Below are 143130 nucleotides of genomic sequence, written 5' to 3'. Positions count from 1 at the left end.
TCCCTTTGAAAATGGCCTATGTGGTTATTCTTGTGTCAAAATTGACTACAAAGTGTAAACAGGAAGTCAATCTCCTCTTATGTAAACAAAGTTAGGAAAATCCATGCCTCACAACAGGTTGGGTTTTGATTTGACAATGTACATTTGCATTTTTTTACTTGAGAAATACTGCACCAAGCACCTTAGAGGTAAGATTGTGCAACTCAAACATCCTTGGAAAAATCACAAAACATTTATGACAGATTACTAGAGTAACTTTAGATTCATTCTGGGGATTTTGAGTAATTGAAATAGGCTTAATCGGTCAGGAAACACTCCTCCAAAACTGAAATCTAGTTTTTGTAATGAGCAACAGAAAAGCACCCTTGCCAATTGGCGTGTTCAGTGGCTCTTTAAGGAGTGGTGAGACTGAGATGCACAAATTAGTATTTTAGGAGAGAGGGGGGAGGGATGAGGAAGGGTGACAGAGGAGGAGAGGTGAAAGGGAGACAGAGGCAGGGATGGATGCTCGTGGGTCTGCATACAGAAAAAAAACATACAGCCATATTTCTATTTATAGCTCTGTGTGTGTGTGTGTGTGTGTGTGTGTGTGTGTGTGTGTGTGTGTGTGTGTGTGTGTGTGTGTGTGTGTGTGTGTGTGTGTGTGTGTGTGTGTGTGTGTGTGTGTGTGTGTCACGCCCTGGCCTTAGTTATCTTTGTTTTCTTTATTATTTTAGTTAGGTCAGGGTGTGACATGGGGGATGTTTGTGTGTTTTTGTCTATGTCTTGGCGTTAGTTGCTTGTGTCTGCACTTTCGTTTGATAGCTTCACGGTCGTTTGTTGTTTTGTCTAGTTTGTATTAGTGTTCGTGTTTGTTTCTTCTTCTATTAAAAAGAAGATGTATTTATATCACGCTGCGCCTTGGTCCTCTCTTTCACCTAACGACGATCGTGACAGTGTGTGTGTGTGTGTGTGTGTGTGTGTGTGTGTGTGTGTGTGTGTGTGTGTGTGTGTGTGTGTGTGTGTGTGTGTGTGTGTGTGTGTGTGTGTGTGTGTGTGTGTGTGTGTGTGTGTGTGTGTGTGTGTGTGTGTTTTGTTATCTGTTGTGGTAAACCGTGGGGTGTTGGGTTGAGTGTGCAGAGATGGACACAGAGACCGAGATCTAGTCAGAAAACACAACTTTACTTTGCAACAAAAAATAAACATAACAAAAAATAACATAGGGTTGGCTCGGTCCTTCTTCTCGTATTTGGCTTCGTGCCTCCGGGAGCTTCGTTCCCCTCGATAGGCTCACTCCTTGTCTTCCCCACGGTGTGCCACGGTGCTCCCTCTATGTGGCTTGCACGGCTGGTTGGCACTCTCCCCTAATTACCTCTACTTGGGGCCATCAGCGTCGGGGTGCCCAGCACGTGTCCCAGCAGAGTGACCCAGCGTCACGGAACGTACCTCCCCTCTATCACCAACCCTCGGGGTAGACCTTCCGGGATACCACGGTGTGTGTACGTGTATGTGTGCCTGTGTGCACATGCGTTTGTGTGGCTGGCTGGCTGGTTGGCTAGCTGGCTGGCTGATTGTCTGGCTGGTTGGCTAGCTGGCTGGCTGGCTGTCCGGCTGGCTGGCTGGCTAGCCAGTCAGTCGGCCAGCCAACCGGACAGCCAGCCGGACTGGCTGGCTAGTTGGCTGGCTGGCTGGTTGTCTAGCTGGCTGGCTGGTTGTCTAGTTGGCTGGCTGGTTGTCTAGCTGGCTGACTGGTTGTCTAGTTGGCTGGCTGGTTGTCTAGCTGGCTGGCTGGTTGTCTAGCTGGCTGGCTGGTTGACTATGGGTCTTTCCGTGTATATGTTATGTACTTGTGTGTCTGTATATGTCTGCATATTTATCTATGCACATGCATGCGTCACATGTGTGTGTATTCATCACTTCCTCAATGAAGAGAGTTGTGGGTCATAGAGAGGTGATCACAAAGAGACATGCCAAGAGAAGGGGCTGATGGGTAATCCTATTCTTGGCAATGAGTTGGTCTATCACATGCTGAGTCTCATGGAAGGACATACTTAGATATTCCCTTTGACCGAGAGAGAGAGAGAGAGAGAGAGAGAGAGAGAGAGAGAGAGAGAGAGAGAGAGAGAGAGAGAGAGAGAGAGAGAGAGAGAGAGACTTGACTTTTGACTTTTTGTCTTTCTTTATTGAAACATTCTCATTTCATTTAACACTCACCCCCCCCTAAAAATAAAAAACCAAAAATATATCCTGTACTGCATACATGTACCATTCTCACCTTTCCATCTACCACATGATACAAACCAACATCACCATACACAAAAACAATACCCTCTCCTACAACCGTATATCCAAAACATCTTCCCCAGCAATACAGACAGCCCCCCCAACACACCATATCTCCTCAAACATCTCCACACATTTGATCAGTTTATAGAACTCAAACTCAACCCTAAGGCGCGCAGAGACCATCCCATTAAACAATAGTAAAGGGTCTGTTATCCCCCCACCTTTGACCCTGTTTCTCCTTGTTAGCCAAATAGCTAATTTTGCCTGAGCAAACAGAAAATTCAACAAAACACATTTTTCTTTCTCCTTACTCGAATACCTGTATCCCATTATAAACATCCCAACAGCAAAAACCACCCCCAACCTCTCACACAGACATTCCAACAGAGACATTAATGGCATTAACCTGGTGCACACAGAAAACACATGAATCACAGTTTCATTCATTTGACAGAAAGGACACCCCTGCCCAATTCCCGGATCAACACGTGCCAACCAGCTGTTAGTGGCCAGGGCTCCATGAAGAACCCTCCACTGGAGGTCCCCTGACCTCTTTGGTACTGGGGGTTTGTAGAGCGCCCTCCATCTAAAGCCCACCATACTCTCCGCCCCACATACCCCCTGCCACTGATGTGCCTTCACTCCTGTTAGACTTCTAATGTTCCTAACCTTAACGCAGAGGTTGTAGAGAGCTTTACCTCCCACCCCCTCAAATTCCCCCAGGCTCGGAGTGTTAAAATCTAACAAGTCCTCCAGACCCCCTTGCCAGTCTCCAGTCTCTGCCGTCACCTGCAGTGGCGGAAACATTGGTGGCCCCTCTCCCTTTGGCCTCTCAAACACCCCCCTTACCTGCTCAGACAGTGCCTCCTGGACCTCCTCCAGGAATCTCTCCAACAGTCTAAGAGACGTTATTCCTGTTTGTTGCGCCAAGACCTCCGGGGTTTTCCACCCCTCCTCTCCCAGCAGTCTCAGGTCACCTAGCCTTCGTAAACCCCCTGCCATCAGTTGCCTCTGCAGGGTGGCAGACTGAACCGATCTCAAAGGGATGGCTGGGTTGTGGAAAATAGGCTCCTCCCACACCCACTGCCCAGGCTCCACACCCCCCTCTCGTATGGGCCTTAGCAGCTGCCAGGCCCTCAGCACCGCAGAGTAAAACTCTGAGAGACCTGCTGTACTCAGCCTCTCCAGCTTCATGAGGAACAGCTGCCGGTCCAACCCTAATCCACCAGCTCTCCTCAGCAGTGCGCATGCTGGTTCCCTCCAGCCAACATCGGTATGATACAGCAGTCTCTGCACCGCCTTTAGCCGGAAAGCAGCCATCCTGCTCTCCAGTTCCACCAGGCCCTGTCCTCCTTCGTGGACGGTCATGTACAACACTGCTGCCTTCAGCCAGTGATGTCCCGACCAAAAGAAATCCACCAGCTTGCGTTGCAGGTCTGCAAGCAGACCGGCGGGGGGGGTTGAGGACAGCCAGTTTATGCCACAAGGAAGATGCCACCAGGTTGTTAATTATCAGCACCCTCCCTCTATATGACACTTGGGATAGGAGCCACCTCCACCTGGCCAGTCTTGACACCACTGCCTGTGACAGCCCCTCCCAGTTCTTCCTGACCCACCTCTCCGAGCCCAGGTACACCCCCAACACTTTAAGCCCTTCACAACCCCACTGCAAACCCCCTGGAAGCAGAGGAGGAGCCCTATCCCCCCATGCCCCACATAACAGAGCTTTGCTCTTTCCCCAGTTTACCTTAGCTGATGAAGCTCCCTCGTACACCTTCAGACTGGTCTCTAGTTCCTGCATATCTTGCCCATCCCTGACCATCACAGAAACATCATCTGCGTATGCTGAGACTGCTATTCCTGTCACCACACCCATGCCTGTCCAGCACACTCCCTGCAGTCTCCTGCGTAGCAGTCCTAAAAAAGGCTCAATGGCTAGTGTGTATAGCTGCCCAGATAGAGGGCATCCTTGTCTAATGCCCCGTCTCACCCAGACTGGCCTACTGAGCCCCCCTCCCACCTTAACCATACATGACACCCCAGCATACAACAGCTTCACACAGGTCACAAAACTCTTCCCAAACCCAAACACAGACATCACATTAAACAGATACTCATGATCCACTCTATCAAAAGCCTTCTCTTGATCTAAAGAGACCAGTCCAAAGTTCACATTAGAACCTCTCGACAAGTCCAACATGTCCCTAATCAAGAACAAGTTGTCCGTGATTGAGCGTCCCGGTACACAATATGTCTGGTCCTTGTGTATTATAGAGTCCAGATGGGACTTCAGTCTGTTAGAGAGGACCTTGGCAAAAATCTTGTAGTCCGCACAGAGTAATGCCACAGGCCTCCAGTTCTTAAGTTCACACAAGTCCCCTTTTTTGGGCAGGAGAGTCAGAGCCGCCCGACGGCAGCTCATCGGCAACTCTCCTACCCCGATGCATTCACGCAAGACGCAAAAGAAGTCCTGTCCAATTATTCCCCAGAATTTTTTGTAAAACTCCACTGGGAGTCCATCGACCCCCGGTGCACGACCGGGGGACATCTGGGTTACGGCCTCTGCCAGTTCATGTGACAACAGAGGAATGTCCATTTCATCCCTCTGTGCCCGAGAGAGCTTAGGGAGTCCTGCGAACAAGACCTGAGCACACATAGGATCACACATTTCTGCCCTATACAATTCAGTATAAAACTCCACAGTCCGCTCCCGCATCTCCCCCACCACAGAGGTCACCCGCCCATCAGACAGCCGTAGACAATGCATACCCTTGGCTTCACTGCTCTGTCTTTCCAAACCAAAGAAGAAGGAGCTGGGAGCATCCATCTCCTTGAGCATGGAGAACCTAGCTCTTACAAGTGCTCCCTTTGCTTTAACCTGGAAAAAACTGCCCAGGTCCCTACGTAATTCGGCTAAATTAGCCTGGAGGCCTACATTGCCTTGCCCCACCATCTCTACCTCCATCTCACTAATACACCGCTCTAGTTCCCCCAATACTCTCCTAGCCTCTGATGATGAGAGAGCTGTGTACTGTTGACAGAAAAGCCGAATCTGCACTTTCCCCACATCCCACCATTGACTCAAAGACTCATACTCCTCTCTTCGCTGCACCCACCTTTCCCAAAAGGTCTGGAAAACTGAGCAAAAAGTGGCATCTTGTAAGAGCTTTACATTGAACTTCCAATAAGATGCCTGCCGGGGCCCTGGTGAAATAGACAGCCGAGCCATGGTTATGTGATGGTCCGAAAACCCCACTGGGAGAATGGTAGCGCCCAGCAGCCTATTGCTCTGATTCCTAGATATGTAAAAATGATCAAGTCGGGCTGCACTCACCCTAGCCCCAAAAACCTTCACCCATGTATACTGTCTTGTGTTTGGATGTTTAGTTCTCCAAACATCCACTAGGTCAAACTGATTAATGATGTCCCCTAACACTCCCACTGACACTGAATGAGGCTCTTCCCCATTTCTGTCTTTTGTAAAATCCATTGTACAGTTCCAGTCACCTCCGATCACCAGCGTCTCCTCAGGCGCTACTTGTGAGAGTTCCTGTCTAAGACTCCCAAATAGAACCCCTCTTTCTCTCCCTGTGTTAGGCGCATACACATTTATAAAAACAAAACCCATGCTGTTAATTTCTGCTTTAACAACAAGCAACCTACCCTTACACACTTCCTTTGAGGAGCAAATTTTTACAGACAGACCCGGTGCAAAAAGGACTGCCACCCCTGCACTAAGATTTGTCCCATGGCTCAACACACTTGCCCCTTTCCACCAGAGCCCCCAATCAACTTCATTCACCACATCACTATGCGTCTCCTGCAGAAATAACACATGTACTTTTTTTTGTTTTACATATTCACCCAACACACTCCTCTTTCCCGCATCTCTGGCGCCATTTATATTAAGCGAGCCTACCCGAAGAGTCTCCATAAGAAGTGGGAGAAAAGCCAGCAGAGAAATAGACCAATAGCAAAGCTCAAAAAGCCCCAGTGTCAGAAAGAAATTAAACATTTAAACAGTGTCTGAAGGTAAACCTTTACGCACTGTTGTGACCCACTTCCTCAACCTAAACCGTTTCTTGGGTGAGAGGACACCATGCCCCTCATTTCTCATAGCATGTTGTACTGATCTTACAAACTTTCTAGGATCAGGAAAAAAAGCCTCAAGATTAACTTTTTTCCCCTTAGTCTCATTCAGGAACCTTGTCAGTTCTCTCAACGTGTACTTAGACCCCTCTGGTTGACTGGCTGTCAGCTCCGGGCCAATTGAAGAGGAGTCTGAAAAAAATAACTCCTCATCCTCTTCCTCAGACTCACTTTCCTCCTCTTCTCTATCTCCCACCCTGACCACCTGCTCTTTCTCTCTGGTTAGGGCCTCACCCACAGCAACAGGCAACATTTCCATGGTGCCTTTGTCCACACCCTTTTCCCTTTCCGCTTGACACCCTCCTCCTCCCCCCCTAATCTCTTACACTTCCCCACTATACTCTCCTCATCCACTAGAATAACCTGACTAGACCCAGTATCATCTACGCCACCCTCCATAGCATGACTAGGGCCAGCCTCAGCTACCCCACCATCCATAGCCTGACTAGACTCAGCCTCTGCTATACCACCATCCATATCCTGCCTAGACCCAGCACCCTCCATAGCATAACTAGGCCCAGCCTCAGCTACCCCACCATCTCTAGCCTGACTAGACCCGGCCTCTGCTTCCCCACCATCTCTAGCCTGACTAGACCCATCCTCCACTACCCCACCATCTCTAGCCTGACTAAACTCAGCTACAGCTACCCCACCATCTCTAGCCTGACTAGGCCCAGCCTCATCTACCCCACCATCTCTAACCTGCCTAGACCCAGCACCCTCCATAGCATAACTAGGCCCAGCCTCAGCTACCCCACCATCTCTAGCCTGACTAGACCCGGCCTCTGCTTCCCCACCATCTCTAGCCTGACTAGACCCATCCTCCACTACCCCACCATCTCTAGCCTGACTAAACTCAGCTACAGCTACCCCACCATCTCTAGCCTGACTAGGCCCAGCCTCATCTACCCCACCATCTCTAACCTGACTAGGTCCAGCCTCTGCTGTCTGCATCTCCTTACCCCCTGCACTTTGACCTCGATTTCCCCCACTGGCGCTTGTACCCTCACCTTTTCTACGGCCTTTGTGTGGGCACGCAAAACTCTTGTGCCCCAAATCCCCACATTCAAAACACCGTAGACTATCTGTGCTGGCAAAACCTGCATAGAGCCCCTCCCCATGTCTCACTTTAAAGTGCACATTTAGCTGTTGCTCGTTGTTGTTCAGAAACATAAACACTTGCCTCCGGAACGAAACAACGTGTTTAACGGCATCTGCCTGAAACCCTGCTGACAGTACACGGAAACCGCTAGCAAACTTACCAAAACGACTCAGCTCTTTCCTAATTTGATCATCCGTAATAAACGGAGGCAAATTTGCCACTACAACTCTTGTTGAAGGGGTAGAGAGAGGTGAAATTGACACCAACACATCCCTTACAAATATTCCGCTAGCAATTAGCCTACCAACCAAATTAGCCCTTTTCATGAACACAACCACAGCTTTGTTCATTCTAGAAGCAGAATGTATAAACTCAGCTCCTACCTGTTCACCGACCGCGAGTAGAACCTCCTCCACCTTAACTCCGTTCTCAGGAACACACCTGAATCCATGCTGTATAGACAGCGTCTCCTCCGCGCTAGGCTGAGAAGCCATCGCGCACACCACAACTTCAAAAACCCAGGAACGTTTCTCTGTCCTCTTCCACCCTAACTTTGAAAAAAAACTTTGGATACCGCTAAAACAAATATTGCATTAACCCTCCACCATAGAAAATAACATGTAAAGAAAGGAATCAAGAAAGTTAGTTAGGATAGAGCTTTCCACACCAAACACTCAAACTCCAAAAACACCCAGCATGCACTGCGAGAGAGAGAGAGAGAGAGAGAGAGAGAGAGAGAGAGAGAGAGAGAGAGAGAGAGAGAGAGAGAGAGAGAGAGAGAGAGAGAGACAGACAGACAGACAGACAGACAGACAGACAGACAGACAGACAGACAGACAGACAGACAGACAGACAGACAGAACTACTTCCTTATCAACTTTTTGTCTTTGTCTGTGGTGATTTTTGTATTTAAAAAACATTTGGCTTCACTGTAATATGTGGCCACAGTCTGGTGGCATTATCATCATTCCACACACACACACACGCACGCACACATACTGATATAAATCTCACAAAAGGCTTATCAGGTTCAAAAGCTGACAGCAAAGACAAATAACGATCCCTCCCACACTCGCGACTACAGTTTAATCAATAGGTTCACTTCGCCTTCGAACAGCTGAAGGTAAAGCATCTGATCTCTGCTGCTCTCTCGCAGGGAAGAGGACTCTGAGGCTGTGTCCAAAATGGGAGCCTGTTCTCTACATAGTGCTTTACTTTGGACCAGTGCCCATAGGGAATAGAATACCATTTGGGACTCAGCCTGAGACAAGTCGCTCTAAGGAACACTTTCTTAATCCTCCCACTCTGCTCCCTTGTTAAAAACCACGTCTCTCAGCATTATCCAATCCATATCCTAGATTGGAGTTTTCCAGATTCAGTCTTGTTATAAGGGCAGCTCTGCGTCAATGGCAAAAAATGTCTGTGATTGGTTAAGTTTAGGCAAGGAATTTCCAATGGTTGAGGTTAGGGTTAAGGGTGGGTTTAGTATTTAGTATTTTATTAGGATCCCCATCCCCACAGCTGCTCTTGCTCGGGCCCAACCTGGAGTAAAGTTTGATTAAGAAATTTGGTTAGGTTTCAAGTTAAGGGGAAACTCCACTGTGCTCTCTGCTTCTGCGTGTCATTCATGGCCTTCCAAGCCTGTCCGAGGTCCAAAACTAATTTGAAGAGTCTGTCATTGTTAAATGGTGGTAGCCTAATTAGGATTCTTCCATTTCCCTCAATGGCCATATGTTCATGTTTTCAGGCTTATTTACATTATTTTTATTTCTCTCACACAGAGTCATGTTCTTCCCAGACCTAGGTTCAAATGCTATTTGAAATCTTTCAAATACTTTGAATGTTTGCTTTGCCTCCCTGGAATGCCATATGGGCGGGGTTTACACGTTTGGGACTTTTCTATTGGTTCCTTTGTTGCTGGCAAGCTCAATCAACCGCAGAAAAAGGTTTTTAAAATTATTTCAAGTAGTATTTGAGCCCAGGTCTGCTTCTTCGTCCAAATATATTTTTCTTACCCTTGTTTCACCATCTGGTTGCTCGAGCTGCCCTGAAGCATCAACAGAAATAAATACCCTTTCCACATAGCATCAGCTCATCAGAAACCAACCGTATGCATGATCGCTCAAAGCATATGGTACTATACATTTCACTACAAGACTGACTGCCATAGCTATAAAGAGCCAATCACACAGCATTCACAACTGCCACTCAAAACACACACTGTAATAGCCATAGTGACACTTTAGGTGTTGTGTTGAATGCAGGCCCGGTGGAACAGTGCCCAGCCAGAATGAATGTGGTGGCCTTGCCGCTGTTGACAGCCCACTAATCCAGACAGAGAGCCGCTACTTGGGGCCCCCACCTGTACCGATTGGTTGCCCTTGGCGACAATCAATTCTTTGGGTGGAATAGGAGCAATTCAGCAGGGTTTTATTTACTTGCCAGCTTATTGGTTCGGCAGACACCATCACCCATGGCGACTGATGTAGACGACTCTGGTTTCATTAGGACTCTCATGGGGATGTAGAGTATTTCGCTGCGCTGAGATGGAGTCAGCCATAGAATTAGAATACTAGAATGGGCATGACCCTTCTTATGATGGAATAAAGGTGAGCCATTTTGGTTTGCCAGTACTGTGATAAGATATTGTTTAAAATAATGAATTTGAAGAATTTATCTGCGCTGTATGTCTGTTAGCTAGCTACCCAGACAGATTTAGAGGAATGATTCAATTCGTTTTTCAAACAAACTGCCAATACGCCAACATTCCATCCAAACAATAGAGTTAATCATTCCATAGTCACACACTCGCTCAAATCAGTTGAGGATTTCACAAGTTGTAAATGCAATAAGCGCTGATATTTTATCACAGCTTTCAAAGAAAACAAAAATGTAGACATTTATATTTTAGAGGCTATTTATACAGAAAATGTGTATAAAGTGTGTATAAACTGTATTTATGATTATATGAAAATATTTTAGGTTGACAATAATTCTATTACACCACTTCTGATACATCACATGCCTTACCTTTAATTTCCTGCACAAGTAAAAGGATTATGTCTCTTACTGCCATTCATTCCAGTTAGACTGGGTTTGGTTTCTCCCTGAACAATATGGCTGCCATTTTCACACCATTCTGTAACTTTGAGGGTTTATGACATAGCCCCTCCCCCTCTAGTAATTTAATAGGATCTCTATGGAGACAGCAACCTTCTGGTTTGAACAGGTTTTCTTCCGTTTGCAACATTTTGCAGCCAGTGAGCAATGTACACTGCCACTTTAGTCTGGCTATTGTGACTGTTTTCTGACTGTATCATATCCCCACTGCAAGCTTTCACCTTATCTCCAGCATTAGGAGGATTTATAAGGAAACATCTATTTGTTTTCCGACTGTTGTGACATTTTAATGAGTAAATTGTATCTCTTCGACTGCTATTGATTCTAAATAATGCTCCCAATTATAAAAGTAAAACTCTCTCTCTTCCCAGTAATGAAGTAAAATATTGCTACTGTATAACGTGTGAAACTGCAACAATGCCCCTATAAGTGCATAAGTTTGTTTATATTTGATAGTCTGGTTTGGGTTTAGGTCAAGTTACTGTGGTAGGAAATACCACACTAAAGTAAATGAAAATGCCCCGAAAACCACATTCCAAAGGCATTTCCCAGCAAGCAAATAATGTTCTGAGAACCAGATGTTTCTTAGAGATTGGTGAGAGCGTGGTTGTCCTATGGTTATTTTGCATACAACCTTCCCACAACATTCTGGGAATGGTGCAGGATACCCAGCTAGCACATAACGTTTTGAGAACCATGTTTCTTAGGTAGGAATTTCACTACATCAGCATTACATTTTTCTGCAGGTTTCCTCATGGTTCCATTTAAAGTCATGTTCTCAGAACTTTAAGAAAACTTTCCTTTAAAACAGCAAGAAAACATGTTCAAAGAATAGAATCATGGAGCAAAGAAACCACAGCAAGTTGAAAGTGGCGAGAGCCAGTTTCAGAATCTGTCAGGAGAATCATTACATTGGAGTCTCATGTGATGGGTACGTCCAGTATTGTGGCAGTGGAGTCCTGGAGGACAAGTGTCTTTCATTTGGGGGCAGAACAACAGCACTTTGGACGACTGGCTACAAAACAAGAGAGGGCATCTGGCAAGTCATGTTCTTCTAAAATCAATGGCTGTAATGTTATTTTGTAACGAATAGCCTAGGGCTTGTTACACCGCATGCTCTCACTAATTTAGACCCAAGCCAAGGTGGGGGAGCTCGGCTCCTGCCCAGCTTTTAATCCTGTGTACACAACAGGCGAACACAACACATTTCACTATCTCTTAGACAGGTAATGTAAGCTAGCTAATGAACTTTCAGGATGGCTTTCACTCTACCCTTCTTGTTTATAGCCGATTACATTGTTGAACTTGAGGTAGCTAACGTTAGTACGCTCTTTCGCTCGAGAGACCTGTACAGGTCGTGAGCAAAGAGGCTAACGGTACCACAGATAGCATTACTTCTAGCTACAGTTGACTGAAAGCATATGAAAAAAGCTGGATAGCTCTCCTTGTTATACACAAAAACACAAATGAACAGTACAACACACATCTACACCCAGTCTAATGTAAACAATAATGACTTTTGTAACCTGTAATGAAGTGTTTACCACACAGGTAGGTGTGTGACGAAGCCAGGTCCCTCAGGCATCCTCACGTCTGATGGACTGGAGCCACAGCAGTCGTCTGAGAGGCTCTTTTTGGGGATTTGGTACAGTGAAAAACTTGATGTCTGGGTTTTTCCTTTTGGGCATTTTTGCGTTATTTGAAAGCTTCAAAGGGACCACTGAAAAAAGCCAACTTTGAATGGCGGTCTATGAGATGAACCGGGACGCGCCCCGTCAAATGAGGGGCGTGGCTTTGCGTGTTCTAATTTATAACATGAAGCTGAGTATTAGGATGATAACATCCAAAGACGTTCAAATAATTTTGATAACAAAATGTATTTTTTTTGTTAAGATTTTTTTTGGTTAAAGAAAATATCCTTGGAATCTTCTCCTAAAATTCACAAAAACGTTGTATGCACCATCTATAACAACCACCACAGAACGTTCCCCTACGGTAATTATTAGGTTCCCAGGTAATGTAATAACAACATTTGTTCTGGGAAACATTCTTGCAACATCAGGTGAACGTTTTATACAAACATTGTATAAATGTTGGGCTACCGAGTGGTGCAGCGGTTTAAGGCACTGCATCTTAGTGCTAGAGGCATCACTACAGACACCCTGGTTTGATTGCAGGCTGTATTCCAACCGGCCGTGATAGGGCGTCGCACAAATGGCCCAGCGTCGTCTGGGTTTGGCCGGTGTAGGCCGTCATTGTAAATAAGAATTTGTTCTTCACTGACTTGCCAAGTTAAATAAAGGTTAAATAAAAAAAATAAAAAAATCATCATCATCAGCATAACTGGACAGTTTTCGTGTTTTTGCAAAACAGGAAGTTCTACACACATCTAGTTCATTTTAATTCCTTCACTAGTACTTATATTTTATTGACATGTAACACTATTTGCAGATGTAAATGTTACGTGTATGGCTTTCAACCAAAAACATTAAAGTTTGTGAAAGTTCATTTCTCACTTCACTCACTGTGTCTGTGCTCCAACGACAGCATTACAGCCATTCCAGAAAAGTGGGTATTGCTTCATTCTTGTCATAATTGTTTAATATGAGGCCTCTTGATACAATAAAAAGACAGCTAAAGCAATCACACTACTTCTATTTCAAATTCACAAGCAATCCATAAAAACAGTATTTTCAATCAAATGTGTTTATTTCTTATTGAAAACCAGGTTACTTCTCAGGATGGAAGCCCTTCCATCTTGACGGATGACTGGCTAGCAGAGACGTTCGGCGCAGACAAAGGCGTGACTGTAATTGCAACCTTGATCATTCCACCTTTGGTCAAAATGGTTAGTTATTACACAGTTTTGATTCCGTCCGCCATCAGGCTGGGATGGATGCCAGGGTATGAAGTCCACTTTGGACCCGTCAGACCACATCCACCTCCCCTCCACGTGGATGTCAGACAGACCCATCCAGGTTCCTCTCTCCGCAGGGTCGAATCTCTGGATCAGGATTTTGATGAACTGGTGTTCTGCCTCACTGTGCACAGAGACCAGGTTCGCTCCCTGAGTCAAACAGTAGGACTCAGCATCAGGCCAGTTCAGTGGTGTAGCAACATACCTATAGCAGCGTCCGTTAAAATTGTACCAGTCCATTGGGCAGTAGTTTTGGGATAGCTCTTCCCCCTGGTAAAGCACAGGAGCACCCAGAACAAGGCTGTGGAGAAAGGCAACGCAGAGGAACAGGAACATGGTGCAGAGTGTTGGGCTGGCAGGCACTATAGGTGAGCTGTGCAGCAGTGGGTCCTGTCCTTTTATTTAATTCAGAGAGGGCAGGGAGGCCGGTGGGCTTGACATCATTGGTGGATCACCCCACCGATCCATATACGTGCACATTCTCTGTCTTGGAGTGAATTTTATATACAGTAAATGTACTATTAACCTCTGCCTTTACTAAACTGTTTGATTTTTAGATTCCACTCCAGATCCTAACAAAAAACCTAACTCCAAAAGTTTAAAAAGAAAACAATAACAGAATTAAGGAAATCAAAAATGATACGAGTTATTTCTCACTAAGGGCTTGTGTGAATAAGCTATGCTGCAAAGGCAGGACAACTGCCAGATAAGGGGGTATTGCCACGTAAACCAAGTGGTCATATCAACTCTGCAGCTGTGTTCTTCTCATAATTTCTGTGCCAAGTTTTGGTACAGAGCTATTTGACACTAACAAAGCACACCTAGATAGTATGTTTTACATCTTTGACTTTTAAGGTAAAATCTGTCATTTCAAGTTTCAAGCTTTTTGCAAGCATTAACCCCAACAATTCAGTAATAAATAATAATGTAAGGTAGAACAAAATCACAAAATATATACAAATAAGAAATAAGAAAAACACGATAAATTACTGTAAGTTAGCATATACAGGGTCAGTTCCAGTACCATCATAACCCAAAATATAAGGATGGTTTACATCATTGTTTAGGTTTTGTTGTAATTTGAGTCCTTGTCAACAAACAATGTAGCCCATAGCTTCAAGTTGCTGTCAGGTCTTGCATCCATAGATTTATCTAGATAACATTTGAAAGTGCTTACATTTCTCTGGCCCTTTTCCTCAGCTTAGCAAATCAAGTGTCAAGGGGTGCCGTTTGCTGACACACAAATTCAGGGTTGTGGCTTTAGCACCAGTCATGTTTTTCTACATGAAAGCTCTTCAGATTGACAAAATAACAGCCTATTTTGGAACCATCTTAGACAGTGAGACATAAGACAGTCCGAGAGAGGAAGTGAGTTAAAGAACTATTCTAGTTTAACCTCCCCACAAAAGTGGGTGGCCTGCTTGACATAGTGAGGCACAACTGATGAGGATAGAGAGTAGCAGTGTGTGTGTGTGTGTGTGTGTGTTTTCTATCATTCAGAGCTTTTCACACTCGTCTGCATGTCGTGTGGTGCACACGTCTGTGTTCCTCCCTCTTCCGCCTGTTAGTCTGTCGACCCCTCTTCTTGTTTGCGTTTGTCTCTCTTAGTATTGCGCCTCTAGTTGGTCGAGTGCTTTTGCCCCCAAAAGTTGGTCATTCCTTGTATCTCACCTTTGTTGCTACTTACTCAGTGCTTGTCATATTCAGAGTCATCAGGAGACTGACAAATATCTGATTCTGGATCAGTGGTAGGGGAAACTACTTCCATTTCATCAGGTTCTTTACTGACAGTGAATTGTGATGGTGATAGAATATAGTACACTGCCACCTATTGGTGACACACACTCAGAGAATGCTTTGTAATTTTGAAGTGCCCCGAATAATAAATAAATGAATATTGCATGAATGAATGAATGAATGAACGAATGGACAAACCAAATGGTGTCTCCTCTGCATCCTCTGACCATGTTATTCCATTCACCCTGTCTGGTTTCCTGCCAGCTGTTGAACGGCTCCGCTGAGTTGATTAGAATCCCATTCTAGCATAGAGGACAGCACAAGGAGAAATTACAGTTTGCCAGAGTTAAGTGGCAGAAAGGAGGTCTATATGCATCAATCAGGATCCCTCAGATGAAGAGGAATAGCCTCTTCATCTGAGGTTTAGTTTCTCAATTTAGATAGGCCTACTATTTCTTTATATTTTTGCCAATTCCATATAAATATTTCTGTTCTATAACAAAAAGGTATGTATTTCAGATCATATTTATATTATTTTCTTCCTTAGACTAATGCATATTGCATCTTGTTTATAACATAGCTTACTGAAGGGAAAAAATAGGCCCACATAAAATAGTTTAACTTTTTGGATTTTTTAAAATGCATTCGAAAATCTTTATTATGCATTAAATGTATGAAAACCTTATTTTGGTGGCACAAAATGAAAAGGGGTGTCCCCTACTGGGTTCCCCCGAACTTCATTCCCTGTCTGATCACTGAACTATGGTAGTGTAGCGTATGGATCAACAGCTCAGACATCTTTAAAAACGCTTGATGTAATCCAGGCACAAGACCTAGAATATGTTGTGGAGCAGTCAGGACCTCCCCGGTGGCAACGCTGCACGTAGAGTTGGGAGAGATACCATTAAAGTTGCGAAGACAACAACTAACCATGATATATTGGGTAAATCTTCAAGGATGTAAGGTTACACATCCCACACATAAGGTGCTCCTAGAGTGCTGGGAGCGTGAACGAGATCTGAATACAAGTTCTGGCTGGATAGGTAAGAAATGGGATTGGGATTGTTTGGGAAGGAGTTCAGCCTCTTCCTGCTATTCCACCTTGGTTGCTCCCTCAGCCAATGATATACCTAGGGTTGCCTGAGAGGGTAAGAGATGTTGAGGAAAGAGTAGATTCAGTTGTAAGTGAACATTTAAGAACACAGTACTACGCTTTCTTGAATATATTCACTAACGGATCTAAGGACCCTAAAACAGGGAGGACAGGAGCAGCTTTTAGTGTTCCTGAGTTTAAGGTGGCGCTGACAAAAACAACAACGGATCATTTATCTTTATACATCATGGAGTTGCTGGCCATACTGCACCTTAAAGTGGCAATCAGCAATTGAAACAAAAACAAAGCGAACTCCCCGCCCCTGTTTCGGTAAAAAGCTGAGGGATAGGGCTAGAGGAATGTAACCACTCTCAAATTCATAGACAGAGCTATGGATGCAAGGACTGACTATCCATGATATCAAAATTGTAGTTTAACCACGTTTTGAGCCTATATTTACTTTTTTTACGAACTATGGAGTAAAAAAAGATTAGATTTTAGGTTCTGATGATGTACGACAGTTGAATTAAGCTCCTGAGGCATGCATGCTGATTGCCCCTTTAAAGTTGGTTGCCAATCTCCATATAAAATCCACATAAATAATTTTTAGGGACTAAGTGTAATGAATTCATACTACAGAATAGTAGGCCGCCAATAAAGAAGGTGGCGGCTTGCACCTATAACATTTGTTTGCGGACTGCCATAATACCAAATAAGAAGAAGAAGAAGATTTCAGCATTTCCACAGTTATAATCTGTAAGGTTCAAGTCTTAAATGAAGTCTAAGGAACTGGACATTATTGTGGCTGCGGAAGAAAAGTTTTTGAGACTTAAGGATTTTACATCTGAAGACTTGCAAGGGGTACTAGTGCAGGAAGACCCCTTGAGCCTGTGTAGGGATCAGATCGGTTTATTTTTTACCAGTGAAGTTGTTTGATTTATTTTATTGTTGGTAGTTTGGTAGTTTTGTTTTTTAATGTTTTATTTGTTTAATTTTGTGTTGGTATTTTATTTATATATATATATACATACACTGAACAAAAATATAAATGCAACATGCAACAATTTCAAAGATTTACTGAGTTACAGTTAATATAAGGAAATGAGTCAATTGAAAGAAATGAATTAAGCCCTAATCTATGGATTTCACATGACTGGGCAGGGGAGTAACCATGGGTGAGTTTTTCTTTATTTCAGACAGAAATACTCCTCAGCCTCCCCCCTGCAACTGGATTCTGGACGTCCAGACGGGCCGCCCCCAGGTGGTAAGGGCAGGCAACAACACATCTTCCATGCTGATCCTCAACACTGGGGCCCCTCAGGGGTGCGTGCTTAGTCCCCTCCTGTACTCCCTGTTCACCCACGACTGCGTGGGCAAGCACAACTCCAACACCATCATTAAGTTTGCTGACGACACAACAGTGGTAGGCCTGATCACCGACAACGATGAGACAGCCAATAGGGAGGAGGTCAGGACTTCAACCTCTCCCTCAATGTGAGCAAGACAAAGGAGCTGATCGTGGACTACAGGAAAAGGAGGACGGAACAGGCCGCTATTAACATCAACGGGGCTGTAGTGGAGCGGGTCGAAAATGTCAAGTGGTGTCCACATCATCACAGTGGTGTCCTTGGTGTCCACATCATCAACAAACTATCATGGCCCAAACACACCAAGACAGTAGTGAAGAGGCAACGACAACACCTTTTCCCCCTCAGGAGACTGAAAAGATTTGGCATGGGTCCCCAGATCCTCAAAAGTTCTGCAGCTGCACCATCGAGAGCATCCTGACCGGTTGCATCACCGCCTGGTAAGGCAACTGCTCTGCATCCGACCATAAGGCGCTACAGAGGGTAGTGCGTACGGCCCAGTACATCACTGGGGGCAAACTTCCTGCCATCCAGGACCTATATACTATGCGGTGTCAGAGGAAGGCCCAAAACATTGTCAAAGACTCCAGTCACCCAAGTCATAGACTGTTCTCTCTGCTACAGCACGGCAAGCGGTACCGGAGCGCCAAGTCTAGGTCCAAAAGGCTCCTTCGCAGCTTCTACCCCCAAGTCATAAGACTGCTGAACAATTGATCAAATGGCCACCCGGACTATGTACATTTACCCCTACATCTACAAATAACCTCGACTAACCTGTACCCCCGCACATTGACTTGGTACCGGTAGCCCCTGTATATAGCCTCGTTATTGTTATTTATTGTGTTACTTTCTTTTTTTAAATTACTTTTGTTCATTTAGTAAATATTTTCTTAACTCTATTTCTTTAATTGCATTGTTGGTTAAGGGCTTGTTGTGTTGATCATACTGTTTAATCAGCTTCTTGATATGAAGTTGCTAAAATATACTTATGTATCAAAAGTAAAATCAGTCAATTGAAAGAAATGAATTAGGCCCTAATCTATGGATTTCACATGACTGGGCAAGGATGTAACCATGGGTGGGCCTGGGAGGGTCTTGGCAGCCAGGCCCAATCACTGAGTTTTTCCCCACAAAAGGGCTTTATTACAGACATAAATACTCCTCAGCAAACCCCCCTGCAACTGGATCCTGGACTTAAGTATCAAAAATAAATGTAGTTGCTAAAATATACATAAGTATCAAAAGTAAAAGTACAAACAATTTAAAATTCCTTATATTAAGCAAAGCAGACGGCACAATTTTCTTGATTTTTTTATTTACAGATAGCCAGGGTCACACTCCAACACTCATAATTGACAAACAAAGCATTTGTGTTTAGTGAGTCCGCCAGACCAGAGGCAGTAGGGATGACCAGGGATGTTCTCTTGAGAAGTGTGTGAATTGGATCATTGTCTGTCCTGCTAAGCATTCAAAATGTAACAAGTACTTTTGAGTGTCAGGGAAAATGTATGGAGTAAAAAGTACATCATTTTCTTTAGAAATGTAGTGAAGTGAAAGTAAAAGTTGTCAAAAATCTAAATAGTAAAGCACAGATACTCCAAAAAACTATTTAAGTAGTACTTTTAAAGTATTTTTACTTAAGTACTTTACACCACTGATCATGGCCCAGAGGTCATGGCATGTCCTGTAAGGGTGAAGGAGGTTGAGGTGGCATTTAGGCGCTGCATCGGATCTCCTATGCGGAAGCGATCAAAAGATTTGAGAGAACAAGTGATGTTGAAGAAATGGTAGTGAATGGACAACAGCCCATAGTGAATATGCCTATTTGTCAATCAAGAGAACTGGACATGCTGTAGGTAAAGGAAGTGGATTTAATGGTGTTCATTGCAACTGTGGCTCAAGTAGCAAGGACATCAAAGAAATTGGACATTGTGGCTTCAGCAGACTTCACAGTGGAAGATTTCCAAGTGTTTTTGGCGTCTGAAGATGACGCCTTCCCAGGCCTGTGGAGGGACTATACATGATTATTGTTTTTAACAGATGAAGTAGGGAGCGTTTTGAGGAGTGAGTTTGGGTAGTTAATTAGTATTTCTATCCATATTTATTTGTTTTTTGTAATCTTTTATTTTCATTCCGCACAGTTGGTGGCGGCAATACAACTTTTAGGATGTAGTCCACCTTAAACCCAGAAGAAGGAGAATGAGAAGAAGAATTGGATTTCATGTCTGACCGGAAGAACGAGAACGGACGCCTCAACGGAAATGGAGTCCTTAGAGAAAGCAAGAACAAGATGGCTGTCAGGAGTAGTGCAGTATTATCATAAGGAGACGTATACTTGGAAAACGGAGGAGGGATGGAGGGGAAAAGAGAGGGAGAGGAGGTCTAAGAGAGAGAGGGAAGAAGAGGGTGAGCTTGAGTCAGATAAAAATGGTGGAAAAGGGGAGATGGTTTGTTAAAGAAGAACGTTAGAAAGTGTAAGCAGCAGCAGCTGAAAAGATGAGCTCCTACAAATATTGAAATTTAAATGTTTTTTTAGAGTAAAGTACATCGAAAAAAATCAAAAGAAAACTGCAAACTGAATAGGAGACCAAACAAGCAACAAACAAAGAAGAAAGGCTTTTGAAAAAGTAACAATTTTTCATAGAATTATACCGTTTTCTTAGCTAGCTAAGTTGTTTACCTGTTGCTAGGCAGTTGCTAGGGACATTCCTGAAAGAAGATAGCTAGCTAACAAGGAGTGTCTAGTTGGCAGAAGAGAAGAAGGGACAAAGAAGGGACAAAGTGGGACAAAATAAGGACAGAAGAAAAGGGAAAGGGGACATTAAGGTGAAGCAGTCCTCTAAAGACACAAAAGACAATAATACAAGAAACAACACTTCTATTGCCTCTCCCTCTACGATACGCACTTCCGGTTTGGTTTGGAGCGAGTAGTTGCATTCCGCTTTGCTCCACAGGTAGTATTACAGGTAGTATTACATTTCATTTCATTACAGTACAACAGTTTGATTTGTTTGATCTTAGCTGGCTACATAGCCGTCTTTGTATCCAAGATAATTGTGTAGTCTAGAGTAATTGTCGAGGTTACCTAGCCAGTTAGAGGTTACCTAGCCAGCTACACTTTCAAACAAAGTCAACAACGCAGCCACTGCTAGCTAGCCTATTTCACCAGCCAGCAGTACTATATCATTTTAGTCAATAAGATTTTTTGCAACGTAAGCTTAACTTTCTGAACATTCGAGACGTGTAGTCCACTTGTCATTCCAATCTCCTTTGCATTAGCGTAGCCTCTTCTGTAGCCTGTCAACTATGTGTCTGTCTATCCCTGTTCTCTCCTCTCTGCACAGACCATACAAACGCTTCACACCGCGTGGCCGCTGCTACTCTAACCTGGTGGTCCCAGCGCGCACGACCCACGTGGAGTTCCAGGTCTCAGGCAGCCTCTGGAACTGCCGATCTGCGGCCAACAAGGCAGAGTTCATCTCAGCCTATGCTTCCCTCCAGTCCCTCGACTTCTTGGCACTGACGGAAACATGGATTACCACTGATAACACTGCTACTCCTACTGCTCTCTCCTCGTCTGCCCACGTGTTCTCGCACACCCCGAGAGCTTCTGGTCAGCGGGGTGGTGGCACTGGGATCCTCATCTCTCCCAAGTGGACATTCTCTCTTTCTCCCCTGACCCATCTGTCTATCGCCTCCTTTGAATTCCATGCTGTCACAGTTACCAGCCCTTTCAAGCTTAACATCCTTATCATTTATCGCCCTCCAGGTTCCCTTGGAGAGTTCATCAATGAGCTTGACGCCCTGATAAGTTCCTTTCCTGAGGATGGCTCACCTCTCACAGTTCTGGGTGACTTTAACCTCCCCACGTCTACCTTTGACTCATTCCTCTCTGCCTCCTTCTTTCCACTCCTCTCCTCTTTTGACCTCACCCTCTCACCTTCCCCCCCTACTCACAAGGCAGGCAATACGCTTGACCTCATCTTTACTAGATGCTGTTCTTCCACTAATCTCATTGCAACTCCCCTCCAAGTCTCCGACCACTACCTTGTATCCTTTTCCCTCTCGCTCTCATCCAACACTTCCCACACTGCCCCTACTCGGATGGTATCGCGCCGTCCCAACCTTCTCTCTCTCCCCCGCTACTCTCTCCTCTTCCATCCTATCATCTCTTCCCTCTGCTCAAACCTTCTCCAACCTATCTCCTGATTCTGCCTCCTCAACCCTCCTCTCCTCCCTTTCTGCATCCTTTGACTCTCTATGTCCCCTATCCTCCAGGCCGGCTCGGTCCTCCCCTCCTGCTCCGTGGCTCGACGACTCATTGCGAGCTCACAGAACAGGGCTCCGGGCAGCCGAGCGGAAATGGAGGAAAACTCGCCTCCCTGCGGACCTGGCATCCTTTCACTCCCTCCTCTCTACATTCTCCTCTTCTGTCTCTGCTGCTAAAGCCAATTTCTACCACTCTAAATTCCAAGCATCTGCCTCTAACCCTAGGAAGCTCTTTGCCACCTTCTCCTCCCTCCTGAATCCTCCTCCCCCTCCTCCCCCCTCCTCCCTCTCTGCTGATGACTTCGTCAACCATTTTGAAAAGAAGGTCGACGACATCCGATCCTCGTTTGCTAAGTCAAACGACACCGCTGGTTCTGCTCACACTGCCCTACCCTGTGCTTTGTCCTCTTTCTCCCCTCTCTCTCCAGATGAAATCTTGCGTCTTGTGACGGCCGGCCGCCCAACAACCTGCCCGCTTGACCCTATCCCCTCCTCTCTTCTCCAGACCATTTCCGGAGACCTTCTCCCTTACCTCACCTCGCTCATCAACTCATCCTTGACCGCTGGCTACGTCCCTTCCGTCTTCAAGAGAGCGAGAGTTGCACCCCTTCTGAAAAAACCTACACTCGATCCCTCCGATGTCAACAACTACAGACCAGTATCCCTTCTTTCTTTTCTCTCCAAAACTCTTGAACGTGCCGTCCTTGGCCAGCTCTCCTGCTATCTCTCTCAGAATGACCTTCTTGATCCAAATCAGTCAGGTTTCAAGACTAGTCATTCAACTGAGACTGCTCTTCTCTGTGTCACGGAGGCGCTCCGCACTGCTAAAGCTAACTCTCTCTCCTCTGCTCTCATCCTTCTAGACCTATCGGCTGCCTTTGATACTGTGAACCATCAGATCCTCCTCTCCACCCTCTCCGAGCTGGGCATCTCCGGCGCGGCCCACGCTTGGATTGCGTCCTACCTGACAGGTCGCTCCTACCAGGTGGCGTGGCGAGAATCTGTCTCCGCACCACGTGCTCTCACCACTGGTGTCCCCCAGGGCTCTGTTCTAGGCCCTCTCCTATTCTCGCTATACACCAAGTCACTTGGCTCTGTCATATCCTCACATGGTCTCTCCTATCATTGCTATGCAGACGACACACAATTAATCTTCTCCTTTCCCCCCTCTGATAACCAGGTGGTGAATCGCATCTCTGCATGTCTGGCAGACATATCAGTGTGGATGACGGATCACCACCTCAAGCTGAACCTCGGCAAGACGGAGCTGCTCTTCCTCCCGGGGAAGGACTGCCCGTTCCATGATCTCGCCATCACGGTTGACAACTCCATTGTGTCCTCCTCCCAGAGTGCTAAGAACCTTGGCGTGATCCTGGACAACACCCTGTCGTTCTCAACTAACATCAAGGCGGTGACCCGTTCCTGTAGGTTCATGCTCTACAACATTCGCAGAGTACGACCCTGCCTCACGCAGGAAGCGGCGCAGGTCCTAATCCAGGCACTTGTCATCTCCCGTCTGGATTACTGCAACTCGCTGTTGGCTGGGCTCCCTGCCTGTGCCATTAAACCCCTACAACTCATCCAGAACGCCGCAGCCCGTCTGGTGTTCAACTTTCCCAAGTTCTCTCACGTCACCCCGCTCCTCCGCTCTCTCCACTGGCTTCCAGTTGAAGCTCGCATCCGCTACAAGACCATGGTGCTTGCCTACGGAGCTGTGAGGGGAACGGCACCTCCGTACCTTCAGGCTCTGATCAGGCCCTACACCCAAACAAGGGCACTGCGTTCATCCACCTCTGGCCTGCTCGCCTCCCTACCTCTGAGGAAGTACAGTTCCCGCTCAGCCCAGTCAAAACTGTTCGCTGCTCTGGCACCCCAATGGTGGAACAAACTCCCTCACGACGCCAGGTCAGCGGAGTCAATCACCACCTTCCGGAGACACCTGAAACCCCACCTCTTTAAGGAATACCTAGGATAGGATAAAGTAATCCTTCTAACCCCCCCCCCCTTAAAAGAGTTAGATGCACTATTGTAAAGTGGTTGTTCCACTGGATATCATAAGGTGAATGCACCAATTTGTAAGTCGCTCTGGATAAGAGCGTCTGCTAAATGACTTAAATGTAAATGTAAGCAGAGGGAGCTGAAGACAGGAGGAGAAATGGAAGTGAATGAGGGTGAAGTATCGGAGGTGGCAGGTGTGGTGAAGTTATCGGAGACCGAGGTATGCACCGAGGATCAGCAAAAAGATGAGTCTGTGACAGTAGGAGGGAAGTTTATGGAAAAAGTGGCCTCTTGCCTTTTGGCTGATCCATTTGTGGTTTCATGGTGGGATTTTTAGCATTTATAACAATGGTTATCAACTGTACTGCAGGGATGGAATGGAAGTCGCAGAAAATTGAGGTTGTGGTGGCAGCCGCAGAGAGGTATTTGGGTGTGCGAGACTTGACATCAGAAGAGTTACAGGGTGTGATGGCATGAGGTAGGAATAAATACATTTAATTAGTAGAGTAGGGTGGTGATAATTTTATTTTATATCATTTTGAAATTAGTGAGTGTAGTGTTAGATGGTAGGGTATTTATTTAGTACATTTTTATTTTCCAAGCAAATTATAAGGGAGTTGTACTCCAGTCTCGTAGGTGGCGGTAATGCAACAAATTGGATGCCAACCGCCGTTAAACCTCATAAAAGAAGAAGACCAGAAAAACCTTTGTTTATTATTTTCAAGATGGCGGCGGGAATGTATTTAGAACATTACCTTGACAGTAAGATAGTTTTCCTTGTTTATGTTTTATTCATGAAATAATGTACAATCCTACAAAAATATTGTGTAATGGAATTTGTTTGTGTATTTTTGTTTTACATGCACGCATAGCTACTCCCAGAACCAGTACCAGGGCTTGAGACAAGAAGCCCAGTTACTGGTTCAGCTAACGTTACTACATAAGAAATCCCAGAGCAAGGGACAAAGAGCACGCGAGAAAGCTAACTTATGTTAGCTAAGTTAGCGCGCCTGCAACCCAAGTTAGCTAGATGGCCAGCTAACAAAGTGGTGCATAATTATACCGTTCTTGATCGATTCTAAATGACTTTGTTGTATCGTAGGGTTCTATTCAGTGCTATCCTCACGTTTACGTAATAACAGTTATACATATTTATAGACCAGCATTGACAGTTTTAGTAACGTTACCTAACACACACAAGAAGCTAGCAATGTTGCAGCCCACTGACTGATGATACTGGTGTATTTGATTTGGAACCGGTATATAACGTGATACACTGTACAACCTTGTTTTTCTAGGTATAGAAAATCTGCCGTTTGAGCTACAGAGGAATTTCACTCTTATGAGAGACCTGGACACACGGACAGAGGGTGAGACTCACACAGATCTGATATTATGATTGTTGCTGTTATCATAACAGGTAAATAGAAAACACTTATCCAGAGTGTCTAGGCTAAAGTCAGAAGTCAGTGTGCATGTAGCCCATGTGATGGTTGTACCCACAATTTACTATAAATGAATTAATCTCTTTCTCTCAGATCTGAAAGGGCAGATAGACTCTTTGGCTCGTGAGTACACATCAAACACACACACCCTCTCCTCTGAGCAGAAGCTCTCCCTGCTCCGGCAGATCCAGCAGTCATATGGCAAGTGTAAAGAGTTTGGAGATGATAAGGTCCAACTGGCCATGCAGACCTATGAGATGGTGAGTAGGACCTTAAGATGGATACAGTAGAATGGGAATAGAAGCGCTGCTTGGGGTCCATACTAGTAATGAGGAAAGGAAAGGTGCTCTTTGGAGAGAGGGTTACCTCAGGTTGCAGGTAAGCCTTACATAGTGAAATGTGTGTTATATTCTCAATTAGCATGTTTGATGCAGCTGGAAATGGAAATGTTGACTACTTTCTGCTTCGACTGTGAATAGTTAGCCTAGGCAAGTTGAGATGTCCGTCATTTCTACATGTAATGTCTCAGTCAGTGTCCTGTTATTCATTGTGACCCTCAGGTGGACAAACACATTCGCAGGCTGGACACAGACCTGGCCCGCTTCGAGGCAGACCTGAAGGAGAAAAAGATTGAGAGCACAGACTATGACTCAACCTCCAGTAAGGGAATCAAGAGTAAGTTCTGTTCAGACACTTTGTGCTCATTTTCATTCAATTTTGTCCCTTCAACCCAAATGTGACTTTTTAGTGTTGTCTCATTGACGTTCAACCCTATAGATAGCTGTGAATTGGGCCATGTTCATTATGGCATGCAATGGAAAACATTTTAGCAAAAACAAACTTTTGCTCATTCTTAAGTCCAGGGAGTCCCTCCTTATTTATTTTATTAGTCTATTTTCTTCTGTTTGGTGCTTAATAAACAACCCAGGTAAGCTCCAAATGTGACCATAGCCTAAAGAGTTTTGTCTTTTTTCAGGTGAGCTCAGGGGGCCAAAAGAGAAGAAGGTGGCTCGCACAAGGTTAAAGGTGAAGTCAGACGACGACTGCAGCCCCAAAAGCGGACAGAAGAAAGTCAAACTAACACAAGCGTATGTACACTTAAAACATACGTTTCATAGGCTGATGCTTTGTACTAGGGATGCACGATACATCGGTGAACATATTGGAATCGAACGATATTAGCTAAAAAATGCCAACATCGGTATGGGCCCGATGTTAATAACCGATGTCAAAGCTACCGTGCATACCTATATAACGTAGGTACGTGATGTAATAACGCCATGTAAAATGTAGCGCTACACGTTCAACACAGCATTCCTAACCTAGCCCACACAATGTCTGCTGTGTGGATCGAGCGGTCATTTGAAAGAGTAACAAAATTTCAGCGAGACAACTCAAAGGCGAAATCCATTAAAGCCAAGATAATGGAATTCATTGGCCTTGACAATCAACCGTTCTCTGTCGTGGTTGATGTTGGCTTTCGCCGACTGGTCGAGCACCGGTACACACTACCAAGTGCGCTATTTTTCAGATGTTGCCCTACCGGAGTTATACAGTAATGGCGTCACTGCAATTAGCTTCACGACATACATACTATGGAATGCCGTTTGGGTCTTTGTGTGTCATAAAAGATACAGTAGCACTGTCAAAGCTGGACAATAAAGTCTGCAAACACCGGCCACAAACGATGTGTTTACAATACCGCGTTGGTAATAAAGCATTATTTGTTCGACCGCAACTTCTGGGGTAGCTAGCTTTAGCTTGGTACATAGCTAGCACCAATACAACCAGCCTGAAAACAATGACCAGTAGAAACTGCAGTCATTTTCATTATTCTTAACAATGATTTAGGAATCCTTGTGACTAAGTATTAGCTAGGTTGCCACTTGTTGTTGGCCTATTGAACTTGAACTTCAGTTCCATGAAAATAAATGGCTAGCCAGCTACTTAACCCTGTTGCCCAAAGCTAATGTTATAAGCAGCCAGGTAGCTTCATCTGGCTAGACCGGGTTATGTGTTGTGAAGCTAGCCACAATAAGGATTAGGCACAATAGTGAAATTTGCGGTTTGCCTTCAAAATAAAAGTATGTTGTTGACAGTGTTGCAAATGAATACAAATAGTAGAAATATGCCATATTTTATTTTTGAAGGCTAGCCGCAAAGTCCAATTTGCACACTTAGTTGACACTTGACGTATATCTTTTGTTGACACGCAAAGACCCCAACGGCGTTCCATAGAAATCCTGGTAGAGAATGAAACTACTGAACAACAAAACATGGGCGGCAGGTAGCCTAGTGGTTAGAGCGTTGGACTTGTTACCGAAAGGTTGGAAGATCGAATCCCCGAGCTGACAAGGTAAAAATCTGTTGTTGTTCCCCTGAACAAGGCAGTTAACTAACTGTTCCTAGGCCGTCATTGAAAATAAGAATTTGTTCTTAACTGACTTGCCTAGTTAAATAAAGGAAAAATAGATTTTAAAATAAATAGGTTTTGATTATGATTATGTTTTACATTTACCTACGTAAATACCAACAAAATAACTTTTTGGTCAGTGTGGTGTGTAACCTTTATTTAACTGGGCAAGTCAGTTAAGAACAAATTCTTAATGACAATGACGGCCTGGACGACGCTGTACTAGAATGCTTAAAAGGCCGCTAAAATTTTAAATATCGGTTGTCGGTATCGGGCCAAAAATGTCATATCAGTGCATCACTACTTTGTACCAGATATAATCAAGACAGCTCATTTTCATCTCCACTCAAATAACTCCCGTGAACCTAACCCGAAATGTGCTGTTCTGGTCTTCTCTCATTCTCTCACTCCGTATCTTGCAGCAGCTTCTGATGCAGTACATCTCTTCCTCTCAGTATTCATCCCTATTGTCCTCCATTGTTGTCCTTAGGCCTGAGTTCACAGCCCCTACAGTGAACTTTGGGAACGTCCACCCCTCGGACGTGCTGGACATGCCCGTGGACCCCAACGAGCCCACCTACTGCCTGTGTCACCAAGTGTCCTACGGAGAGATGATCGGCTGTGACAACACAGACGTGAGTCCACAGCTTTCTGCCAATGACGATCTAGTGGTACATGAGCACTAGGTCCAGAGTTGAGGTCAGTTCTTTCAATTCAGGAAGGAAACTGACATTCCAATTCCCTTTTTTTCTCATAGAGAGAAGCAATGACATCACGTCCTGAGATGACGGAATTGAAATGAACCCCAACCCTGATTGGGTCAACTATTCACTATGATCCAAATCCTAACCTGATATCTGGGCACTAGAATGTTCCTACAAAAAATACCACATTGACATGAATGCGTGATTTTTACCTAAAAGTCTGATTTATAAAATAGTGTTTAGAAATGAGCGATGGCTTTGGAATTTTTGGCACTTCAATCAAAGATGAATTAAGTAAAACCTAAATAAAGACTAGTTCCTTTTGGCCCACTAGAGGGCAGTAAAGCATTATAAAAGTCTCTCCCGGCACTAATGGAATACTAAGCAGAATGTATTGTGTTGGACTCATTGCAGTGCTCCATTGAGTGGTTCCACTTCGCCTGCGTGGGGCTGACAACAAAACCCAGAGGAAAATGGTAAGTCAAGGAAGAGATGGAAATCAGGAATTTAGGATTGGAAAATATGGATTTTTCACCTATAACATGGAAGAGATCAAGACCCTGAACGTACCACCATTTATCTCTCACCCTTTCTTTTCTCTTTTCCTCTCTATCATTTCTTACGCCCAGGTACTGTCCAAGGTGTACTCAGGAGAGGAAGAAAAAATGAACCCAGAGACAATCATAACCAACAATCATAACGCTAGAGTTTACAAAGGAGGGTTCAGTGTTTGTATTGGAACATGGGGAAACCCTCCATAAATCCTAACATGGACTCCGCAGGGTCATGTTTAATAGGTCACACCGTCGCAAATTGTTTTCAAACGCAAAACCAAAATGAGCATTTCCTATTGGACAAGTCCAGAGTAGCCCCTTCCCTGTATCAGTCCATATTCTTCAGTTCAGTGTCTAATGAACACGACCCCCCCCCCCCCCCCCCAGTATTAGGGTCCTTCCGGTCTGTTATCCTGTATAATTCTCTTTGTTAAACAGAAAGAAGCAATGAAGGACATTTGACAGAGGTGAAGTTACAGACGTTCCCCAATCATGACTATTATGTTGCATTTTATTTTGGAACTTTTTTTGGCGGTTGCTTTAATGCTTTAATATGCAGAGTAATACAGGGACGTATACCCTTATTTTACAGCCGGTGGTTCTATATGGCTCTCAGCCACTCGGTTGCTTCATGACAGACTGTAACAGCGACTCCTACTGGATGCTTTTATACTGAACACTATTCCGCCCTGATACACGCGGATCACAAGTGTTAACTCTTTTATTTCCCATCTGTTCTCTTAATTCACCCCTGGTTATTTCCATATCAGACTTCGGGGGACAGAACATTTATTGATTAAGCAGAGTCATTGATTTAGTTAATAGATTTGACTCAATGAGAATATACAGATCTAGATGTCCTAGTTCAGAATGCAGTCGGACGCAAACTGGACAGAATTTCTCTCGCACATTCACTAAACAGCAATGACCTGAATTGCAGGTTGTTTGCACAAAATGAGTGCGCTGGAAATGGAATTGCTTAAAGGAATCTAAATGCTAACACTTTCAAATATATATGGACATTTTGATAGGCCCCAACTCACATCATTCAACAATGTCCTGTATATTTCTATTATGGAGAGGCATATCTTTGTTTATGAAGAGCCTTATTGATCATTACTGTAAGAATAACAATTTAAATGTGCTTAAAAGTATCAGAGTTACTTGATACTTTGCTCAGTAGGTTTTGACTGGTGCCTCAAGAATATTATTTCAAGTTAAACTAATGAAAATGTATTTTGTTGACATTTACTTTTTGTATTCAAAGTGTAATTGAATACTGTACTGAAACATTGGGTGCTGTTTGGTGTTTTTCCATTAAGCAATAAAGCTTTAAAAAAAAATAGTAAAATTACATTTGTTTCTAGAAGTTGCTCTATTCTCATTAGCTTAGCATGTGTATTCCTGCTGTATTTCCTGCCTGTAATATTTTTTGGGCCCAATGTGCGAGGTGTCTAAGAAAGATAGACACATCTTTGCATGGATAGTATTGACAGAATATCAATCTGAAGTCCTCCAATAGTTTATCAGTCTTAAGATGTTCTTTCCTTCTACCCACTGTTATTTTGGTAGACATCAAATAACTTCATACTTACAACATTGTACACAGCTGGCCCATTCCCTAAGTGTAAAATCCCTGTACTATTTCAAACCCCATCACCCCCACTCCAGTGCAGTGTTCAATCCGGCTAAAAGTCTCATCACTGCTCTATCATGTCCTGTGCTTTTCAAAATTCCAGAAGGTGTCTGTCTGTCTTCCCTTTTTCATATGACACTAGTGAATCATATAAAATACATGTGCCAAAATAAAGGAAACACGAGTGAATGAGGGATACGAAGTATATTGAAAGCAGGTGCTTCCACACAGGTGTTTCTGAGAAATTCCATCATGTATAAAAATGCTGGGCAGGCCCAGTTGCCCATTATTTTGGCTACAATGGCTATACCACCATCCACTAGGCACGAGTGGATTAAATTATAAAATTTCTCGTGGAAGAATTTTGGAAGGATGCGACACCAGAGTTCCAGACACTAATGCGTAGGTACATTGAAGCTTTTCTGGGGCGGCAGGTAGCCTAGTGGTTAGAGCGTTGGGCCAGTAACTGAGAAGTTTCTAGATCGAATCCCCGAGCTGACACGGTAAAAATCTGTCGTTCTGCCCCTGAACAAGGCAGTTAACCCACTGTTCCTAGGCCGTCATTGTAAATAAGAATTGTTCTTAACTGACTTGCCTAGTTAAATAATACAAATATTGGTGTTTCTTTTATTTTGGCAGTTACCTGTATGTGGAAGGTGTTTAAGGGTGGAGATTATTAAGAATGTTTTGTTTATTATATATACAGTACCATTCAAAAGTTTGGACACCTACTTATTCAAGGGTTTTTCTTTATTTTTACTATTTTCTACATTGTAGCATAATAGTAAAGACATCAACACTATGACATAACACATGGAATCATGTAACCAAAAAAGTGTTAAACAAATCAAAATATTTTTTTTCTTTTAGATTCTTCAAAGTAGCCACCCTTTGCCTTGATGACATCTTTGCACACACTTGGCATTCTCTCAACCAGCTTCACCTGGAATGGCTTTCCAACAGTCTTGAAGGAGTACACACATATGCTGAGCACTTTTTGGCTGCTTTTCCTTCACTCTGCGGTCCAACTCATCCCAAACCATCTCAATTGGGTTGAGGTCGGGTGATTGCAGAGGCCAAGTCATCTGATGCAGCACTCCATCACTCTCCTTCTTGGTGAAATAGCCCTTACACAGCCTGGTGGTGTGTTGGGTCATTGTCCTGTTGAATAACAAATGATAGTCTCACTAAGCGCAAACCAGATGGGATGGCGTATTGCTGTGATAGCCATGCTGGTTAAGTGCGCTTTGAATTCTAAATATATCACAGAAAGTGTCACCAGCCAAGCACCCCCACACCACCTCATCCATGCTTCACGGTGGGAACTACACATGCGGAGATCATCTGTTCACCTACTCTGTTCAAACCGCTGTCTTTGTGAGACGCAATCTCAAATTTGGACTCATCAGACCAAAGGACAGATTTCCACCGGTCTAATGTCCTTTGCACGTGTTTCTTGGCCCAAGCAAGTCTCTTCTTATTATTGGTATCCTTTAGTAGTGGTTTCTTTGCAGCAATTCAACCATGGAGGTCTGATTCACGCAGTCTCCTCTGAACAATTTATGTTGAGATGTGTCTGTTACTTGAACTCTGTGAAGCATTTATCTTGGCTGCAATTTCTAAGGCTGGTTACTCTAATGAACTTATCCTCTGCAGCAGAGGTAATTCTGGGTCTTCCTTTCCTGTGATGGTCCCCATATGAGCCAGTTTCATCATAGTGTAACGGATGTGAAATTGCTAGCTAGTTAGCGGTGGTGCGCACTAATAGCCTTTCAGTCGGTGACGTCACTTGCTCTGAGACCTTGAAGTAGTGGTTCCCCTTGCTCCGCGGCTTTTGTGGAGTGATGGGTAACTATGCTTCGTGGGTGACTATTGTTGATGTGTGCAGAGGGTCCCTGGTTCGCGCCCGGTTCGGGGCGAGGGGACGGACTAAAGTTATACTGTTAGATTGGTGCCGTGACCCGGATCGGGCGAGAACCAGGGACCCTCTGCACACATCAACAACAGTGACCCACGAAGCATCGTTACCCATCGCTCCACAAAAGCCGCGGCCCTTGCAGAGCAAGGGGAACCACTACTTCAAGGTCTCAGAGCAAGTGACGTCACCGACTGAAAGGCTATTAGCGCGCACCACCGCTAACTAGCTAGCCATTTCACATCCGTTACACTCACCCCCCTTTCCCGCAGCAACCAGTGATCCGGGTCAACAGCATCAATGTAACAGTATAACTTTAGTCCGTCCCCTCGCCCGAAACGGGCGCGAACCAGGGACCCTCTGCACAAAGTAGCCACCCTTTGACGTGATGACAGATCAAGCTGATCTTAACTGTTATAGGACTATTTCTATTTTGCCATGTTTATCTAAAGTGTTGGAAAAATTGTCAGTAATCAACTGACTGGCTTTCTTGATGTCGATAGTATTCTTTCGGGTATGTAATCTGGTTTCAGCTCAGTTTATGGATGTGTCACTGCAACCTTAAAGGTTCTCAATGATGTCACCATTGATTCTAAGCAATATTGTGCTGCTATTTTTATTGACTTGGCCGAAGCTTTTGATACGGTAGACCATTCCATTCTTGTGGGCCGGCTAAGGAGTATTGGTGTCTCTGAGGGGTCTTTGGCCTTGTTTGCTAACTACCTCTCTCAAAGAGTGCAATGTATAAAGTCAGAAAATCTGCTGTCTCAGCCACTTCCTGTCACCAAGGGAGTACCCCAAGGCTCGATCCTAGGCCCCACACTCTTCTCAATTTACATCAACAACATAGCTCAGGCAGTAGGAACTCTCTCATCCATTTATATGCAGATGATACAGTCTTATACTTAGCTGGCCCCTCCCCAGATTTTGTGTTAAATGCTCTACGACAAATCTTTCTTAGTGTCCAACGAGCTTTCTCTACCCTTTTAAACTTGATCTGAACAGCTCCAAATCAAAGGTCATGTGTTTTGGTAAGAAGAATGCCCCTCTTCCCACAGGTGTTATTACTACCGCTGAGGGTTTAGAGCTTGAGATAGTCACCTCATACAAGTACTTGGGAGTATGGCTAGACGGTGCATTGTCCTTCTCTCAGCACATATCAGAGCTGCAGGCTAAAGTTAAACCTAGACTTGGTTTCCTCTATCGTAATTGCTCCTCTTTCACCCCAGCTGACAATCTAACCCTGATTCAGATGACCATCCTACCCATGCTAGATTACGGAGACATCCTTTATAGATCGGCAGGTAAGGGTGTTCTCGAGCGGCTAGATGTTCGGCCATCAGATTTGCCACCAACACTCCTTATAGGACACATCACTGCACTCTATACTCCTCTGTAAACTGGTCATCTCTGTATACCCATTGTAAGACCCACTGGTTGATGCTTATTTATAAAACCCTCTTAGGCCTTACTCCCCCCTATCTGAGATATCTACTGCAGCCCTCATCCGACACATACAACACCCGTTCTGCCAGTCACATTCTGTTAAAGGTCCCTAAAGCACACACATCCCTGGGTCGCTCCTCTTTTCAGTTCGCTGCAGCTAGCGACTGGATCGAGCTGCAACAAACACTCAAACTGGACAGTTTTATCTCAATCTCTTCATTCAAAGACTCAATCACGGACACTCTTACTGACAGTTGTGGCTGATTTGTGTGATGTATTGTTGTCTCTAACTTCTTGCCCTTTGTGCTGTTGTCTGTGCCCAATCATGTTTGTACCATGTTTTGTGCTGCTACCATGTTATGTTGCTACCATGTTGCTGTTATGTTGTGTTGTTACCATGCTGTGTTGTCATGTGTTTCTGCCTTGCTATGTTGTTGTCTTAGATCTCTCTTTATTTAGTGTTGTGTTGTCTCTCTTGTTGTGATGTGTGTTTTGTCCTATATTTATATTGTATTTATTTTTTATTTTTAATCCCAGGCCCCCGTTCCCGCAGGAGGCCTTTTGCCTTTTGGTAGGCCGTCATTGTAAATAAGAATTTGTTCTTAACTGTCACGTTCCTGGGGCCTGTTGCACAAAAGTAGAATTAAGACATCCGGGATAAATGACTCAGCTGAGCTCAATGAAGCCAAAACATGTGCGTCCAGGCTTAATTGGTTGCACAAAGACCAAGCCAGGATGAGCAGACACGGATTCATTAAGCCAGGTGAAACCAATCCTGGATAGGTGCGCGCTCACGGCTCACTCAAATAGACCCCGCCACAGATCACAGATTAACTGATTTACCATGGCAACTAGAGCCGCGTACTTTTCCCCGTCGGAAGCACAAATCCTCATGGAGGCATACGAGGAGGTAAAATATATAATTAAGAAGAAAGGCAACACCGCCACAGTGATAAAGCAAAGAGAAAAAGCGTGGCAAAGTATTGCAGACCGCCTGAATGCGTAAGTAGTGCACAATTACACACTCACCGCTCCGCTGAAACATCACAATTACAATTCAAATATTTAATTCACATCTCCAAAAATGCAGTTGTACTGTAATTATGAAACGGTTAAATTTGTAATTGAAATGCACTGCAGATATGAGTGAAATTGTGTAAAGTAACTCCATCACACTGTATAAAGCTATGATAAATTTTTTGATATTTTTACTGAAAACAAGACAAAAATACCAAGTAATTTTTTGCAGTGTGACTCCATTAAATGTGTGTGTGTGTGTGTGTGTGTGTGTGTGTGTAGATTAAACATGAACGGGCCAAAACGGACATGGCAGCAGGTCAAAATCAAATACAAGAACATTCTGCAGAATGGTATGGTCCCTGACTAATATTTAACAAAGCACAAGCATATATTGTACCCAGAAGGTACCTGCTCACACATTGTCTGTACTGTTTTAGCAGTGAAAAAGAATACCCACAGACAAGGCACGGGTGGTGGGTCACCAAAGGCTGACCTTACCCCAGCAGAGGACATGGCCTTGGAGCTAAATAAAGGCAGGCCCGTCTTAGAGGGGATCCCTGGGGGGAAAGAGACGAGCATAGGTTCCTCCCAAGATGCCACCCGCTTCATTCAAGGTATGTCCTTCCATCTCTACATGGGATACAACCACATTCATATTGAATCAATTTGGACTGTCTGACTTTGGTTTACCTATTGCCTTGCAGTGTCTGGCAGCACTGTGTTCCTGTTAGAGCCACCAGCACAAGCACCAGACGATGCTGATCCAGTGAGTACTCCATCAAAGGCATACTGTAGTCCTGGCATGTCTTGTCTACTAGCTTCAATATGAATCCGATTAAATGTGATAGGGTGAAGGCCCCAGTGCAGCAGCAACAGCACATGATGGAGACGATGATGAGGAGGAGACCATCTCTCTGGATTCCAGAAGGCATGAGGTATCATGTTAAGACTGTGAAAGTACTATTTACTCTACAATGGTGAGGAGTCCTCATCAAAATCAAAAAATCTAATTTCTTTTACAGGACCCAGATGCTATACAGTGGGAAAACCAGCCTGGCAACATAGTGCGTATTAATAAAAGGACACCACATCCTGCCAAATTCCAGCTGCGCTAATTGTATTGTGTTCACAGAGCTCACAAGCTATCAGAAAGTTGTATGGCAACCACCTCCGGCGCCAAATAGAACTGGCAGACATAGACATTCAGTACAAGAAGAAAAAGATGGAAAATCTTGCACTGGAGTCCGAAATAAAAAAGAGGACAATTAGGAAACTGGACCTTGAAATAAAAAAACTTGAGAGGGAGGTGAGATATGCCTTCAATGTACACTGTATGCTAACTGTAACACAAATGTATTAATCATTATTTTTCTTTCCTCCCCCAGCTCCAAGAAGATGACACAGCTCAAAATAAAAATTAGGTATATTCTCGTAAAGTCAAGTGAGCCATGACATATGAGCTCTTATTGTGAGCACACAGGACGGTGGCATCTTTCTAAGGTTTTTTTTATTTTCCCAGCAATCAGTACAACCAAGTCATCGTTATAAGGCATCGCCCTCTTTTGCCCACCCCCCCAGCACCAGGTGTGGCCACTAGCCTATATGAAGGCCCAAAATTGTGTGTTCCTTTCTGCTCTGACAATGGCATGCCCATTCGTGCGAGATGTGGTGGATGAAGAAGCACTTGTGCTGAGGAGAGCCTTCAGGCGAGAAAGGGTCTTCAGGGACCGGTTGGACCCACTGGCCTTCCCTGATGACCATCTATATGAAAGATACAGGTTTTCTGCAGATGGCATCAGGTATCTATGCAGACTACTGGGTCCCAGGATTAAGCACCGCACTGCACGGAGCCATGCACTGAGTGTGGAGCAAATGGTTTGTGTGGCCTTGCGCTTTTTTGCTAGTGGAGCCTTCCTGTACTCAGTGGGGGATGCAGAACAGCTGAACAAGGCCACAATTTGCCGCACAATAAGGAGTGTGTGTCTGGCTATCAAAGCATTAGCAGATGTCTTCATCTCCTTCCCTGGCCACAGAAGACTCTGTGACATCAAAGAGGAGTTCTATAGGATTGCAGGTAAGAGGATCTACAAATTACAGGACAACTGTTAACACATAGTAGGATACTCATTACTTTGTGTGACAGGTTTCCCCAATGTCATTGGTGCAGTGGACTGCACACACATAAGGATAAAAGCCCCCTCAGGTGCCCATGAGGCCGATTTTGTGAATAGGAAATCCTTTCACAGCATTAATGTTCAGGTGAACATAACTTTTTGATATTGTCCATTGACGAACACTCTGCATTGCCAGTGATGTGCATTGATTGGTGTAATATTCCTCATCTTATGATTTCAGATGGTCTGCAATGCTGACTGTGTGATCAGCAATGTTGTGGCAAAATGGCCTGGCTCAGTCCATGACTCCAGAATCTTTCGGGCCTCTGAAATCTATCAGTGCCTATCACAAGGTAAGCCACACAACCCCTATTTATAACCATCATGGCTGTGTCAAGAATATCACTGTGTTTATGAGGTAGTAATGATGAGATTTTGTGTTGACAGGTGAATTCTCTGGTGTGTTGCTGGGAGACAGGGGGTATGGCTGCCAGCCTTTTCTCCTGACACCTTTCACAGACCCCCAGGAAGCACAGCAGGCCTACAACCATGCCCATGCCAGGACCAGGGCCAGAGTTGAAATGACCTTTGGCCTCCTGAAGGCACGCTTTCACTGCCTTCACAAATTAAGGGTCAGCCCTGTTAGGGCATGTGATATTACTGTGGCTTGTGCTGTCCTCCACAATGTGGCCTGCCTGAGGAAGGAGAGGGCCCCCAGAGTGCCACCAGCCATGGACTGGGACAATCCGGCAATCTTCCCTGATGACGACAGTGGTCGGCTGCTGAGGGACCAATATGTGTTGAATTATTTTAGTTAGTATGTGTGCTTTCAATTTTGGTTAAATATGTCCTGCGGTGGCAGAGGAATTTGGTTTTTTTTGGGTTCGTTTTTTGACGAATTTGGCCTCTTATGATGTTTGTGCGGTATACTGTGTGTAATACAAGGCTGCAGGGAGGCTACTGCATCCATTCATTTGTCTGTTCAGTTGATGTGTATGGATTTGTCCTGCATTTATTTTAGTGTGCAGACATGCAGGGTGTGTTATATACAGACCTTTGAATGTGTATGTATCATTTTGTATAATATGCTTGGATTCTGTGCTTTCCATCTTGTAGAGTCACTGTGACTTCAGTTTCGAAAGGAGCTGATGGTTTACCTGCTTTGTTTTGTCCTTATTCAATAAAGGAACATAATGTTACACATTGTGTTTTTATATTCATATGGAATGTGTATTTGTTTATATGACAGAGTACTAGGGCCACACTGAAGAAAAAGGATAAAGTCATAAATTTATGAGGCTGGTTCTTTCTGCAGAAAAGCTACATATTGTTTTTACAGTTTTGATACTTATGACAATGTGATACTTAATATTCTGGCACATCAGCATGTCTTTGTTTATGAAACCATACTGAAGTACAATTTCACGAAATGCCCCACATCTGTCATTTTAACAACTGTCCTCCTTTAAAACAACTGGTTACAATATTATGACTTGTGTTTTTTCCCCCTCTGTGGCCCTAATATTCTATCATTTTATATATAGCCTTATAGTCTATGGGAAACTGTAAATTATCTAATGATAGCAACATCATCTAAAAATCATTTTTTATCCAAAGTCATTGAAATTAATGATCACAAACGTTTAAATAATAACAGTGGGTCTAGTTATATGTGATAACAATGTATAGTGAGCAGTGAAATAACTATTGGTTTCCATTTGTGGTGACTGCTGACTGACATTAGGGATGAGATTAAATAGATCCTGGAATTTAGCCTGGTCTGGAGCAGGCTAGCTCCACAGAATAAATCTCCATGGTAATTTATACCATAACATATCCTCCTGCCCCCTATCCATCTTTAGTGCAACCGGATTACGGATCAATTGAGCCAGGATCACCAAGATATCCTGGCTTAATCCCTTATCCTAGTTTTGTGCAACAGGCCCCTGACCTATTTCTGTTAGTTTGTTGTATGTGTTAGTTGGTCAGGACGTGAGTTTGGGTGGGCATTCTATGTTGTCTGTTTCTATGTTGGTTTAAGGGTTGCCTGGTATGGCTCTCAATTAGAGGCAGGTGTTTGGCGTTCCTCTAATTGAGAGTCATATTTAGGTAGGTTGTTTCACAGTGTTCGTTGTGGGTGGTTGTCTCCTGTGTCTGTGTATATGTTACACCATACGGGAATGTTTCGGTTTGTTCGTGCGTTTATGTAGTCTGTTCCTGTGTCAGCGTGCTTCGTGTATTTGTAAGTTCGTTTGTTCAGGTCTGTCTACATCGTTTTGTTATTTTGTTAGTTATATCAAGTATAGTTCGTTTTCGTCTTTGTCTGTTTTGTTTATTTAATAAATCATTATGTATTCACAACCTGCTGCGCCTTGGTTCGATCACTACTCCTCCTCTTCGTATGAAGAGAGAGAGGAACGCCGTTACAGAACCACCCACCAATCCAGAACCAAGCAGCGTAATTTCGAGCAACGGGCAAGTATACAGGAGTTGGGAGCAAATATTTAACGGAGAAGGACCATGGGCTAAAGTGAATCACCGTCCATGGGAACAGCTGGAGGCAGCTCTGAGAGCGGAGGAAAAGAGAGAGAGGAACCGGCGTTATGAGGGGACGCGTCTTGCACGGAAGCCCGAAAAGCCCGTGAGTAACACCCAGAAATTTCTTGGGGGGGGGCTAAGAGGTAGTGGGCCAAGGGCAGGTAGGAAACCTGCGCCCACTTCCCAGGCTAACCGTGGAGAGCGGGAGTACGGGCAGACACCGTGTTACGCAGTAGAGCGCACGATGTCTCCTGTACGTGTGCATAGCCCGGTGCGGGTTATTCCACCTCCCCGCACTGGTAGGGCTAGATTGGGCATTGAGCCAGGTGTCATGAGGCCGGCTCAACGCGTCTGGTCTCCAGTGCGTCTCCTCGGGCCGGCATACATGGCACCTGCCTTACGCATGGTTTCCCCGGTTCGCCTACATAGCCCGGTGCGGGTTATTCCACCTCCCCGCACTGGTCGGGCGACCTGGAGCATTCAACCAGGTAAGGTTGGGCAGGCTCAATGCTCAAGAGAGCCAGTACGCCTGCACGGTCCGGTATTTCCGGCGCTACCTTTTCGCCCCAGCCCAGTACCACCAGTGCCTACACTACGCACCAGGTTTCCAGTGCGTCTCCAGAGCCCTGTTCCTCCTCCACGCACTTTTCCTATGGTGCGTGTATCCAGTTCGGTGCCTCCAGTTCCGACAACACGCACTAAGCCTCCTGTGCGTCTCCAGAGCCCTGTACGCACTGTTCCTTCTCCCCGTACTCGTCCTGAGGTGCGTGCACTCAGCCCGGTGCCATCAGTGCCGGTACCACGCACCAGGCCTATAGTGCGCTTTGAGAGGTCAGTGTGCCCTGTCCCTGCTCCCCGCACTAGCCTGAAGGTGCGTGTCTCCAGTCCGGTGCCTCCAGTTCCGGCACCACGCACCAGGCCTACAGTGCGTCTCAGCCGGCCAGAGTCTGCCGTCTGCCCAACGGCGCCTGAACTGTCCGTCTGCCATGAGCCTACAGAGCCTTCCGCCAGACAGGAGCCGCTAGAGCCTTCCGCCAGACAGGAGCCGCTAGAGCCTTCCGCCAGACAGGAGCAGCCAAAGCCTTCCGCCAGACTGGATCAGCCAGAGCCATCCGTCTCCGCAGCGCCGTCTGAGCCATCCGTCTCCGCAGCGCCGTCTGAGCCATCCGTCTCCCCAGCGCCATCTGAGCCATCCGTCTCCGCAGCGCCATCTGAGCCATCCGTCTCCCCAGCGCCGTCTGAGCCATCCGTCTCCCCAGCGCCGTCTGAGCCATCCGTCTCCCCAGCGCCGTCTGAGCCATCCGTCTCCCCAGCGCCGTCTGAGCCATCCGTCTCCCCAGCGCCGTCTGAGCCGTCCGTCTGTCCCGAGCCATTAGAGCCGCCCGTCTGTCCCGAGCCGTCAGAGCCGATAGTCAGTCAGGAGCCGCTAGAGCCAGTCATCAGTCAGGATCTGCCAGAGCCGCCAACCAGACAGGATCTGCCAGAGCCGCCAACCAGACAGGATCTGCCAGAGCCGCCAACCAGACAGGATCTGCCAGAGCCGCCAACCAGACAGGATCTGCCAGAGCCGCCAACCAGACAGGATCTGCCAGAGCCGCCAACCAGACAGGATCTGCCAGAGCCGCCAACCAGACAGGATCTGCCAGAGCCGCCAACCAGACAGGATCTGCCAGAGCCGTCAGTGAGCCATGAGCGTCCAGAGCCGTCAGTGAGCCATGAGCGTCCAGAGCCGTCAGTGAGCCATGAGCGTCCAGAGCCGTCAGCGAGCCATGAGCGTCCAGAGCCGTCAGCGAGCCATGAGCGTCCAGAGCCGTCAGCCAGCCATGAGCGTCCAGAGCCGTCAGCCAGCCATGAGCGTCCAGAGCCGTCAGCCAGCCATGAGCGTCCAGAGCCGTCAGCCAGCCATGAGCGTCCAGAGCCGTCAGCCAGCCATGAGCGTCCAGAGTCGTCAGCCAGTCATGAGCTGTCCCTTAGCCCAGAGCGGCTATTTACCCAGAACTGCCCCTCAGTCCAGAGCTGTCTCTCTGTCCGGAGCTGCCTTTCAGTCCGGAGTTGCCCCTCTATCCTAAGCTACCTCTTTATCCTGAGCTACCTCTTTATCCTGAGCTACCTCTTTATCCTGAGCTACCTCTCTATCCTGAGCTACCTCTCTATCCTGAGCTATCCCTCTGTCCTGAGCTATTTCTCTGTCCTGAGCTACCTTGTCCCGGAGCTGTCCTGTGTCTTGGTGTTGCCCCTTAAATTAGGTGGGGGAAATAAGAGGGTGGTCATGATAAGGGGTAAACGTAAGCTGGGATTGACTATGGTGGGGTGGGGACCTCGTCCAGAGCCTGAGCCACCACCGTGGTCAGATGCCCACCCGGACCCTCCCCTAGACTTTCTGCTGGTGCGCCCGGAGTTCGCACCTTAAGGGGGGGGTTATGTCACGTTCCTGACCTATTTCTGTTAGTTTGTTGTATGTGTTAGTTGGTCAGGACGTGAGTTTGGGTGGGCATTCTATGTTGTCTGTTTCTATGTTGGTTTAAGGGTTGCCTGGTATGGCTCTCAATTAGAGGCAGGTGTTTGGCGTTTCCTCTAATTGAGAGTCATATTTAGGTAGGTTGTTTCACAGTGTTCGTTGTGGGTGGTTGTCTCCTGTGTCTGTGTATATGTTACACCATACAGGAATGTTTCGGTTTGTTCGTGCGTTTATGTAGTCTGTTCCTGTGTCAGCGTGCTTCGTGTATTTGTAAGTTCGTTTGTTCAGGTCTGTCTACATCGTTTTGTTATTTTGTTAGTTATATCAAGTATAGTTCGTTTTCGTCTTTGTCTGTTTTGTTTATTTAATAAATCATTATGTATTCACAACCTGCTGCGCCTTGGTTCGATCACTACTCCTCCTCTTCGTATGAAGAGAGAGAGGAACGCCGTTACATTAACTGACTTGCCTAGTTAAATAAATAAAATAAACCACTCCTTAAGGACACCAATAAGAAGAAGAGACTTGCTTGGGCCAAGAAACACGAGCAATGGACATTAGAATTTGCAGACGTGTTGCTGTGCGTTTTGTTGCTGTGCGTTTTACTTTGCTTTGCTAGCTTTGCTTTGCTAGCTGACAACTTTACGTTTTTTTTTCTTTTTAATTACCGTTTATATTTTTAGTTTTTCCATCACAACTTTTTTCCCTCATTCAACTTTTTCACTCCGGACGCTTTATCTGGACATGGTTCGTCAGCACCTTCAACAGCCGAAGCTAAGTAGTAACATTAACATGATGTCTTCTAATTGCATTCGCTGTACTCATAATATACAGGAGAATGATCGCCTTACGGCGAGGATAGCTGTGCTACAAGCCCAGCTTCAGACGCAATCGTTAGGCAAGGGTAATTTCAGTGTAGGAAAGGAAGAAACAGCGTCTGTGCCACCAGTAAGTACAGATAGTAACGCTAGTATAAATCCCCCCACACTGTCCCCGCAGCCGGACAATTTTCTCATGGCTTCTGGAGGGAAATGCTGTTGGAATGCTCAACCGGTGTCGCTCATTCAGCCGACAGAAACTTTCAACCGATTTTCCCCATTGAGTAGCGAGTCGGAGTCTGAGGCCGAGTCTTCTCTTGTCTCTACTCCTCCCGTTACGGGGTCTGAGACGCCGAAGGCTCCCACCATTAGCTCTGACAAATTGAAAACCCTAGTCATTGGCGACTCCATTACCCGCAGTATTAGACTTAAAACGAATCACCCAGCGATCATACACTGTTTACCAGGGGGCAGGGCTACCGACGTTAAGGCTAATCTGAAGATGGTGCTGGCTAAAGCTAAAACTGGTGAGTGTATAGAGATATTGTTATCCACGTCGGCACCAACGATGTTAGGATGAAACAGTCAGAGATCACCAAGCGCAACATAGCTTCAGCGTGTAAATCAGCTAGAAAGATGTGTCGGCATCGAGTAATTGTCTCTGGCCCCCTCCCAGTTAGGGGGAGTGACGAGCTCTACAGCAGAGTCTCACAACTCAATCGCTGGTTGAAAACTGTTTTCTGCCCCTCCCAAAAGATAGAATTTGTAGATAATTGGCCCTCTTTCTGGGACTCACCCACAAACAGGACCAAGCCTGACCTGCTGAGGAGTGACGGACTCCATCCTAGCTGGAGGGGTGCTCTCATCTTATCTACTAACATAGATAGGGCTCTAACTCCTCTAGCTCCACAATGAAATAGGGTGCAGGCCAGGCAGCAGGCTGTTAGCCAACCTGCCAGCTTAGTGGAGTCTGCCAATAGCACAGTCAGTGTAGTCAGCTCAGCCATCCCCATTGAGACTGTGTCTGTGCCTCGACCTAGGTTGGGCAAAACTAAACATGGCGGTGTTCGCCTCACTAGGATAAAGACCTCCTCCATTCCTGCCATTATTGAAAGAGATCGTGATACCTCACATCTCAAAATAGGGTTACTTAATGTTAGATCCCTCACTTCAAAGGCAGTCATAGTCAATGAACTACTCCGGCGCCGAAAAGAGATGGCCGCCTCGCTTCGTGTTCCTTGGAAAATATGCAGTATTTTGTTTTTTTACGTGTTATTTCTTACATCGGTACCCCGGGTAATCTTAGGTTTCATTACATACAGTCGGGAGGAACTACTGAATATACGATTAACGTCAACTCATCATCGTTCCTACCAGGAATATGACTTTCCCGAAACGGATCCAGTGTTCTGCCTTCCACCCAATACAATGGATCTGATCCCAGCCGGCGACCCTGGGCGACGCCGAAAAAGGGGAAAACGTGGCGGTCTCGTGGTCAGGCTTCGGAGACGGGCACATCGCGCTCCACTCCCTAGCATACTACTCGCCAATGTCCAGTCTCTTGACAATAAGGTTGATGAAATCCGAGCACGGGTAGCATTCCAGAGAGACATCAGGGATTGCAACGTGCTCTGCTTCACGGAAACATGGCTAACTCAAGGGACGCTAACGGAGTCGGTGCAGCCAGCTGGTTTCTTCATGCATCGCGCCGACAGAAACAAACATCTTTCCGGTAAGAAGAGGGGCGGGGGGGTATGCCTTATGATTAACGAGAAGTGGTGTGATCATCATAACAACACACAAGAACTCAAGTCGTTCTGTTCACCTGATCTAGAACTCCTCACAATCAAATGTCGACCGCATTATCTACCAAGGGAATTCTCGTCAATCATAATCACAGCCGTATACATTCCCCCCCAAGCAGACACATCGATGGCCCTGAACGAACTTTATCTGACTCTTTGTAAACTGGAAACCACACACCCTGAGGCTGCATTCATCGTAGCTGGGGATTTTAACAAGGCTAATCTAAAAACAAAACTCCCTAAATTCTATCAGCATATCGATTGTGCTACCAGGGCTGGAAAAACACTAGACCATTGTTATACTAATTTCCGCGACGCTTATAAGGCCCTCCCCCGCCCCCCTTTCGGAAAAGCTGACCACGACTCCATTTTGTTGATTCCAGCCTACAAACAGAAACTCAAACAACAAGCTCCCGCGCTCAGGTCTGTTCAACGCTGGTCCGACCAATCTGAATCCACGCTTCAAGACTGCTTCGATCACGCGGATTGGAATATGTTCCGCATCGCGTCCAACAACAATATTGACGAATATGCTGATTCGGTGAGCGAGTTCATTAGGAAGTGCATTGACGATGTCGTACCCACAGCAACGATAAAAACATTCCCAAACCAGAAACCGTGGATTGACGGCAGCATTCGCGTGAAACTGAAAGCGCGAACCACTGCTTTTAACCAGGGCAAGGTGACCGGAAGCATGACCGAATACAAACAGTGTAGCTATTCTCTCCGCAAGGCAATCAAACAGGCTAAGTCTCAGTACAGAGACAAAATCGAGTCGAAATTCAACAGCTCAGACACAAGAGGTATGTGGCAGGGTCTACAGTCAATCACGGATTACAAAAAGAAAACCAGCCCCGTCGAGGACCAGGATGTCTTGCTCCCAGACAGGCTAAACAACTTTTTTGCCCGCTTTGAGGACAATACAGTGCCACTGACACGGCCCCCTACCAAAACCTGCGGGCTCTCCTTCACTGCAGCCGAGGTGAGTAAAACATTTAAACGTGTTAACCCTCGCAAGGCTGCAGGCCCAGACGGCATTCCCAGCCGCGTCCTCAGAGCATGCGCAGACCAGCTGGCTGGTGTGTTTACGGACATATTCAATCAATCCTTATCCCAGTCTGCTGTTCCCACATGCTTCAAGAGGGCCACCATTGTTCCTGTTCCCAAGAAAGCTAAGGTAACTGAGCTAAACGACTACCGCCCCGTAGCACTCACTTCCGTCATCATGAAGTGCTTTGAGAGACTAGTCAAGGACCATATCACCTCCACCCTACCGGACACCCTAGACCCACTCCAATTTGCTTACCGACCCAACAGGTCCACAGACGACGCAATCGCAACCACACTGCACACTGCCCTAACCCATCTGGACAAGAGGAATACCCATGTGAGAATGCTGTTCATCGATTACAGCTCAGCATTTAACACCATAGTACCCTCCAAACTCGTCATCAAGCTCGAGACCCTGGGTCTCGACCCCGCCCTGTGCAACTGGGTCCTGGACTTCCTGACGGGCCGCCCCCAGGTGGTGAGGGTAGGTAACAACATCTCCACCCCGCTGATCCTCAACACTGGGGCCCCACAAGGGTGCGTTCTGAGCCCTCTCCTGTACTCCCTGTTCACCCACGACTGCGTGGCCATGCACGCCTCCAACTCAATCATCAAGTTTGCGGATGACACTACAGTGGTAGGCTTGATTACCAACAACGACGAGACGGCCTACAGGGAGGAGGTGAGGGCCCTCGGAGTGTGGTGTCAGGAAAATAACCTCATACTCAACGTCAACAAAACAAAGGAGATGATTGTGGACTTCAGGAAACAGCAGAGGGAGCACCCCCCTATCCACATCGACGGGTCAGTAGTGGAGAAGGTGGAAAGTTTTAAGTTCCTCGGTGTACACATCACGGACAAACTGAATTGGTCCACCCACACAGACAGCGTTGTGAAGAAGGCGCAGCAGCGCCTCTTCAACCTCAGGAGGCTGAAGAAATTCGGCTTGTCACCAAAAGCACTCACAAACTTCTACAGATGCACAATCGAGAGCATCCTGTCGGGCTGTATCACCGCCTGGTACGGCAACTGCTCCGCCCACAACCGTAAGGCTCTCCAGAGGGTAGTGAGGTCTGCAGAACGCATCACCAGGGGCAAACTACCTGCCCTCCAGGACACCTACACCACCCGATGTCACAGGAAGGCCATAAAGATCATCAAGGACAACAACCACCCAAGCCACTGCCTGTTCACCCCGCTATCATCCAGAAGGCGAGGTCAGTACAGGTGCATCAAAGCAGGGACCGAGAGACTGAAAAACAGCTTCTATCTCAAGGCCATCAGACTGTTAAACAGCCACCACTAACATTTAGCGGCCGCTGCCAACATACTGACTCAACTCCAGCCACTTTAAAAATGGGAATTGATGGAAATTATGTAAAAATGTACCACTAGCCACTTTAAGCAATGCCACTTAATACAATGTTTACATACCCTACATTACCCATCTCATATGTATATACTGTACTCTATATCATCTACTGCATCTTGCCATCTTTATGCAATACATGTACCACTAGCCACTTTAAACTATGCCACTTTATGTTTACATACCCTACAGTACTCATCTCATACGTATATACCGTACTCTATACCATCTACTGCATCTGCCATGCCGTTCTGTACCACCACTCATTCATATATCTTTATGTACATATTCTTTATCCCTTTACACTTGTGTGTGTGTGTAAGGTAGTAGTGTGGAATTGTTAGGTTAGATTACTGTTGGTTATTACTGCATTGTCGGAACTAGAAGCACAAGCATTTCGCTACACTCGCATTAACATCTGCTAACCATGTGTATGTGACTAATAAATTTGATTTGATTTGATTTTGATTTGAATCACTGATCATAATCTTGATGTGATTGGCCTGACTGAAACATGGCTTAAGCCTGATTAATTTACTGTGTTAAATGAGGCCTCACCTCCTGGTTACACTAGTGACCATATCCCCCGTGCATCCCGCAAAGGCGGAGGTGTTGCTAAGATTTACGATAGCAAATTTCAATTTACAAAAAAAAAATGACGTTTTCGTCTTTTGAGCTTCTAGTCATGAAATCTATGCAGCCTACTCAATCACTTTTTATAGCTACTGTTTATAGGCCTCCTGGGCCATATACAGCGTTCCTCTCTGAGTTCCCTGAATTCCTATCAGACCTTGTAGTCATAGCAGATCATATTTTAATTTTTGGTGATTTTAATATTCATATGGAGAAGTCCACAGACCCACTCCAAAAGTCTTTCGGAGCCATCATCGACTCAGTGGGTTTTGTCCAACATGTCTCTGGACCTACTCACTGCCACAGTCATACTCTGGACCTAGTTTTGTCCCATGGAATAAATGTTGTAGATCTTAATGTTTTTCCTCATAATCCTGGACTGTCGGACCACCATTTTATTACGTTTGCAATCGCAACAAATAATCTGCTCAGACCCCAACCAAGGAGCATCAAAAGTTGTGCTATAAATTCTCAGACAACACAAAAATTCCTTGACGCCCTTCCAGACTCCTTCTGCCTACCCAAGGACGTCAGAGGACAAAAATCAGTTAACCACCTAACTGAGGAACTCAATTTAACCTTGCGCAATACCCTAGATGCAGTTGCACCCCTAAAAACGAAAAACATTTGTCATAAGAAACTAGCTCCCTGGTATACAGAAAATACCCGAGCTTTGAAGCAAGCTTCCAGAAAATTGGAACGGAAATGGCGCCACACCAAACTGGAAGTCTTCCGACTAGCTTGGAAAGACAGTACCGTGCAGTACCGAAGAGCCCTCAATGCTGCTCGATCATCCTACTTTTCCAACTTAATTGAGGAAAATAAGAACAATCCAAAATTTCTTTTTGATACTGTTGCAAAGCTAACTAAAAAGCAGCATTCCCCAAGAGAGGATGGCTTTCACTTCAGCAGTAATAAATTCATGAACTTCTTTGAGGAAAAAATCATGATCATTAGAAAGCAAATTACGGACTCCTCTTTAAATCTGCATATTCCTCCAGGGCTTAGCTGTCCTGGATCTGCACAGCTCTGCCAGGGCCTGGGATCGGGAGAGACACTTAAGTGTTTTAGTACTATATCTCTTGACACAATGATGAAAATAATCATGGCCTCTAATCCTTCAAGCTGCATACTGGATCCTATTCCTACTAAACTACTGAAAGAGCTGCTTCCTGTGCTTGGCCCTCCTATGTTGAACATAATAAACGGCTCTCTATCCACCGGATGTGTACCAAACTCACTAAAAGTGGCAGTAATAAAGCCTCTCTTGAAAAAGCCAAACCTTGACCCGGAAAATATAAAAAACTATCGGCCTATATCGAATCTTCCATTCCTCTCAAAAAATTTAGAAAAAGCTGTTGCGCAGCAACTCACTGCCTTCCTGAAGACAAACAATGTATACGAAATGCTTCAGTCTGGTTTTAGACCCCATCATAGCACTGAGACTGCACTTGTGAAGGTGGTAAATGACCTTTTAATGGCGTCAGACCGAGGCTCTGCATCTGTCCTCGTGCTACTAGACCTTAGTGCTGCCTTTGACACCATCGATCACCACATTCTTTTGGAGAGACTGGAAACCCAAATTGGTCCTCACGGACAAGTTCTGGCCTGGTTTAGATCTTACCTGTCGGAAAGATATCAGTTTGTCTCTGTGAATGGTTTGTCCTCTGACAAATCAACTGTACATTTCGGTGTTCCACAAGGTTCCGTTTTAGGACCACTATTGTTTTCACTATATATTTTACCTCTTGGGGATGTTATTCGAAAACATAATGTTAACTTTCACTGCTATGCGGATGACACACAGCTGTACATTTCAATGAAACATGGTGAAGCCCCAAAATTGCCCTCGCTAGAAGCCTGTGTTTCAGACATAAGGAAGTGGATGGCTGCAAACTTTCTACTTTTAAACTCGGACAAAACAGAGATGCTTGTTCTAGGTCCCAAGAAACAAAGAGATCTTCTGTTAAATCTGACAATTAATCTTGATGGTTGTAAATTCGTCTCAAATAAAACTGTGAAGGACCTCGGCGTTACTCTTGACCCTGATCTCTCTCTTGACAAACATATCAAGACTGTTTCAAGGACAGCTTTTTTCCATCTACGTAACATTGCAAAAATCAGAAATTTTCTGTCCAAAAATGATGCAGAAAAATTTATCCATGCATTTGTTACTTCTAGGTTAGACTACTGCAATGCTCTACTTTCCGGCTACCCGGATAAAGCACTAAATAAACTTCAGTTAGTGCTAAATACGGCTGCTAGAATCCTGACTAGAACCAAGAAATTTGATCATATTACTCCAGTGCTAGCTTCCCTACACTGGCTTCCTGTTAAGGCAAGGGCTGATTTCAAGGTTTTACTGTTAACCTATAAAGCGTTACATGGGCTTGCTCCTACCTATCTTTCCGAGTTGGTCCTGCCGTACATACCTATACGTACGCTACGGTCACAAGACGCAGGCCTCCTAATTGTCCCTAGAATTTCTAAGCAAACAGCGGGAGGCAGGGCTTTCTCCTATAGATCTCCATTTTTATGGAACGGTCTGCCTACCCATGTGAGAGACACAGACTCGGTCTCAACCTTTAAGTCTTTACTGAAGACTTATCTCTTCAGTAGGTCATATGATTGAGTGTAGTCTGGCCCAGGAGTGTGAAGGTGAACGGAAAGGCTCTGGAGCAACGAACCGCCCTTGCTGTCTCTGCCTGGCCGGTTCCCCTCTCTCCACTGGGATTCTCTGCCTCTAACCCTATTACAGGGGCTGAGTCACTGGCTTACTGGTGCTCTTTCATGCCGTCCCTGGGAGGGGTGCGTCACTTGAGTGGGTTGAGTTACTGACGTGATCTTCCTGTCTGGGTTGGCGCCCCCCCTTGGTTTGTGCTGTGGTGGAGATCTTTGTGGGCTATACTCGGCCTTGTCTCAGGATTGTAAGTTGGTGGTTGAAGATATCCCTCTTGTGGTGTGGGGGCTGTGCTTTGGCAAAGTGGGTGGGGTTATATCCTTCCTGTTTGGCCCTGTCCGGGGGTTTCTTCTGATGGGGCCACAGTGTCTCCTGACCCCTCCTGTCTCAGCCTCCAGTATTTATGCTGCAGTAGTTTATGTGTCGGGGGGCTAGGGTCAGTTGGTTATACCTGGAGTACTTCTCCTATCTTATCCAGTGTCCTGTGTGAATTTAAGTATGCTCTCTAATTCTCTCGTTCTCTCTTTCTTCCTCTCTCTCTGAGAACCTGAGCCCTAGGACCATACGTCACGGCAAACCGGGCATGATGACTCCTTGCTGTCCCCAGTCCGCCTGGCCTTGCTGCTATTCCAGTTTCAGCTGTTCTGCCTGCGGTTATGGAACCCCTACCTGTCCCAGACCTGCTGTTTTCAACTCTTAATGATCGGCTATGAAAAGCCAACTGATATTTATTCCTGATTATTATTTGACCATGCTTGTCATTTATGAACATTTTGAAAATCTTGGCTCTCTCTAATTCTCTCTTTCTTTCTCTCTCTCGGAGGACCTGAGCCCTAGGACCATACGTCAGGACTACCAGGCATGATGACTCCTTGCTGTCCCCAGTCCACCTGGCCTTGTTGCTATTCCAGTTTCAACTGTTCTGCCTGCGGTTATGGAACCGCCACCTGTTCCAGACCTGCTATTTTCAACTCTTAATGATCGGCTATGAAAAGCCAACTGAAAATTGTTAATGATTATTGTTTGACCATGCTTGTCACTTATGAATATTTTGAACATCTTGGCATAGTTCTGTTGTAGTCTCCACCCGGCACAGCCAGAGGAGGACTGGCCACCCCTCATAGCCTGGTTCCTCTCTAGGTTTCTTCCTAGGTTTTGGCCTTTCTAGGGAGTTTTTCCTAGCCACCGTGCTTCTACACCTGCATTGCTTGCTGTTTGGGGTTTTAGGCTGGGTTTCTGTACAGCACTTTGAGATATCAGCTGATGTACGAAGGGCTATATAAAATAATCTTGATTTGATTTGATTTGATTTAGACCAGTGGAAATTTGTCCTTTGGTCTGGAGTCCAAATTGGAGATTTTTGGTTCCAACTGCCGTGTCTTTGTGAGACGTGGTGTGGGTGAACGGATGATCTCTGCATGTGTGGTTCCCACCATGAAGAACGGGGGAGGAGGTGTTATGGTGTGGGGGTGCTTTGCTGCTGACACAGTCTGTGACTTATTTAGAATTCTTGGCACACTTAACCAGCATGGCTACCACAGTATTCTGCAGCGATACTCCATCCCATCTGGCTTAGACGTAGTGGGACTATCATTTGTTTTTCAACAGGACAATGACCCAACACATCTTCAGGCTGTGTAAGGGCTATTTTATCAAGAAGGAGAGTGATGGAGTGCTGCATCAGATGACCTGGCATCCACAATCCCCCGACCTCTACCAAATTGAACTGGTTTGGGATTTTGGAAAAGCATTCCAGGTGAAGCTGGTTGAGAGAATGCCAAGCGTGTCCAAAGCTGTCATCAAGGCAAAGGGTGGTTATTTGAAGAATCTCAAATATAAAATATTTTTTGATTTATTTAACACTTTTTTTGGTTACTACATGATTCCATGCGTTATTTCATAGTTTTGATGTCTTCACTATTATTCTACAATGTAGACCCTTGAAGGAGTAGGTGTTCTAAACCTTTTGACCGGTAGTGTACGTAATGGGGAACTGATAAAAAACAAAACAAATTCATAGGGCAACCAATTCACACAATGAAACAATGAATGTACAATAATTGGTGGGAGAGCTGAAGACATTCTGGAGAGCTGACTGACTGCATTCTGGAGAGAGACACACCATATGTTTTCCACACACCCCTCCCCTTCTTGTTGCAACATTTCAAATCAAATTTTACATTATACTGAAGGCATTATCTTCACACATATTTTAGATGCTTATCACTGACAAATTTTCATGTCTCCTCCCTAACAATGGAAGTCTTTGTCCCAAAGGCCGGAGGGCAGTCGACAAGCTTAGGTCTGCATATTACGCCCATAGAAACGCATTGGGATTATTCTGGATAGCTTTTGGTGAGAGTGAGCCATCTCATTTTGTCTCTTCCTCTCTGCTGAAACTATGTCACTGGAGAAAGCATCCGAGCAAGAGAAACAGTGCCCCTCTATATGTAGCCCATGTATCTTATGCTGTCTGCCAGTAATAGTATGACATTCCATACTCTTTTGGTCCAAAAAGCAGGGGCGCAACTTTGGTTTTAGATGTGGGGGGGACATAACTGTTTGAATTTTTTATCTAGTCGGATAAACACTCCAAACAGCCTTCCTGACCGCTCGGAGGCGTCCGCATGGTCCTAAAGCACACCGTTGCCACGTTTTGTATCACATTCCAATTATTAAACTGGGAGGGACAAAAATGCAATTTCAGAAAGTGGGAGGGACATGTCAAAAAGCATTTCATTCCTGCCAAAAAGCATCAGATACATAGTCTACACATACTTAGACAGAGGGGCACTGTTTTGCTCGCTCGGATACGTTAACTAAGATTGATGCGTTTTCTGTCGCACGTGTCTTGGTCAAATAAATGATCAATATTTCAATATTTTATTTGGACAAGCAAGGAGGTTCGGTAGGGCGGGCCCAGAAACGTCAGACCTGCCTACAGGCATTGTAAGATCTGGCAGGCATGCCTCTGGTAACTTAATTTGGCTGAGTCTACCTTTTAAAGTCAATCCAATATCTGCAGTGGCCGAACAGCATTTACGTCAATTTGGCCTCTGCAGAAGTCAGGGCATTCATACTTCTTGCGCTTTGTGTAGCAGAGCAGAGCTGTTGTGAAGGAAGTTGTTAAGGAAGTGAGTGTGTTCATACAGGACCTCCCGCCCCCACCTAACATCCACCAATCATGTCAATACAGCCGCCGCAGTGTTAAAACATTTGGGAAGCACACTGCAATGTGGTATGGTGCTTGATTTGGCCTCTGCAAAACCTCCGGAGGCTTCGCAATAGTATGAGTCATAATCAGTGGCGACCCGTCATTCAGGGTTTTGCATGTTATTTTTGCATTAATATGTGTCACGTATCAGTTTACAAACAATGTAAAAAATTATAATTGAGTTAATAAAGCCGCATACAAACTTGGTCAGTTTTTTGCTTTCTTGAGTAAGGCAGCTCCAAAATGCAGGTGTTTCAGCCTAGCACAGTGCTTTCTGTGGTGGTGGGGCAGCCAGTGGAAAATATGGAGTTTAGGGGTTGGTAATGTTCTCTAGTTGCGCTGTGATTGGCTCAGTGTTCGGTCACTCATGGGGACACAGCGTCGCCGCAAAATCTACGGGTAGAGCTTGAAAATTCAAGCCTCTTGGGTGCTGCCACAGAGTTACATTAGAAGTGCCATCCAAGAAGGCTCAAGGTCATTGGCCACAGATACAATGATGTCAAATCACGTTTTATCTACAGTAGCTTTGATTGGACTGATCATGTCAACGTCATACTTTCAAAATCTTAGCTAGCAAGCTAGCAATCAACATCATGAATCAAGTTGACAATCTACTGGCAAATCCTTTTCAATCCTTGTCATGTGAAAATAAATAATGAAGAGAAATTATAGATAAAATGTATCGGCTCTCATCAGCCATTGGACATAAACTTTACACAACAAGTAGGAAATCGCTAATTCAACAATGAGTGGTTTGGAAGGAATCAGTGGCTAAATGCAAGCATTGCAAAGCAATCACTACCCTGCTATTCAGTGGAGTGGGTGTGTGTTCCAAGTCTGGGGTTAAGGGTCTCTTTTCCAAGCTAAAAAGGATACACATTCAACATTGAACATGCTGTCATTCACGCATGACTTCTGCCACGCTCAAAACAACTGGAAACTCGGAAATGGGAAATCTCAGACTTCAGTGAGATCAAGACAACTGGGAACTTGGAAAAAAACGATCTCAGACTGAGAAAATATGTTTTGAACGGTCATCCAACTCGGAATGGCAAGTTGGGAACTTGGGCCTCTTTCTACATCTCTGTCCTGAAGATCACTGACGTCATGATTCAACCTTGTTTTTTTAAGAGTTCCCATTTGTCTTGAAAGCACCACAAATCCAGAGAATGTCAGACTTTGATGACAAAGTTTGATGACAAAGTTTTCCCACGATGAACCGCCGCGCCACCTTCCTGTTCAAGTGAGCACAGCACAACAAGGTGAGTCCAAAAAGGTATTGTATGCTGCTGCATAAATTATGCAATATTCCAGGGAGATATGTATATTGTAGCCAAGAAAGTAATACTAAGTGTATGTTGTGTAGTAAGCTGTTAGTAGCCCATGTGCTTCACCATAATAATTTGGTCCTTTTCCCTTCATAATTCAGCCTACTGTTCTGACTTGGTGGTGCACATGTAGCCTATAGCATGTTTTTGAGAAGTGTAATCATTGGATATTGTAAGAGCTTCCTTTGTCTGCTCATATGCCCCCTTTATTTATCCTACGGTTCTGACTTGGTGTACAGGGAGAATACTGTAAGAACGGCCCATGTTCTGAATTATGTCGCTGTACATTTCAAAAGTACTGAACAAATTGTTATATTGACTACGTCAATTAATGTCATTTTGATAAATGTCGCGTTGTCCGAGAGAGATTTACATGGTTATCAAAATGTTACGCCAGGGCAAGCCTACACAAAACACAGCCCTTATTTTAAGTGTTTCTAATATTCCCTATGGGAAAAATTGGAAATTGGAACCATTTCCCTGTTTGAAGGCTAGGTTTTATGGGTATTATGACACCTCCACCTTGGGGCTCTATTGTGTCACACCCTCCAGAAATGTATTGCCAGATCAATAATAAATTGGCTTTTAGTCCATGTGTATTAAAAATTGACAAATTAGTTAATCAATCCATCCAAACCCACCATTTTCATTGATTAGTAAATGAATGAAATATAAAATTAGGCTGAAAATGATTTAAAACATGATTTTGCCTAGATGCACCCACCGTCCAAATTAGTGGTGTAGGTTTTTAGTTCTGTACTTCCTTGTCGATTGATAAGCGACAACGACCTTGACATTCTGACAGGGCGTGCGGACGCGGAGGCGTGTCCAATGACTCAATGGGAAGATAAAATGCGAGCGCACCTTTGCTCGTCCCCGCTTCCCCTTGCAAACAAGTGGACAGACAGAGGCTATACAAGAACGGTACTTTAAAACTTTGTTATTCCTTCAAAACGAACTTTAATTGACAGTTTCATGTATGTGTTTATTGTATATGATTTACGCACTACTCATTGTAGGCCTAGGCTTATCTGGCGTTTTTAATTGCTTTCTATGACTTTGCGCATCGTTTTTTAAATGTTTTCTTTGGCATGCATATTTAGTCACTTCATTTTTCTTTCAACGTTTTCCAAGACTGTTTGGTCAACTGTCTACATTAATAAATGACTCGCTGCCACAGACTAGATTCTCATGGCAATTTTAATATTTTCTTTTTTCTATGACTCTTATTCAGTGACTTGATTGACGTACACCGTCTCCCAAACTCAGTCCTGGGGACCCCAATTAGTGAACTTTTTTGTTGCTTTCACGACACAGCTAATCCAAATAGCCTATTCAATTTGATGAGTTGATCATTTGAGTCAGCCGTCTACTGCTAGGGTGAAAGATAAAACTAGTTTGGGTAACACTGACATGGATGCTAATTCAAATGTTGCATTATGCTCATATTACTTGTGATGCAAAGATTACTACTTTCTACTTTCAGAGGACTAGATCATATCAGGCGAAATGGTGAAGATTGGGATCAATGGGTAAGTTGCGTTTGTTATATTTAGCTTAAATAGTCTTGAATATTTTAACACTGGCTGATTTTGACTTTTGTATAAAAGCTAGAGAACCAAGTTGAGGTCACAAGAGACCTTGGCTTGCATTGCACAAATCCCTTGATACAGTTTGTGTACTTTGGAACCAAGGTGGTGGACAGCCATACTGTAGCTACTAGTTCATACGCCAAGTCTGGACACTTCCCCTGTCCATTCTCTACTTATTTATAGTTTGGGTGTCACACCGCCTCTGCAACACTCCTGTAGAAATCCTCTCCTCAGCTGTCATGTCTTTATTCTATCTAATAATACCCTGTTAAAGTTCAGAGCTCATATTGTTTGGAGGAGCTCTTAGACAATCCTATCCTTCTAACCTTTATTTGGCCAATAGATGGCTGTAAGTTAATATGTTTTTTTAAATGTAACTTTATTTAACTAGGCAAGTCAGTTGAGAACAGATTCTTATTTAGAATGACGGGCAAATCCGGGCCAATTGAGTGCCGCCCTATGGGACTCCCAATCACGGCCGGATGTGATACAGCCTGGTTTTGAACCCGGGACTGAAGTGACACCTCTTGCAGAGTGCCTTAGATGGCTGTGCCACTTGGGAGCCCAATGACTGTGAATAATTGAGCTGCACAAAGATTAAAGTTGGATATGATGGGCCCTTTCTCAAATAAACATGAAGTCAAAGACAACCTGTAACCATTTTAAACCGGAAACACTAACATGAGATTGTTCTGATTGACCTTTATACAGTGTAGAAACTAAACGTTCTTATCACGGGGTGCAATAAATCCTCCTGACTGTTCAGTTCCCTCAACCGACGTCATGGCCGTGTTTTGAGTGACAACTTAATTGACTAGAACAGGACTTGTTCATGGGAATGGATAACAATGGTTTTGCTCCAGAACACCAACTGTTTACCTCCTAATGTTACCAAATGGGCTACTTGTTTTTCACTTTGTTTTTACTCTGTTCTGACGCACTGAGTCCTTTCTTGGTCAATACATTGACCCTTGTGAACAGGCCACCCTTGTAGTTGTGGGTGTGTTGGCTTGCGTCACTGGACAAAGTTCAAATGAGTTTAAACATAACGATAATCACAATTCATGACCGTGAATCCTCAAGAGTTTTAGTATCCACGCTGTGAACTTGATTGTTCTATATATATATATATCACAAGACAGCTCTGCACTAATTGACTGCTGACGGTATCTACAAGGAAGTTAATACTTCAGCTGCCCAGAACTGACATTATCTTTTTAAATTAAGACTGAAAACAATTCTAGACTACAATCCAGTTTACTTTGTCATCTAGATTCATATGCCTTATTATTGACCTTAAACATTTGTCAACCACTAACTGAAACTGAAGTCTCCTGCATTCAGTATTTGACTGTGGTTCTGTCAGTAATCCGCTTGAGTTACAGTAACCATCAGACTTAGGTGAAATCACTTATGTGGATTGCGCTAAACACTTCACTGACATTATGCTGAAACTAGACCTACACAACTGATGGCAATGTGTCTTAATCTAGTTTAAACACTACGATAACATTTATTTGCATTTGGTTGGTAATGTCACTAACTGCGCAGGCCAACCAAGTTTACATATCGGTCTTCTCTAACCTGATTCTACAATTTGTCCTCAACCCGCACTTTCTCGTCACGCTGCACCAACCCAACCATATTAGGCATAAACAAAGGCTCTGGGCTGCAAATGTCAAGTATTGTTATCAGTCAAGGTTGGCAGGCCTTGTAGAGCTGTCAGTTTAGGGCTGCTGCCACCTGCTGGTATGGTCATATGAATACATGGGGATTAATCGTAAAATGATATGATTTCGCTTATCAGATTTGGCCGTATTGGGCGCCTGGTTACCCGTGCTGCTGCCAAGAGTGGAAAAGTTGAGGTTGTCGCCATAAATGACCCCTTCATCGACCTGGACTACATGGTGAGAACTTCATACTGCATTAAGTGCAGTACACTTAAAAAAAAATGTAAACTAAACCTCAGGTTTTTACTGTACCGTGACTGACTGTACTTGCCCCTGTTCTGTAGGTCTACATGTTCAAGTATGACTCCACCCACGGTGTTTGGAAGCACAGTGAAGTGAAGCAGGAGGGTGGAAAGCTGATCATTGGGAACCTCACCATCACAGTTTTCCATGAGTGGGTTTTCCTTATTATTTTAAGTACATTAGTTCAAATTACACATTTGGATGCTTTCCTGCACCCATATTAAGTTTAGAAGTTGACTAAAAAGCACTTTCAATGGAAATTTCTCCCTGGTTCTGGGAAACTGCCCCATTGACTCTTGGGCGTGCCAAGGCTGACGCTTGGGAGTGCTTGATCGGTCTAGACCACTTATGTTAGGATGCCTATGGGTTTCACACCAAATGGAAACATTTGATATCTTTAATTGAATGCTAGGTTTGTGGCTCTCAATCCCAACTTCTATCTTCAGGAGGGACCCCACTGCCATCAAATGGGGCGAGGCTGGAGCTGACTATGTTGTGGAGTCTACTGGTGTGTTCACCACCATCGACAAAGCTTCTGTAAGAACATCCGTTCACTAGCAGTAGGAAGGCCATGGTCACATTTTTATATACACTGCTCAAAAAAATAATTGAACACTTAAACAAAACAATGTAACTCCAAGTCAATCACACTTCTGTGAAATCAAACTGTCCACTAAGGAAGCAACACTGATTGACAAAATTTTTCACATGCTGTTGTGCAAATGGAATAGACAACAGGTGGAAATTATAGGGAATTAGCAAAACACCACCAATAAAGGAGTGGTTCTGCAGGTGGTGACCACAGACCACTTCTCAGTTCCTATGCTTCCTGGCTGATGTTTTGGTCACTTTTGAATGCTGGCGGTGCTTTCACTCTAGTGGTAGCATGAGACGGAGTCTACAACCCACACAAGTGGCTCAGGTAGTGCAGCTCATCCAGGATGGCACATCAATGCGAGTTGTGGCAAGAAGGTTTGCTGTGTCTGTCAGCGTAGTGTCCAGAGCATGGAGGCGCTACCAGGAGACAGGCCAGTACATCAGGAGACGTGGAGGAGGCCGTAGGAGGGCAACAACCCAGCAGCAGGACCGCTACCTCCGCCTTTGTGCAAGGAGGAGCACTGCCAGAGCCCTGCAAAATGACCTCCAGCAGGCCACAAATGTGTCTGCTCAAACGGTCAGAAACACTCCATGAGGGTGGTATGAGGGCCCGATGTCCGCAGGTGGGGGTTGTGCTTACAGCCCAACACCGTGCAGGACGTTTGGCATTTGCCAGAGAACATCAAGATTGGCAAATTCGCCACTGGCGCCCTGTGCTCTTCACAGATGAAAGCAGGTTCACACTGAGCACATGTGACAGACGTGACAGAGTCTGGAGACGCCGTGGAGAACGTTCTGCTGCCTGCAACATCCTCCAGCATGACCGGTTTGGCGGTGGGTCAGTCATGGTGTGGGGTGGCATTTCTTTGGGGGCCGCACAGCCCTCCATGTGCTCGCCAGAGGTAGCCTGACTGCCTTTAGGTACCGAGATGAGATCCTCAGACCCCTTGTGAGACCATATGCTGGTGCGGTTGGCCCTGGGTTCCTCCTAATGCAAGACAATGCTAGACCTCATGTGGCTGGAGTGTCAGCAGTTCCTGCAAGAGGAAGGCATTGATGCTATGGACTGGCCCGCCCGTTCCCCAGACCTGAATCCAATTGAGCACATCTGGGACATCATGTCTCGCTTCATCCACCAACGCCACGTTGCACCACAGACTGTCCAGGAGTTGGCGGATGCTTTAGTCCAGGTCTGGGAGGAGATCCCTCAGGAGACCATCCGCCACCTCATCAGGAGCATGCCCAGGCGTTGTAGGGAGGTCATACAGGCACGTGGAGGCCACACACACTACTGAGCCTCATTTTGACTTGTTTTAAGGACATTACATCAAAGTTGGAGCAGCCTGTAGTGTGGTCTTCCACTTTAATTTTAAGTGCGACTCCAAATCCAGACCTCCATGGGTTGATAAATTTGATTTCCATTGATAAATTTTGTGATTTTGTTGTCAGCTCATTCAACTATGTAAAGAAACAAGTATTTAATAAGAATATTTCATTCAGATCTAGGATGTGTTATTTTAGTGTTCCCTTTATTTTTTTGAGTAGTGTAGTTTGGGATATTGGCGAGCAGTCATTATAATTTTGGTAGGCATGTTTTGCCGTGACCCAACTTTACATGAACACCATTTTTTACCTTTAGACTACTGCTTTTTAACGTAGCTGGGTTTTTTAACTCTGTGCCTAAAGGTTGTCTGGCCTGGTTCATTCACTGGCTTTGCTATTCCACAATGTCCTTTGCCCTCTAACCCCAACTGCCACAACAGGCTCACCTGCAGGGAGGTGCCAAGAGGGTCATCATCTCCGCCCCCAGCGCAGATGCCCCCATGTTTGTGATGGGTGTCAACCACGAGAAGTACGACAACTCACTGAAGGTCGTCAGGTAAGCCTCCCCCTTCCTTGCATCTTAAAAGAGCAGTGGTAATTCCCTGTGGCCAAAAGATAATGTGTACATGGAATGGCTGAAACCATCTTAGTGTGCTTTATTTAGACTCCTACCCCTCAGTCCTGAGGTAATACTATTTCAATTTCAATAAATAGTGCATTTAAGCTGAGTTTTCAATACATTTGTTGCACAATTCTTATTTAACATTTGTGCTGGTATGATAGTAATTATGTCATGTCCTCACAGCAATGCCTCCTGCACAACTAACTGCCTGGCTCCCATCGCCAAGGTTATCAACGATAACTTTGGCATTGTTGAGGGTCTCATGGTAAGAACAGATTTTCCTTCAGTGTTTGACTTTGTCGAAGTGCAGTACTTACTGGAATGTAAACTCGGCAAAAAAAGAAACGTCTTACTGTCAACTAAGTTTATTTTCAGTTAACTTAACATGTGTAAATATTTGTATGAACGTAACAAGATTCAACAACTGAGACATAAACTGAACAAGTTCCACAGACATGTGACTAACAAATATTGAATGTGTCCCTGAACAAAGGGAGAGTCAAAATTAAGTCAGTATCTCATGTGGCCACCAGCGGCATTAAGTACTGCAGTGCATGTCCTCATGGACTGCACCAGATTTGCCCCACTCTTCCTCCAAGGCACCTGCAAGTTCCCGACATTTCTGCAGGGGAATAGCCCTCACCCTCCGATCCAACAGGTCGCAGACGTGCTCAATGGGATTGAGATCCGGGTTTTGCTGGCCATGGCAGAATATTGACATTTCTGTCTTGCAGGAAATCACGCTCAGAACGAGCAGTAAAACTGGTGGCATTGTCATGCTGGAGGGTCATGTCAGGATGAGCCTGCAGGAAGGGTACCACTTGAGGGAGGAGGATGTCTTCCCTGGAACGCACATCGTTGAGATTGCTTGCAATGACGACAAGCTCAGTCTGATGATGCTGTGACACACCACCCCAGACCATGACGGACCCTCCACCTCCAAATCAATCCCGCTCCAGAGTACAGGCCTCAGTGTAACGCTCATTCCTTCGATGACAAACGCAAATCTGACCATCACCCCTGGTGAGACAAAATTGTGACTTGGCAGTGAAGAGCACTTTGTGCCAGTCCTGTCTGGTCCAGCGACGGTGGGTTTGTGCCCATAGGTGACGTTGTTGCCGGTAATGTCTGGTGAGGACCTGCCTTACAACAGGCCTTCAAGCCCTCAGTCCAGCCTCTCAGGCTATTGTGGACAGTCTGAGCACTGATGGAGGGATTGTGCGTTCCTGGTGTAACTCGGGCAGTTGTTGCCATCCTGTACCTGTCCCGCAGGTGTGATGTTCGGATGTACTGATCCTGTGCAGGTGTTACACGGGGTCTGCCACTGCGAGCATGAACAGCTGATCGTCCTGTCTCCCTGTAGTGCTGTCTTAGGCATCTCACAGTACGGACATTGAAATGTATTGCCCTGGCCACATCTGCAGTCCTCATTCCTCCTTGCAGCATGCCTAAGGCAGGGACTATGGGCATCTTTCTTTAGGTGTTTTTCAGAGTCAGTAGAAAGGCCTCTTTAGTGTCCTGAGTTGTCATAACTGACCTAATTGCCTACCGTCTGTAAGCTGTTGTCTTAATGACCGTTCCACAGGTGCATGTTTAATTGTTCATGGTTCATTGAACAAGCATGGGAAAAAGTGTTTAAACCCTTTACAATGAAGATCTGAAGTTATTTGGATTTTTACAAATGATCTTTGAGACAGGGTCCTGAAAAAGGAACTTTTTTTTTTGTTCAGTAGTAAAGTGTGTACTTAGCATTTACATTATTAGTGTGAACATTAAAGGTCATTACTGCCCAAAATCAAATTTTCAAATTAGTGTATCAATCTATCCAAACCCTCCTCGTTCATTTATTAGTATATCAATGAATTATCAATTTCACTGAAATTCAGATCATAAAAGTATTGAGATGAGTAATGGGCGTCTATCAATTTACTACTTTTGAGGTATGAACAATTCCAAATTGTAGATTCTGGAATGTCATATCCATTTAATTTTGGTGCCCTCCATAAACCAGGCCTAGACTAACATCCCTACCACTGGTTCCCCCCAGAGCACAGTTCATGCCGTCACAGCTACACAGAAGACTGTTGACGGGCCCTCCGGTAAAATGTGGAGAGATGGACGTGGTGCCAGCCAGAACATTATTCCTGCCTCCACCGGTGCCGCCAAAGCCGTGGGAAAGGTTATCCCCGAGCTGAACGGGTATGAACCAATCAGGATCACTTTAATGACAGTTTTGACAATTGTGATAACGGCTGGGATTTATATTGCCCTTTTTTACTAGTGACAAGTTGTTTTTTAATACTTGAATTGTGTAATGGTGTGGCTCCTGAACCTTGGTCTTTCTAACCCACAGCAAGCTGACGGGCATGGCCTTCCGTGTCCCCACTCCCAACGTGTCTGTGGTTGACCTGACTGTCCGTCTTGAGAAGGCTGTAAGTCTCCAACCACTTTAAAAAAAAAATACTTTTGCTTGTCTACTAGGGTTAAACTGGGAGTTTGGGATAAGTTACCGGCATTACAGCAACGGGCACTTCATATATGTATGGTGTACCTTTTTTAACATGTTCGTCTGCTTTAGGCACCTTATGACGAGATCAAGAAGGTCATCAAGGCTGCTGCTGAAGGACCCATGAAGGGAATTCTGGGATACACAGAGGACCAGGTAAATTTCCCCACTAACTCCGTCCCAATCTGTCTTTTTTCTTCTTAGTGTGCACTTGTATACTATTCCTTATGAGTAAAACAATTATTAGGTTAGTCTAGATCCGTTTACCAAACTGACCTGGGGCCCCCCAATGCATGTTTTGGTTTTTGCTTTGTACTACACAGCTGACTCCAATAACGAACTCATTATCAAGCTTTGATTATTTGAGTCGGCTGTCTAGTGCTAGGGCAAAAACCAAAACGTGCAGTTTGGATCAGTTTCCTCAAACTTAAGTCCCCAGCCATTTGTATTTGATGTATTCCAGAACTAGCCCATCTGATTTGAATGAGGGATTATTAGTTGACAATTTGACCACTGTGGTAGTTCTAGAATGCATCGACTGTGGATGTAGTGCACACTTAAAGAACAGGCAACATTTCCTAACTCTAATGCCCTGGGCCTCAAAGTCAGGCGGAAATGTCTAAGCTCCAAGTGCCCCCCCCTGCAGGTGGTGTCCACAGACTTCAACAGTGACTGCCGGTCCTCAATCTTTGACGCCGGTGCAGGAATTGCACTCAACGACCACTTTGTCAAGCTGGTCTCATGGTATGTATGCAGGAACCTACACACCCTTGCAATCGCTCACTAGGTGTCCACCGACTCAATGTTTCATTGAGATGTACAGCGGTGTATTGTTCGCATTGCAGTGAATGTGCTGTTATAACCTTGCCAAGGTCAGTGTATATATAATGAGCAGAGCCTTGAGTAACATCAACTTCCCTTTAATTTGAGTTTCAATCAACAAGTTGATGCCTTGTCAGGATCTAAACCAGGCCAAAAAAATTGTAAACACAATAACTTATTAAATAAAATGTCCTGTTATTGTGGGGTGGTGAAATGCAACAAGTGTGGTTTGGGGGACAATTTTAACTTGTGGCAAACAATGCCTAGTGTAGCAGCTGGTGCTAAAAGGACAGGACTGCCTACCTTGAAAATGAATGACTTCTGTTGGACCACATTGTTGAATGCAGTTCATGGGTTTAAGTCGCTCACTCAGATACAATCAATGGTGTGCTGGCACAGAATTACAACAATCATTGAATTAGTATAGCCTTTTCTGTAATTTGTAGGGTTTTGTGTTTTCGCTAACTTCTCTTTTCCATAGGTACGACAACGAGTTTGGCTACAGCAACCGTGTCGTTGACCTCTGTCTGCACATGGCCTCCAAGGAGTGAAGCTTCCACAACTCCGAACCCCCACATCCCGTGAAATATTCCTTCTGAACGGACATCCCACCAATCCGCCGCCAGAGAAAAAGAGCCTATAGGCAACTCCAAGGCAACATTTTCATAATGTCACTAGTGTGATGACTGAGTGATTTTTGCTTGAAGAGGATATTTTTACTGCACTATGGCTTATTTTTGCACTGTCAGACAATAAAAGTCCCGTTTGTGAAAACTGTCCTCGTTCTTCCAGAGCACATTTTCATTACGGCGCTCAACGGCATTCTGATTATCTTTACTTTTTGCAACGAAAATAAATCAGTTTAATTCCAGTTGCTGCCTAATAAACCACCCTGCATGGACTAACGTACCTAGCCCACAGTTCACGTCTCCGTAGAACAGACGGGCACTCCAGTAAGCTGGAGAGGCACCAGCTAGAACATCACTCCTGTTGCTAAGGCTGTGGTATGAATCAATCCAGGACCACTGGGTCCCTAATAGGTTATCACCTGTGATGGATAGGATTTGTGTACTGCTTTTCACTCGGGTGAAATCTCAATTCTAAATCAGTCATATGGAGATGCAGCTGGTCTGAAGTAGTTGACGTACCCAACTGCTGTGACTTGTAAAAAAGGGTTTAACTTAAAATAAACTACAGTATTTTACATATTCTTTGTTTAAATTTAGGACATTTGTTTAGTGTGGTTCTAAATTTAATTTTGCCCTGCAAGCCGGCCAGCATGGCCTTCCATGGACCCCCCTTGTCTGTGTGACCTGACAACCCATCTTGTAAGTCTAGCCTGACTGATCCAGAACTGAGTAGCAGAATGAAATTGGACGGATTTAAGGAGGTACTCGGATCCAGACTCATTGTAGGAAACGTAACGTCTGTGGGCGTGGCATAGCGTTTGGTTGGAGCAAGGCGTCTGGGTAGCCAAGCAAGTCTCAGTATTTTCTACACGTTTAGTGTCAAGGGTCAGGGTTGGTTCAATTACTAAATCAACAAATTCCATCTTCAATACTTAAACGCTAGGTTTCCATCAAATTGGCAACAGATTCCCACATTAATAAAATGTGCTTTTCCCTCCAGTTGTCTTTGCACAACTTGTTGCGGATAAAAAGCAATGCTTAACGACAGTTCACAAAGTTAAACACTTCCTGGTAATTTGGGGAAAAATCACTGACCTGGATTGATGTAAGCTTTCCTTTGCGTTCACCATGTCGGATTCAAGAAAGGGAGGTAAGGATGCATTTTTAGGAGTATTGAAAAGGGCCCAAGCTTTCCTTACTCATGTCCTGTGCCTCAGTCATAAATAGTCAAATCTAACCTCAGACACGGGAGCAGTAGTGTCATTTTTTTCACACCATCCCTCAGGTGGTGTCCAGACTTCAAGTGTCTGCTGCTCAATCCACGACACCATCACACTTGACCTATGTCAAGGGGCTCTCTTGGTGTGTATGCAGGAACTTACTCATCTTTGCAAAACCCCAATTGGCACCAGACATGAGCTTCACAGCACAACTGCAAGAAAAATGCCAGGAACAAAAACAACCATTTAGACCTTAAAAAGCCTTTGACTCAACTGCTTTGCCCTCTGGCTGATTGTCATTGGCTGCCCTGACAAATTCACCAGAATACTGCGACATGTCAGCTTCAGTGCTCAGTAATATTGAACAGCTGGGAGGACACTGGAAAAGAGAGGTCGACGTGGAGGAAAACTGTCCATGATGGAGTAGCCCGGTACGAAGAAGCTCTCCGCCATGCTGCAGAAGACAAGCGGCAGCTTCGAAAGAAGGCCCAACCACCATCCAAACCCACCATTCACCCATGCCCACACTGCACATAGGCGCCAGAAAGTTGAGGGGTGTGAATACTTTCTGAAGGCACTGTATGCTCATCCATAACCTGTCTGAATGTTTTCATTTCATGTGAAAGTAAGAGTAAGCGAACAGGGTCAAATGTGCTTGTGTTTAAGTCACAATCACCAAACCAACTTAAACATTCAATTTATCAATTTTTACCTATAACTATTTACATTTGCATAAAAGCTCCATTGGCTATAATAATCAATTTTGGATTCACCACTGCTCTGGAATCATTTAAGCTCCAAACGCCAAACCAACGTTGAAATGTGAAGTTGAATTGCTCGTCAAAAGCTTTTTGATACCATTTACACTTGGGAACTATAACTATTTGAAATAACATAAAAGCTACATTGATACTGTAACGTCTTCTTTAGACGGAAAATAATTGCTGTACTTTTCACTTAAGTATTCCCTGAACTCAAAGCTAACCCTGAGTTGGTTAAACTGAATTTTAAAAATGTAGTTATCCCTCAGCTATGAACTGAGCATCCTTTTCCCTCCAACAAACCACCTTCCTATTGGTTCTAACTTATAGTCCATGAAGAGGGCAGACCATGGCCCTATTGGTTATAACTTGTAGTTTGGCTCTGTACTCAGCACTTTGGATTTCAAAAGATACAATGACCATATCGGGTGAACCATTTAGAAATGACAACCCTTTTTGTACATAGTCACCACATTTTAGGGGACCACAAGTATTGGAACAAATTCACTTATACAGTTTATGTATTAAAGTAGTCAAACGTTTAGTATTTTGTCCCATATTCCTAGCACGCAATGATTACATCAAGCTTGTGACTACAAACTTGTTGGATGCATTTGCTGTTTGCTTTGGTTGCGTTTCAGATTATTCTGTGCCCAATAGAAATGAATGGTAAATAATGTACTGTGTCATGTTGGAGACACTATTATCGTACATAAAAATATAATATGTTTCTAAACACTTCTACATTCATGTGGATGCTACCATGATTACAGATATTCCTGAATTATTCATGAATAATGAGTGAGAAAGTTAAGAGACGCACCAATATCATACCCCCAAGACATGCTAACCTCTCACCATTCCAATAACAGGGGAGGTTAGCATTTTTGGGGGGGTATGATATTTGTGCGTCTAACTTTCTCACTCATCATTATTCACGATTCATTCAGGATTAACCATAGCGGTAGCAGTCTGCACTTTAACCCCATAGTCATTGAATAATTTAAAACCCAAAGTGCTGGAGTACAGAGCCAAAACAGCAAAACATGTGTCACTGTCCCAATACTTTTGAAGCTCACTGTAGGGTGCAAGTTGAACAAGCTACAGTCGAATCACTCATCTCCATTCAGTGAGTGATAATATCCGCAGGGACACTAAGGGTCTACATGCAATGACTAAGCTATGTGGTTGCAAGTCGCTCTGCATAAGAGCATCTGCTAAATAACTAAATTGTGCGTCATGAGTGATGGTATGAAGAGTGGTGCTGGAGGAATTGCCAACATCTGACCCTGAAGGAATGGAGTTGAAAGGCTTTACTGTAAAGGATGCCAGAGGTATTTCAGCCAAATAGCCCATATACAAATCACTATGTAAACATTTGCCTTTGGCTTTAATTGAGACATATTATGACTTGGACGGAAACCTTAGAAGATTCCAACTGTGGAGTCTTGTCCGGCACCAGCAGTGGTTGCCAAAGCCCTCCCCAGATCTTTGCCTGGCCCTGGTCCAACCTCCAGCAGCAATTCTGGATCCACCGTAGATTCCTCTGCTGGGTGATAAGACTGTGATCAGAAACACCCTCCTGACACAGAAGTAGGATTATATGTATGTAATATGAATGTAATGAATACAACAGGAAGAATAAGTATGAAATGGAAGTGCAGATGAAATTGAATAATAAACACACTATCAATAGCACAGTAGAGAAAAAACCACGTTAAGATAACAAAGGACTGTATAAAGGTAGCAATACAAACTCGACCCAATGAATAAGAATAGGAACAGCAATGCCGAACTTACAGTTGAATATGCACTCAACTTTATGAGAGCCTCTCAGAAGATAGGGTGCCAGGTGTTGAGACTCAGAACTGCTGCCGGGAAACTGTGGCTAGCGGGAGAGGTGAGGAGATTTTCTGGGCAGGCTGTAATGGGACCAATGGGATGCCTGGTCATTCAGGTCACGGAGAGTTACAGAGAGTTACAGGTGGCTGAGATGCTCCGTTCCTCCAAAGACAAACTGCTTCAACTCCCTTCCTGATCTCATATTTCTGTTTTTGTACGCTACAGTATGTTTGAATTTGCTTTTTGTTTAGATTTTTAAGCACTTTGAGATACTGTATGTGTCAGTGTATTATTATTAATAATAATATATTATTGTTATATCTAGAAACCTAGAAGTCTGGGCACAGTGGGAAGCTCACCATCCCCCTGTTTTATGTCTCTGCTATCTTCTGCAGCAAGGCTTAGTTTCGGGGAGCTTGAGAAAGAGCTGAAGTGGGTGTCAGAGCTTACCAGCATAGCTCTAAACTGTTTTTAATATTTTAAATAATTATTTTATTTTACCCCCTTTTCCTAACCAATTTCGGGATATCCAATTGCAATCCAATTATGATCTTGTCTCATTGCTGCAACTCCCCAACGAGCTCGGGAGAGGCGAAAGGTCCTCCGAAACACCCACACTTCGTAACACCCGCCCGCTTAACACAGAAGCCAGCTGCACCAATGTGCTGGAGGAAACACTGACGACCGTTGTCAGCCTGCAGGTGCTCGGCCCACCACAAGGAGTCGCTAGAGCGCAATGAGCCAAGTAAAGCACCCCCGGCCAAACCCTAACCCGGACGACACTGGGCCAATTGTGCGCCGCCCTATGGGACTCCCGTTCACGGCCGGTTGTGACACAGCCTGGGATTGAACCCGGGTCTGTAGTGATGCCTCAAGCACACCGCTGCGTCATTCGGGGGCCTAAACAGGTTTTCTTAACGGACAGTAGAACAGGAGGAAGCGTGTGAGGAACGAGGGTGTGAGGCATAGCGACTCAAGAGACTCACCATCCAAGTGACGTCCGCTATCCTCGATCCCACTGACCCACTGGAATTGTGATACAGTGAATTATAAGTGAAATAATCTGTATGTAAACGATTGTTGGAAAAAATTACTTGTGTCATGCACAAAGTAGATGTCCTAACCGACTTGCCAAAACTATAGTTTGTTCACAAGAAATTTGTGGAGTGGTTGAAAAACGAGTTTCAATGACTCCAACCGAAGTGTATGTAAACCTCTGACTTCAACTGTAGCTAATTGTAGCTCTTGCGTTGCATACTTACGTAGGGGGGGGGGGGGGGGGGGGGTAAATGTCAACCACCAGTGACTCTTGTTTTTGTTTTTTCTCTCTCTCTCTCTGTCTCTCTCTGTCTGTCTCTCTCTCTCTCTCTCCAGGTTTCTTTTGGTCCTGAGCCATTGACATGGGGGAGGGGAAGGGGGGTTTAGAGGGTCTTGTAAATGTCAACCACCAGTGACTCCTCTTATTTTTTCTTACATGGACTCACACACTTCCTGCTCTCTCTATATATATCTCTCTCTCTTTCTATCTCTCTCTCTCTCCAGGTTTGTTTTGGTCCTGAGAACATTGATGCCTAGGTTCTTAAGTAATATAGAACCCCCAACACTTTAGTTCCCTTTACATCCAAATTCTCAGAATATAGGATAACGTTAATTTATATTGCTGCATTAGGCATCCTAAACCTCATGAAGGATATCACATAGCAAAGTGCACCAGATCATCACATGCCCCTTCATTTCTCAAAGTCAGTGCTTGAGTTGGACTGAAATTGGTTTGGGAACTCATTTTGGGTGCTGGTACTGTTTATATTTAGGTGCAGGAGCTCCACAATACTTTTGAGCTAATATTCTGTAAGAGGAACAGGAGCTTGAGCAGTAGAACATTTGAGGTGCCGATTCTCAGCTCCGGTGAGCTCCTGCCCAAGTCAAGCACTGCTCAAAGTGTCATACTCTGAACTTGAGAAGAGCGCCCTTGACTGTAAACTAGTCCTAGTGTACTGGTGGTTTTACCTTTGCAAAAGGCCAACTGATGGACACACTGTTATCATTGGGCTTCATCCCATGTTCTTTCAACTGCCTTTAATTGCAACATACTATATTGCAGCCAAGCACACCCAATGCCCTGAAAAAATATTATTACATGTTTTTACCCCAAAGATTATAAATGTTTTTTTCCCCGAAGGTTATAGCCTTTAAATTAAGTTAAAGTTAAACAATTGGTTAATCCAATTGTTATCCAACTATCAAATCAATCTAAATACAAATTGCCCATCTTCCTCTTTTTTTGCAAAGATGCATCCAATTCATTACATACGCAATGTTGCCATGACGACCACATCAGTAGTGGGGGGGTGTCATCCAAATTAATGTCCTGTTCTGTAATTCAAATTAAAGTCGATTGGGACAACGACCAGTTGGCTCTGCTGTCCATCTGTGGCTTGACATTCTGAAGGGGCGTGCGCGCATGAGTTTGTGTTCACGCGGGGGCGTGTCCATGTACCCTATAGGAACATAAATTGCGAACACACCTTGCCAACATTGTGGACAGAGCAACGCACAAACTGTATTTTTTACATTTTGTATTTTGTTATTTTTAAAATATATTTTTTAACTTTCTTTAGCTCGTTATGCCTTCGTAGCCAACTTGACATTTAATTATACAATTATGCGTTGATTACATGTGGCAGTTTGCACTTCGGCAGGTGAAGTCCTACCTGGCGTTTTGAATAGCTGTCTTGTATGACTGCAATTTGAAAAGATGTAGGCTACAATTGGTGTAGATGAGAGAATAAATTACCTGGCATGCATAGTTGAATATTTTAGGGGAGCAAAACATTTTAAATGGGCTCTTTGAAGTGATTGTAATGTCTGCACTGTACAATTCTTGGGGATTCTATAGATGCCACAAAATAGATCAGTATCTATCACTGCTAGTTTCTTTCTATAGTGACTGTTAATCAGTGATGCTTAATGTAGTGATGTACCTAGAGGATTTGAGTTGCTTATTAAAATGTTGCCTCATACATAATATAACCAAGTACAGTTAAAGTAAAACAAGTTATTATATATATTTTTATTTATATTATATTTTTTTATATATTTTTTTATATATATTTTTTTTTACTTTCAGAGGTCTAGACCATATCAGGAAAAATGGTGAAGTTGCTTTTTTGTGTGCAAATGTACCTTTAAAATTATATATTTTCAAAAGAACAGAAGGACAGACTTGACAGGATCGAGTGACAAGATAATACCCTGGGTTGCATTGCACTTCTGTGCTGTACGTTCCATAGGTGCTTGCTCTCAAGTTCACAAGCCTGGCCAAACTGCTGGGCCGTACATTGACCCTTGTGTGTAGGACTCCTTTTTTAGTTGGGGGTGTGTCTGCTTCTGTCATTGGGCAATTTTTTTTATATATGGCATATTTAAAATTGCATTTTTAAAATTGAATATCTTAAAGAGAACATAAGGAATGGCTGTTGACAGGATCGGGTCACAGGACAGATCCTGGATTGTGTTGCACTTCTGTACTGTACATACCATAGGTGCTTGCTCTTAAGTTCACAAGCCTGGGTTGTACAGTTTTCAGTAGAAACGAAACGGAAGCAAACAGGACGAAATGAGAAGGGATTACCTGAACTTGTCCAATAAGATGCTGCTTTTTATTTTCCATTGCAATTTTTTTTGCCACCTTGTGCCCTAATGAATAAGACCCTGGTCTGGCCAATACCATTCTCTACTTCTTTCCAACCGCCTCTCTGCAACACTCTTGTATCTCTCCTCAGCTGTCACATTCCTTTATTCTATCCATCTAATAATATCCTGCTAACCTTCTCAGCTAAAGTTCAGAGGTCACACTGAGACTTGTTTGGAGGAGCTGTTAGACCAATCATATCCCTCTAACCTTTATTTGACCAATCTGCAGCTGTCACTGAGCCACAGGAAGATGAACGTTTGTTTTGATAGGCCCTTTCCCCAAATCAACCTGAATGTTTAACTGTACCTACTTGAAAGACCAAACGCTGTGCCTTGCAGCTGGATATTTCACTCCTGCTGATCAACCTTAGTATGGTAACTAAATGTCTCGTAATGACTGACTAATTGATCATGCTGCCTGTTCACAGTTCCGGCAAAGCCAATCTTGTTGACCCATTGACAAATGGTTTGTGGAGTATAGTTATGATTTAAATTTATTGGCCTGGGCCAGGTTTCCCAAAAGCATCTTAAGGCTAAGTTAATCATAGAACCATAGGATCCTTAAGGCTTTTGGGAAAGCGGGCACAGAACAAAATGACTTTGACCAAACTGTCACTAAACACTTGTTTTCGCCCTGTGTTGTTTCTGACCACAGGAGGTTTGTGGCACCTTAGTTGTGGAGAGCGGGCTCGTGGTAATGGCTGGGACGGAAGAGTTGGAATTGTATCAAATACCTGGTTTCGCAGTTTTATTCCATTCGTCTCTGTTCCAGCCATTATGAGCCGTCCTCCCCTCGGCAGCCTCCACTGTTTCTGACATACTGTACACTGACTCCTTTCTGACCTACTTTGACTATTTTGCTGGGCCATACATTGACCCTTGTGTGCAGGACTCATTTTAGTTGGGGGTTTGTCTGCTTGTGTCACTGGGCAACGTTCCAATATGTTCTATTAGAGCAACGATCGTCACACCAACTCCTCAATCACAAAGATTTGATCTTCCACTGTCGGTGGACTTGATTGGTCTATCTAGCTCTCTCTATATCGTTTCACTAGCTGGCTACAAGAGTCTGCAATAGTGGTGAATAGTCTAATCTAGACATTTCTCAATCGCTTGTGAGTGGTGACAACTGAAGTCTCCAGCATTGACAGTGTTTGACTAATGTGGGCCTATCAGTAGTCTACTTGAGTTAAACAGTAAAGGGAACGGTGCATACCGTGCATACAGTATGTATTCCACTGAACATTACACCCAAGTTATGCTGCAACTGGGCATTTAAAGGGGAATTACACTCCATGTTGCTGAACTGTTTTCATACATAAGTGGTCTTCTGTTGAGTCCGTGTTACACTGACCAGCCTTGTCCCTTCCCTGCTTCTACAATTTGTGTCCTCAACCCGCACTTGTCTGTTCTATGGGTCAGCACGCAGCACAAACCCAGCCATATTAGGCATAAACAAAGGCTCTGGGCTGCAAATGTCAAGTGTTGTTATCAGTCAAGGTTGACAGGCCTTGTAGAGCTGTCAGTATAGGGCTGCTGCCACCTGCTGGTATGGTGTGGTCATATGGATACATGGGGATTAATCGTAAAACTATCTGCTACTGCTTTATATACTGACAAATATACCATTTAAAGGGTACGGAAATTGAAATAAATTGAGAAATATAAACCTGTTTCACTGAAGTCAGACGTTGAGTGGGTCAGGTTTGTTTCGGTTAAACAAGAAATATCTCAGGTGCACAAGTTTACTGTACACATATTCAACACCTCCCTAGAGATTGTATGTAATACCACTGACCAGCTCTCTACCCCTGCCACTGTTAAATAGGTCTACATGTTCAAATATCACTCCACCCACGGTGTTTGGAAGCACAGGGAAGTGAGGCAGAGAATGGCAAGCTGATCATTGGCAACCTCCACATCCCAGTTTTCCATGAGTGTTGTTCCTTTTCTTTACCTCTGTAATTCTAACACTAGTTTTAGGGTATAATCCTAACTTCTATCTCTTTGCCATCTTCAGGAGGGACCCTTCCCAGATCAAGTGGGGCGAGGCTGGAGCTGACTATGTTGTGGAGTCTACTGGTGTGTTCACCACCATCGACAAGGCCTCTGTAAGTACCTCTTCGCTAGCAGTAGGTCATATTGACAATGGTCTATACTTGAATTTGGTGGATATATATATATATATATATATAAGACTTCATGGCATAAGGTTGTGGGTGAGCAGCAAGTGAGCACAATGCTGTATGTATTTTTATGCTGTAAATTGTTTACATTGATACCTTCATTTTTGCCTACAGACTGACGATTTTGCATATCATCAGGTGTATGCGACTGAACAAAGCAAGGCAGCCTTGATGCTGTGTATTTGTTGTTACACAAACATACCCTTTGACCTCTCACCCCACCCATCACCCCCACAGGCTCACCTGCAGGGAGGTGCCAAGAGAGTCATCATCTCCGCCCCCAGCGCTGATGCCCCCATGTTCGTGATGGGTGTCAACCACCATCATTACGATAACTCCCTGAAGGTCGTCAGGTAAGCCCCTCTCCCTCCACCCATGACATTATTTTAAAGGAGCAGTGTGACATGTACAAACATTCCTGCCACAGGGTGACATGTCACATGTACAAACAATTGCTGAAACAGACGCACACAGTCACTCAGTTCCAGCAGGACAAAAATCATCCCTCAGTCTTACTGAGAATGCGAGTGTGAAACATGGCCTAAAAACATCCTACAATTGCTCACACACTTCAATTAAACGTTGGGACAATATCACTAAACAAGGTCCTGTGTTTGACAGATTGTGGAGCAGAACTGTTTTCAACAATGGTTTTGTAAAGAAAAATGTACTCTCATTCTATGCATTGTTTATTTTACATTGCTTTCCATAAGCCTTATATTCAAATTCTATGGCAGCTGCATAACTCCTCGAGGTAAGAAAACAATTCAGATTGGGTAACAGAGGAAACTATTTTACTTCGGAAAGGCAGGATTTAATGTGGGTCAAAGGTGGGTGGAGGCGTGATTTCGTGCTGCTGACGATACAGTTGAAATGATGTAGGGTTTTTCCTAGTGGGAGGATATAGAATATGTTGATAATGATGCCATGTCCTCACAGCAATGCCTCCTGTACAACTAACTGCCTGGCTCCCATCGCCAAGGTTATCAACGCCACCTTTTCATCATTGAGGGTCTCATGGTAAGAACGGATGATAATTGTGTTAAAAAGCACAATTATCACACGGACTGGGATGTAGTGATAAAAGTGGGTCAGCACCGATGCTAACATTGACATCTCGATTAATGTACATGCTAACAACGCTCATGTTTTTGCTCTGCACAAGTCCTGAGTCATGTTTATCAGAGCACACAACAGAAAAAGAAAATGTGGTTAATTTCAGATAGTAACTTCCTGTTTTCTTCCTTTTGGTGCCTAATAAACAAAACCCTGCATAGACTAGCATCCATATCACTTGTTTCCTCCCCCAGAGCACAGTTCACTCCGTCACAGCCACTCAGAAGACTGTTGACGGGCCCTCCGGTAAGCTGTGGAGAGATGGACGTGGTGCCAGCCAGAACATTATCCCTGTCTCCACCGGCGCCGCTAAGGCGGTGAGCAAGGTTATTCCCGAGCTGAATGGGTAAAAACCAATCCAGGACCATTGGTTTCGTAATGGAGGTTTTATGACCATAGTGATAATGGATGGGATTTGTATAGTCCTTTTCACTAAGGGCGCGTCTCAATATTCGAAAGCATGAAAAAAAATGTATAGCCCCATCCCTCAGCTGTATATAAAAACAAGTGGCAGGGCTGTCATTGTTTTATTATCCCAGAATGTAAATTTAACTGAACCTTCTGACCCACGGCAAGCTGACCGGCATGGCCTTCCGTGTCCCCGCCCCCAACGTGTCCGTGGTCGACCTGACTGTCCGTCTTGAGAAGGCCGTAAGTCTTGTCACCTCTCTACACTTTTTGGGGTATTTTATTGAAATACAAGATGTTCTACACAAGTAGCGCTACTCTTTGATCCCAGGCTGTGTCACAGCCGGCCGTGACCGGGAGACCCATGAGGATCCAGCGTCGCACAATTGGCCCAGCGTCGTCCGGGTTAGGGAAGGGTTTTGCCGGCTGGGATGTACTTGTCCCATCGTGCTCTAGCAACTCCTTGTGGCGGGCCGGGCGCCTGCAAACTGACTTCGGTCGCCAGATGGATGGTGTTTCCTCCAACACATTGATGTGTCAGGCTTCCGGGTTAAGCGAGCAGTGTGTCAAGAAACTGTACGGCTTGGCAGGGTCGTGTTTCGGAGGATGAATAGCTCTTGACCTCCACCTCTCCCGAGTCCGTAGGGTAGTTGCAGCGATGGGACAAGACTGTAACTACCAATTTGATATCACGAAAAAGGGGTAAAAAAACAGGAATTCAGAGTAGCTCTACTTAATTCCCCTTGACCACCCAACCCAACTACAAGCTACCCTTGTTTTTGCACCTTTCCTTTAGTTACTGTAAACGTAACAGACAACAGGCACTTAATACATAGTCAATTGTTTCCATTTAGGTACATTCTTGTTCTACATGTAATGTTTTCTCCTGTCTGCCTCAGGCCCCTTATGAAGAGATCAAGAGAGTCATCAAGGAGGCCTCCAAAGGACCCATGAAATGAATTCTGGGATACACAGAGGACCAGCTAAATATTTTCCCATTCCAAGACTCTGCTTGAATACTATCAAATGCACCATTCCTTCCATACTTATAGAAATCACTGATCGAACATGATTTGATAGGTGTAAGCAAGGGTCTGTGTTGCAGTCCCTAATCATGTCAGTGAGTACCACAATGAAGGAAATAAGGAAGGATGCATTTTAAGACTACTTGAACAGGGCCTAAGCTTTCCCTGCTCTTATGCGCTGAACCTAAAGGTCATATGAACTAAAACATTTCTGTTTTTCACGTAATGAGCCTGTTGACTTCAACGGTGACAAACGTTCCTCAATCTCCGACGCCGGCGCAGGCATTGCACTCAATGACCACTTTGTCAAGCTGGTCTCATGGTATGTATCCAGACCTAAACAAACACACACACACACACACAATATATGTAGTAATTTTGAGTGTATATATACATTATAAAGATTCCTTCCTCTCGCTCCCTCTCCCATAGGTACGACAATGAGTATGGCAATAGCAACCGTGTTATTGACCTTTACCTTTACTCCTTTACTCCTTGAGTGCCATGTGCATAGGTCAAGGAGTAAAGTCTCCACAGCACACCACCAACATCCCATGCCATCTTCCTTCTCCTGAACGGACATCCCACCAGTCCACCGCCAGAAAGAACCGGTAGCAAAGTACATGGCAACAGGTTTAAAATAAGTGACATTTCTGTTCAGAAGATGGAGTCTTGTTTTTGCCTGCAAAATATTTCTGTCCTTAGGCGCGGGGAGGGAGTCGCGCGTTACAGAAGTCACACAATAAAAGTATTCTGTTTGTGAAGTGTTTGTCGTCTTCTGTTGTTGAAGTGTTCTCATGGTACATTCTAGCAGACTTGTCATGGTACATTTCATTAAAGCTGCACAGAGGCTGTGAAACAAAGCATTTGGACCATGAATGGCATGCCAAAATCTGCCAGTCATTTACTCCAGTCTGACAGCAGGAACCTTCTTCCACCTATAGTATACTCATTTAATTATCATGACAAGATAATTGTTAAACTATTTATTTTCAAGAGCTAGCAGTGGAGGCTCCTCAGAGGAGGAAGGGGGGGACCATCCTCAGTGAATTTCCCCAAAATTAAAATGGTAAAACATTTAAAGTGAACCTTTTTAGATCAAGCTATACTAAATATTGTCACATGTCACCAAATAGATTTAAAACACACTATTTTGCAAAGGTCTACAGTTGCCTCAACAGCACTCTGTAGAGTAGCACCATGGTGTTGAATGCTCTGGATTTTAAAACCTCTAATATAATCTTTAAGATCAAATGGATACAAAACTATTAAAGAAGTAAGGATTGCATTTGGAATATAATCCCTCATTTAATATTCCAACAGATTGGTGGTCTAGAATTCTTACTCAAATGCAACTTTGATATGGGTAAAATCCCTATTAAGCTTGCAAACTTTCATAAACAAGTACTTTTAACTTGGAACCTCATGTACAAACACAATTTTCCCCCTCATAGGTATACAATCTGGAATAATAAAGACATAAAATACAAAAACATGTCTTTATTTTTCCCAGAACTGGTTTGACAACAACATTATCTGGGTTAAACAATTAATGAATAATGATGGACAACTATATGATTATCCGGAATTTATGAGAACACACAATGTTACATTCACTCCTGAGGAGTATCAAATAGTTGTTAGAGCTGTCCCAAAGGTGTTCTTCTTCTTTTAGGAGAATATAACAATACTCCAAGTGCAACTGTTGAGGATTTTGTAGCCTCAATACAATTAGAAGGATTTGACATTTTAAACTATATATATAATAACATTTATATAAGGAAACTATGTCAATATGTTACTATTCCCTCTGCTAAAATGTACTGGAATGCAGTCCTAGAACAAGTGAACTGGAACAAAGTCTCGTTGTCTGGTAAATATTGTATATCTAATAAGGTGAAAGAAGTCTCATACAAACTCATTCATAGAATCTACCCTGTAAAGACCTTTATAATACACAGATTTAAAATAGCTATTGATAACAAATGTGTATTTTGTGGTTGTGACCCAGAAACTCTTGACCATTTATTTTGGGACTATTCTTATATCAGAATATTTTGGAGTGAGTTTATTTTAAAAGAAACGACTATTAATGTTAATTTTGATCCAAATGATATGGACCCTGATTTAACTTTCGTTGTTAGTTTGTTTATCTTTCATGGAAGATTCTTTATCCATCAAATGAAGTGGGCAGAGAACAAACCCCTCTTCACATTGTTGAAGATAGAATTTAAATATTATTTTGAAATGATCATTAAATGTAAAAACAAAAAAGAAATACGCACCATTAAAGTTTTTGACAGATTGAAAATGTATCTCGATTTGTAATACCCCTGTCTGTTAGGTTTATTTACTCTTGTTTGTATATTTCTGTTTTTGAATGAGTCATCCAACATGCTGTAATAGAAATAAGGCCATTCTCGTGAAACGGTACTGACCATCACTGACAGATAGGTAGTGAAAGGTAGCAGTTGCTGAGTCATTTTAACTGTCATCCAGAATCTCTTGTTCTTGAGATATCACTTTTACACATGGGTGTAACTGTTTTTGTGAAGCAACCCTTCTGCTTAGAGCAACCATTCCCAGGGCAACAAGAAATGTACAGTGGTGCATTGACTTCTAAAGAAGAAGAATTAACTTATTTTTGGTTCCTTGGAAGAGGAAAAACAGGTGACGTGAGCCAGACAACTCAAGAAGAGCTGCGCCACTTGGGAGGCCCTGAAATACCTACTTTTATTTACCTTTGGACAATTTGAGAGGGCCCATTAGCCTTATAAAGGCACTACAAAATAATTGAGGTGAGGTGCAGTTTTGTGGCAATCCCAAACCAATATTTAAGGCTATAATATAACATTTTTTATTTACATATTTGCATTTCTTCAAAATATATATTTGTTGTAACTTGTTAAAACGGTCCTCGCAATCTCTTATTTACCATTTGGTGAAGTCTTAAATATTAGGCTACATAAAATGGGTGAAAGTGCTTTCGAAGTGAGAGCAAGTACTTTGTCTTCATCTTGCTGCCAAAGTTACAGATTGTGGCTTTAAATTTGAAGGCTAAATGGGTTTCCCTGCCCCATCTCTCGCTCTACTTTTCTATCTTCCTCTGTCTCATAGAGGAGGATTATCATGTTGGGAAAACCTATTCCAGTCCGACTACAGTTGTTCCTACCAGTGCCACATCCACAAGTCAGTGCAAAGACAAAACCGTGGCATGTTGAGGAGAAAGATGTTGAGGAAAAAACACTTTCCTCCATTCCAGCTCTCTAACTGCCTCTGTCTACTTTACTAACACAGGTAGGTCAGATTGACATTGTCACTGTGGAAGATGAGTTCACCTTTAATTAATATACATACCTTTAACTACGACTTAAAGGGATAGCTTTCTGGGTTTTTACTGCAATCTTAATTGGTTTGTGTTCTAACTTATTTAAAATACAGACGACTTGTTTAAAATACAGGCTCTACAGAAAGCCCTATGAAGTAAACTATGTATGGCTTGGGAGTAAAAACATATACTAAAAATCTTTGGGAAAAGTTCTGTTCCATAAACGTAGATGAACACAGATCTCCTGGAGGGATATTGTGGCAACAGAAGTCTGATTTAAGTATCGACAAGGTATTTTGGGATGTTTTTAGAGAAGCGTGGCAAACGCATTCTATGCATTGTTTACTTCACAGGGCCTTCTGTAGAAAACGATCTCTTTAAGTTGTTTCTGTCCTTTCACTCGCTCAGGACAGGACCATGGTAACATAGCAACTATTGAGAAGAGACCAACTACATCTTTGATTTATGCCCTTCCCTATGCTACCAGAATGCAGAATAAAACCACTGAGAAGACACCAACATCCATAAATTCAAGTCTGTTTAGCCCTTCTCTCCACTGATTCAATTGACAACATTCAACTTTTCTTTAGAGTATGTTCTCTATTGTTTTATGTATGTGTCAAAGGTTGTCAAATAAAATCAAATGTATGTGTAGCATACATTGTAGCATACATTTCAACTAGGTGTAGGCCTACTTTTGCACATAGCACAGTCCAAAAGTTTCAGGAAGCCAGTAGCCCATAGCTTCTAGACAATATGAGCAGAGAACCTTACAGGCAACGTCAATATGGGCTCTCTCTGACGTCCCCAAGGGTTGCTGAGGGTGCCGTAAAACTCCTAAATCGTGAGCCAACATTGATTGAAATAATGGTGACAAAGTTAGACTTACAGATAATAATGCCATTGATATTACTCACGTGTAGGGTAAAATAAACACACAATGTGATATTAATGAAACGTGTCGAGAATTTACTCAAGCCAAGCAGTAGGTGATTGCGCGTTTACTCTAGTCATGGCGGTAGTTAAAACCCGCAGTAGCTTGTTTATTTCTGCCTGGCCATGGTCTTGACTGTACTGTTACTTCGGCAGACATCCATCCCTACGCCAAAGTTAGTAGTTGCGCTGCGGCCAGCCAGGTAGCCTTCACCGCTTGATTGCTGCGGCTTTTTCAGTCACCGACGGGTGTAATTTTAAGACGTGGAATATTCTACTTGTTCAATAGCCTATAAATTATTTTATTTAGTTCAGTTATCTTATTCTGTCTTGGTAGGACGCATAGGCTAAGTCTTCACAGGGCAAGGCTATTAGGGATAGAGCAAGTAAGGCTATTATTTGCATCAGGAGTTAGCTTTCAAGCTAAATTAAGAAGACTGTTTTCATGCCGGATTTTGAACATTTCAGGTTTTCATACTCAAGCATGAATCCGTTATTGGGAGAGAACGCGTACCTGGTTCAGCAACAGCAGCATAACCAGATGGGCAGCAATTTGGATTCTTCCATGACAGGCCTAGACTCATACGGTGCATCTGACTCAGGCTTCATCTTGGGTGAGCACACTGGCTTTGGACAAGATGGGCTATCTGGCCTGGAATTTAGTGCGCTGCCACCTTCGGGACTCGCGTATCTGCACCTGAACAACATGCACGGTGCGCCGCCGCCCCCCGCAGCGATGGCCCTGCGTAACGACTTGGGCTCCAACATCAGTGTTCTCAAGACCTTGAATTTGCGCTTCCGTTGCTTTTTGGCTAAAGTTCATGAGCTAGAGCGTCGGAATAAAGCTTTAGAGAAACAGCTTCAGCAGGCTTTGGAAAATAACGAGGACAATTCAGGAGAAGGACACAGGAAAAAGCCATTGACTAAGGAAATGGGAGTCCAGACTGGTTTCGTAGGGCCCATCGCAGTTAGGCCTGGACATATCCCCCTCCAGAACGTCAATAATTCTGCATACCTGCCCGGAGGGCTTCTCTCTCCATCACTCAACAGACCTACAACTCCCGTCTTTGAGTCCAACAGCAAATCACTATTTAGGAACTCGACTCTGACTGACTCGAATTGCAACCTCAATTCCAACCAACTCACTCCACATATTTCCATCAGTCCTTTATTAACCCCTACTGATCCTTTCGAGACTATATCCAACATTAACGAGAAATATGTCCGTTTTGGGACTGGTATGTCTACTAACCCGCCTCCCCGGTTCCTTCCCGGCACCGTTTGGTCCTACAACCACGACCGCAGGTTTGGCGCGGGGAGGGAGTCGCGCGTTACAGACATGGGTGTGCCTTGTGCCCAAACGGACGGAGTAGGTGTACAAATCGACACCATCACCCCTGAGATACGGGCCCTGTACAACGTGTTGGGCAAGGTGAAACGAGAGAGGGATGAGTATAAACGCAGGTATGGATGAAGCGGTCTAACCATTATAGTTAAAGGCCTGGGGCTTTAAGCCTATGTTATTGTCAACTGTAGGCCTGATGTGTGATGTCATTTATTGTCTCTATATCCCACCATTATTAGGGCAACACCCCTACCCCAGGATTGACCAACCCTCCTCCTGGAGAGTGAAGGGGTGTGCAGGCTTCCCCCCCCCCCCAGCCCTGCTCTAATTACACACCGGATTCTACTAATCAGTGATCCTTTTTATAGTTACAGATACCATAACACCTGTGTCCTTCTGCCGAAGTCTTGTCAGAATAGGATTATAAAAGTGGTCTTGTCATAGAAAACAATCAAAAACGTTGAGTTAGACATATTGTCTATTAAGGTTTGTATCAACTTACAGTGGGTTCTCCTGTTACAAATGTGGGGTGGAATGTATCTGAACTAACAGTAGCCTGATATGAGCCTAATCAACCGTAGTGTGTTTTTGCTTTCTTCATACCAAATTACACCCCAGAACACGAGAAAAGAACATTACATAATCATGCAAGGTCTACATGATTTGCGTACGCATCTTGAAATATAAGGCAGCGCTATATTACAGGCTGTATGGTTGTCCAGCTTATGATCATGCTGCCAAAATACTACTATCTTACAACTGAGTTGAAATGAGGCATCTGTTCTGTTGTTGTTTTTGTCATCATCATCATCATCATCATCATCATCATCATCATCATCATCATCCTCCTCCATATGATGGCTTCCGGTTACTCTGGAAATCTTGAAGTGTTTCAGCCACTCTACTTTTTGTCTTCAAATTGCCCCTGTACTTCCCAAGTGATATGCCGTTACAAGGCTTCGCTATAGGCTGGTCGGGGATCATAGTTCAAACATGGTTAATCACAGCGTTTAAAAGAACAGCACTGGCCAATCTCTTATCCAATAGGAGGATTATCTAGAGAGGGCTGAATTGGCTGGGGAGAACTCAACAGTACACTGGGTTCTCTCTCTCACATGGCCTCTATCTCTCTCTCTCTCGCGCTCCCTCTCCCGCCCATCTGCGTTTCGTCTCACCACCTGCAATGCAGCACTGTACTGAAACCTGTGACCGCTAGTGGTGCCGCTAGCGGCTGTTCACATCATTCTCTCTTTTTCTCGCTCCCACTTTCTCTTCCTCTCACACTCTATCACTCCCTCTCTTTTTTCACTTGAACCCTCTCCCACTCGATTTCTCTCTTACACTCACAAACTCCCTGTTCCTCTCTCTTTCGCTCTCTCTCTCTCTCTCACCCCTCGCATACGAGCACTCGCCTTCTGCAGCATCTGACATCACTAAATGACACCAGTAACCTTCGCTACAGTCTATCGTCCACTGTCTGAATGTTAATGGCAACAAGGCAACTCTCTGTTTAACAGCCTCTATGCCTTGCCAGCCGAAACACCATCTAATTCTCTTTTATTGAGATGGTCAAATTGTTCAACATGGGAACATTTCCAATCATCTGCCTTAGTTGTTTTTCATGTGATCTGTCTCATAACAACACTGTCGGTATCTCCCTAGGAGAGGTGGGTGTGGAGTCAGGTGCAGGAGAGCAAGAATTTCAAGAAGGGCGTTTTATTTACTGGTCCACCAACAAAACAGGTACAGGACCACAAAAGCAGCCACTAGAAAACAGGAACGCAGTCTAGTCGAAAACGGAGGAACACACTCCTCTACTAAACTAACGTGCAGGGAAAAACAGCCCCGTGAAAATAAACCTGCTTAACTGGGAAAACCCCAAGCCATGCCAACGACAGTATCACAAACAATCCCGCACAAAACCTAGCGGGTAGGGCGAGATTAAATACCCCACTGATTAGCCTAAACTAGACACAGGTGAACACAAGACAGACAAAACCAAACGAAAAAGAAAAGAGATCGGTGGCAGCTAGAAGGCCGGCGACGAAGACCGCCGAGCGCCGCCCGAACAGGGAGAGGAGCCACCTTCGGTGGAAGTCGTGACAAATACAATAACATACAATTCATTTTTGTGTAATAAGTCTCCAGGGGGCTGTGGGAAGCTAGAATAGAATGTAACCTCATTTTCCATTCAACTTATACAGTGTATACCTAAGGCAAAACCGAAAGTAGGGTTCAAGTTATCTTTATTGTCCCAATTGGGAAATTTGTTGTGCAGTCAGGGTTCAACAATAAAAAACAACAACATTAAAAACAGTGACAACCATATACAGTTGAAGTCGGAAGTTTACATACACTTAGGTTGGAGTCATTTTCGTTTTTCAACCACTCCACAAATTTCTAAATTTGTCTGTAAACAAACTATAGTTTTGTCAAGTCGGTTAGGACATCTACTTTGTGCATGACACAAGTAATTTTTCCAAAAATTGTTTACAGACAGATTATTTCACTTATAATTCACTGTATCACATTTCCAGTGGGGCAGAAGTTTACTTACACTAAGTTGACTGTGCCTTTAAACATCTTGGAAAATTCCAGAAAATTATGTCATGGCGTTAGAAGCTTCTGATAGGCTAATTGACAACATTTGAGTCAATTGGAGGTGTACCTGTGGATGTATTTCAAGGCCTACCTTCAAACTCCGTGCCTCTTTGCTTGACATCATGGGAAAATCCAAAGAAATCAGACAAGACCTCAGAAAGAAAATTGTAGACCTCCACAAGTCTGGTTCATCCTTGGGAGCAATTTCCAAATGCCTGAAGGTACCACGTTCATCTGTACAAACAATAGTACGCAAGTATAAACACCATGGGACCACGCAGCCGTCATACCGCTCAGGAAGGAGACGTGTTCTGTCTCCTAGAGATTAACGTACTTTGGTGCGAAAAGTGCAAATCAATCCCAGAACAACAGCAAAGGACCTTGTGAAGATGCTGGAGGAAACAGGTACAAAAGCATCTATATCCACAGTAAAAACGAGTCCTATATCGACATAACCTGAAAGGCCGCTCAGCAAGGAAGAAGCCACTGCTCCAAAACCGCCATAAAAAAAGCCACACTACGGTTTGCAACTGCACTTGGGGACAAAGATCGTACTTTTTGGAGAAATGTCCTCTGGTCTGATGAATCAAAAAATAGAACTGTTTGGCCATAATGACCATCATTATGTTTGGAGGAAAAAGGGGGAGGCTTGCAAGACAAAGCACACCATCCCAACCGTGAAGTATGGGAGTGGCACGATCATGTTGTGGGGGTGCTTTGCTGCAGGAGGGACTGGTGCACTTCACAAAATAGATGGCATCATTAGGAATGAAAATTATGTGGATATATTGAAGCTACATCTCAAGACATCAGTCAGGAAGTTAAAGCTTGGTCACAAATTGGTCTTCCAAATGGACAATGACCCCAAGCATACTTCCAAAGTTGTGGAAAAATGGCTTAAGGACAACAAAGTCAAGATATTGGAGTGGCCATCACAAAGCCCTGACCTCAATCCTATAGAAAATGTGTGGGCAGAACTGAAAAAGCATGTGCGAGCAAGGCGGCCTACAAAACCTGACTCAGTTACACCAGCTCTGTCAGGAGGAATGGGCCAAAATTCACCCAACTTATTGTGGGAAGCTTGTGGAAGGCTACCTGAAATGTTTGACCCAAGTTAAACAATTTAAAGGCAATGCTACCAAATACTAATTGAGTGTATGTAAACTTCTGACCCACTGGGAATGTGATGAAAGAAATAAAAGCTGAAATAAGTCATTCTCTCTACTATTATTTTGACATTTCACATTCTTAAAATAAAGTGGTGATCATAACTGACAGGGAATTTTTACTAGGATTAAGTTCATTGTGTAAAAATGCAGCAATAAATATACATTATTTAATTTGATGTGCAGATTCAGAAAGTTTATGGCCTGTGGGATAAAAGAGTAGTTGGTCTGGGTGGATGGGTGGGCATATAATGCGATCGTCTACCCAAAGGTTAACATATATAATTTTGCAAATTCGTAACATATAGTACGTATTGTAATTTGTAACATATTATACGAAATGAGTGATGGACATCCACACATATCATACTAAATGGAGTGTCTCGGATTTACGTAGGGAATAATACAAAATGCTATGAGACCAGGTTGAACTTACAGCATAGGCTACCCAAGTATACTGTTAACAACAGGCTACTGTAGGCCTATACACTGCATCCACACTTGAGCAGACTGATAACAGTGTGTATAGGCAACGTGGACTATGGCACAATGCGCCCTCCTGGGTTAGGCCACTTCACCTTCAGTAGGTGTTGCAGCAGGATGCTCTATATGCATACTGCGTGGTGTCCTGTTCCGTAACACAGCTGAGTAAGGGAGATTAGGCACACAACGTGGATACACAAACTCCATCAAACTTCAGAATGAACTGGGTGGTTCGAGCCCTGCATGCTGATTGGCTCACAGCTGTGGTATATCAGACCGTATACCATGGGTATGACAAAACATGTATTTTTACTGGTCTAATTATTTTGGTAATACAGGAAGTTGGTGGCAGCTTAATTGGGGAGAATGGGCTCGTGGTAATGACTGGAGCGGAATCAGTGGAAGGGTATTGAATACACCAAACACATGGTTTCCAGGTGTTTGATGCCATTCCATTTGTGCTGTTCCAGCCATTATTATGAGCCATTCTCCCCTCAGTAGCCTCCACTGGTTGGCAACTAGTTTATAATAGCAATAAGGCACCTCTGGGGTTTATGATATATGGCCAATATACCACGGCTAAGGGCTATGTTCAGGCACTCTGCAATGCATCGTGCAGAAGAACAGCCCTTAGCTGTGGTATATTGGCCATATACCACACACCCTCGGGCCTTATTGGTTAATTGAACCACATTAGCACAACACTGTAGCCTATAGGAAATGGTATTTGGCTATCTGCCTGGTTTCTATCTGTTATTTGTAACTTTTTTACATAAATGTTTTATTTAACAATTATTTAACTAGGCAAGTCAGTTAAGAACAAATTCTTATTTACAATGACGGCCTACCAGGGTACAGTGGGTTAACTGCCTTGTTCAGGGGCAGAACGACATATTTCTACCTTGTCAGCTTGGGGATGCGATTCAGTGTTACTATTATACTATTTGTGAGACATTTTGGCCTTTGACAACGTTATCTACCCTCAGTCACAGATGGTCGGGAAAATTGAGGTACTAGAATAGCCTAAATAGAAAATAATGGTGATTGTGGGATTGAACTGCTAAAATTGGGTGTGTAATTGGAAGTTGTGTCCCCAGAAGAGACAGTGATGATAGTGCGATGTTGTGGTGATGACTTCCTCATCCATCTCCATTCTCATCTATATGATCACTGTGTGTGTGTGTGTGTGTGTGTGTGTGTGTGTGTGTGTGTGTGTGTGTGTGTGTGTGTGTGTGTGTGTGTGTGTGTGTGTGTGTGTGTGTGTGTGTGTGTGTGTGTGTGTGTGTGTGTGTGTGTGTGTGTGTTTCAACAGATGGGAGGAAGAGTATACATTCAGAGTGGACCTCCAGGAGAAAGTGGCTGAGCTGGAGGAGGTAAGCCCTTAGCTGTGTCAATGATAAAGGGCAATCTGCGATTGCTACATACAGTGGGGAGAACAAGTATTTGATACACTGCCGATTTTGCAGGTTTTCCAACTTACAAAGCATGTAGAGGTCTGTAATTTTTATCATAGGTACACTTCAACTGTGAGAGACGGAATCTAAAACAAAAATCCAGAAAATCACATTGTATGATTTTTAAGTAATTAATTTGCATTTTATTGCATGACATAAGTATTTGATACATCAGAAAAGCAGAACTTAATATTTGGTACAGAAACCTTTGTTTGCAATTACAAAGATCATACGTTTCCTGTAGTTATTGACCAGGTTTGCACACACTGCAGCAGGGATTTTGGCCCACTCCTCCATACAGACCTTCTCCAGATCCTTCAGGTTTCGGGGCTGTCGCTGGGCAATACGGACTTTCAGCTCCCTCCAAAGATTTTCTATTGGGACTGGCTAGGCCACTCCAGGACCTTGAGATGCTTCTTACGGAGCTACTCCTTAGTTGCCCTGGCTGTGTGTTTCGGGTCGTTGTCATGCTGGAAGATCCAGCCACGACCCATCTTCAATGCTCTTACTGAGGGAAGGAGGTTTTTGGCCAAGATCTCGCGATACATGGCCCCATCCATCCTCCCCTCAATATGGTGCAGTCGTCCTGTCCCCTTTGCAGAAAAGCATCCCCAAAGAATGATGTTTCCACCTCCATGCTTCACGGTTGGGAGGGTGTTCTTGGGGTTGTACTCAACCTTCTTCTTCCTCCAAACACGGCGAGTGGAGTTTAGACCAAAAAGCTCTATTTTTGTCTCATCAGACCACATGACCTTCTCCCATTCCTCCTCTGGATCATCCAGATGGTCATTGGCAAACTTCAGACGGGCCTGGAAATGCGCTGGCTTGAGCAGGGGGACCTTGCATGCGCTGCAGGATTTCAATCCATGACGGTGTAGTGTGTTACTAATGGTTTTCTTTGAGACTGTGGTCCCAGCTCTCTTCAGGTCATTGACCAGGTCCTGCCGTGTAGTTATGGGCTGATCCCTCACCTTTCTCATGATCATTGATGCCCCACGAGGTGAGATCTTGCATGGAGCCCCAGACCGAGGGTGGTTGACCGTCATCTTCAACTTCTTCCATTTTCTAATAATTGCGCCAACAGTTGTTGCCTTCTCACCAAGCTGCTTGCCTATTGTCCTGTAGCCCATCCCAGCCTTGTGCAGGTCTACAATTTTATCCCTGATGTCCTTACACAGCTCTCTGGTCTTGGCCATTGTGGAGAGATTGGAGTCTGTTTGATTGAGTGTGTGTACAGGTGTCTTTTATACAGGTAACAAGTTCAAACAGGTGCAGTTAATACAGGTAATGAGTGGAGAACAGGAGGGCTTCTTAAAGAAAAACTAACAGGTCTGTGAGAGCCGGAATTCTTACTGGTTGGTAGGTGATCAAATACTTATGTCATGCAATAAAATGCAAATTAATTACTTAAAAATCATACAATGTGATTTTTTGGATTTTTGTTTTAGATTCCGTCTCTCACAGTTGAAGTGTACATATGATAGAAATTACAGACCTCTACATGCTTTGTAAGTAGGAAAACCTGCAAAATCGGCAGTGTATCAAATACTTGTTCTCCCCACTGTACATGTTTTAATCAATGATATATGGCCATTGATTCTTGAAAAACAAAACGTATATAAATGCCTCGTGAGCTTAGTTCAACAGTCAAACCCCCTCAGAACCCAAAATAGAAGTGGGCGACTGCTTTGTTATTGTTTGAACTGCAGGTTACCCCTTTTAATATTTCACATCACACGAACATTATGATTCCACCTCAGATCAGCTGGGTTGATTGGAAAGCAGTAGTAGAGAGGTAGAGAGTGTATTTTGTAACCTGAGCTGGAAAGAACTACAAATTAACTGTTCAATACACCACCCATTCTATTTATTATGCATACTTATAATCAGTTATGTTCTGTCATACATGCAATGCAAATAAGGCGTGTGTATGTGTGTGTGTGTGTGTGTGTGTGTGTGTGTGTGTGTGTGTGTGTGTGTGTGTGTGTGTGTGTGTGTGTGTGTGTGTGTGTGTGTGTGTGTGTGTGTGTGTGTGTGTGTGTGTGTGTGTGTGTGTGTGTGTGTGTGTGTGTGTGTGTGTGTGTGTGTGTGTGTGTACAGGATCTCCAGGAGAGTGAGGTGTGTCAGGATGAGCTGGCCCTCAGGGTGAAACAGCTGAAAGCTGAGTTGGTCCTCTTCAAAGGCCTAATGAGCAACGTGAGTCCCTCATAGCAACGTTGGAATAGCTCACTCAAGTTGTTGAGATTTGTATACCTCAAAAGTAGTCCCATGAGAGATGGCTTAGAATAGGAATTTTGCCCAACTCACTTTTGAGTTATAAAATCGTAGAACATCTCTAATTGGTAACTCATTGGTGCGGTTTACTTCAAAAATGTATTTTAAAATACAAATAAGATTTGGGAACACATATTTCCTTTGGCGGGGGTCACTCACTCTCCTCTCCTTCTCTCTCTCTATCAGAACCTGTCGGATCTGGACAGTAAGATCCAGGAGAAGGCCATGAAGGTGGACATGGACATCTGTAGACGCATCGACATCACGGCTCGCCTGTGTGATGTGGCCCAGCAGAGGAACTGTGAGGACATGATCCAGATCTTCCAGGTCAGGACTGCTTATAGGCAACTATACACCTAACTATATGTTAGGTAGCCCCTAGAAACTGATATGAGATCAGTTTAGCATTTACCACCATAATGGGTAAGTGTAGGATTTTCCCAAGGTAAGCTGATTCTAGATCTGTTGGAGCAATCGTCGATTGGTATAATTACAGCATGACCGATTCTGTGGAAGCAAGTCCACTCATATCTTCTAGGGCAACTCATGTTAATTACACCTTTATTACACTGCTATTACACTGTTATTCCACCTTTATCTAGCAGATGGCCACACCTCCTTCCACTCTGACTCGCCGGCCCCGAAAGCAGGCGGCCCAGTCGGTTAAAGGCGGTGATGGGGATGAACCAACCAGCATCTCTGAGAGCGAGAGGGGCAAGGATGAGGAGTCGTGTAGCACGTCAGCCAATCAGATCAACGAGGAGATGCAGAGGATGCTGAACCAGCTGTGAGTCCTAACTATGTGGAAATGGTCAGCAGTCGAGGTCTGATAAAGTCTCAAACACCACAACTGGGGAGCCACTCTAAATTTCAGACCATGATTATTTGAATCAGGACTGTTAAGAGTGTGTCTGGATAAAAAGCTTGCACACTGCTCATCACCAGGACTAGAGTCTGTCACTTGTAAGCAATGAGCGGACCAGAGTCGGCCAGTAAACTACACTGAACAAAAATTGAAATGCAACACGCAACAATTTCAAAGATTTTACTGAGTTACAGTTCATATAAGGAAGTCAGTCAATTTAAATTAATTAATTAGGCCCTAATCTATGGATTTCACATGACTGGGAATACAGATATGCATCTGTTGGTCACAGATACCTTAAAAAAAAAGGTAGCGGTGTGGATCAGAAAACCAGTCAGTATCTGGTGTGACCACCATTTGCCTCATGCAGCGCAACACATCTCATTTGCATTAAGTTGATCAGGCTGTTGATTGTGGTCTGTGGCATGTTGTCCCACTCCTCTTCAATGGCTGTGTGAAGTTGCTCAATATTGGTGAAGCTGGAACACACTGTCGTACACGTCGATCCAGAGCAGCCCAAACATGTTCAATGTATGCAGGGCATGGAAGAACTGGCACATTTTCAGCTTCCAGGAATTATGTACAGATCCTTGCGACATGGGGCCGTGCATTATCATGCTGAAATATGAGGTGATGGCGGTGGATGAATGGCACGACAATGGGCCTGAGGATCTCGTCACGGTATCTCTGTGCATTCAAATTGCCATCGATAAACTACAATTGCGTTCGTTGGCCATAGCTTATCCTTGCCAATACCATAACCCCACTACCACCATGGAGCACTCTGTTGAAAACTTTGACATCAGCAAACCGCTCGCCCACACAGCGCCATACACGCTGTCTGCCATCTGCCCAGTACAGTTGAAACCGGGATTCATCTGTGAAGAGCACACTTCTCCAGCGTGCCAGTGGCCATCGAAGGTGAGCATTTGCCCACTGAAATTGATTTCGATGCCGAACTGCAGTCAGGTCAGGACCCTGGTGAGGACGACGAGCACGCAGTTGAGCTTTCCCTGAGACGGTTTCTGACAGTTTGTGGAGACATTCTTTGGTTGTGAAAACCCAGTTTCATCAGCCGTCCGGGTGTCTCATCTCAGACCATCCCGCAGGTGAAGAAGCCAGATGTGGAGGGCCTTGGCTGGCGTGGTTACACGTGGTCTGCAGTTATGAGGCCGGTTGGATTTAATGCCAAGTTCTCTAAAACGATGTTGCAGGCGGCTTATGGTAGAGAAATTAACATTCAATTCTCTGGCAACAGCTCTGGTATTCCTGCAGTCAGCATGCCAATTGCATGCTCCCTAAAAACTTGAGACACCTGTGGCATTGTGTTGTGTGACAAAACTGCACATTTTAGACTGGCATTTTATTGTCCCCAGCACAAGGTGCACCTGTGTAATGATCATGCTGTTTAATCAGCTTCTTGATATGCCATACCTGTCAGGTGGATGGATTATCTTGGCAAAGGAGAAATTTTCACTAGCAGGAAAAATCTGAGAAATAAGCTTTTTGTGCGTATGGAACATTTCTGGGATCTTTTATTTCAGCTCATGAAACATGGGACCATCACTTTACATGTTGCATTTATATTTTTGTTTAGTATATAAATAGATGTACAACTAGTAAGCCATACTATTGCAGGAGGGAGTGTGAGTTTGAGGACGACTGTGACAGCCTGGCCTGGGAGGAGACTGAGGAGACTCTGCTGCTGTGGGAGGATTTTCCAGGATACACTCTGGGAGCAGTGGAGACCCAGGGAGAGGTAAGCCACTATACCTGCCAGAAGCCTCTAGCACGTTCCTGGCTGATCTAAGTTTTGTATTTACCACTGTAATGGTTAATGTTAGGAGCTGGCTAGGGTAAGCTGATCCCAGAACTGTGTTAAAGTGCGTGTTTCAACCGAAGCCACTGTACTTCCTGCTTGTTAATTATTCTTATGGTTGGGCTGCCTTGTCTGTGTGTCTCTCTCCTACTTTAAAGATTGCATGTATGACTGTGACATTGGCATGTCCTGATCCGTGGATCACAGTGTAAATTAGATAAGCTGGTAGCAAACACACACACACGTTCACACGTTCACACGTTCACACACACACACACACACACACACACACACACACACACACACACACACACACACACACACACACACACACACACACACACACACACACACACACACACACACACACACACACACACACACACACACACACACACACACACACACACACACACACACACACACAGAGAGAGGCAGGGCAATAGAGACACTTTGGAATTGAGCTGTACTTATGCAATGGATTGGCAGTATATTGCATTTCCATATACTGATTGACGTTCCTTTTATCTCATGTATATTAGGCAAATAAGCACAAAACAATGTGTTCTCTTTCTCTCTCTCTCACACGCACGCGCACACACACATACACACGCACACACACCACGCAGCAGGAGGAGTCCATAGAGAAGGTGATAAAGGACACAGAGTCCCTCTTCCAGACTAGAGAGAAGGAATATCAGGAGACAATCGACCAGATCGAGGTGAGATACACTCAAACATACAAAGCCCTTCTCTATAAGTACCACAGTTGTCCGCCTGCAGTTTGTACAAATGAGGACTTTGCTGCAGGATAAGGCTATTTATACGCCTGCAGAGATGTAAACAGAGCCATAAATACATAGACGTTTCCCGGGGATGATTCAATTATGGAAATAAACAAGTCAGATTTATGCAAACGACTGCAGCCTTTTGGTTTTGCAAAGATCCTGCCCCTCACCACTCCAACATTTTTGTAGTGACACTTTAAACCAGAAAGCAAACTTACAGTATGGATTGTCTTACGTTACGTCTCCACAGTTGGAGCTGGCCACGGCTAAGAGTGACATGAACAGACACCTGCACGAGTACATGGAGATGTGTTCCATGAAGCGAGGCCTGGACGTGCAGATGGAGACGTGCAGGAGACTCATCACCCAGAGTGGAGACAGGTATCAGACACCTCCACATGGTGCTGAACACTCACCCTAAACGCTCAAAAAGATATCCTAGGTATGAGATACCTGTATGAGATATCCAATCGGTCAAAGAGATACCCTAGAGATACCTAGAAATACCCTAGAGATACCCTAGAGATACCCTAGAGATACCTAGACATACCCTAGAGATACCTAGAGATACCCTAGCGATACCTAGAGATACCCTGGTATTTGATACCAGAAAGAGGTAAAAGATAGCAAGATGTCAAATCAAAATCAAATCAAATGTTAATTTGTCACGTGCCGAATACAACAGGTGTAGGCTTTACCGTGAAATGTTTACTTACATGCCCTTAACCAACAATGCAGTTTTAAGAAAATAAGAGTTAAGAAAATATTGACTAAATAAACTAAAGTAAAAAAAGTAACACAATAAAATAACAATAACGAAGCTGTATACAGGGGGTACCGCTATCAAATCAAATCCAATTTTATTGGTCACATACACATGGTTAGCAGATGTTATTGCGAGTGCAGCGAAATGCTTGTGCTTCTAGTTCCGACAGTGCAGCAATATCTAACAAGTTATCTAACAATTCCACAACAACTACCTAATACACACAGATCTAAGTAAAGGAATGGAATAATAATATATACATATAAATATATGGATGAGTAATGACCAAGCGGCATAGGCAAGATGCAATAGACGGTATAAAATACAAATGCGATGAGTAATGTACGATATGTAAACATTATTAAAGTGGCATTATTAAAGTGACTAGTGATCCATTTATTAAAGTGGCCAATGATTTCAAGTCTCTATGTAGACAGCAGCCTCACTGTGTTAGTGATGGCTGTTTAACAGTCTGATGGCCTTGAGAAAAAAGCAATTTTTCAGTCTCTCGGCCCCAGCTTTGATGAACCTGTACTGACCTCGCCTTCTGGATGGTAGCGGGGTGAACAAGCAGTGGCTCGGGTGGTTGTTGCCCTTGATGATCTTTTTGGCCTCCTGTGACATTGGGTGCCGTAGGTGTCCAGGAGGGCAGGTAGTTTGTCCCCAGTGATGCATTGTGCAGACCTCACTACCCTCTGGAGAGCCCTGCGGTTATGGGCGGTGCAGTTGCCGTACCAGGCGATGATGCAGCCCGGCAGGATGGGTGCCATAGGTATCCTGTAAAAGTTTGTGAGGGTTTTAGGTAACAAGCCAAATTTCTTCAGCCTCCTGAGGTTGAAGAGACGCTGTTGTGCCTTCTTCACCACACTGTCTGTGGTCACATTGGCACGGTACCGAGTCGGGGGTACAGGTTAGTCGAGGTAATATGTACATGTAGGTAGGGGTAAAGGAACTATGCATGGATAATAAACGGGGGGGGGGGGGGGTCAATACAAATAGTCCGGGTAGCCATTTGATTAATTGTTCAGCAGTCTTATGGCTTGGGGGTAGAAGCTAATGAGCCTTTTTGACCTAGATTTGGCACTCAGGTTAACTCTTTAATTCTCCCAACTGTACTGATAGATTTCATACAGTATATTAAAGAGACGTGGATGTAGGTCTGTCTATGCAATACTAGACAGACAGAAATGCTAGTGACAGAAGCACAATATTCTATTTCACTATGCCAGAGGGATAAGTACATCATACAATGGCAGCGATAAACACACAAGATTGTAGACAGGTATACACAATGGAGAATACAGGTACTGTCATTAGCCACACTGTACCTCACTGTACTATCGTTACATTGACCCGTCTGTGAGTATGGTAGCCTGGTCCCAGATTAGTTTGTGCTGTTTTGCCATCTCCTATGGTCATTATTACTCCAATGACCATAGGAGTTGGCAAGACGGCTCAACAGATTTGGGACCAGGCTATGAATACGGACCGTTGAGTCATCTTGTCTCGAGGACATTCATTGCCTGTTGTATTGACTCCACCTCTCTGTCTCCCTTTCAGGAAATCTCCCCCTCTCGTTACTGCGGCAATGGAAGACTCTGATGATGGAGAGAAGGAGTGGAAAAAGGCGTCCCCACCCGCAGACTCTGAAAGTGATGAACCCTACTGTGAAACACAGGTTAATAGTGGTACGGTCCCTCACTTACCATGGAGGAAGTCCTAACCCTTACTGATGATACCCTGTAGATGTACCATAGTCTGGATAGTGCTGTTGTTTACATTTTTCCCATCAATTATGTAAAACCGGCAGACTCTTTCCAGGGCCATATGTCACCACTGCCCTCTTGTGGTTCAGGTTATTAAAACACCTAATCTGAGGATAGGACTAAATGGCACTTAAAAACATTTCAATGAATTTCTTAACATTGTGCTATTTATATCTCTTCTTATATGATATGAACGATCAAAATATATACATTTTTGTTAAGTTTGCACATTGATCTTGCTGTTCGTAGCAAGGTCCAACCAAAAACTATTTGCACACAGTTTTTGTGGAATAAATGCCTTATGTTACATTGCAGTTACAGATTTGAAACCACAGCTGACTTTTTGAAGGCAAACAAAAAAATTAGCAAACTACTTGCACAGGATAAGTAATTATCTAGTAGTCTGTTGCAGTCAAACAAAATGAGCATTTGCAATTTGCAAAAGCGAAAGGACCTAGCTGTTGATAGCCATCTATGAAAATGTATTTTCTTTATAATTAATGTCCTTCTCATGATCTATTTTCCCTTTTTAAAAGTATGGATACCACTTCTAGGAAACCTGTAGAAAGATTGCTTAAAAAGGCTTTACATCCTTCAATCTCACAACATTCGTATATACACAACATGTTATTAACAGAAGTTCACAACATTCGTATATACACAACATGTTATTAACAGAAGCTCACAACATTTGTATTTATGTTGAATTTATTATTATTTACTTTATTTGATTACATATTCATACATACTTGATTCATTTATTTCAGCCCTTTTTCAGTCGTCATTGAAATTCAGATAGCTATGTATTTATTTTATATTAAAATCACTATAAAGAAAGTATGATAGTTGATAGATTTTTTTAATATGAAATGCAGGGGATAATATTATGTAGTTTCGCAAAGATAATTCACAAAAGCCATTGCTATAAAGTTTAGAGTTAAAAGTAAAAAATTGGTACCGTTAGCTTTGCACTGTCGTGCACATTGCTGTGATTCCAAACTATAAGCAAACATAGAAGCATACTGCATTAGACCCATGGATAGTGTTGATATCACAACCCACATAAACAAGTCCTACAAAAGCACACGCTCAATGCTAGCATATCAAACCCCAGCCAGCAGTGACTTTATCTTGAACTTAAAAAAAGCTCTCTGATCAATCAACGGCGAATCAGACTGCCATCTTGGTGCACTTTTCAAATGGACAGCCAAGGAGGTATGAGTTTAAAGGCTGTGGACAAAGGAACAAGTAGGCTGCAGTAGATGTTGGTCCTGTTCAGGACAATCTAACATACTGCTAGCAGGTGAATAACGTCTTTAGGAGCTCATTCAAGGACACTCAAACTGTGACATGTTTGATGTAGCACGTGAGACCTTCATTATCTGAACACGGGCACACCACCTAGTGTGTTTAACCGTCTGCTTTGTGAGATCTGTGGTTTTGTGTCTGGATGTTGCACAGTTTCGTTGCACTTGAACATGCTCAGTGTTTACAGTTGGAGAAAACGTAAACAACAATCATATCTAGGGCTCGATTCAAATCAGTGGCGCAGAAGATCAGCGTTGACATTTAAAAGCAATGTCTCCGCGTTCGCGGAGACTCCATTCACGGTAAACGCTGCATGTGTCGGCTCAATCAGAAATGACCTTTACATTTCAATCACACTACAACACAGATTGTCCGCGCTCCGGATTGAATCGAGCCGCTCCTTTGTTTATTGATGTCTGAAAGCCTATTGTAAATACCCCCCCCCCCCTTCTATATTGTACAGTTTGTACATCTCCACATATAAGTTGCACAAAAGGATCTATATTCAACAGTAATGGGAAACACTGTATAAAAAATGCAAACATATAACACCTGTACTAGCTGTTACTGAATGTAAATAACATGTCAATGTACACTGAGAAGACAAATCCATGTAAGAGAAGCCAGGAATGCATGTGAGATTTCAGAAAGCGATTTCAGACAGTCTGAATGAAACGGTGGCCATTGTATAGGGAGTGTCTTTGGGTGTTCTAAGACCAGCTTTGTTGGTGTGCATGTACCTCTGTCTAGTGCTGTCGGTCTTGTATTGCAAGAATGTTTCAGAGTTTACTTGTTCGCCTCTCTGGGGATTCAAAACATATCTGTCATATTATAAAACTTGAATGTCTGCCTAGTAAATTCTCTCATCTTTACCGCAAAAGAGTAAACACAGAAGAATGTACAGAAGAAAACAACAACACCAAAAGCAGTCTTAAAACTTGCATCGCCATAGCCATCAATAGACTACCATACCTCGTCATGCAACTGTGTACAGAAGCTCAGCAAGTAAACTTTTGAAAACGTCAATGTTGAAATATGAATATTAGCAACAGCTGTGTAAGAATTACGATTATATGTGGTGAAAGAGTTGAACATTACATTTCCAGTCTCAAATGATATACACGGAGTATACCAAAACATTAGGAACAACTTCCTAATATTGAAACAGCCTCAATTCGTCGGGGAATGGACTCCACAAGGTGTCGAAAGCGTTCCACAGGGATTCTGGCCCATGTTGACTCCAATGCTTCCGACAGTTGTGTCAGGTTGGCTGGATGTCCTTTGGGTGGTGGACCATTCTTGACGGGAAACTGTTGAGCGTTAAAAAAACAGCAGCATTGCAGTTCTTGACACAAAGCAGTGAGCCTAGCACCTACTACCATACCCCGTTCAAAGGCACTTAAATCTTTTGTCTTGCCCGTTCACCCTCTGAATGGCACACATACACAATCCATGTCGCAATTGTCTCAAGGCTTAAAAAGCCTTCTTTAACCTGTCACCTCCCCTTCATCTACACTGATTTGAAGTGGATTTAATAAGTGACATCAATAAGGGATCATAGCGTTCACGCAGAGGTGGGCAACTCCAGTCCTCGGGGGCCTGATTGGTGTCACACTTTTTCTCCATCCCTAGCAAACACAGCTGATTAATCAAATTGTATTCTAAACTGAAGATCATGATTATGTGATTATTGGAGTCAGGTGTGTTAGATGGGGCAAAACTGTGACACCAATCAGGCCCTCGAGGACTGGAATTGCCCACCCCTGACTGGTCAGTCTATGTAATGGAAAGAGCAGGTGTTCTTCATGTTTTGTACACTCAGTGTATATCGGTCAACATGATTGAAATGCAGGTGACTTACAAATATGAATTTGTCAAACAGCAGCATTGTATAGAGACGTTATAATGATTAAGTGGTTGCAAAAAAAAGACTTGTACTCCGTTGAGACCAATATAATTAATCTGGGACTGTGTATACAATGTATCTGTGTAACATCACAACCTCCAGGAATCTGGAAACAATAGGAAAACAATCTATGTATTAATGGAAGTGGTGTACAGAATAAAATATCTTGAAGGAGACTGTGGTCCCTGGAGTTTTATTTGTTTCCATTCATTTCTATGGCAGTCATTTGTTTTCCTTATGCACACTCCCCCTAATGATTTCATAATTCGCTTTCCATTTAGACTTCCATTTCGACTTCCATTTCGACTTTCCTAAAAGAATGAAATGATGTAAAAAGGAGGAAGCACCAAAGCAAATCAACGAGTGAGCACTAAAACAGCACTAAAATAGAGAACAAGCCCATTGCAAAAACATTCATTTACCAGTTCAACGCATTTAAACACTGTACCAGTAACCCTTTGTGCCCTCTGGCTGAAACGAAAACTGTTGTACTGTGAACTTTGAAGTCATTGTGGACTCCGAGGAGACATTGCTTGAAAGCATGTCTGCTAAGTGGCCTCTGCAGCAGCTGAGCTCAACTTCATCATGATCTGATGCCTACACTGTATTTCTTGCTTCTGCATGAGCTTGAAGCGGCCAGTAGACCCACGAACACTTTATGTTGAGCTCCATTTCTGTTTTGCAGTGGATTTACTTAGACACTGACATGGTTTACTTTCAAGTGTTATTGATCTGAGAAAAACAAAACAAAGCAGTAGGCTATCCCTAGAGGTTCACAAAGGCAAGTCAGAGCAACTGTCGTCTTTTTTAATGGAATTATCATTTCTGAGAGAGAGACCGCACGTTTCTTCTGGCGACAAGCAAGTGATCGCTTCCATTTTCGTTCACTATATTTTTGCAATAGTCGACAATATACTGTAGCTCCAAAACCTTGGTTCTAAAAAGTTTTGTTTTTAAAATAATATATATAAAAATATATGGTTGTAAAATATATACAGTAGTCAAAAGTCAATAGTTTGGACACACCTACTCATTCAAGGTTTTTTCTTTATTTTCACTATTTTCTACATTGTAGAATAATAGTGAAGACATCAAAACCATGAAGTAACACATGGAATCATGTAGTAACCAAAAAAGTGTTAAACAAATCTAAATATATTTTATATTTGAGATTCTTCAAATAGATACCCTTTGCCTTGATGACAGCTTTGCACACTCTTGGCATTCTCTCAACCATTTTCATGAGGTAGTCACCTGGAATGCATTTCTATTAACAGGTGTGACTTCTTAAAAGTTAATTTGTGGAATTTATTTCCTTCTTAATGTGTTTGAGCCAATCAGTTGTGTTGTGACAAGGTAGGGTTGGTATACAGAAGATATCCCTATTTGATAAAAGACCAAGTCCATAATATGGCAAGGACAGCTCAAATAAGCAAAGAGAAATGACAGTCCTTCATTACTTTAAGACACAAAGGTCAGTTTCAAGAACTTTCCGTACTGGGCACCGGCGCCGAGGAAGGCTCCGGCCATGGAGCTGAGTTGGCCGCCGTGCCTGGACTGGGCACCGGCGCAGAGGAAGGCTCCTGCCTTGGAGCGGGACTGGACGCCGTGCCTGGACTGGGCACCGGCGCAGAGGAAGGCTCCTGCCATGGAGCGGGACTGGACGCCGTGCCTGGACTGGACATCGGCGCAGAGGAAGGCTCCTGCCATGGAGCGAGACTGGCCGCCGTGCCTGGGCTGGGCACCGGCGCAGAGGAAGGCTCCTGCCCTGGAGCTTCTGGACCGTGGACCGTCGCAGGAGGTTCCGGACCGTGGACCGTCGCCGGAAGGTCTGGACTGGGGACCGTCGCCAGAAGCTCTGGACTGGGGATTGTCGCCGGAAGCCTGGTGCGTGGAGCCGGCACAGGTGGCACCGGACTGGTGACACGCACTTCAGGGCAAGTGCGAGGAGGAGACACAGGACGTACCGGACTGGGAAGGCGCACTTGAGGTCTAGTGTGTGGAGCCGGCACAAATTGTACCGGAACGATGACACACTCCGCACGGTGAGTGCGGGGAGCTAGCACAGGACGTACTGGGCTGTGGAGGCGCACTGGAGACCTGGTGCGTGGAGCTGGCACAGATGGTGCCGGGCTGAGAAGGCACTGTTCAGCGCGCCTGCGCTGCAGCATACTCCTTGCCTAAACCTCTCTCCGGTATCTCTCATTACCTTCCTTTATCAACTCCCACACAGGCTCTGGCCCTCTCCGCTGCTCGACCACTAGCTCCGGCTCACACCCCGTGTTCCCCCCCTAAAAAATTGAGCTGTGTTTTGGGCTTTCTCTGTGGTCACGAACCCCGGCATTGTCGCTGTCCTCCCTTCTCTCCTTGCGTCTCCCGCCAAGGAAGGCGATCCTGTCCTGCCAGGATTTTCTCCCAAGTCCAGGATCCCTTCCCATCCAATATCTCCTCCCAAGTCCAGGATACCCTCTCCTCCTGGGCACGCTGCTTGGTCCTGTTGTGGTGGGATCTTCTGTCACGAACGTCGTTGGAAGCATACTCGGACCAACATGCAGCGTGATCTGGGTTCCACATATTTTATTGAAGTGAACCACACAAAAAAACAATAAAGAATAAACAAAACGTGACGTTCTGGAGTGCTCACAGGCATCTACACAAAAACAAGATCCCACAAAACACAGTGGGGAAATGGCTACCTAAATATGATCCCCAATCAGAGACAACGATAAACAGCTGCCTCTGATTGGGAACTATACCAGGCCAACATAGAAATAAAATAGGAACACCCCCCCTAGTCACACCCCGATCTAACCTAAATAGAGAATAAAAAGGCTCTCTATGGTCAGGGCGTGACACAAGCGCTATGATGAAACTGGCTCTTATGAGGACCGCCACAGGAAAGGAAGACCCAGAGTTACCTCTGCTGCAAAGGATAAGTTCATTAGCGTTACCATCCTCAGAAATCGGCAATTAACTGTACCTCCCAAATAAATGCTTCACAGAGTTCAAGTAACAGATACATCTCAACATCAACTGTTCAGAGGAGACTGCGTGAATCAGGCATTCATGGTCAAATTGCTGCAAAGAAACCACTACTAAAGGACACCAATAATAAGAAGAGACTTGCTTCGGCCAAGAAACACGAGCAATGGACATTAGACCTTTGGAAATCTGTCCTTTTGTCTGACGAGTCCAAATTAGACATTTTTCGTTCCAACCGCCGTGTCTTTATGAGACACAGAGTAGGTGAACGGATGATCTCTGCATGTGTGGTTCCCACCGTGAAGCATGGAGGAGGAGGTAGGATGGTGTGGGGGTGCTTTGATGGTGACCCAAAACACACCTGCAGGCTGTGTAAGGGCTATTTGACCAAGAAGGAGAGTGATGGAGTGCTGCATCAGCTGACCTGTTCTCCACAATCACCCAACCTCAACCCAATTGAGATGAGGATGGACCGCAGAGTGAAGGAAAAGCAGCCAACAAGTGCTCAGCATATGTGGGAACTCCTTCAAGTCTGTTGGTAAAGCATTCCAGGTGACTACCTCATGAAGCTGGTTGAGAGAATTTCAAGAGTGTGCAAAGCTGTCATCAAGGCAAATGGTGGCAATTTTGAAGAATCTAAAATCTAAAATATATTTTGTTTAACGCTTTTTTGGTTACTACATGATTCCATATGTGTTATTTCATTCTTGTGATGTGGTCACTACTATTCTATAATGTAGAAAATAGTAAAAAATAAAGAAAAACCCTTGAATGAGTAAGTGTGTCCAAACTTTTGACTGGTACTGCATATGGTTGTAAAAAATAATATACTGTATATAAAAAATATACAGAATATTTTTTTGCAACCATCGATTGGGACCGTTACATCCATCGCTGTGTAGACTGCGAGTTGTGCGTCAAAGACGCGTCGACATTTTCCACAGGCGTCGGCTCGCAGAGAGTTTGTAAGAAATTGGACAAAAGTGACAGAAACCGGCTGGATTTCTACAGAGTATTGAAACAGTCGTTCCCTTGCCTGTGGATAGTACTGCGTCAAAGACGCGTCGACATTTTCCACAGGCGTCGGCTCGCAGAGAGTTTGTAAGAAATTGGACAAAAGTGACAGAAACCGGCTGGATTTCTACAGAGTATTGAAACAGTCGTTCCCTTGCCTGTGGATAGTACTACTTTCTCAAATATACTGTAGCTATATCTCTCTCTGTCTTTTTCGTGCCCCCACTCCCTACTCCCCCTTGACCGCGGAATATTATAAAGCAGCTACCATCGACATGTGAGTAAACGGAATTGTATCCAGTTTTTTAGTTCAGCTAAATGTATATGATAATATGTGTCCGATAGAGATATAGACTACAGCGTTTTGAATACTTATTTAAGGATGTTAGAGTAATTGTATTGTTTTAGCGATGTCAACTAATTGCAATTATGGATTGTTTTACTGCTACACTAAACATCTGTTGAAATAGTTAATTGCTCTTATATATTCATTTTAGGATTCGAATAGTTTACCCAAACGTAAAATATATCACAGAAAGTAGGCCTATTGCAAATTAATATTAGGCTACATGTCTCTCAGTCTCACCATATCAACAGTAGAATGACTCCTTCACAATGACTCAGTCAATTTTCATCATCCATCTTCTTTATGAAGCTAGCTGTTGTAATATTTAAAAAAATATCTGTTTTATAGTTTTTTTTGTTATCTACTCAATAATTAGGGTACAGCACCTTGCCTGGCTTGTTTATCTGGAGCAAAATGCATCCATCTTTGAAAAGATTTTCTATTTTCCTCGAATCTCTCTCCATTTTGCTCGTGGAAATCAAGCCTGTCTAATACAGACTTTGTACCAAATCAAACCAGAGTGGTTGTTTGCTCAGGATGTGGCTCAGACATGATGAGAGAACAGGCCTCTATGATTGGCTTTTGTAGTTTAAACATCCCATGTATCATTTTCTACCATAGCCGATATATTTCGTATTCATTCAGTCTGTGTGCTTATTAGTCCTTAGTGTTTGAAGAGGGCTACTTCAGCAGTTAAGTTATTCTTCACTTAGACACCATTGCTATTATTGCCTACTTACTATACTGTATGGCTTAGCAAGATCAAATCAAAATCAAATCAAAGTCTATGCGGGTGCAGGGAAATGCTTATGTTACTAGCTCCTGACAATGCAATAACATTTCAAACAGATACACAAATAATACATAATACATACTTTTATCATAAATGTTCCTTACCAGTTTTGGTGGGGTTTTGGTAGTTGTTGTTGTTGTTAGTAAGTTAATGCCTCTCTCTACACAGGTCGACCACAGACGCAGGAACCCCGGGGGCCCCTGAGGGAGAAGGGGGCCCCCCAGCCCCAGCCCCCAACCTCACCAGTAACCGACGACTGCAGCAGACGCAGGCACAGGTGGACGAGGTAAGACTCAGAGAAGAGGACAGTTTTTGAAGTGTTGTTCTTTTGATACGTCAGTGCGATTACTCATTTAGGCAGTCGCGTAAACAACCTTTATTTGGCAAAAATGTACAGAATGCGTATATGTGAAGTGAACAATTATAAAGACCGTGTGGAAGGTGGGGTGAAACGATAATGATGGGGTGGATGAAAGGATAAAGCCAGGGGAAAGAAGAGAGGAAAGAATGAAGGGATAAACGATACTGAGTTTTCTTTATTGCTGTGTGACGAAAGATGAAAATTGTTCCTGAGAGAATCAAAGTCAAGAACGATGGGAGGGCGGGGTCCTAAGTGGAGGAGATGGGCAAGGTGATGGGAGGCAGGAAGGGATTAAAGGATGAGTGGTCCGTAAAAGGAAGAATGATCGAAGAAAAGAGGGATGAGTCAGTGAGAGTTTACAAGGGCCTAAACATTGATCACAGAGAGAGACCCCCTGGAATATTCTCTGGCCATCTGTATGAGATTTACACATCCTTTCTAATCACTCATACTGAGGATGAAGAGGGCCCACAGAGGTAAACACTTTGCTAATGAAATACCGGATCATTCAACCAGCGTGTGCTATACAGGTATTCTTATTTTTCCTATGGCATTGTTTATACGCCGCACCTGTTTGTTGGATGTGGGTGCACTAGTTTTGAAATAACTCACTTCTTGACCGTTCATTCAGGAATGCTGACTATCCTCACCACCTGTGGCATCAACAATTGTAGTGGAGGCTCACATCATTTCTACTCAGTCAATTGATTCCTTGACCATTGGGTAACTAATGCTGACTGTCCTCAACTCTCTGTGACATTGATATTTACATTCTGAAAAGACGTGATTGATTACCTTCTCATTGGGCAATGCCGACTCTGTCCCTTCCTCGCCGTCTACTGTACATTAGTGACATTGGCAGTTAAAAGTTCACATTATTTCTATTCAGTAAGAATTGATTTCTCGACTGTTAGGTGCAATGCTAGCCTCCACTGCAGATGTTCTATAGGGAGCTGCCAAAATAATGGAAACACTTGAGTAAGTGAAGGATACAAAGTATTTTGAAAGCAATCCCATCATGCTTAGGGTCATGCATGAAATTGCTGGGCAGGCTATTATTTTGGTTGCCTTGACTACGCCCCCACAGGATGACAATGCCCCCATCCACAGGGTATGAGTGGTCATTGAATGGTTTAATGAGCATGAAAACGATGTAAACCATATGCCATGGCCATTTCAGTTATCAGTTCTCAACCCAATTGAACACTTAAGGGAGATTCTGGAGCGGCACCTGAGACAGTGTTTTCCACCAACAAAACACCAAATTATGGAATTTCTCGTGGGAAAATGGTGTCTCATCCTTCAAATAGAGTTCCAGATACTTGTAGAATGTATGATCAAGGTGCATTGAAGCTGTTCTGTCTCGTGGTGGCACAACGCCCTATTAAAACACTTTATGTTGGTGTTTCCTTTATTTTGGCAATTACCTGTAGGTTTCTTCATGAACAAGAATACAATGTTGACTGTCCTCTCCTCTCCACTCCACCCCTGTCCCCTACAGGTAGTAGACATCATGCGTGTGAACGTGGACAAGGTGTTGGAGAGGGATCAGAGACTGTCGGAGCTGGACGACAGGGCCGATGCTTTGCAGGCCGGGGCCTCACAGTTTGAGAGCAGCGCTGCCAAGCTTAAGAACAAGTACTGGTGGAAAAACCTCAAGGTTTGTGTGTCTGTCTGTCTGTATGTCTGTGTATGTAACCGAGTGGGTTCAAACCCGGTTCTCCTACACGCCACATGTCTGTGTTAACCCTCTTAGTAAAAGCCTAGGCTTTAGCTCACGGGGCTAACACAAGTCTTCAGGTCTCAGGCAACTCTTCACACAAGCAAGAGTTATTTGTAATACAACCTTTACACGGGTCACTCTAATTATAAAGTGAGTTTGCTGTTTTATGCTTAGGCTTCCATAGTGCAGGCCGCCACACCATGGCAGTCACACACTAGCTGTATATTATGACAAGGCGTTGGGGTATTTCCACAGTGCTCAGACAATTTATACACATGATGTCCCTGTACATGGAGGAATAACTCTGCCAGTCTGTGACTCTTCGTACTTACAACTACCATTTTAGCCCTTTGTTTGCTCTGTTCTCCTGTGACCTCACTTAAGGCTCTATTCAATCTCGATCGCTGAAGCGTTACAGATTGCGCAATAGAAATGTGAAGGTAATTTCCGATTGGGCCGACAATTGCAACGTTTTTCATCGCGAATGCAGTCGCTAACGCAGGAACATTGCCTTTACATTTCAGTCACGCTGAACTTCCGCGATACGGATTGAATAGAGCCCTTACTATATACAAAATGTAGATCCTTCTATCCAACTTTCCTTCAATCCATCTTTCTCACAGCATGAATTTATAAACCTTCAACCAACCCCCAAACCCCGCTCTCCCCCTCCCGCCTCTGCTTTTGAGCACAGATGGCTGTCCCGTTGTCAGTCCATTCATGTGTGTCCGGTGAGGAGGGGGAGGGGTTAGAAATCCCAATCTGGATTACAGTGTGATGCAAGATTAAAAACCCAAAACCCAGCTGTGGCTCGACTCGTGATGTAACCCCTACAGCTCATCCCTCTCTTCCTCTCACTCTAATGCTTCCTCTATTCCTCTCTTCCTGTCATGCACTCTCCCACCCTTCCTCACTCCCTCCATCTCTCACTCTCGCTCCACTTGTTTCTCTCCTAATCTCAGTCATCTGATCTGCAGCCCCGTAGTTGATTTGTATTTCTTTCCTCTCTTATGCTCTACAGAGCCGGCTCTAATATAATATTCATCACGGCTAACGTCTCTCTCTGAAATCAAATCATTCTTTGCCATACAGGCATAAACTACATCACCCAGGTGTGCCTGTTTAGGTCATTGGCTTGCAGTGGTGTCATAGTCATGCTTACACCCTCTTGGCACATAACCCATGTGACGTACTGCAGCAGTATCACATTAGTGCTATTTGTTGATACTATGGACGTGATTCCAAAGGGGTGTTATAGATCAGTATTTTTAAGGTAATTTACGCTTGAACCGACATGTGCATCTGTTTACCGGGTGCGAATATTGGGGAAATTGCCTTTAAAAAAGGTGCATTGTTGGCTTTCCTGTCACGTTGGTATGAATGGGAGACAGGCGCAGGAATGCGTAATATAGTTTTTTATTTCTTTACCCAAATTACAGCGTGCCGTGTACAGGCACGGGATGAGGACCAAACAAACAAGTATACAACACACAGGGTTGAAACCCAAACAAAAGAGCGAGGAGTACCTCGAATAAATAACACACACACACAATGATTAACACACGGGACGAGACCCGTAATCATCTGCGCAATCCACAATGGCACGAATGCCAAAACACACAGCACAGGTACTCACACGCACCAACGGACATAGTAACAATAATCGACAGCACCATGGAAACCAAAGGGCACATATATACAAATGCTAATCAGTGGGAATCGGGGACAGGTGTGCATTATGAATGTTCCGGAGGAATCCGTGACATTTCCAGTGGGCTGTTCTATAACGCGCGCCTTGGCTTGAATCCCAGCCTACGTGACGCACGACAGTTTGATCTGTTAATGATCGGATTCTATCGATCAATCAATGAAATCTATTTATAAAGCCCTTTTTGCATCTACTTACTGTACATTGTAAATAATGGTGGGAGTGAGAGAAGCAACTGAGAGCAATATACACTGAACAAAAATATAAAAGCAACATGCAACAATTTCAAAGATTTTACTTAGTTACAGTTCATATAAGGAAATCAGTCAATTGAAATAAATAAATTAGGCCCTAATCTACGGATTTCACATGACTGGGAATACAGATATGCATCTGTTGGTCACAGATACCTTTAAAAAAAGGTAGGGGTGTGGATCAGAAAAGCAGTCAGTGTCTGGTGTGACCACCATTTGACACATTTCCTTTGCATAGAGTTGATCAGGCTGTTGACTGTGCCCTGTGGAATGGGTGTGTGAAGTTGCAAAACACCAGTCTCAACGTCAACAGTGAAGAGGCGACTACGGGATGCTGGCCTTCTAGGCAGAGTTCCTCTGTCCAGTGTCTGTTTTTTTTTGCCCATCTTAATCGTTTATTTTTATTGGCCAGTCTGAGATATGGCTTTTTCTATGCAACTCTGCCTAGAAGGCCAGCATTCCGGAGTCGCCTCTTCACTGTTGACGTTGAGACGTGTTTTGCAGGTACTATTTAATGAAGCTGCCAGTTGAGGACTTGTGAGGCGTCTGTTTCTCAAACTAGACACTGTAATGTACTTGTCCTCTTTCTCAGTTGTGCACCGGGGCCTCCCACTCCTCTTTCTATTCTGGTTAGAGACAGTTTGCACTGTTCTGTGACGGGAGTAGTACACAGCGTTGTACGAGATCTTCAGTTTCTCGCAAGGAATAGCCTTAATTTCTCAGAACAAGAATAGACTGACGAGTTTCAGAAGAAAGTTCTTTGTTTCTGGACATTTTGAGCCTGTAATCGAACACACAAATGCTGATGCTTCAGATACTCAACTAGTCTAAAGAAGGCCCGTTTTAATGCTTCTTTAATCAGAACAACAGTTTTCAGCTGTGCTAACATAATTGCAAAATGGTTTTCTAATGATCAATTAGCCTTTTAAAATGATAAACTTGGATTAGCTAGCCCAACATGCCATTGGAACACAGGAGTGATGGTTGCTGATAATGGGCCTCTGTACGCCTATATAGATATTCCATTAAAATCTGCACAATGTTTACACTGTATTTCGGATACATTTTATGTTATTTTAATGGACAAAAAATGTCCTTCTCTTTCAAAAACAAGGACATTTCTAAGTAACCCCAAACTTTTGAACGGTAGTATATATGTAAAGAGCGAGGTTACAGCTGTCATGATGAGAGACTAATGTTGAATGGATTTTAGATTCAGCTATCTCCAAATTAAAAACAATAATAGATTAAGAATCAAATCAAATTTTATTTGTCACATACACATGGTTAGCAGATGTTAATGCGAGTGTAGCGAAATGCTTGTGCTTCTAGTTCCGACAATGCAGTAATAACCAACGAGTAATCTAACCTAACAATTTCACAACAACTACCTTATACACACAAGTATAAAGGAATGAATAATATGTACATAAAAATATATGAATGAGTGATGGTACAGAACGGCATAGGCAAGATGCAGTAGATGGTATAGAGTACAGTATATACATATGAGATGAGTAATGTAGGGTATGTAAACATATAAAAGTGGCTAGTGATACATGTATTACATCAAGATGGCAAGATGCAGTAGATGGTATAGAGTACAGTATATACATTTGCTATTTGCTATTAAATGTGTTTAATATTGAAATGTGTTAGAGAGAATATGGAAGTGGTTTTAGATATTTGAAGGTTGCTATTTCAGTATATTTGAAGGCTTTATATTGTTTTTTCAGATGATGATTATAATGGCAATCTTAGGAGTCATATGCGTTGGAGTTGTCTTCTGTAAGTACCATATATATCTACATTTTCACTCACAGACGAAGTCTGCTTCACTCGATTCTCACACAAAACAACATATGGGAAAATGTTTTTAGACAGTTTTGTGAAATTGTGAAACACATGCGCATGTCATTTTGTTTTGCTGTAGCCTAGTAGTCTGATGTCCAAAGTAGGAAACAACTGTTTACTCTGTGATACTTACATGGTCTCTTTCTCATCTTCTCCCTGCAGTGTATTTCTATTATTGAGCTGGTCTCTTCAGGGATGGATAACAAGCGCAAGATGAGATACCAGAATGAAGCCAAATCCACCCTCAATTCCCTCTACTCCTCCTCTTCTTCATCCCTCTCTTCTTACCGATGCCTTCCATCCAAAACCACCATGCTCTTGTAGACGTTGGCACAGTGCCTCTCCCTCTTCTTTCTTCACGTCGCTCTCTGCCGTTGTGTCCTTGAGCAAGGTACTTAACCCCTACAATTGCTCTGGCGGCGCTGCTCTGTGGCTGACGCTGTGCTGCTCTGGACATTGTGGGTGTGTGTTGGTGTGTCAGGTTTGGTATTGTGACAGCAAATCGATAAATGTCTGATGTAAAATGGACAATAAAGTATCTATTCTATTCTGTTGTTGGCACTTTCTCCAACTCTCTTTTTTGTCTCTCTTCACCCCCCATTTGTAAGTGTGTTTTCCCTTCAAAGTCCAATGTATGTGCTATCCCAGAGGGCTTATGGACTGTATGGACTTCTCTAATACACTACCGGTCAAAAGTTTTAGAACACCTATTCATTCAAGCGATTTTCTTTATTTTTTATATTTTCTACATTGTAGAATAATAGTGAAGACATCAAAACTATGAAATAACACATATGAAATCATGTAGTAACCAAAAAAGTGTTAAACGAATCAAAATATGTTTGAGATTCTTCAAATAGCCACCCTTTGCCTTGATGACAGCTCTGCACACTCTTGGCATTATCTCAACCAGCTTCACCTGGAATCCTTTTCTATAGTCTTGAAGGAGTTTACACATATGCTAAGCACTTGTTGGCTGCTTTTCTTTCAGTCTGCGGTCCGACTCAACCCAAACCATCTCAATTTGGTTGAGTTTGAGGGATTGTGGAGGCCAGGTCATCTGATGCAGCACTCCATCACTCTCTTTCTTGGTAAAATAGCCCTTACACAGCCTGGAGGTGTGTTGGGTATTTGTCCTGTTGAAAAACATATGATAGTCCCACTAACCACTAACCTCCTCCTCCATGCTTTACGGTGGGAAAAACACATGCGGAGCTCATCTGTTCACCCACACCGCATCTCACAAAGCTATGGCGGTTGGAACCCAAAATCTCAAAACTTCCACCATTGCTCGTGTTTCTTGGCCCAAGCAAGTCTCTTCTTATTATTGGTGTCCTTTAGTAGTGGTTTCTTTGCAGCAATTCGACCATGAAGGCCTGATTCACAGTCTCCTCTGAACAGTTGATGTTGAGATGTGTCTGTTACTTGAACTCTGTGAAGTATTTATTTGGGCTGCAATTTCTGAGGTGCAGTTAACTCTAAAGAACTTATTCTCTGCAGCAGAGGTAACTCTGGGTTGTCCATTCCTGTGGCGGTCCTCATGAGAGCCAGTTTCATCATAGCGCTTGATGGTTTTTGCGACTGCACTTGAAGAAACTTTCAAAGTTCTTGAAATGTTCCGTATTGACTGATCTTCATGTCTTAAAGTAATGATGGACTGTCATTTCTCTTTGCTTATTTGAGCTGTTCTTGCCACAATGTGGATTTGGTATTTTACCAAATAGGGCTATCTTCTGTATACCCCCTTACCTTGTCACAACACAACTGATTTGCTCAAACGTATTAAGGAAAGAAATTCCACAAATTAACTTTTAAGAAGGCACACCTGTTAATTGAAATGCATTCCAGGTGACTACCTTGAAGCTGGTTGAGAGAATGCAAAGCTGTCATCAAGGCAAAGGGTAGCTTTTTTGAAGTATTTCAAATATAAAATATATTTTGATTTGTGTCATGAGAATTTTGTTCTCAATGTTCATAAACTGAACTTCAATTAAACTACTCTGTTTGTTACTAAGAATTTGTAAGGTTCTTATTGAAATGAAACAGACAGAGGCCAGTCTACAATAGTCAGAATGAGCTCTGCTTATCATTTCCTGTACATTGGTCTATATACCTCACATTTCATCATAAATGTCCCTCCTCCTCTCAGAAACAATGACAATATAGTTCACAAGTCTTCTCCTTCTCATACATTGTCTGCAACCTGTTATACAATCTACTACAAGCCCAAGGTCTCTCCCTTCCCTGGGTGGGGACAGAATGTCCTGTAAGGAACACAGTAGTACAGCTTGTCTGTCGATAGCTCCTCTTATCATTTGTTTCACACTTGCACCCTGCTTACATACTAAAAAGGAACAAAAAGTCCTTGATCACTGGTTGCTGCGGAAAAGGAGGAGGTTGAAAGGGGGGTGAGTGTAACGGATGTGAAATGGCTAGCTAGTTAGCGGGTACGCGCTAATAACGTTTCAATCAGTTACGTCACTTGCTCTGAAACCTAGAAGTAGTGGTTCCCCTTGCTCTGCAAGGGCCGCAGCTTTTGTGGAGCGATGGGTAACGATACTTCGTGGGTGACTGTTGTTGATGTGTGCAGAGGGTCCCTGGTTCGCGCCCGGGTCGGGGCGAGGGGACGGTCTAAAGTTATACTGTTACACGTGTCACATATCAGTTTGCAAACAATGTAAAAATATATATATCATTGAGTTAATAAAGCTGCATACAAACATGGTCTCTTTTTTGTTTTCTTGAGTAAGGCAGCTCCAAAATGCAGGTGTTTCAGCCTAGCGCAGTGCTTTCTGTGGTGGTGTGGCAAGCCAGTTGAAAATACAGAGCGTTGCGCCGTGATTGACTCAGTGTTCTGTCACTCATGGGGACACAGCGTCACCGCCAAGTCTAAGGGTAGAGCTAGAAAATTCAAGCCCCTTGGGTGCTGCCATAGAGTTAGATTAGAAGTGCCCATCCAAGAAGGCTCAAGGTCATTGGCCACAGATAAAATTATGTCAAATCACGTTATATCTACAGTAGCTTTGATTGGACTGATCATGTCAATATCATACTTTCAAAATCTTAGCTAGCAGTCATCATCATGAAGTCAAGTCGACAATCTACTGGCAAATCCTTTTAAATCCTTGTCATATGAAGAGAAATAATGAAGAGAAATTATAGATAAAACGTCATCGGCCATTGGACATAAACATTACACAACAAGTTGGAAATCGCAAATTCAACAATGAGTGGTTTGGAAGGAATCAGTGGCTAACTGCAAGCATTGCAAAGCAATTAGCCTGCTTTTCAGTGGAGTGGCTGTGTGGTCCCAAATCTAAGATTAAGGGTCTCCTTTCCTGGTTTAAAATTATAAACATTGGCTATGCTGTCAATGAAGCATGATGTGTGCCACGCGCAAAACAACTTAACTCAGAACTGAAAAATCTGACTTTAGTGAGTTCAAGACAACTGGGAACTTGGGGAAAATGAGCTACGACTGGGAAAATACGTTTTGAACGTTCATCCAACTCGGAATTGTAAATTCAGAACTTGGGCCTGTTTCTTGAGCTACGACCTGAAGATCACTGACATCATCATGATTCAACCTTTTTTTCTCTCTCTCTCGAGTTCCCAGTTGTCTTGAACGGGCCATAAGTCCAGAGAATGACAGACTTTGTTGACAAAGTTTGATGACAAAATTTGCCCACGAAGCCCCGCCGCGCCACCTTCCTGTTCAAGTGAGTACAGCACAAGGTGAGTCCAAAAATGTCTTGTATGCTGCTGCATAAATTATGTAATATGCCAGGGAGATATGTATACTGTAGCTAAGAAAGTAATACTAAGTGTATGTTGTGTAGTAAGCTGTTAGTAGCCCATGTGCCTCACCGTAATATTTTGGTCTATTTTTACCTTTTAATTTTGCCTACTGTTCTGACTTGGTGGTGCACATGTAGCCTATAACCTGTATTTGAGAAATGTAATCATTGAATTTTGTAAGAGCTTTCAATGTCTGCTTATATGCCCCCTTTACTTATATTACGGTTCTGACTTGGTGTACAGGGAGAACACTGTAAGAACGGCCCATGTTCTGAATTCTGTTGCTGTACATTTCAAAAGTGCTGAACAAATAATTGTATTGACTACGTCTGTCCTGGCTGGCTCATTAATGTCTTAATCGAAATTACGGATTGACACTTACAGTGGGGAGAACAAGTAATTGAAACACTGCCGATTTTGCAGGTTTTCCTACTTACAAAGCATGTAGAGGTCTGTAATTTTTATCATAGGTACACTTCAACTGTGAGAGACGGAATCTAAAACAAAAATCCAGAAAATCACATTGTATGATTTTTAAGTAATTCATTTGCATTTTATTGCATGACATAAGTATTTGATACATCAGAAAAGCAGAACTTTAATATTTGGTACAGAAACCTTTGTTTGCAATTACAGAGATCATACGTTTCCTGTAGTTCTTGACCAGGTTTGCACACACTGCAGCAGGGAGTTTGGCCCACTCCTCCATACAGACCTTCTCCAGATCCTTCAGGTTTCGGGGCTGTCGCTGGGCAATACGGACTTTCAGCTCCCTCCAAAGATTTTCTATTGGGTTCAGGTCTGGAGACTGGCTAGGCCACTCCAGGACCTTGAGATGCTTCTTACGGAGCCACTCCTTAGTTGCCCTGGCTGTGTGTTTCGGGTCGTTGTCATGCTGGAAGACCCTGCCACGACCCATCTTCAATGCTCTTACTGAGGGAAGGAGGTTGTTGGCCAAGATCTCGCGATACATGGCCCCATCCATCCTCCCCTCAACACGGTGCAGTTGTCCTGTCCCCTTTGCAGAAAAGCATCCCCAAAGAATGATGTTTCCACCTCCATGCTTCACGGTTGGGATGGTGTTCTTGGGGTTGTACTCATCCTTCTTCTTCCTCCAAACACGGCGAGTGGAGTTTAGACCAAAAAGCTCTATTTTTATCTCATCAGACCACATGACCTTCTCCCATTCCTCCTCTGGATCATCCATATGGTCATTGGCAAACTTCAGACGGGCCTGGACATGCGCTGGCTTGAGCAGGGGGACCTTGCGTGCGCTGCAGGATTTTAATCTATGACGGCGTAGTGTGTTACTAATGGTTTTCTTTGAGACTGTGGTCCCAGTTCTCTTCAGGTCATTGACCAGGTCCTGCCGTGTAGTTCTGGGCTGATCCCTCACCTTCCTCATGATCATTGATGCCCCACGAGGTGAGATCTTGCATGGAACCCCAGTCCGAGGGTGATTGACCGTCATCTTGAACTTCTTCCATTTTCTAATAATTGCGCCAACAGTTGTTGCCTTCTCACCAAGCTGCTTGCCTATTGTCCTGTAGCCCATCCCAGCCTTGTGCAGGTCTACAATGTTATCCATGATGTCCGTACACAGCTCTCTGGTCTTGGCCATTGTGGAGAGGTTGGAGTCTGTTTGATTGAGTATGTGGACAGGTGTCTTTTATACAGGTAATGAGTTCAAACAGGTGCAGTTAATACAGGTAATGAGTGGAGAACAGGAGGGCTTCTTAAAGAAAAACTAACAGGTCTGTGAGAGCCGGAATTCTTACTGGTTGGTAGGTGATCAAATACTTATGTCATGCAATAAAATGCTAATTAATTACTTAAAAATCATACAATGTGATTTTCTGGATTTTTGTTTTAGATCCCGTCTCTCACAGTTGAAGTGTACCTATGATAAAAATTACAGACCTCTACATGCTTTGTAAGTAGGAAAACCTGCAAAATCGGCAGTGTATCAAATACTTGTTCTCCCCACTGTATCTGCTTGTTGTCCCCTTATGCCATAGTTTGTACATCTCTATTGTCAGCATAAACCACATTTGTTTAAGCAAGTCAGCCATGTTTTTTTTAAAGGCAGTAAATGAGGCAGAATGAACTGTTTCGCTGCCAGACAAAGCTCCGCTGATAGCCAGGTGTAGCAGTGGTAAGGAGTTGGGACAGCTTTATGTAGGCCCTAACAGTTTGTGGGCACCGTTTGTCACCGCTATAGTGCAATTAATGTATTGTTTAGTGTTGTGGCTTTGCTGGCATTCATCCCACTTTTTTGTCCCACCAAGATTGACATGCTAAAATCGCCAAAGCATCGACTAGTTGATACTTGTAAAAAATAAAAACATTCTTTAATGCCTACCTCGTACCAATGTTTGTCCTGTGTAATGGCAATCTTTTTTGTGTGTGCTGAAATCCGTCGTTTTTGATAAAACTTCAACGGCATCATGAACTTCACCCAGTAACAGGTCATTTTAGCCTCTACCAGGATGCTGAAACTTGGCCACAAGTGGATCTTCCAGCAAGACAATAACCCCAAGCACACATCAAAATCCACAAATAAGCAGATCAGCTTTAATATTGCAGATAGATTGTGGGTTCTATCCTTAGAAATCATATTATATTACCAGAGAGCTGTCATAATCCATCAAAGTTCCATAATGGGGCCAAAATGGAAGTAATCTTGGTCAGGGAGAAATCCAAAACCAGTCTAAATAGAATGAATGGCAGTAGAACAGGGTTTCACAAACTCGGTCCCCGGGACCCCAAGGGGTGCACGTTTTGTTTTTTGCCCTAGCACTACACAGCTGATTCAAATAATCAACTCATCATCAAGCTTTGATCATTTGAATCAGCTGTGAAGTGTTAAGGCAAAAACAAAAAAGTGCACCCCTTAGGGTCCAGAGGACCGAGTTTAGGAAACGCTGCAGTAGAGGCATAGGTGATGCATTTCCTGCTTTTACTTATGCAGGAAAATAAAAGGCATGTGATGTATCAGACACGTATTTAACGGAATTAAGGTCAACCTAAAATATTGTCATGATTATAAATACAGTTTTTACGGCTTTTCATACACATTTTCTGTGTAAATAGCCAACAAAAATATGAAAACAGACCATAAATGTCTCAGATTTTGTTTTCTTGGAAAGCTGAGTGCGCTATTATATAATACAATATTAGTACTGGTTGCATTTACAACTTGTCTAAGTACAATCATCAACTGATTTCAGCCAGTGTAAGGCTGTGGATTGACTGAATAGTTTGAATATAAATTTGGCATATTGGCAGTTAAATAAATTAATGGAATCATTCCTCTAAAACTGATACAGAGCAGATAAATTCTTCACATCCATTGTTTTACACAATATCTTATCACAGCACTGGCAAACCACGGTTGACCAACTCCCTGACCAAAATGGCTGACCTTTGGACCATCATAAGATTTGTTCCATTCTAATTCCTAATTCTATCAATTTAATTGATTGCATAATTTCTAATCACCTTTTCCCCCCGTTGTCCCTCCCAATGTGTTCTCCAACTCATAAAACATTTTAGAAAAATGTTCAGTGTCGTTATCCTCACAATCATTTTGACCCCTACCTTTGAGAAAACATGTTTTACTTGTTAAACAAAATGGCTTTACCTGAGCAATTGTATTAGTATAAAATATAATTTTTCAACCAAACAATGTGCACACTATAGCTCAGTATTTAAATGATTTATTTTAAACAGTCGTTATTGCTCATCTTTATCAAAAGGCGTCAATTTCAGACCCCACTGTAGTTTGAATTGCTCCTGAGCCTTGATTATACTAGCTGTTTGCCCTACGCTTACAGGATATAGGCTATGCTTATAAACCATTTAATCATATTCCCCACCTCCCAATAACAAGAATAATCCTTTATTACATTTTTATTTAGGTACCCAAAAAAGAAATGCAGGGTCAGTTCGGTCACAGACAGGAAACCCTTCCAACACCTGGCACAGAGTGATTTATCTTGGAATAACAACAATGATGCTACCTTCAATAAAGACAAGACATTAATGCTATAAAAACATCAAGCTAATGCTCATCAAGGCCAGTGTTGGAGGTAACGTGTTACCGTAATATATTACTTTTGTGCGTAACGGAGTAATATAACGAGTTGTCTTCAAATATAGCAATAGTTACTTTTTTCAAGTAACAAGTCCTTTACTTTCATCATATCTCTGTGTGTTATACATTGTGTACAAAACATGTTCTTCCCATGAAATAGCATTCACCTGGTCAGTCTAGGATCCCTTATTGATGTCACTTGTTAAATCCACTTCAAATCAGTGTAGATAAAGAGGAGACAGGTTAAAGAAGGATTTTTAAGCCTTGAGACAATTGAGGCATGGATTGTGTATGTGTACCATTCAGAGGGTGAATGGGCAAGACAAAAGATTGAAGTGCCTTTGAAAGCCATTTTGCAATGGTCATCTTAGTCTCCGGACTTGAAAACCTGTGGTATGGCAGTAGGTGCCAGGCACACCGGTTTTTGTCAAGAACCGCAACGCTGCTGGGGTTTTCAAGCTCAACAGTTTCCCGTCAAGAATGGTCCACCACCCAAAGGACATCCAGTCAATTTGACAACTGTGAGAAGCATTAGTCAGCATGGGCCAGGATCCCTGTGGAATGTTTTCGACACCTTGTACAGTTCATTCCCTTACAAATTAAAGGTGTTCCTAATGTTTGGTATACTCAGTATATAAACTCAGAGAGGCTGGACTGAGGGCTTGTAGGCCTGTTGGAAGGCAGGGCCTCACCAGACATCACCGGCAACGACGTCGCCTATGGGCACAAACCCACCGTCGCTGGACCAGACAGGAACGGCAAAAAAGTGCTCTTCACTGATGAGTCGCGGTTTTGGCTCACCAGGGGTGATGGTCAGATTCGCTTTTATCGTCGAAGGAATGAGCATTACACCGAGGCCTGTACTCTGGAGCGGGATCGATTTGGAGGTGGAGGGTCCGTCATGGTCTGGGGCGGTGTGTCACAGCATCATCGGACTGAGCTTGTCGTCATTGCAGGCAATCTCAACACTGTGCGTCACAGGGAAGACATCCTCCTCCCTCATGTGGTACCCTTACTGCAGGCTCATCCTGACATGAACCTCCAGCATGACAATGCCACCAGTCATACTGCTCGTTCTGTGCATGATTTCCTGCAAGACAGGAATGTCAGTGTTCTACCATGGCCAGCGAAGAGCCCGGATCTCAATCCCATTGAGGACGTCTGGGACCTGTATGATCGGAGGGTGAGGGCTATTCCCCCCCAGAAATGTCCAGGAACTTGCAGGTGCTTTGGTGGAAGAGTGGGGTAACATCTCACAGCAAGAACTCGCAAATCTGGTGCAGTCCATGAGATGCACTGCAGTACTTAATGCAGCTGGTGGCCACACCAGATACTGACTGTTACTTTTGATTTTGACCCCCTTTGTTCAGGGACACATTATTCAATTTCTGTTAGTCACATGTCTGTGGAACTTGTTCAGTTTATGTCTCAGTTGTTGAATCTTATGTTCATACAAATATTTACATGTTAATTTGCTGAAAATAAACGCAGTTGACAGTGAGAGGACGTTTCTTTTTTTGCTGAGATATACATAGATATAGATAGATGGCAGCTGTGTTGTTACCCTGCTTATCCTTTTCCTTGTGAAAATACTCCCATTACTTTTACTTAGTCGAAGAGAAAGAGGACAACGTTTTAGTCAAATGCAAACTCTGCACAGGCAGCAAGCATTGATCTCTTCGACCACATCAAATCTGAAATAGCATCTGGAAGTCAGGCAGAAAGGCACAAAAGCTGGAAGCCTAAGTTCCAGAAATGCGTGAAAGAGGAGAAATCTATAGGCATTAAGATAATAAACAAAAGATGCACATGCCTAAACAATATTTCCAAGTGTTCTTACAAAATGTCCATATAAAGAATCAAAATGTCTGATAAATCCAATGTTTGATCACAACAAAATTATATTTTAATATACAAAGGAATAGGCCTATTGGCCATAAACATTTAGGCAGCTTTACGAAACGAAATGTACATTAAAGCCACTAAATACAGGCTATCAAGTGACAACAAGGATGACTTCAAATAACCGGCGCATTAACCTGCTGAAGGTGAATGCAAACCGTGTCATATAAACCCTACACAAAATGCATTGTAATAAAGTCATACCTCCTCTGTCCTTGACCTTTCCTAAATAAGTCTATTTAACACACTGACTGAAGTTAGAATTTCGATATTACAATCAAGTGTGTTCTAAGCACTTTAAGGAAGACATGTATTTTTTTTCCCCACGCTGCCCTTCCTTCACCCGACAGTTGACTAACGGCCAATCAAAACTACACCTAAACTATATTGAACATAATTTCACACATAATAACAATAGATGCAGTCTAAAGACCAGATTAAATTCACAAGTCTGATGGGTGACAATCAGGCTATCAATTGTAATTGTGAATGAAGGATTCAGCACCTAGGATAGCGCCTTAGGTGTGGCTTTGCTCATCTGATACAGGTAGGCCTATAGTGGAGCTTCGTGGTATTGAATGGACAGCGGAAGAAAAGAAACACAATCACAACAAGTAATATGTAATATATTACTTTTCATGCAACAATATCGTAACTTGACAAGATTAATTTTCTTAAATGTAACAATAGATTACTTTTCTAAGTAATGAATCCCAACACTGATCACGCCACACAAATCCCTAAATATTACAATGATGTGTAATGTAGGGGAGTGTAATGTAGGGGACTTGTGTGGCTATATAAACACGACTTGTTTTTTTGGTGTACCCTCAAAAGTGCTTTACGGTTGAAAGCCATGCCACATGCTTGACATTTGAACGGCTTCTCTCCAGTATGTATGAGCATATGTCGTTTTCTATCTTTGCTGACATAAAAGCGTTTATCGCACACTGTGCATGGATACGGCCGCTCCCCTGTGTGCCTCCGCAGATGCTCCTGCAGCTCACTCTTCTGCCTACAACCTTTGCCACATTCTGGACACTTGAATGGCCGTTCTCCAGTGTGTGTCCGGGTGTGTATCCTCAATTCAGCCGTAGATTTGAAACCCTTTCCACAGAGGTCACAGAGGAACGGTCTCTCGCCAGTGTGCATTAACATATGCCTTCTTAACCATACCAACTGGAAAAACTTCTTCCCACAGTCTGGGCAGATGAAAGCAGCATCTGTGTGATGCAACATGTGTTGTTTCAATAGCTCTTTTCTCTGGAACCTTTTCCCACAAGTGGAGCAAGCGTGGGGTTTTCCCTCGACATGACTCTTAGAGTGTGATTGCAGTAGTTTTTCACTCCGGAAACCCTTTCCACACTCAGCGCAGAGGAATGGTTTCTCCCCTGTGTGAATTCGCTCGTGAATAGTCAGAGTGTACTGTGTTCGGAATAGTCGCTGGCACACTGAGCACTGGTAAGGAGTGGACTCATTTCTCTGATGTAAGCGCAGCTCAGTTAACGAAACAAAAGTCTTCTGACAAGAAGGACAGGGGAACGGTCCCGTAAATTGATGAGTACGACTGTAGTGGCTCTTCAGGTCCATGCCCTGAGAAAAGATCTCGTCACAAAATGTGCACTTCAAGACGTCAGGGCACTTGTTGAGACTTTCCTTTTGGTGTGAAGCAATGTGCCTTACCATCGTAGCTTCAAATTTAAAAGTCTTATGGCATAGAGGACATGCTTTCGGAATTGTCTTTTTATTAGAGGACTGTGCTGTAGTGGTGGGGGCCTGAGAGATCGGTGGTTCCTGGGTTGCTGTACTGGAAGGCTGAGGAATGTCATTTTTCTTTTCCCTTGGAGCCAGTGACCATGCTGGCTTAGTCCCATGTTTGTGACTTCTCTCTAACCGACAACCTCTTCTGCTCTGCTGGTGTCTCTTCCTTTGACTGTGGGATACAAAAGCCTTCAAAGCACTGGGACACTTAAAGCGGCTTTTGTCTGAGGCGTGATGGTGAAGAAAGTGGCTTTTCAAACGAGACGTTTGTGAAAACGTTGCATGGCATACGGGGCATGTTTTGGAATTATTTGCATTTAAGGAAAGTTCTGGAATGATGCGAGCAGAAGGGCTTTTTGATCTTAGCTCCTTCCTTTTTTTGACGGCTTCACTTGTAGGACAACCTCTTTTGTTACTCTGGTGTTTCTTCAAATCACGGAGGAAGGCAAAACCCTTCAGACAAAGAGGACACTTAAAAAGTATTTTGCCTTTGTGAAATATGATAAGATGACTTCTCAACATATATTGAAATTCAAAAGTCTTATGGCATAGATGGCATGTTTTGGGATCACTACTTGCATTACTGGACTGTCCCGATATACTGTCATTCTTTCCATGCTGGTGTTCATTGACCTCCTGTCGTTTCATCATCTCCTCACACTCCTGCTGCTGATGTTTTTGTAAGTCGTCCTGATGGTCAAAGCCTTCCCCACACTGGGTGCACTGGTGAGGGCTCTGCTCAGTGTGAGTTCGCATGTGCGTTGTCAAATCCTTCGCTTCAACAAAACTCTTCCCACATAAGGAGCACGTTTTGGCACGCTTGCTTCTTTTAGGAGACTGCTCTGTGGTATGGGAAACAGGACCAGGAGCGCCAACTGGTGTTGGAAGAGAGAAGTACCATTGTTAGAAGGTTACAGATGTCACTCTCACCCCTAACTTGAGCCTTGGAATACATTTTCTACACACACACCACTAACTTAAATCTTGGAATGAATTATACACAAACACACCTTCCATACATGTCAAAAATATATATATTTTTTTATTATGTTTTACTCACCTGTCATATGACTGTTGTCATCAAGTTGGGTCAGCAGCACTACGGGCTGAAGTTCTAAATCAGACACGTCTTCAACCACCTGTTGTTTTCTTCCACTATTCATTCTGCTGTCACTTTCATCCCCTTTTCTCTCGTCTGTTTGCTCTCCGGGAAGTGCCTTGACTTCCACTTTTCTAGACGCCCTTTTCTCATGTCGATGATCCAACTCCACAGAAGGCCCTTCATCCTGATCCGAAGACACGACTTCGCCATCTGAAACCTTGCCAGTTCCCTTGGAATCAGGCATATCAGGCATGTTGGCGAGAAACGTGTGCAGTTCAGAAAAGAACGGACAGGTTGCTCGGCCACTACTGCTTGGGTTCCTCAGTGCTTGTCTGTAGCTGTGCTTCATGTGCTTCATCTTTGATTGGCACTGCTTCCACGTCCTTTTGATGCCGATGTTCTTTAGCCGCTCTGAAACTTCACTGTACGCATGTTTCTTTCGGTAACTCTGCTCCATCATCTGAAGAACCTGTTTGTTTGACCACACGGAGATCAGTGCTTTCGTCCCCTCCAGGGTCCAGGTCCGTGTGTCATTGTCTGCCGATGTTGTAGAAGACATGTCTTCAACCATCTGTTTGCGACAATGTTTTTTGGGGGGGCTTTTCATCTTGCTGTCACTTTGAGGGATGCAAAATGTTTCATCCTCATTTTTCTCTTTGGTTTGCTCTCCGGGGAGTGTCTTGCCTTTCACTTTTCTGGAAACCATTTTCTCACGTTGAGGCGCCAACTCGACAGCCACAGAAGGCCCTTCATCCCGATCCAAAGACATGACTCCTCCATCTGAAACCTTGCCAGTTTCCTTGGACCCAGGCATATCAGGCACCGCGGCAAGAAATTTGTGCAGTTTAGAAAAGAAAGGACACGGTCGGCTGCTTGGGTTCCTCAGTGTTTCTCTGTATCTCCACTTCAAGGCTTTTATCTTATTGTGGCACTGCTTGGTTGTCTTTCTGATACCAAGCTCCTTTAGACACTCCGATATCTCACTGTAAACATGTTTTTTTCTATAGCTTTGCTCCATCTTATGAAGAATCTGTTCATCCGACCATACAGAGATGAGCGACTTTGTCTCCTCAGGTGTCCAGCAGGTCCATCCGACGTCGTCTGCTGTCATCGATGATGTCGAGGACATGTCTTCTCCATCTACAATCTCTACCTTTAAAACATCATAAGCCAAGTCATGTCGCAGTCTCTCCTCATAGTCGTTCTCTCCCCATTCCTCTGTTCTTCCATCCACTATTTCCGCTGCCTTCTGAACCGTGTCCAAACTCATCCCCAGCTCCTTCTCTACATTAACTTGCTCTATCAAAGTGTCCCTTTCCTTTCTGGATGCACATGTGGATAAAGACTGGCTATGCGAGCGTGCTTCATCAATGTCCATTTCTATCCTCTCTGAGAGCGAGTGAGACAGTGAAGAGAGGATAAGATCGTCGGCACCAGATGAAGGAGCTGAAACATTGGGAAAAAGATCAATATTTAGTCTGCCTGTGATTGCTACATAAATTTTTGGATTTAAATGATATATGCTATGATGATGTATGATTCTTGAAGAATATAACTTGTAAATGCCTCCTGAGCTTAGTTCAACTGTCGTAGCCCATCAAAATGAAAATATACGCTTGTTTTACTTTATAGCCTCAAATCATGGTTAAAACTAAAATGTTGGTATGGATGGTCAGTCCTTGTATCCATAGCTTTGTCTGTGAATATGAGAGTGGTTACATTTTTCCAACTCCATCCCTCAGATGTTTACTAAATCAATATCTTGAAAATAGAAACAAAGCATAAATTCCCCCAGAGGCCTCGCTGCTTACGCCCACGATTCCTTTCAAAACAAATGGGAGCGTCTCTACAACAGTTACACGTCCAGTGTAGCAGCCTGTTAGTCTCGTTACAATTAAAAACGTCATGAAAAACTTATTTGCCACTGTATGAAAACAGAGCTGGGAAAAAGCCTACCATTAGTGAACAAATGGCCATGGCATCTGTTGTGCTGAAGAAGAGTCTTCAAAGGCTGAGGTTGAGTCACAGAATGTGCACACTCCTTCAGCACAGAGGGGGCAGGTCTGAGCCATGATACAGTCTGAAGGGGAGGTGGTTTAAAATTAGCAACAAATTAAATTGACCAAATGACAAAAGTAAGGTATGGTAGACTCCGCAATATAACAACAACTCAAAAATCGGCCAAGGTTGCCACTATTGGCTCTTCCCAAATTGCATCTACCTGTTGAAAGGTTGGCATTGGAAGCAACTTCTCCAGCCTGATGAGGAACTCCCACATCAGAGTCTGCAGTGCTGCGTCATACCTGGGCCCGAATTCTTCTGGAAAAACATCCTAGAGGAAACATTAAAGTGCACCTGAGTGGTGTAAAACAGATTAAACGAATGCCTTAATTGAGTGTGAGGCATCCTATTGACATCATTAGTAGCTAGTCAACTCAATATTAGCTAATGCAGGTTGGGGTTCAGCATTACTGAGTACGCCAGTAACGAGGACTTCCATGGAATAAGATGTGGAACAGATTGTGCACACACTGCTGTACAGTTTACCTCTGATTTAAATGTCTGTTCAGCAGAAACATTGTTCTCACACCAACCTGGAAGAAGTGGTCCCTCTCAATTGGGTCATCGAGAAGAGTTTGGATGAGTTCCAAGAAGTTGGATTCCGATGCCTCCACCTCTGTATCTATCTACAGCAAGTATACATAACACAGTTAGTAAGTGAACCTAGCCAACAGAGTTACAAGGCTTGATCACTTGAGTGGCACGCACCTCCTTTTCTCTATGAGTGATGATGCAGGTCCTCATCCTGCTCAGGTGTGGCTGGATGGTCTCCGGGTCGGCTGAACTATCAGAGCGACACAACTCCAGAACCAGCTGTCAACAACAAACAGGTAACACTGAGGCATTTTAGATGCAAACCAATCTGGCAGTGAGTATGGTATAAGAACGTTAAAGTAAGTGTTACATAGTATGTAAATGCACTTACAAATGCGTATAATATTGAACCTTTATGTATCATCATGCAACCTTATTTTTCAATGGTTGCACAGTTAAACAATAGTTATTTTCTCACTTTTGGGTGTGATTGCATTGTTTCTCTGTCCTAGGAATAGAAGAGGTTGGTTTTCATAACGTGTCTTGACCCACCTTTGAAACCCTGACGCCCTGGTCAAATTTACATCCAGGACATTACTGAATCCTCATTCCTCACAGATCACCCATATGGTTTGTTTTCAGACCAATAGCCCCACATTTGAAACCTTGATGATTAATTGGTACACTTATTTATTCCAGGGATGAAAGCCTCCTCTGAAGATCTCAAGCCATATTATTGGTATGGTTTGCTGGTTTCGGAGAAATTCCCATGACTTTGTGAGATGTGCACATCTGTGAAACGGGCTTGAAATAAAGACGACCTAGAACGTGCCCAGAATTGTGTGTTGACACGTTCGTAAATTCACTCTGGCGAACTCCCCGATTTCCGAGCACTCTCGTCTGTGTGCCAGAGGGCAGAATAACTGATGAATTTACCAAACGCTCGACACCCGTTGAATATGGCCGGTGTCAGTAAACATCGGGGAAAAAGCTTGATTAAATTGTTGCCAGCAGCACAGTTTGCAATGCTCTGGATAACATGAAAACAGCTTAACCAGCTCTGCTAGGGCAAGTAAAATGGTCAGTGAGGTGTTCTCTCATTTATGTCTGGAAGTAGCTAGCAAGCTAGCCAACGTTAGCTTGACTGCCTTTGTGAGGTCAGAACTCTTGGATCAACCCTTCTCCTAGGCCAGAGCGACCAGTGTGTGCTCTAAACGCTCCGAGAGCGAAACACTCCGAATTTACAAACGCCCAGAGCACACTCTGAGCTCTCTCTGGCACTCCAGAGTGAATTTACGAACGCACCCATAATGTGACCCATAGTGCGTCGTGAAGAATCAGGATGGACATGGCTATGAAAAGCGTGCAAAGGCCAGAAAGAAGAGATTGCGCAAAGTAACAAGAAAAAACATTTCAGAGGGTACATTCTCTACACAATTTGTTTCACTTTCGGATACAGAAATCCTGTTGATTATTTAGAAGGAAAGAAATTCCACAAATGAACAAGGCACATCTGTTAATTGAAATGCATTTTCATGAAGCTGGTTGAGAGAAAGCCAAGAGATATTGACACTTTTGCAGTTACTACATGATTCCATATGTGTTATTTCATAGTTTTCATGTCTTCACTATTATTCTACAAAGTAGAAAATAGAAAAACCCTGGATAGGTGTGTCCAAACTTTTGACTGGTACCGTACATGAGAGAAGATGACACTAAACTTGTTCAGTCAATGAATGGTGGGTATGAAGATCAAAACATTAAGCATTGTGAGAAGATACCTCCACTGTTTCACCAAACAAAAGTATTACGGTTACCATTTCACACCAGAGCGTTCCCCATACTTGGACTATCACAGAGAAGTGGTAAGTGTGTTGATATAATCTGGTAAGCGGTAATATGTAATATGAATGTAAATTTGGCCACGGTTTCAAATGTGGGTCAAGACATCATGAAAACCAACCTCTTCTGTTCCTGGGACAGAGCACCAATGCAAATAACTAATTGTTCAACTGTGCAACTATTGAATAGAAGGCTGCATGATGGTACATAAGAATTAATCTTATAGCATTTGTTAAGTGCATTTAAACATTGTTAATAACTAGATGTAAAATATTGGCTCACTATTTGGCATAAACAGACTAGTTATTGCACTAATTTGACAAACGCGGTATAACTTTGTTCATGATTTATAATGCATTTACAAATGATAAAATGTTAAAAACATAATTATAACCTCTTTACAAGTGGAACCTTATAGTAAAGTGTAACCGGATTTGTTTTATTTTACCATTACTTTTACCAGGAGTCCCATTGAGCCCAAGGTCTCTTTCTCAAGGGAGCCCTGCATGCACACAAATGTCACCCCACGTTCTACTTCAGTCATACCCCTCCATCTCTCACCTGTGCTCGCAGCCCCATGATGAGTTGTACTTTCTCTCTGTAACTCATCAGATCAGGGATCATCTCCAACACAGTGGTGACAAACTCCTCCACCAACCCGTAGTCCATTGTGTCTCTCCGCTGAACAACTTGCCATAGAGCTGCCGACACCAGCCGCAGTGGAGGAACCAAAAGACGCAGAGACGACAGAGGAAGACCTGGTAGGAAAGAAAACATTTGTTGACGTTCCAGGCCATCTTTTATTGCAATTGCCACATACAGATTATCAGATTGTACACGTCATGGAGTGGTTTTGCTGCTGCGTAGCTAAATGTGGGTGGCAGTAGCCTAGAGGCTAGCTATCTACTGGACAGGTTATGTTCCTACTTCTACACTGGCATAATGAAACAGAAATTAGTTAACTACATGAATGAAGGCAACTAAGATTACAAATAATAGAGCCTGCATTTCACTTATAAGTAGCCTACATGCATTTATTTGACACTTCTCAATATAACAACTGACCTATACTGCAATCAATTGAACATAATGAAGCTTTGGTTTTCAGATGTAAGAACGTTTTTTAAGCCTCCCCACCTTAATTACCAAGAAATATCACAGTAGTGCCTTTCTACTTTCTAAATCCATCCTGAATCCACCCTTCCAGTGGGATCAAGATTATATGGATTTTCTGCATTAAAACCAACCTAACCTAATCCTGATTAAAGGTGAGACTGGATTACCAAATCCACATTCAGAGGATGAGAATCTTATTTTTCAGTTTTGAAATACCCAACATTTATTCCAATTAGGGCTGTGACTGTCATGGAATTTTGGAAGACTGTAATTGGACAGCCAAATGACCGAGGTCACCATAATAACGGTTCAAAAAACGTTGACCCATATTTTGTCCTCTCCTCCGCTCCTGACTGCATGTGCTGCCATAGAAATACAATGGACGTCCACATTCAATTCAATGATGGTGGACTGGCAGCCATTGCGAGTGTACCCAGAGCAGCAAAGCAGGAAGTAAAATATGTGCTGCGATTTCTGGATTCAACTCCACTGACATTACAAAAAAAAGTATATATTCCATTGCATGAGCCGCATTAGTTAACATAATTTGAATGAACATTCTATATACAAACACTTACTCCATCATTTGCTCACACACACACACACATTTATACTGACTATCATCATATACGCTGCTGCTCCTCTGTTGATCATATATCCTGATGCCTAGCCTAGTCACCTTACACCTCTATCTACCACTATCAATGCGGTATCCCTTCACATTGTAAATATGGTACTGGAACTGACCCTGTATATAGTATGCTTACTTTATCGTGTTCTTATTTCTATATATTGCATGTTTTGTTCTAGCTTGCTATTTTTTGTATTACATTGTTATGATTACTGCACTGTTAGGGTTAGAGCTTGCAAGAAAGGCATTTTTCACTGTAGTTGTGCATGTGATTTTAAGGGTGCGTTCGTAAAACCCCTTTGGCCATCTACTCTGATTTCAGTGTGCAGAATAACGGATGAATTTACAAATGTGCAACAACCGTTGAACATGACCGGTGTCAGTAAACGTCTGCAAAAAAAACTATGAAATTGTTGCCAGCAGCACAGTTAGTCACCAATGCTCTAGATAACATGAAAACAGCTCAACCAGCTCTGCTAGGCCAAGTAAAATGGTCAGAGTGAGATGTTCTCTCTTATGTCTGAAAGTAGCAAGCTAGCCAACTTTAGCCAGGTAGCGTTGGTGCTTCAGCAAAACGCTCTGAATCTGGATTTATGAACTCACCCTAAAACTTGAAATTATTGCAGGGATAGAGGTTATATTCCTGTGTGCTGCTGCATTGTAGTCAGTCAGTCAGCTGTTTGTTAGCCTGCAAATTCTGATCCTACCGTTACACTTGGTTACATCACTGCACTGGAGTCGGAACGCAGTCGTGGTTAGATTAAAACATTGCGGAGCCGGTGTGCGATATGGGTCAGAAAATGTACCTCAATGCAGGGATGGGATGTGCCACTACAATTTTATCTATATCCAAACTGATAACTTACATCGAGAGGATTGAAATACTGCTAGTTTATCCAGAAAACGTACCTTTTCGCCTTAATGCTAGCTAGCAGTAGCCACACCAGCCATTTAGGAATGGCACGTCATGTTGATCAACAAAGGAGCTGATTGGCTGACAATGCCATTGCAAAATGGTTGCAGTGACTACTGCTAGCTAGCATGAGGACGAAAAGGGCAGTTTTCCATAAAAACTAGCAGTATATAAATCTTCAATGTATCAGTTTGGATATAGGGCAAATTTGGAGTGCATCCCATCCCTGCATTGAGGTACGTTTTCCGACCCGGCCCTGCTGTTGTGTTTTTGAGCAAGGCACTTAATCCACCCAGGGGTGCTACGTGCACACTGTGCCTCTCAATGTGTGTGTGTCTTGGGTTTTGGGGAAGACTCTTTACTGGAATTAAGGGGCCTAGCCCGAACCATGAAAAACAGTTCCAGACCATTATTCCTTCTCCACCAAACTTATCAGTTGGCACTATGCATTGGGGCAGGTAGCGTTCTCCTGGCATCCGACCAAACCCAGATTTGTCCGTCGAACTGCCAAATGGTGAAGCGTGATTCAACACTCCAGAGAACACGTTTGCACTGCTCCAGAGTCCAATGGCGGCTAGCTTTACACCACTCCAGTCGACACTTGGCATTGCGCATGGTGATCTTATGCTTGTGTGCGGCTGCTCGGGCATGGAAACCCAATTCCTGAAGCTCCAGATGAACAGTTCTTGTGTTGACATTGCTTCCAGAGGCAGTTTGGAACTCGGTAGTTTGTTACAACCGAGGACAGACAATTTTTACGCGCTACGTGCTTCAGCACTTGGCGGTTCCGTTCGGTGAGCTTGTGTGGCCTATCACTTCGCGGCTGAATCGGTGTTGCTCCTAGACGTTTCCTCTTCACAGTAACAGCACTTACAGTTGACCGGAACAGCACTTACAGTTGACCGGAACAGCACTTACAGTTGACCCGGGGCAGCTCTAGCAGGGGAGAAATTTGACAAACTGACTTGTTGGAAAGGTGGCATCCTATGACGGTGCCACGTTGAAAGTCACTGAGCTCTTCAGTACCGGCCATTCTACTGCCAATGTTTGTCAATGGAGATTGCATGGCTTTGTGCTCATTTTTATACACCTTTCAGCAATGGCTGTGGCTGAAATAGCCAAATCCACTAATTTGAAGGAGTGTCCACATACACTATATATACAAATATATGTCCTTGTCTTCTTCTTGGTTGATTTATGACATCCATGTGCTCCACTGTCACTATTCACATCCATGGTAACCAAGAACACAAACTTTTGAAACAATGTTATTATCATGTAATTTGCTTGTCGTGGTTGTATACAAATGCTTTTTCTTAGCTTCATATTATTGATTGATGGTATGCACATCTTGGAGTGATGCTTAAAGGAACAGGTCCATTTCAGTCACAGTCAGGAAACCCTTTCAACACTCGGTACAGTGATTCATCTAACTGAACAAAAATATAAACACAACATGTAGGATGTTGGTCCCATGTGCTGAAATGAAAGATCCCAGAACTGTTCCATACTCAGAAAAACCTTATTTCTGTGCACACATTTGTTTACATCCCTGTTAGTGAGCATTTCTCATTTGCCATTATAATCCATCCATCTCACAGGTGTGGCATATCAAGAAGCTGATTAAACAGCATGATCATTACACAGGTGCTCATTGTGCTGGGGACAATAAAAGGCCACTCTAAAATGTGCAGTTTTTGTTACACAACACAATGCCACAGATGTCAACAATTTTGAGCTAGCGTGCAATTGGCATGTTGACTGCAGGATTGTCCACCAGAGAGGTTGCCAGAGAATTGAATGTTACTTTTTCTACCATAAGCCGCCAGAATTTGTCTTGGGTTTTGGGGAAGACAGAGGACGAATTTCCACCAGCCGCTCAACAAATCAAATCTGCAAAGTTGCTTAGGAGCTAGAAGCAGAGCTGCCATGTCTGTCGGCTCCATCTTGCCATATCGAACCTATATGTGATACCAATTAAGCCTGGGGACAGGTTACATTCTTTACAAACAGCCCAATACGGATGTTTTTTTCACTAATTTGTGAAAATTAACTACTCAGATCAGCTCTTAAAAAGATCTGATGTAAAAAAAAGATCTGAAGTGATTGGTCAACACCAATTTGTGGGAAAAATATCATAACTGTGTAACCTGTCTAAACATAGCCTTAAACTCTTGAAGATTATTATGTTGAGTTGTGTGACAGGGTTTACACAGGCAGCTCAATTTTTATATTTTTTCCACTAATTGGTCTTTTGACCATTAACATCAGATCTTTACACATCAATATATATATATATTTGAGATTGTTATGATTGGTCCATTGAAAAAAATAGCAGAATTGGGCTGCGAATTCTAGAAATTAATATAGCGCCACATTTCTTTAAATAATTGGCTATCCATTTAGTTAAGAAAACAATTGTCAAGTCTGACAGTGAAAACTATTAATGTAACCTGATTTTCTTACCATTATCTTCCTCCTCGTCAGTTTCCTTGGACTCAGGCATGTCAGGCATGGCGGCGAGAAATTCGTGCAGCTCAGAAAAGAACGGACACGGTCGGCTACTGCTTGGGTTTCTCAGTGTTTCTCTGTATCTCCACTTCAAGGCCTTAATCTTGTTTTGGCACTGCTTCCACGTCCGTTTGACACCAAGGTCTTTTAGCCGCTCCGAAATCTCGCTGTAAACATGTTTGTTTCTGTACGTTTGCTCCATCTTCAGAAGAATCTGCTCGTCTGACCATACCGAGATCAGCGCCTTTGTCTCATCTGCGGACCATGTCCATCCGACATCGTCTGCCAATGACATTGTCGATCTAGTTTTTTGATAGTAGTCTACAGCAACTAGTAAACTAGATAATACAAGGTTAATATTAGTGTTAGTAGCTAAGTCCAAAAGCTTTGGTCGCCTAAACAAAGTGGTGGACTACTCCCTCTTTGGCTGGCTACTTCGACGTGGCGTCATGACGTCATCTACAAGAAAACATGGTCGATTTCCAGGTGGGTTTCTTTGCAGTCGTGCTGTGAATCTGAATATTGCCAAATAAGTTATAAATAGAAAGTAATACGAACTAACTTGCCGAAGTACGTTTGATTAAAATGTATCAGTAAAACAGTCCAGAAGATGAGTTAAATTTTGTTACATTTTATCATAAGCGGGAAAAAAAACTCTAGATCAATTATACTCCACATAGAGAGAAGAATATAAAGCTCGCCCTCCATTTGTCAAATTTGATTAACACTTACAAGCCAAAACCCCAACAGGAAGTACCAGTTACGCGCTCAATACGGAAGTGGTCTGATGAAGCAAACGCTAAATTAGAGGACTGTTTCGCTAGCACAGACTTTAGCACATCAGTCTTTTTTTTATTTTTGTAAAAAAAAAATATTAACAAAAAATCAATACAGAAAGTACATAAGGGAACACAAGTATATATAGATTATATATAATGGACAATCGAGCTACGGGGTACAATATCACATTACAATTACACAAGGACCTTAAGGGACATACATACACTTACAATTCTAACAGCTTTTTTGTTAGTAGAGTATTTAACTGTCTTAAAATACAGTTCAATTTATTTTTGTAGGGTAAGAAAATTAGTTTTTTTGTTAGTAAATTTACATTAGTGTAACCAATATTCTAAAAACAAAGAAGTATTTTTATACAATATATCCCGATTATTCCATATATAATATCTGTGTGGAGAAAAATTGTGTTTATAAATTAAGGACCATGACAAGAAAACCTGCCGATGAAAAGCAGAAAGTTTCACTGGAATTTTGTCAATATTATAAGTTAAGGCCACCAAAAGTAGAGAAGACATGATGAGGAATAAAATTCCAGATAGAAGTGGGTCTTCTTAGGAATTGTTTTATCCAATTGATCTTAAAAGTATTATTTAAAGTAGTAAAGTCCAGAAAATTCAGTCCACCATTCTCATAAGTGTTCATTACAACAGGTTTCCTAATGTAATGGGTATGGTTTCTCCAAAGAAAGTTGAAAAGCATCTGGTCTATCTCCTTGGTTATTTTACTGTCAAGATACAAAGATAGATCGCCATATGTTAGTCTAGAGATACCTTCGGCCTTGGTTATTAGGACTCTACCTTTTAAAGATAAGTCCCTCTGTAGCCATTGATTTAGCTTCTTCTGGGTATTTTTAATAAGAGGGTTAAAATTTAGTAAGCCTCTAGACTTCTGATCCTTTGTAATGGTTATGCCTAAATATGTAAGTTCTTCTTTTACTGGAATACCATAATATGAAGGTGTCACACAATCTTTGACAGCTATGAGTTCACATTTATTAATGTTAAGGTATAGACCAGACGCTTTGGAAAAGGATTGTATCACATTGATCGATATGGGAATTTGGTTAGCGTCTTTGTCCCCACAGTGACAGATACATAGTTGATTTGCAAATACGAGCACTTTTGGATGTTAAATGCTTTAGAAAATGAAACGTTGAAACTGCTTTTTATCTATCTGAATATTTTCTTCACTCTGTCTGTAGACAAGATAGAATAGGGGCTGAGACCATACTTAAAAAAAATATAAAGATTTGTATTGGTTTCCCCAAATACCTGAGAGGAAATGTCATTACTTCCACGTCATAAAATTTGCTATTTTAGTTGAAAAGGAAATTACCGAAATTGTGCCTAAGGTGTTTTATATAACATTTCACATGACATTTGTGTTTTATTTTTATTTTTTTACTATTTGTACATTTTAATTATATGTATTCATCATTGTCATGTCTAAATGTCTATATATGCCTTGATACTCAGAAACATGTATTTACCTAATCAAAATCTTAATATTTTACATTATTTTAGGAAATATCTTAAGAACATACATATAAGGTTCACATATGGGAAAAATCATCAAAATCAATTGTAATTTAATACACCCTTTCCTGACTTACTGTGGTGGAAATTACATTTCATATAAAACAACCGATGGAAAATTCCATTAAACATTGTCACAGTTGAACATGCTTAATTTTATTGAAGATATAAAACAGACCATTCAAAACCTCAAAAAACTGCATATTTTAGAACAATTTGGGATTCAATACATTAGGCATAAATACACGTACAAGGTTGGAAACACTGGACATTAAAAACATGACTGGTTCACTGGCTGCAGTCTATTGATTCAGACTCATGAGACAGGTGTGTGCTCATGCAAGATTAGGTTTTGCCCTTAATGCACTCTATTGCTTAACGAGACCAAATTCCTCCCACACTGCGCCATCAAGCATCACATGCCGTTTTGTCACTGGACGAGGCTCAGGGACAAGCCCAAGCACATTCCCTGGTTGGTACCATACTGTACAATGTCCGCTCTCATTGGCCAAAATAATCGGTTGGCTCCCACATGACTTTTGACTAGAGCACAGCTCTCTGCATCAACATCTTGTATAATTCCAGGGTAAGGATCTTCATCCTATTTCACAACACACCACTTTCCAATCAGTCCCTCATATATGTCTGCAATGGGCTGATTTGCTCTGGGAGATGGCTGTCATGCTGTGCAGGTTGAAGTGGAAGGCTGTGCTTTGTCTGCCTCTGTTTGTTGAATTATCACGGTCTGTGGGCCAAAACAATCACATATATTTGGAGTTATTTGAGAGGCAGATAGGTCATCATTGTGTAGCTGTAAGACTTCAGGTGATTTTGGTGGTGTGTTCCTTGACAGGTATGACTCCATAACCACTCTTTTCTGGATAGTTGATCTTCTGTTACATTGGTTTATTTTCCGTTGCTTCCTTTTCCCCCCTTTTTTTCCTCACTGGGAAAGTTGTGAGATGGGTTTCAGTTCACCACTTTCTTTTGTTTTGAGGTATCTTTTTGTTTCTTAAGATACTCCTGGTATCTTATAGGATCTTGTCTGTTTTCGTTTTATATACACTACATGACCAAAAGCATGTGGACACCTGCTCTTCAAACATCTCATTTCAAAATCATGGGCATTAATATGGATTTGGTCCACCCTTCGGCTATAACAGCCTCCACTTTTCTGGGAAGGCTTTCCACTAGATGTTGGAACATTGCTGTGGGGACTTGCTTCCATTCAGCCACAAGAGCATTAGCGAGGTCAGGCACTGATGTTGGGCGATTAGGCCTTGCTCACAGTCGGCATTCCAATTCATCCCAAAGGTGTTCGATGTGGTTGAGGTCAGGGCTCTGTGCAGGCCAGTCAAGTTCTTCCACACCGATCTTGACAAACCATTTCTGTATGGACCTCGCTTTGTGCACTGGGGCATTGTCATGCTGAAACAGGAAAGGGCCTTCCCAAACTGTTGCCACAAAGTTGGAAGCACAGAATCGTCTAGAATGCCATTGTATGCTGTAGTGTTAAGATGTCTCTTTACTGGAATTAAGGGGCCTAGCCCGAACCATGAAAAACAGTTCCAGACCATTATTCCTTCTCCACCAAACTTATCAGTTGGCACTATGCATTGGGGCAGGTAGCGTTCTCCTGGCATCCGACCAAACCCAGATTTGTCCGTCGAACTGCCAAATGGTGAAGCGTGATTCAACACTCCAGAGAACACGTTTGCACTGCTCCAGAGTCCAATGGCGGCTAGCTTTACACCACTCCAGTCGACACTTGGCATTGCGCATGGTGATCTTATGCTTGTGTGCGGCTGCTCGGGCATGGAAACCCAATTCCTGAAGCTCCAGATGAACAGTTCTTGTGTTGACATTGCTTCCAGAGGCAGTTTGGAACTCGGTAGTTTGTTACAACCGAGGACAGACAATTTTTACGCGCTACGTGCTTCAGCACTTGGCGGTTCCGTTCGGTGAGCTTGTGTGGCCTATCACTTCGCGGCTGAATCGGTGTTGCTCCTAGACGTTTCCTCTTCACAGTAACAGCACTTACAGTTGACCGGAACAGCACTTACAGTTGACCGGAACAGCACTTACAGTTGACCCGGGGCAGCTCTAGCAGGGGAGAAATTTGACAAACTGACTTGTTGGAAAGGTGGCATCCTATGACGGTGCCACGTTGAAAGTCACTGAGCTCTTCAGTACCGGCCATTCTACTGACAATGTTTGTCAATGGAGATTGCATGGCTTTGTGCTCATTTTTATACACCTTTCAGCAATGGCTGTGGCTGAAATAGCCAAATCCACTAATTTGAAGGAGTGTCCACATACACTATATATACAAATATATGTCCTTGTCTTCTTCTTGGTTGATTTATGACATCCATGTGCTCCACTGTCACTATTCACATCCATGGTAACCAAGAACACAAACTTTTGAAACAATGTTATTATCATGTAATTTGCTTGTCGTGGTTGTATACAAATGCTTTTTCTTAGCTTCATATTATTGATTGATGGTATGCACATCTTGGAGTGATGCTTAAAGGAACAGGTCCATTTCAGTCACAGTCAGGAAACCCTTTCAACACTCGGTACAGTGATTCATCTAACTGAACAAAAATATAAACACAACATGTAGGATGTTGGTCCCATGTGCTGAAATGAAAGATCCCAGAACTGTTCCATACTCAGAAAAACCTTATTTCTGTGCACACATTTGTTTACATCCCTGTTAGTGAGCATTTCTCATTTGCCATTATAATCCATCCATCTCACAGGTGTGGCATATCAAGAAGCTGATTAAACAGCATGATCATTACACAGGTGCTCATTGTGCTGGGGACAATAAAAGGCCACTCTAAAATGTGCAGTTTTTGTTACACAACACAATGCCACAGATGTCAACAATTTTGAGCTAGCGTGCAATTGGCATGTTGACTGCAGGATTGTCCACCAGAGAGGTTGCCAGAGAATTGAATGTTACTTTTTCTACTTTTTCTACCATAAGCCGCCAGAATTTGGCAGTACGTCCAACTGGCCTCACAACCGCAGACCACGTATATGGTGTCGTATAGGCGAGCGGTTTGCTGATGTCAACGTTGTGAACAGAGTGCCACAAAATGGCGGTGGGGTTATGGTATGATCAGGCATAAGCTACGGACAACGAACACAATTGCATTTTATCAATGGCAATTTGATACCGTGATGAGATCCTGAGGCCCATTGTCATGCCATTCATCCGCCGCCATCACCTCATGTTTCAGCATGATAATGCACGGCCCAATGTGGCAACGATCTGTACACAATTCCTGGAAGCTGAAAATGTCCCAGTTCTTCCATGTCCTGCATACTCACCAGACATGTCACCAATTGAGCATGTTTTGGATGCTCTGGATCGACGTGTACGACAGCGGGTTCCAGTTCCCACCATTATCCAGCAACTTCGCACAGCCATTGAAGAGGTGTGGAACAACATTCCACAAGCCACAATCAACAGCCTGATCAACTCTATGCGAAGGAGATGTCGCGCTGCATAAGGCAAATAGTGTTCACACCAGATGCTGACTGATTTTCTGAGCCACGCCCCTAGGTACAGTGCCTTTGGAAAGTATTCAAAAAAATGAATCAGCAATCTACACAATACCCCATAATGACAATGTGCAAACTTAATATATATATATATATATATATATTTTTTTTTTTACATTTTAGCAAATCTATAAAGATTAAAATAAACAGATACCTTATTTACATACACTGCCATTCAAAAGTTTGGGGTCACTTAGAAATGTCCTTGTTTTTGAAAGAAAAGCTAATTTTTTGTCCATTAAAATAACATAAAATTGATCAGAAATACAGTGTAGACATTGTTAATGTTGTAAATGACTATTGTAGCTGGAAACGGCAGATTTTTTAAATGGAATATCTACATAGGCGTACAGAGGCCCATTATCAGCACCCATCACTCCTGTGTTCCAATGGCATGTTGTGTTAGCTAATCCAAGTTTATAACTTTAAAAGGCTAATTGATCATTAGAAAGCCATTTTGCAATTATGATAGCACAGCTAAAAACTGTTGTTCTGATTAAAGAAGCAATAAAACTGGCCTTCTTTGACTAGTTGAGTATCTGGAGCATCAGCATTTGTGGGTTCAATTACAGGCTCAAAATGGCTAGAAACAAAGACCTTTCTTCTGAAACTCGTCAGTCTATTCTTGTTTTGAGAAATGAAGGCTATTCCATGCGAGAAATTGTCAATAATCTGAAGATCTCGTACAACGCTGTGTACTAATCCCTTCACAGAACAGTGCAAACTGTCTCTAACCAGAATAGAAAGAGGAATGGGAAGCCCCGGTGCACAACTGAGCAAGAGGACAAATACATTAGAGTGTCTAGTTTGAGAAACAGAAGCCTCACAAGTCCTCAACTGGCAGCTTCATTAAATAGTACCCGCAAAACACCAGTCAAAACGTCAACAGTGATGACGCAACTCCGGGATGCTGGCCTAGGCATGATGCCAGAAAACTGTCCAAGACTATGTTTGGAATATTTATTTCTCGCACATAATAAATCAACTTTTGTACTATGGGGGAGAGTAGATTGACATAAGTTAGTGCTTTTGCTGTTCGTTAGGCCTACTCATCTTGTTGGCTGACGAAAACTACATGTGGACAGTTCTTCTATATGCACCTCTGAATTCGATAAGAAAGACGCGCACAGTTGTGTCCCCGATGGGTCTGTCTTCATTTGCAGCCTACATTGGAGCTGAGATGCCTGTGAGAAGGACCCGATCACGTGACGGGCATTGGCTAATAAGAATTTAGATATCTGAGAGCCATGTGAGTGAGAAGTGCTTCGGAGCACACAGCCGGGAGAAGGGAATTATAATGATTATATTCAGCCCAAGGGAACAACGGCCACTGGTTATAAAAGGCATGGAGTTTTTTAGGGGGCATTACGGTCACACAAGTGGGATGCCACCGGGAATTTTGAGGCATTATCAAGTGTCAAAATGTGAATGAGAGACTGATGAAGTGTGTGCAGCCTGATAAAGAAACAAAGCAGAGCTCGTGCATTTTAATGCAACTTTTTTCAAATCATCATTAGAGTCGTGTCATGCAGCCTTAGAATGTATTAAAAGTGTTATTCAGCTATGTTCAATTGTATTCTTCATACTATAAAATAATGCCACAGAATTCTAAACAAATCTTGTCTGCTAAATGAAGTAGTGTAGCCCACAACCATATGGCACAGCCAGATCATGACCTAACATAAGGACAACTCAGAGTATGCTATCCTGTTCTTCTGAAATAGACCACATTTTCTTCGTATCATGTTTCTTTAGACCTGTCTAAAATAAACATTGGATTTATTGTGATGTGTAGGCTATATTAAATAGATTTATTAGACGTTTTAAAATGTAGATCTTCCAAAGGTCTTTATCAGTGGCTTGTAGGCTATGTGTGGAAGCCAGGAAATGCTAAATGTGTTTGTTAATTAACGGTCAATTACCGTGAGATCAGCAGTTATCTGCTTGACAATCACCAGCTGACAAAATGTCATGACCGCCACAGCCCTAGCTGCAGGCAGCTTCTCTTCCTCTGTATCCACTGCTAAAGCCACTTTCTACCACTCTAAATTTCAAGCTTCTGCCTCTAACCCTAGGATAGTCTATTCCATCTTCTCCTCAATCCTCCACCCCCTCCGTCCTCTCCGCGGATGACTTTGCAAATTGCATTTCTAGTTTTGCATACAAAGTCTGATAACATCTTATCTATCTATGTTACATAGCTAAATCTGATTCAGCCACGACAAGTCTTGCATAGTTTGTTTTGTTTCGGTAGGTTGCATTGAAAGTGGCAAATATTGTGTTGATTCGATCACAATTCCCACAGTAAAGGGAAACCTTGATAGTGCATATGCGTAAGTGAATATTGCTATATTGAAAGATGTTAAGGAATAGAGAGAAAGGAATACGAACTAACTTGCTGAAGAACTGGTGATGTCAGACATAATTCCATATTCCACATTACAGAGAAGTACTTCTGCTCTACATTTTATATTTATGAAGAACTTTGAAAACTCTGAAGGAGTGCCATCTAAAACCTTTACACAGACACATGTGTGCCAACCGGGCCAAGCTCCCAGCAATCCAGGACCTCTTTATCAGGCAATCAGAAGAAGGGCCGAAAAATTGCCAAAAACTCCAGCCACCCAAGCCATAGACTCTTTATCCTGCTACCTTCATGCAAACGGTACCGGAGCATCGGCTCTCGGACCAACAGGCTCCGAGACAGCTTCTACTTTCAAGCCACAAGACTACTAAATAGTCAATTCATGGGACCCAAACTATCTGCACTGACTCGCTTACACTGACCCTACACACACTCACTGGACCATTCTAATGAATTAAACATGAAAAGATGAAATGTTTTTAGTCAATAAGTAATCAAGCCTAAATAAGTTCAGGACTTGCTTAACAAGTCACATAATACGTTGCATGGACTTCAGTAATAGTGTTTAACATGATTTTTATATGACTACCTCATCTCTGTACCCCACAAATACACATATCCGTAACGTCCCTCAGTCGAGCAGTGAATTTCAAACACAGATTCAACCACAAAGACCAGGGAGGGGCACCTATTGGTAGATGTGTAAAAAATAAATTAAAAAGCAGGAATTGAACATCCCTTTAAGTATGGTGAAGGTATTAATTGCACTTTGGATGGTGTATCAATACAACCAGTCACCACAAAGATACAGGTGTCCTTCCTAACTCAGTTGCCGGAGAGGAAGGGAACCTCTCAGAGATTTCACCCTGAGGCCAGTGGTGACTTTAAAACAGTTACAGAGTTTAATGGCTGTGATAGGAAAAGCTGAGGATGGATTAACAACATTTGAGTTACTCCACAATACTAACCTAAATGACAGAGTGAAAAGAAGGAAGCCTGTAGATAATACAAATATTCCAAAACATGCATTCTGTCTGCATCCTGCTTGCAAAAAATGTGGCAAAGAAATTAACTTAATGTCCTGAATACAAAGTGTTATGTTTGGGGCAAATCCAACACATCACTGAGTACCTCTTTTCAAATTTTCAAGCCTGGTAGGAGCTGCATCATGTTGTGGGTATGCTTGTCATCGGCAAGGAATAAGGAGGTTCTGTTTACAATAAAAATAAACGGAATAGAGCTAAGCAGAGGCAAAGTCCTAGAGGAAAACCTGG

The 143130-nt window shown here is 43.4% G+C and overlaps 6 protein-coding genes, 1 long non-coding RNA gene and 1 pseudogene across 17 annotated transcripts; 6 read left to right on the top strand and 2 right to left on the bottom strand.

Annotated features, from left to right (window-relative positions):
• Positions 1-24647: 24647 nt before the first annotated feature.
• LOC139558720 (inhibitor of growth protein 4-like) lies at positions 24648-30487 on the top strand. Of its 3 annotated transcripts, none has more exons than XR_011671632.1 (8): positions 24648-24779; positions 25316-25387; positions 25556-25722; positions 26023-26137; positions 26439-26550; positions 28366-28510; positions 28633-29055; positions 29209-30487. XR_011671632.1 is itself a non-coding variant. In XM_071374078.1 (8 exons), the coding sequence occupies exons 1-8, from the start codon at positions 24677-24679 to the stop codon at positions 29246-29248; spliced, it is 816 nt and encodes a 271-aa protein (XP_071230179.1). In that variant the 5' UTR covers positions 24648-24676; the 3' UTR covers positions 29249-30487. The 3 variants fall into 3 exon arrangements, 2 of the variants coding, with proteins under 2 accessions (XP_071230179.1, XP_071230180.1); XM_071374078.1 differs by having other exon boundaries at positions 28994-29055; XM_071374079.1 differs by having other exon boundaries at positions 24667-24779; positions 25316-25437; positions 28994-29055.
• A 2640-nt stretch (positions 30488-33127) lies between these two features.
• LOC139558718 (putative nuclease HARBI1) lies at positions 33128-38484 on the top strand. Of its 6 annotated transcripts, none has more exons than XM_071374077.1 (11): positions 33130-35132; positions 35430-35500; positions 35588-35764; positions 35855-35916; positions 35999-36085; positions 36173-36214; positions 36283-36456; positions 36536-36571; positions 36670-37224; positions 37506-37617; positions 37712-38484. In XM_071374077.1, the coding sequence occupies exons 1-8, from the start codon at positions 34975-34977 to the stop codon at positions 36569-36571; spliced, it is 807 nt and encodes a 268-aa protein (XP_071230178.1). In that variant the 5' UTR covers positions 33130-34974; the 3' UTR covers positions 36670-37224; positions 37506-37617; positions 37712-38484. The 6 variants fall into 6 exon arrangements, with proteins under 6 accessions (XP_071230177.1, XP_071230176.1, XP_071230178.1 ...); XM_071374074.1 differs by adding an exon at positions 37294-37409 and having other exon boundaries at positions 33139-35132; positions 36173-36456; XM_071374073.1 differs by lacking the exon at positions 33130-35132 and adding an exon at positions 37294-37409 and having other exon boundaries at positions 35143-35500.
• A 17491-nt stretch (positions 38485-55975) lies between these two features.
• Positions 55976-65366, top strand: LOC139558717 (glyceraldehyde-3-phosphate dehydrogenase-like). Its single transcript, XM_071374071.1, has 12 exons — positions 55976-56081; positions 56644-56689; positions 58557-58656; positions 58764-58873; positions 59169-59259; positions 61083-61198; positions 61448-61529; positions 63312-63463; positions 63618-63696; positions 63843-63926; positions 64417-64514; positions 65074-65366. The coding sequence occupies exons 2-12, from the start codon at positions 56667-56669 to the stop codon at positions 65141-65143; spliced, it is 1005 nt and encodes a 334-aa protein (XP_071230172.1). The 5' UTR covers positions 55976-56081; positions 56644-56666; the 3' UTR covers positions 65144-65366.
• Positions 65367-68565: 3199 nt separating this feature from the next.
• Positions 68566-69124, bottom strand: LOC139558716 (uncharacterized). The gene is made up of 2 exons (XR_011671631.1): positions 69003-69124; positions 68566-68748 (listed from the first exon to the last, which is right to left on the bottom strand). It is a non-coding gene; the product is annotated as an uncharacterized lncRNA (long non-coding RNA).
• A 5392-nt stretch (positions 69125-74516) lies between these two features.
• On the top strand, positions 74517-76523 carry LOC139558715 (glyceraldehyde-3-phosphate dehydrogenase-like; annotated as a pseudogene).
• A 5334-nt stretch (positions 76524-81857) lies between these two features.
• On the top strand, positions 81858-100450 carry LOC139558714 (non-homologous end joining factor IFFO1-like). Of its 3 annotated transcripts, none has more exons than XM_071374069.1 (9): positions 81858-83197; positions 88641-88701; positions 90883-90978; positions 91243-91383; positions 91662-91843; positions 93560-93680; positions 94370-94462; positions 94779-94909; positions 96855-100450. In XM_071374069.1, the coding sequence occupies exons 1-9, from the start codon at positions 82179-82181 to the stop codon at positions 97015-97017; spliced, it is 2007 nt and encodes a 668-aa protein (XP_071230170.1). In that variant the 5' UTR covers positions 81858-82178; the 3' UTR covers positions 97018-100450. The 3 variants fall into 3 exon arrangements, with proteins under 3 accessions (XP_071230170.1, XP_071230171.1, XP_071230168.1); XM_071374070.1 differs by having other exon boundaries at positions 91659-91843; positions 94373-94462; XM_071374067.1 differs by having other exon boundaries at positions 91659-91843.
• A 3705-nt stretch (positions 100451-104155) lies between these two features.
• On the top strand, positions 104156-111875 carry LOC139558713 (vesicle-associated membrane protein 2-like). The gene is made up of 5 exons (XM_071374066.1): positions 104156-104547; positions 105578-105695; positions 107272-107430; positions 111192-111243; positions 111472-111875. Coding segments are annotated over exons 1-5 (348 nt in total). The 5' UTR covers positions 104156-104545; the 3' UTR covers positions 111489-111875.
• A 7129-nt stretch (positions 111876-119004) lies between these two features.
• On the bottom strand, positions 119005-134326 carry LOC139558712 (TERF1-interacting nuclear factor 2-like). Of its 2 annotated transcripts, XM_071374064.1 has the most exons (8): positions 133532-134312; positions 128967-129163; positions 126738-126842; positions 126563-126655; positions 126190-126300; positions 125925-126048; positions 123927-125414; positions 119005-123741 (listed from the first exon to the last, which is right to left on the bottom strand). In XM_071374064.1, exons 1-8 carry the CDS (start codon positions 133869-133871, stop codon positions 121853-121855), a joined length of 4347 nt encoding a protein of 1448 aa, XP_071230165.1. In that variant the 5' UTR covers positions 133872-134312; the 3' UTR covers positions 119005-121852. The 2 variants fall into 2 exon arrangements, with proteins under 2 accessions (XP_071230165.1, XP_071230166.1); XM_071374065.1 differs by lacking the exons at positions 119005-123741; positions 125925-126048 and having other exon boundaries at positions 124616-125414; positions 133532-134326.
• Positions 134327-143130: the final 8804 nt, after the last annotated feature.

Source organism: Salvelinus alpinus, chromosome 29, assembly GCF_045679555.1.
Source record: "Salvelinus alpinus chromosome 29, SLU_Salpinus.1, whole genome shotgun sequence".
Lineage (NCBI taxonomy): Eukaryota > Metazoa > Chordata > Actinopteri > Salmoniformes > Salmonidae > Salvelinus > Salvelinus alpinus.
Note: the sequence above shows the minus strand (reverse complement) of the source record. Positions and strands in the feature narration are given on the sequence as shown.

What these genes read in the sequence shown, in the direction of transcription:
- LOC139558720 (XM_071374078.1), top strand. Translation starts at nt 24,677, where the DNA reads ATGCCAACCGCCGTTAAACCTCATAAAAGAAGAAGACCAGAAAAACCT. An exon ending in CCTGGACACACGGACAGAGG is followed by an intron (nt 25,388 to 25,555) that starts GTGAGACTCACA and finishes TCTTTCTCTCAG; the next exon opens with ATCTGAAAGGGCAGATAGAC. An exon ending in CCATGCAGACCTATGAGATG is followed by an intron (nt 25,723 to 26,022) that starts GTGAGTAGGACC and finishes TGTGACCCTCAG; the next exon opens with GTGGACAAACACATTCGCAG.
- LOC139558718 (XM_071374074.1), top strand. Translation starts at nt 36,753, where the DNA reads ATGAAGGCCCAAAATTGTGTGTTCCTTTCTGCTCTGACAATGGCATGC. An exon ending in GGAGTTCTATAGGATTGCAG is followed by an intron (nt 37,225 to 37,293) that starts GTAAGAGGATCT and finishes TTTGTGTGACAG; the next exon opens with GTTTCCCCAATGTCATTGGT. An exon ending in TTCACAGCATTAATGTTCAG is followed by an intron (nt 37,410 to 37,505) that starts GTGAACATAACT and finishes TTATGATTTCAG; the next exon opens with ATGGTCTGCAATGCTGACTG.
- LOC139558717 (XM_071374071.1), top strand. Translation starts at nt 56,667, where the DNA reads ATGGTGAAGATTGGGATCAATGG. An exon ending in GTGAAGATTGGGATCAATGG is followed by an intron (nt 56,690 to 58,556) that starts GTAAGTTGCGTT and finishes TTCGCTTATCAG; the next exon opens with ATTTGGCCGTATTGGGCGCC. An exon ending in AACTCACTGAAGGTCGTCAG is followed by an intron (nt 61,199 to 61,447) that starts GTAAGCCTCCCC and finishes ATGTCCTCACAG; the next exon opens with CAATGCCTCCTGCACAACTA.
- LOC139558714 (XM_071374067.1), top strand. Translation starts at nt 82,179, where the DNA reads ATGCCGGATTTTGAACATTTCAGGTTTTCATACTCAAGCATGAATCCG. An exon ending in CAGAGGATGCTGAACCAGCT is followed by an intron (nt 91,844 to 93,559) that starts GTGAGTCCTAAC and finishes ATACTATTGCAG; the next exon opens with GAGGGAGTGTGAGTTTGAGG. An exon ending in CAGTGGAGACCCAGGGAGAG is followed by an intron (nt 93,681 to 94,369) that starts GTAAGCCACTAT and finishes CACACCACGCAG; the next exon opens with CAGGAGGAGTCCATAGAGAA.
- LOC139558713 (XM_071374066.1), top strand. An exon ending in CGCAGGCACAGGTGGACGAG is followed by an intron (nt 105,696 to 107,271) that starts GTAAGACTCAGA and finishes TGTCCCCTACAG; the next exon opens with GTAGTAGACATCATGCGTGT. An exon ending in ACTGGTGGAAAAACCTCAAG is followed by an intron (nt 107,431 to 111,191) that starts GTTTGTGTGTCT and finishes TTGTTTTTTCAG; the next exon opens with ATGATGATTATAATGGCAAT.
- LOC139558712 (XM_071374064.1), bottom strand. Translation starts at nt 133,871, where the DNA reads ATGTCATTGGCAGACGATGTCGGATGGACATGGTCCGCAGATGAGACA. An exon ending in AGAGGGACCACTTCTTCCAG is followed by an intron (nt 126,301 to 126,562) that starts GTTGGTGTGAGA and finishes TGTTTCCTCTAG; the next exon opens with GATGTTTTTCCAGAAGAATT. An exon ending in CAATGCCAACCTTTCAACAG is followed by an intron (nt 126,049 to 126,189) that starts GTAGATGCAATT and finishes CCTCCCCTTCAG; the next exon opens with ACTGTATCATGGCTCAGACC.